The sequence below is a fragment of the Nerophis ophidion genome, linkage group LG29, assembly GCF_033978795.1.
Source record: "Nerophis ophidion isolate RoL-2023_Sa linkage group LG29, RoL_Noph_v1.0, whole genome shotgun sequence".
NCBI classification, from domain to species: Eukaryota; Metazoa; Chordata; class Actinopteri; order Syngnathiformes; family Syngnathidae; genus Nerophis; species Nerophis ophidion.
In genome coordinates, this window is record NC_084639.1 from 13,612,329 (window position 1) to 13,755,905 (window position 143,577).

General features: G+C 40.2%; 9 protein-coding genes, 1 long non-coding RNA gene and 1 gene segment (V, D, J or C); 5 read left to right on the forward strand and 6 right to left on the reverse strand.

Annotated features, from left to right (window-relative positions):
• Positions 1-5,518, forward strand: part of LOC133545886 (uncharacterized) — a 12,093-nt gene extending 6,575 nt beyond the window's left edge. Inside the window, exons 3-6 of the mRNA XM_061891601.1 lie at positions 4,146-4,217; positions 5,028-5,123; positions 5,197-5,246; positions 5,317-5,518. Coding sequence (XP_061747585.1) covers positions 4,146-4,217; positions 5,028-5,123; positions 5,197-5,246; positions 5,317-5,409 — 311 coding nt within the window. The 3' untranslated portion in view covers positions 5,410-5,518. The remainder of the gene's footprint in view (positions 1-4,145; positions 4,218-5,027; positions 5,124-5,196; positions 5,247-5,316) is intronic.
• A 26,825-nt stretch (positions 5,519-32,343) lies between these two features.
• On the reverse strand, positions 32,344-36,069 carry LOC133545887 (Ig kappa chain V region K29-213-like; the record flags this gene model as incomplete). The annotated part of the segment is given in 2 exon segments: positions 32,344-33,442; positions 35,718-36,069. Coding segments are annotated over 2 exon segments (435 nt in total), but the record flags the coding sequence as incomplete, so codon positions are not given.
• Positions 36,070-40,622: 4,553 nt separating this feature from the next.
• LOC133546034 (uncharacterized) lies at positions 40,623-42,783 on the reverse strand. The gene is made up of 6 exons (XM_061891852.1): positions 42,590-42,783; positions 42,164-42,508; positions 41,552-41,866; positions 41,352-41,477; positions 41,249-41,292; positions 40,623-41,165 (listed from the first exon to the last, which is right to left on the reverse strand). Exons 1-6 carry the CDS (start codon positions 42,753-42,755, stop codon positions 41,037-41,039), a joined length of 1,125 nt encoding a protein of 374 aa, XP_061747836.1. The 5' UTR covers positions 42,756-42,783; the 3' UTR covers positions 40,623-41,036.
• Positions 42,784-54,589: 11,806 nt separating this feature from the next.
• Positions 54,590-69,569, reverse strand: LOC133545907 (uncharacterized). The gene is made up of 10 exons (XM_061891634.1): positions 69,460-69,569; positions 69,029-69,379; positions 67,507-67,821; positions 67,307-67,432; positions 67,203-67,246; positions 66,994-67,119; positions 65,078-65,231; positions 64,666-65,001; positions 60,689-61,024; positions 54,590-56,467 (listed from the first exon to the last, which is right to left on the reverse strand). Exons 1-10 carry the CDS (start codon positions 69,548-69,550, stop codon positions 56,385-56,387), a joined length of 1,962 nt encoding a protein of 653 aa, XP_061747618.1. The 5' UTR covers positions 69,551-69,569; the 3' UTR covers positions 54,590-56,384.
• Positions 69,570-75,498: 5,929 nt separating this feature from the next.
• Positions 75,499-80,097, reverse strand: LOC133546091 (uncharacterized). The gene is made up of 5 exons (XM_061891932.1): positions 79,970-80,097; positions 79,538-79,888; positions 76,143-76,174; positions 76,025-76,068; positions 75,499-75,947 (listed from the first exon to the last, which is right to left on the reverse strand). The coding sequence occupies exons 1-5, from the start codon at positions 80,058-80,060 to the stop codon at positions 75,791-75,793; spliced, it is 675 nt and encodes a 224-aa protein (XP_061747916.1). The 5' UTR covers positions 80,061-80,097; the 3' UTR covers positions 75,499-75,790.
• Positions 75,851-89,673, forward strand: LOC133546086 (uncharacterized). Of its 5 annotated transcripts, none has more exons than XM_061891927.1 (6): positions 75,851-76,075; positions 76,190-76,265; positions 88,420-88,734; positions 88,829-88,954; positions 89,031-89,074; positions 89,160-89,673. In XM_061891927.1, exons 2-6 carry the CDS (start codon positions 76,196-76,198, stop codon positions 89,307-89,309), a joined length of 705 nt encoding a protein of 234 aa, XP_061747911.1. In that variant the 5' UTR covers positions 75,851-76,075; positions 76,190-76,195; the 3' UTR covers positions 89,310-89,673. The 5 variants fall into 5 exon arrangements, with proteins under 5 accessions (XP_061747911.1, XP_061747910.1, XP_061747908.1 ...); XM_061891924.1 differs by lacking the exons at positions 75,851-76,075; positions 76,190-76,265 and adding exons at positions 87,613-87,700; positions 87,782-88,117; XM_061891923.1 differs by lacking the exons at positions 75,851-76,075; positions 76,190-76,265 and adding exons at positions 87,635-87,700; positions 87,779-88,117.
• A 12,026-nt stretch (positions 89,674-101,699) lies between these two features.
• Positions 101,700-102,395, reverse strand: LOC133546093 (uncharacterized). The gene is made up of 2 exons (XR_009804982.1): positions 102,348-102,395; positions 101,700-102,262 (listed from the first exon to the last, which is right to left on the reverse strand). It is a non-coding gene; the product is annotated as an uncharacterized LOC133546093 (long non-coding RNA).
• Positions 102,396-102,452: 57 nt separating this feature from the next.
• Positions 102,453-103,795, reverse strand: LOC133545908 (uncharacterized). The gene is made up of 4 exons (XM_061891635.1): positions 103,726-103,795; positions 103,292-103,636; positions 102,672-102,998; positions 102,453-102,490 (listed from the first exon to the last, which is right to left on the reverse strand). Exons 1-4 carry the CDS (start codon positions 103,766-103,768, stop codon positions 102,453-102,455), a joined length of 753 nt encoding a protein of 250 aa, XP_061747619.1. The 5' UTR covers positions 103,769-103,795.
• A 9,543-nt stretch (positions 103,796-113,338) lies between these two features.
• LOC133546088 (uncharacterized) lies at positions 113,339-115,260 on the forward strand. 2 transcript variants are annotated; one of them, XM_061891929.1, is made up of 6 exons: positions 113,339-113,448; positions 113,530-113,874; positions 114,190-114,516; positions 114,598-114,723; positions 114,794-114,837; positions 114,919-115,260. In XM_061891929.1, exons 1-6 carry the CDS (start codon positions 113,406-113,408, stop codon positions 115,009-115,011), a joined length of 978 nt encoding a protein of 325 aa, XP_061747913.1. In that variant the 5' UTR covers positions 113,339-113,405; the 3' UTR covers positions 115,012-115,260. The 2 variants fall into 2 exon arrangements, with proteins under 2 accessions (XP_061747913.1, XP_061747914.1); XM_061891930.1 differs by having other exon boundaries at positions 114,598-114,693.
• Positions 115,261-119,638: 4,378 nt separating this feature from the next.
• LOC133546092 (uncharacterized) lies at positions 119,639-124,252 on the forward strand. The gene is made up of 5 exons (XM_061891933.1): positions 119,639-119,719; positions 119,801-120,151; positions 123,552-123,583; positions 123,658-123,701; positions 123,779-124,252. Exons 1-5 carry the CDS (start codon positions 119,677-119,679, stop codon positions 123,912-123,914), a joined length of 606 nt encoding a protein of 201 aa, XP_061747917.1. The 5' UTR covers positions 119,639-119,676; the 3' UTR covers positions 123,915-124,252.
• A 6,448-nt stretch (positions 124,253-130,700) lies between these two features.
• On the forward strand, positions 130,701-139,078 carry LOC133546084 (uncharacterized). Of its 5 annotated transcripts, none has more exons than XM_061891918.1 (6): positions 130,701-130,816; positions 130,897-131,247; positions 132,162-132,488; positions 132,570-132,695; positions 132,768-132,811; positions 132,897-133,226. In XM_061891918.1, exons 1-6 carry the CDS (start codon positions 130,726-130,728, stop codon positions 133,032-133,034), a joined length of 1,077 nt encoding a protein of 358 aa, XP_061747902.1. In that variant the 5' UTR covers positions 130,701-130,725; the 3' UTR covers positions 133,035-133,226. The 5 variants fall into 5 exon arrangements, with proteins under 5 accessions (XP_061747902.1, XP_061747903.1, XP_061747906.1 ...); XM_061891919.1 differs by having other exon boundaries at positions 132,570-132,665; XM_061891920.1 differs by lacking the exons at positions 130,897-131,247; positions 132,162-132,488; positions 132,570-132,695; positions 132,768-132,811; positions 132,897-133,226 and adding exons at positions 137,196-137,540; positions 137,839-138,153; positions 138,230-138,355; positions 138,415-138,458; positions 138,541-139,078 and having other exon boundaries at positions 130,769-130,816.
• Positions 139,079-143,577: the final 4,499 nt, after the last annotated feature.

A 143,577-nucleotide genomic window follows, 5' to 3' on the forward strand; every position in this document is an offset into this window, starting at 1 on the left:
TAGCAACACAAACCAGAAAGTGCAAAACAGGAACGGAGTGTCCAAAAAACAGAACATAACATGAACAAAACAATCCATAGGTGTGACAAAAATAGGTCGTAATGTTGCGAAAACAAGGTTTTCTGTTGGGAGTCGTAAAAGCTGTGAAAAAAGATGTTTCATAAGAAAAGGAAAAAGATGAAGAGTTACAAAAAAGGTCGCAACGATGCAGGAAAAAGGACGTGTTACAAGGACAAAGTCATAAGTTGTAATGTTACGTTGTGTTTTGTTTTTTAATTTAAGAACTAAATTTTGCAATGTAAAAGTCGCAATGGTGCAAGAAAAAAGACAGTGTAGCGAGAAAAAATTCTGGTCGTTATGTTACGAAAACAGAGCCAAAATGTCACAAGAATAAAGTCGTAATGTTACGGAAAAAAAAAGTAAAAGTCATAAGAATGAAGTCGTTTTGTTACGAAAACAGAGCCAAATGTCACAAGAAAAAGGGAAATGGGTTGTACTTGTATAGCGCTTTTCTACCTTTTTTTAAGGAACTCAAAACGCTTTGACACTATTTCCACATTCACAAGTCGTAATGTTACGAAAAAAAGTCAAAATGTCATAAGAATAAATTCCTAATGTTGCGAAAAAAGTCAAAATGTCTGAAGAATAAAGTTATGTTAAGAAAACAACGCCAAAATGTCACAAGAATAAAGACGTAATGTTACGAAAAAGTCAAAATGGCATAAAAGAAAAAGTGTAATGTTACGAAAACAGTCAAAACGTCAATACAAAAAAATCTTAATGTTACGAAAACAAAGTCAAAATGTGAGAAGAATAAAGTTGTAATGTTATAAAAACAAAGTCAAAAGACAAACGAATATGTTGTAAAGCTGCGAAGACAAGGTTTTACATTAGGATGCGTAATGTTAATGTTACAGTGGGGAAGTCGTAAAAGTTGTGAAAAAAATGTTATAAGAAAAGGAAAACGATGACGTTTTACATAAAAGTTGCAACGTTGCGAGAAAAAAAGATGTATTACAAGGGCAAAGTCGCAAGTCGTAATGTTGCGTTGTGTTTTATTAATTTAAGAACTAAGTCGCAATTTTGCAATATAAAAGTTGCAATGGTGCAAGAAAAAAAGACAGTGTAGCGAGAAAAAATGTGAGTCGTTATGAAATCAAAACCAAAATGTCCCAAAAATAAATTCGTAATGTCATAAAAACAAAGTGAAAATGTCATAACAATGAAGTGATTATGTTATGAAAAGAGAGCCAAAATGTCACAAGAATAAAGTCATAATGTTACGGGAAAAAAAGTCAAAAGACAAGAAAATAAATGCTAATGTTGCAAAGACAAGGTTTTATGTTAGATGTATAATGTTAATGTTTCAGAGGTAATGTTGTAAAAGTTGTGAAAAAAGATGTGTTATAAGAAAAAGGAAAAAGATTAAGTGTTACAAAAAAGTTGCAACGTTGCGAGATAAGACGTGTTACAAGGACAAAATCGTAAGTTGTAATGTTGCGTTGTGTTTTATTAATTTAGGAACAAAGTCGCAATCTTGTAATATAAAAGTCGCAAAGGTGCAAGAAAAAAAAGGCAGAGAGAAAAAATGCTGGTCGTTATCATACGAAAACAGAGCCTAAATGTCACAAGAAAAAAGTCTTAATGTTACGAAAAAAAAGTCAAAATGTCATAAGAAAATATGTCGCAATGTCATAGGAATAAAGTTGTTATGTTAAGAAAACAAAGCCAAAAGGTCACAGGAATAAAGTCGTAATTTTACAAAGACAAAGTCAAAAGACAAGAAAATATGTCGTAATGTTGCGAAGACAAAATTTTATGTTAGGATGTATAATGTTAATGTCACAGTGGTGAAGTCGTAAAAGTTGTGAAAAAAGATATTATAGGAAAAGGAAAAAGATGAAGTGTACAAAAAAAGTCGCAATGTTGCAATAAAAAAAAGACGTGTTACAAGGACAAAGTCGTAAGTTGTAATGTTGCGGTGTGTTTTATTCATTTAAGAACTAAGTCGCAATATAAAAAGTCGCTATAGTGCAAGAAAAAAGACAGTGTAGCGTGAAAGACTGCTAATGTTGGGAGAAAAAAAAATGTCATAATACATTTGTAATGTTGCTAACACAAGGTTTTAATGTTAGGATGTTTAATGTTAACGTTATAAGAACAAAGTCGTAATTTTACAACAGACAAGTTGCTATGTTACAAGAAAAATATTTAATTTCACAAGAACAAAGTTGTAATGCTATGTAGAAAAAGCCAAGAAGTCATGATAAAGTGGTAGTATTGAAAGACGAGTTAGTAATGCGATGTTACGTCATGTAAATATTATTGAAAGAAAGTTGGAACTTTGACGAAAGGAAAAACACAAATATCACAAGGAAAAAGTTGTAATGTTACGAAGAGAACGATGTAATTTATAAAAAAAAAAAGTCATAGTAGTGCAACAACAAAGTCATAATTTTTTGAGAACAAAGTTTAAATGTTGCAATCATTCAGTCGTAAAGTTACAAAAAAAAGCCACCATGTCAGAAATAAAGTCGTAATATTGCGATGCGAAGACAAGGTTTTAATGTTATGTCAAGTAATGGTAACTTTAACACATTTGGAATTTTGTGACAGGAAAGTTACAATGTTGTTCAGAAAAAAGTTGTAATATTGCGAATGCAAAGTTTTAATGGTACGACAACAAATGTATAATAACAAGAATAAAGTCAGAATGTCGCACAAAGTTACACAAGGAAAGAAAAGAATGTGGTAAAAATAAAGACATAATGTTACGAAAACAACGTTTTATGGTTACGATGTGTCATTTTAACGTTAGAATAGAGAAGTCGTTAAAGTTGTAAAATGGTGTTACAAAAAAGTCCCAATTTTGCACCCAAAAAAAGTGTAACAAGTATAGATGTCCGATAATAACGGACTGCCGATATTATCAGCCGATAAATGCTTTAAAATGTAATATCGGAAATTATCGATATTGGTTTCAAAAAGTAATATGTATGATTTTATTTTTAAACACCGCTGTGTACACAGACGTAGGGGGAGGTACAGAGCGCCAATCAACCTTAAAAGGTTTCTTCCTTTCCGTGTCGTTCTAGTCATAATATTTACGGCTTTTCACACACACCAGGGAATGCAAGCATACTTGGTCAACAGCCATACAGGTCACACTGAGGGTGGTCGTATAAACCTTAACATGATTACAAATATGCGCCATGGTGCATATTTGGTGAACCCACACCAAACAAGAATGACAAACACATTCCGGGAGCAAATCCGCACCGTAACACAACAGAACAAATACCCAGAACCCATTGCAGCACTAACTCTTCTGGGATACTACAATATACACCCCCCGCTACCCCCTACCCAGAAAACCCGCCCCCCTCAACCTCCTCATGCTCTCTCAGGGAGAGCATGTCCCAAATTCCAAGCTGCTGTTTTGAGGCATGTTAAAAAAAATAATGCACTTTGTGACTTCAGTAATAAATATGGCAGTGCCATGTTGGCATATTTTTCCATAACTTGAGTTGATTTGAACCTTGTTACAATGTTTAACGCATCCAGCGGGGCATCACAACAAAATTGGGCATCATCATGTGTTAATTCCACGACTGTATATATCGGTTGATATCAGAATCGGTAGGTAAAGGCCTACAGAAATGAGATTTTCTTATTTAAACGGGGATAGCAGGTCCATTCTATGTGTCATACTTCATTATTTTGCGATATTGCCATATTTTTGCTGGAAAGAGAGAACATAGACGATAAAGTTCGCAACTTTTGGTTGCTAATAAAAAAGCCTTGCATTTACCTGAAGTAGCAGACGATCTGCGCGTGACGTCACGGGTTGTAGGGCTCCTCACATCCTCACATTGTTTACAATCATAGCCAGCAGCAGCTAGAGCTATTCGGTCCAAGAAAGCGACAATTTCCCCATTAATTTGAGCGAGGATGAAAGATTTGTGGATGAGGAAATTTAGAGTGAATGACTAGAAAAAAAAAAAGGCGATTGCAGTGGGAGCGATTCAGATGTTATTAGACACATTTACTAGGATAATTTGGGAAAATTCCTTATCTGCCTATTGTGTTGCTAGTGTTTCAGTGAGATTAAATAGTACCTGAAAGTCGGAGGGGTGTGACCACAGGTGTGTTGACGCCAGAGTCTCTGAGGGAAGTCACGCAGCTGCAGCAGGACGGAAGCTCCGCTGATGTCTCCGGTAAGAGGCGACTTATTACCACAATTTTCTCACCGAAAACTGCCGGTTGACATGTGGTCGGGATCCATGTTCGCTTGACCGCTCTGATCCATAGTAAAGCTTCACCTTCGGGAATTTTAAACAAGGAAACACCGTGTGTTTGTGTGGCTAAAGACTAAAAGCTTCCCACCTCCATCTTTCTACTTTGACTTCTCCATTAGTAATTGAACAAATTGTAAAAGATTCAGCAACACAAACTCCAGAATACTGTTTAATTATGCGATTAAAGCAGACTACTTATAGCTTGGATCGGGCTGGAAAATAATGTCCGTGACAAACCGAGACGTCAAACGCACGCGTTATCATACGCGTCATCATACCGCAACGTTTTCAACACGACACTTTGCGGGAAATTTAAAATTGCAATTTAGTAAACTAAAAAGGCCGTATTGGCATGTGTTGCAATGTTAATATTTCATCATTGATATATAAACTATCAGACTGCGTGGTCGGTAGTAGTGGGTTTCAGTAGGCCTTTAAGAGTTGGACAATATCGGATATTGGCAAAAAAGCTATTATGGGAAATCCCTAGTTACAAGAATAAAGTCGTAATACCAACGTGTAATGTTATGTTGTGTATTACTAATGTTAGAACAAAGTTGCAATGGTGGGAGAAAAAAGACCTAATGTTCTGTTTTATCAGATTTTTATGGGAACCAAAAAAATAGAGTAAAAAGACAAAACATGTAATGTCACGAGAGAAAAAAATATGCAATGTTAGAAATATCACAAGAATGGATGCAACTTTGTTTGTTTGTGTTCATACTGTAGAAAGAGAGACCAGATCCTACGCTTATTTTCTCATCTTGCCTTTAAGTCTGTTCATCATCGCCTTTCTGATCAAGGTCGTGGTGCAAAATAAGACAGGTAACGTCGCCACGGCAACATCTTGTTTCCTTCGCTCCCGACTTTTAATTGACTTTTTCCTTTTCCCTCGCAGGCTGTGTTTCACCGCAAAGCAAACGCCCGATTCTTCATCCAAATTTCAATGTTGGTAATTGTTTATTTCCCTTTCATATTTCTGTTCTACATCTTTGTTTCAGCATGTTTTCTTCCACAGAGAGACGGAGACGCTCGTCTTAACACCGTTGTGGTTTTTACAGCCACGGGAACCGGGACGAGGGATGCAGTAGGCAGGTGTCGGCGTACCTGATGTTGTGGCCGGGTGAATCTCTGTATTGTATATCGATCGATCAAGACTGTGCATAAGAAAAATGTGTCACATGTCAGTGTTGTATACGATTAAATGAAAATACATCTGACCTTTATTGTGTTTCCTCATAGCCTGAAGCAAAGGGGGAGAGGCTCCTCCTCTTCTGGCCGGGAGTTTGACTTAATATCTAAACAAGTAAGTCCACCTCGCTCGGACATTGCGAAATCCTGCCAGCAAAGGCCTTAAAAACTGTGAGCAAGCTCAGGCGAAAATGTATTTGTATAAGTTGCCCTCCTGTGGGTTCTCTTGATCCCAATAGACCAGGGATCACCAACGCGGTGCCCGTAAAGACAAGATGAGTAGCACGCTGGCCTGTTCTAAAAATAGCTCAAATAGCAGCACTTACCAGTGAGCTGCCTCTATTTTTAAAATTGTATTTATTTACTAGCAAGCTGGTCTCACTTTGCTCGACATGTTTAATTCTAAGAGAGACAAAACTCAAATAGAATTTGAAAATCCAAGAAAATATTTTAGAGACTTGGTCTTCACTTGTTTAAATAAATTCATTTATATTTTTACTTTGCTTCTTATAACTTTCAGAAAGACAATTTTAGAGAAAAAATACAACCTTAAAAATGATATTAGGATTTTTAAACACATTTACCTTTTTACCTTTTAAATTCCTTCCTCTTCTTTCCTGACAATTTAAATCAAGTAAATTTATTTTTTTTATTGTAAAGAATAATAAATACATTTCAATTTGATTCTTCACTTTAGCTTCTGTTTTTTCAACAAAGAATATCTGTAAAATATTTCTTCAAACTTATAATTAAAATTAAAAAAATATATATTCTGGCAAATCTACAAAATCGGTAGAATCAAATTTAAATCTTATTTCAAAGTCTTTTGAATTTCTTTTAAAATTGTTGTTCTGGAAAATCTAGAAGAAATAATGATTTGTCTTTGTTAGAAATATAGCTTAGTCCAATTTGTTATATATTCTAACAAAGTGCAGATTGGATTTTAACCTATTTAAAACATGTCGTCAAAATTCTAAAAATAATCTTAATCAGGAAAAATTACTAACGGCCTACTGAAACCCACTACTACCGACCACGCAGTCTGATAGTTTATATATCAATGATGAAATATTAACATTGCAACACATGCCAATACGGCCGGTTTAGTTTACTAAATTGCAATTTTAAATTTCCCGCGGAATTACCATTCTAAAAGGCCGCAGTATGATGGTGCGTGCGCGTGACGTCACGCATTATAGATGACATTTTGTTCCAGCACCGTTTACTTGTCAAAGACTCTATTTTCATCACATAATTCCAGAGTATTATGGACATCTGTGTTGCTGAATATTTTGCATTTTTTTCAATTAATAATGGTGACGTCAAAGAAGAAAGATGCAGGTGGGAAGCGGTGTATTGCAGCCGCCTTTAGCAACACAAACACAGCCGGTGTTTCCTTGTTTACATTCCCGAAAGATGACGGTGAAGCTTTACTATGGAAGATTCTAGACTTTGGTGCATTTGATGAAGGCTCTTTTGTGCGGGCCACACAGCAATGCATCATCAGAGAAGGTGTTCAGGATGGTTAGAAAGATAATGACAGAGAATAGAACGAGGATGGACAATTCAACCCTGAACTCACTACTTTCCTGCAAATTAACTTTCACAGATGCTGCCCATACCTATGCTCCTTCAAAGGCTATGCTACTGGCTGCAAAGCATTGCACTTTCAAATACAACAATGAGTAGAGGAGTTTTATGTGTGTATATGTGTAAATAAATGAAGACTGAAATTCAAATATGCTCACAGTGCCAAAACCAGCAGTAACTGGTGTACTGACCATGGCATTACTGTCCTCGATTGGCCTGCCAACTCTCCTGACCTAAACCCCATAGAGAATTTGTGGGGTATGGTGAAGAAAAAGCTGAAAGACACCAGACCCAATAATGCAAATGAGCTGAAGGCCGCTATTGAAGCATCCTGGGCATCCATAACACCTCAGCAATGCCACAGGCTGATTGCCTCCATGCCACGCCGCATTGATGCAGTAATCCGTGCAAAAAGATTCCCAACCAAGTACTGAGTGCATTATTTGACATTTTCAAACGTTTGATTTTGTTTTGCTGTTATAAATCTTTTTTTTTTTACTTGGTCTGAGGAAATATTCTAATTTTTTGAGATAGGATTTTTGAGTTTTCCTAAGCTGTATGCCATTATCAGCAATAATAAAATAATAAAAGGCTTGCAATATTTTCAGTTGATGTGTAATGAATCCAGAATGTATGACATTTTCATGTTTTTAGTTGCATTACGGAAAATAAAGGATATTCAAATTTTCTGAGACAGTCCTTTGTGTATATATATATATATATATATATATATATATATATATATATATATATATATATATATATATATATATAACAATTAGCCATAACCCGGGGTTTCACGGTGGCAGAGGGGTTAGTGCATCTGCCTCACAATACGAAGGCCCAGAGTAGTCTGGGGTTCAATCCTGGGCTGGGGATCTTTCTGTGTGGAGTTTGCATGTTCTACCCGTGAATGCGTGGGTTCCTTCCGGGCACTCCGGCTTCTTCCCACCTCCAAAGTCATGCACCTGGGGATAGGTTGATTGGCAACACAAAAAATTGGCCCTAGTGTGTGAATGTGAGTGTGAATGTTGTCTGTCTATCTGTGTTGGCTCTGAGATGAGGTAGTGACTTGTCCAGGGTGTACTCCGCCTTCCGCCCGATTGTAGCTGAGATAGGCATCAGCGCCCCCAAAGGGTATAAGCGATAGAAAATGGATGGATGGACGATCAGGCTTATATTTAATATGCCACAAATTAACCCCGCATAACAAACACCTCCCCCCCTCCCGTCCATATAACCCGCCAATACAACTTAAACACCTGCACAAAAACACTCAATCCCACAGCAAAAAGTTCAGGTCACCTCCCCAAAGTTCATACAGCATATATATCTCCCCATGGCCGGCCCGTGGCATAGGCCGTATATGCAAATGCTAAGGGCGCCGTCCATCAGGGGGCGCCACGCCAGTGCCACAAATGATGGAGAAAAAAAAAAAAAGTTGGTACTATTATTTCTAAATACAAAAAATAATCCCACGTTAATTATAATGCAAAGTAAAACCAATTTAATAGAAATATTATTTGTTACAACATTACGCCCCCGCCCCCATGCCCCCTGCACGGTACGCCCCCTCCCTTCCCGTATAATGACTCTTTTTGGACGTCACCACATCAAAAAATCAACACAAGATGTCAAAACGGCCAAAACTGTCAGGTGCCCAGGAAAGAAAAAAAGAGAAGAGGAGGAGAAACGAGAAAAAGACAGAGGTAGGTAACGTTAGCCTACAAGAAATTATTTGTCTGTTACAGAATGTGATAGTAACCTTTGTTTTCAGCATTCAGTAATGTAACATGATTCGGCAATTGCTAATCAATAAATAGCTAGTTCTGTTTTAACGTCGGGTTAATATTGTGGAGGGGGCTAAATTGTTATGGAAAATCATAATGTAACGTTAGGTAATTACCAGAGGTGGGTAGAGTAGCCAGGAATTTTACTCAAGTAAGAGTACTGTTACTTTAGAGTTTGATTACTCAAGTAAAAGTAAGGAGTAGTCACCCAAATATTTACTTGAGTAAAAGTAAAAAGTATGTTGTGAAAAATCTACTCAAGTACTGAGTAACTGATGAGTAACCTGATTGTTTAATGATTACGGCAACAAATAATGCACAAAAACATAAAAATAGCAATGAGCAAATTCAGAGCCAGGAATATCTCTCAAGCAACTAAAACAATATATTAAATAATAGTACATAAAAATTAAAATATTACGGCACATTGAGCCACAATAACTTAACAGCACCGTAGGCTCAGTAGGCATTGATTGATTGATTGATTGAAACTTGTATTAGTAGATTGTACAGTACAGTACATATTCCGTACAAATGACCACTAAATGGTAACACCCCAATAAGTTTTTCAACGTTTATCAATTACTTAATAAATGACCAAGTCGAGGTGATCTACCTCATACACACACATATATAAATATATATACATATATATATATATATATATATATATATATATATACATACATACATTTATATATTCAGTATATATTTATATTTATTTATTTTGCCATTTTTGTTCACATGTTAAAGGTGTTTTAATGAATATACATGCATGTTGACCATATAGATTCCTATCTTTCATGAAGATAAGAATATAAGTTGGTGTATTACCTGATTCTGATGACTTGCATTAATTGGATTCAGACAGTATTGCTGATAACGTCCACGTTTTCAAATGGAGGAGAAAAAAGTTCCTCTTTTCTGTCTAATACCACATGAAAGTCGTTGGTTTTTGGCATCTTATTTGTCCAGCTTCCATATTCGTTTTTATACATTTTACAAGAAATACATTGGCAGCAAACTCTGTAGCTTGCTAGCTTGTTTGCTCCGGCTTTCGGAGACTCTTATTTTGTTAACACAGGCGCGATGGAGCGGCACTTTTATTGTGAAGACAGGAACTGTGCGATCAGTCTTTAGGCTTTTGACGGGAAATACGGTTGTAATAAAAAGTGTCTTTTTTCCTTTACACTTTCGATTAATTGATTGAAACTTTTATTAGTAGATTGCACAGTACAGTACATATTCCGTACAATTGACCACTAAATGGAAACACCCCAATAAGTGTTTTAATTTGTTTAAGTCGGGTCATGTGACCACCTGGCTCTGTTTGATTGGTCCAACGTCACCAGTGACTGCATGTGATTGGTGAAACGCAGGCATGCGTATCCTACGTTGAAGCTCTGTCATAAACCAAAACAAACATTAACAGAGCGATAAAAAAAAAAAGTAGCGAGTAGCGAGCTGAATGTAGATAAATGGAGCGGAGTAAAAGTATCGTATCTTCTCTATAAATATACTCAAGTAAAAATAAAAGTATTTAGCATAAAAACTACTCGTAGAAGTGCAATGTATCCCAAAAGTTACTCAAGTAGATGTAACGGAGTAAATGTAGCGCGTTACTACCCACCTCTGTTAATTACATTCCTCAGGGACATTTGTATTAGATCTTTTAAGCAGGTGTTTTTTGTTTACATTGTTGTTGCCTTCTGGTTAGCTAATGTTTGCCCTGTAGGTAATAGTCACTTTTCCACCCCTTATACATTAGGTATAGTTGTAAGCCTAGTTGTTAAAGTGCACATCACTAATGTTAATTAAGCAATATCACATTAGAGGGAGTGTTGTTTTTTGATTTGAGCACTGCTGTGATTCGGTTAAACATAACATAACATTATCATAAAATATATTATACTGTTACTTTGCATTCTGCTATTCACCATTTCACTGTAATGATGACAATAAATTGAATCAATCTAATTTGCAGATCAGTTAACATCATACATATATCTCTTTGGTTTTTCATCTATATTATATCATTTCATTTTTTTCCTGGAATCATATGTTTTTATTATTAGACTGTAATACTCAATGGTGTCACATACTCCTCTCTTCGGATGCACTGTTGAAGTTTCTAATTCCCACCCCTGGGCGATCTACCACATCTAGCGTAAAAAAATATTGTATTTCATATATTCATTTATTTATTCATATTTTTTTAATCTTAACTATTCTGAATGTCAATTCGCTTTATTTAAGTAAAAAAAAAAAGGTCAAAGACAAAGCTATTCGGTTTCACTGCCGATGTGGGGGAAGCGACACCTAAAATCTTGCCCAGGTCGCCAGATTGGTTAGGGTCGGGCCTGTATTTCCCCAAAGTCCCCCAAGTGGGCGAGCGGTCAAATGTTTGGAAGCCGCAGTGTACTCACTGTATCGCGCAGTCCAACTCAAACTCCTCCTGGTAAGAATCTCTGTTGTTCCAAGTCTCCTCAGGCCAATGGTAAGTCCACAAAAACGGTCAAAAATGAGGATCCTTCCACGCAGTGCCTCCGTAGCAAAAACGCTGTGGCTGACAGGTGCGCCAGGTGGCGTGCGACGTCACTTCCGCTTCCGCCCTGTCTGATAGCACCGGATGCCTTTCATATCCCCACTTTCTATTACGTTACCTTTTTAATTTTAGCATGATTATTTAATATGCCTGTAACAGTTCATAATATTAAGTAAATATATATATATATATATATATATATATATATATATATATATATATATATATATCGATGGACCCCTATGACCATGACAATTGATTGATTGAAACTTTTAGATTGCACAGTACAGTACATATTCCAAACAATTGACCACTAAATGGTAACACCCGAATAAGTTTTTCAACTTGTTTAAATCGTGGTCCACGTTAATTAATTCATGCTATTTGATGTTTGGCACAAAAAAAAAACTGGGAATGGGACGGTTACTAAAGTTTTTCACTGTTGTGATGTTTGGAGAATAACACGCACTAAACAGCCTGTGCAAACAATAAAATTGTGTTTTCTGTGTGATCTACTAAGACTGTGTGCGATTGAAAAGTGGTGCAGACCGCCTTATTTAAATGAGGTTAATTTGTTATATTTATATATATATATATATATATATATATATATATATATATATATACATCCATCTTCTTCCGCCTAACCGAGGTCGGGTCACGGGGGAAGCAGCCTAAGCAGGGAAGCCCAAACTTCCCTCTCCCCAGCCACTTCGTCCAGCTCTTCCCGGGGGATCCCAGGCCAGCCGGGAGACATAGTGTTCACAACGTGTCCTTGGTCTTCCCTGTGGCCTCCTACCAGTTGGACGTGCTCTAAACACCTCCCTAGGGAGGCGTTCGGGTGGCATTCTGACCAGATGCCCGAACCACCTCATCTGGCTCCTCTCGATGTGAAGGAGCAGCGGATTTACTTTGAGCTCCTCTCGGATGGCAGAGCTTCTCACCCTATCTCTAAGAGAGAGTCCCGCCACCTGGCGGAGAAAACTCATTCCGGCCGCTTGTACCCGTGATCTTGTCCTTTCGGTCATGACCCAAAGCTCATGACCATAGGTGAGAATGGGAACGTAGATCGACTGGTAAATTGAGAGCTTTGCCTTCCGGCTCAGCTCCTTCTTCACCACAACGGATCGATACAACGTCCGCATTACTGAAGACGCTGCGCCGATCCACTCTCCCATATACATATATATATATATATAGGGACGGCGTGGCGCAGTGGGAGAGTGGCCGTGCGCAACCCGAGGGTCACTGGTTCAAATCCCACCTAGAACCAACCTCGTCACGTCCGTTGTGTCCTGAGCAAGACACTTCACCCTTGCTCCTGATGGTTGCTGGTTGGCGCCTTGCATGGCAGCTCCCTCCATCAGTGTGTGAATGTGTGTGTGAATGGGTAAATGTGGAAGTAGTGTCAAAGCGCTTTGAGTACCTTGAAGGTAGAAAAGCGCTATACAAGTACAACCCATTTATCATTTATATATATATATATATATATATATATATATATAATCCGTTCATGAATGAGTATATCTGTTTGACCACTGTGTTCAATGGAAAAGTCTGATCTACAAAATTTGCAGGCAGCATACACCCCTTCCCCTTCAAGCTGTCTTGGATGAACTGAAATTATTTTTTCCAACCATTTTGTAACTTGCCATTGTACTTCTTCTTCCTTGTCGTCGTCGCCATGTCTCTTCTTTGTTCTTCTGCTTCGTCTCTGTTATGTTATTGGACATTAATTACTACTTGCCGTAGCTTTGAAGCAATGCATGATGGGAATCGGGATGTTGTGTGTCAGTGAATTAACGTGCCGGCCGAAATAAACACACGCTCAAAAATAGCTCCGTACCTGCTTTATGGGTTATAGATAAACCTATGGATAACGGAGACATATATAATAGTCTCCTTTTCAGGTGAGAGAGGACGCTAACGGCAGTGCCTTTAAGGCACGCCCCCAATATTGTTGTCCGGGTGGAAATCGGGAGAAATTCGGGAGAATGGTTTCCCTGGGAGATTTTCGGGGAGGCACAGAAATTCGTGAGTCACCCGGGAAAATCGAGAGGGTTGGCAAGTATGCTGCTCGTAAACCAGCAATCACACGACGTGACAACAACGGGGGGTGCGGTGGGATGGGAGATCGGTACTTTTTAGAGGTAGTATAGTACCAAGTATATTTCATTAGTATCGTGGTACTATACTGTGGGGAGGTGCAGCCGACGGGCCGACAGCGGGGCAGGGCATGCTGCAGCCCTGCCCAAGATGGCGGCAAGGAGGTGGAGAATGCGGCGGAGCGGAGAGGCGGGGCGTGCCGGGAGCGACGCCGCCGCAATTTAATTCAGGTGCGTGGCTCACACACCGGCACACAATTAACATTTCTCCTGATGCTGCATAAAAGGGAAGAAGGAGGAGAGATCGGGGCGGAAGGAGTTGGAGAACCTGCAAGAATGGACGAAAAGCGGCAGCAGCGAAAGAGCGACCGAGGAGCGAGCATTGGAGAGGAGCTGAAAGAGCGATCCCAGCTGCAGAAAAGCTTTATTGAAAAATAAAGAGGCAAACCTTGTGCAAATGGTTTGTCCTTCCTGGGTGGTCAGTGGAACCCAAGCGACGACGGCAAACATCGTCCACATATTATAATACCGGTATACCCTACAAGCCTCAAGTCATCCTGACTTGTGTTTTCTTACTGGCTGTTTCTTTGCAATGCAAAAAGCCAATGTCGTCATTTCTCTTTGAATTTCATGTTTGTTTCTTTTTTTTTTTGCGTGTTTTTACCCACAGAGCGACAAAGACGCTTATCTGAACACCATTGTGGTTTTTACCACGATGGAAACAGAAACGAGGGACGTGTTGGCGAGACGGAGGGTTCACGGCGACAAAAAGACTCACGACTCGCTTGCAGACTATGTTAATGTTTAAAAAGACATATTTGGTATTTCACAGTGGTATACTGTAAGTGAAGAAAGCAACATGTTTTGGGACTAAACCGCTTTGTGGAAATAAAACAATGCCTTTGCACTTTGGAAAAATTATAATAAATATATTTTATCATCATTCTTTTTTTATTTTGTCACTTTATTATTAAAAAATTATACATTTTTAAAATTAACATAGCCATTTTTTCAATAAGCAAATTGTTATTAAAAAATTAAGTTTCATCATCAAATTTATTTAAAATATCATTTAAAAAATTTTAGTTTTATTATTAATATGTTCATCCTTATATTTAGAAACTGCACCACCAACATTGTTTATTGTCAGGTTCAAACACTGATGACGTCTATTAAACAGGACAAGAAGCAAAGAATCAAACAGAGACAGAATTATATTTGGCTCAATTTGAGGAGAAACGTCTGGTCTGTACTCTTGTACAGTCCCCAGCACGCTCTGGCCAAAGATTGCACGACTCCTCCTTTATTTGGACTTTCTCTGACCACATGGCAACAGCTGCTTCTAAGGGACGAGGGTCGTAAACAGTTCACAGAAAAGGTCGTAAACAGTTCACAGAAAAGGCCGTTTCAAAAAAAGAGGTCGTAAAAGAGTTCAAAAAGAGGTTTGTAAAACTGTTCAAAGAAGTGATGGCTGGAGGGGAGTCTGGTCCTCTTCCTCTTCGCTTTTGTAGTTCTTGGGTCAGACAATATCTTTCTGTTGATTATAATACATGCAAGAAACAGAGCATCTTCATTTTGCTTCCCCCTTAAACAGTGGAGTTTAAAAGCCTTCTTCTTGGTAGGTTCAAAGACAGCTTTTGATCTTCTCATTTCAACACAAAGTTTTTGTGATAACTTAGATAAAATTATTCTAACAATTATCACCACTTTTCATTAAAAAAAAAGAACATCCCTAAATTACAGCGGTTAATTGGTTCCACACATGACTGCAATAAAGGGATTTCTGCAAAGTAGAAATTGTTAAACATAAATTGAGTATTTACATAGCTACAGTATTTAAAAAATGGAGTATTTTCTTAGCTACAGTTTTAACAACATGTTCACTGTAGGATTGCTGCCTAGGGCTAAGCCAATCAGTGAACACAATACTGGACAGGGCGCTCTGATTGGTTTGAACTCCTCTAGTAGACACTCTTCCTGCATTATTGATATGTTTAGTTAATTTAGACATTTTGAGGCTTAAAATGCTCAGTTTAGACCACAAGTGTCGAACTCAAGGTCCGGGGGCCAAATCTGGCCTGCCACATTATTTAATGTGGCACGCGAAAGCCTGGAAATAATATACGTTAATAAAATTACATTGTTATTTCCCTTTTGACATTACAATTCATGTACTGCATGCAATTGCATATCCTTTACAATTTAAAATTGTCAAAATATTATATCATGTATTGCCAAAATATGTTTTGTTAAAATAAAGATAAATACTGTTCTTAAATATCTGCTGATACTGTTCATCAGTCAGCTCATTGGTGTTAATTTTCAATCTATCCAGATAAAAAAAATATCAAAATCAAATTAAAGGATGTTATTTATGTAGTTTGATCATTTTCCTCGACTGATGTACTAATCATGTGGTTTATTTTGTACATATGTAGATGCAAAGATATGAAGAATTGCTATGGCGACATCCAGTGGACACATTTAGGACTGCTGTTTCTTACATTCAAAGATTTCAGTTTAATTTTTATACTTAGCAAATTCATCCTGCAGGGTGGATAAAAACTTGTTTGCAGGCCTGATTTGGCCCTCAGGCGTACGTTTGATACCCCTTATTTAAGGCTCATAATATATAATTATGGAAATATTTTCGCATCGCAATATACTTTTTCAGATGTTTAGCAAGCCCTTCGGATGATTTGAAGTACAAAATAAAAACCGAAATGTTAACTGAATGAAAGCACCGGTTCCATTGGCAGCAAAACAGGCCCAGAGCATAATACTACCACCACCATGTTTGACGGTAGGTGTGGTGTTCCTTGGATTAAATGCATCACATGTTCTCCTCCAAACATATTGCAGGGTTTTGTGGCCAGCTCAATTTCTGTTTCATCTGACCACAGAACTTTCCTCCGGAAGGTCTTATCTTTGTCCAAACTGAAGGCGTCGCTTCTGGAGCAAGGGCTTCCTTCTTGTATGGCAACCTCTCAGTCCATGGCGATACAAAACATGCTTGACTGTGGAAACTGGCACCTGTGTTCCAGCAACTTCCAATTGAATGCAGACTTGCTTTTTGGTGGTTCTCGGTTGACTCTTGATCATCCTGACCAATTGTATCTCAGCAGCAGGTGATAGCTTGTGTTTTCTTCCTGATCATGGCAGTGACAAAACTGTGCCATGCACTTTATACTTAAGAACAATTGTCTACACAGTTGCTCTTGGGACCTTAAGCTGCTTTGAAATGGCTCCAAGTGACTTTCCTGACTTGTCCAAGTCAATGATTAATTTTTTTCAGATCTGTGCCAAGTTCCTTTGACTTACCCATTGTCACGTTTGTAACCCAGTCTAATGACTGCAACACATGAGCGCTATTTAAATAGGCTCAGAGAAGTCAACAGGTGTCGCCGATCATAATCACTCACATGAAGTTAAGAAGCCGTGCCATGAAGCTAATTTGATTTGATTGTAACTTTCCTACACCACCAAAAATTGATAATGTATGTTGCTGTATGTATACTTTTGACCCAGCAGATTTGCTCACATTTTCAGTAGACCCATTATAAATTCATAAAAGAACATTTTTTGTGACCAACAAGTATGTGCTCCAATCACTCTATCACAAAAAATAAGAGTTGCAGAAATTATTGGAAAGTCAAGATGGCGCCATGACATTATGTTCTTTACACTTTTGACCACGACTGTATAATTATGGAAATATTTTCTGCCGTTGCAATTAACTTTTTCAGATGTTTAGCGAGTCCTTCTGATGACTTGAAGTACACAATGAAAACCGAAATGTTAACTGATGCATGTCGTGTGTGTGAAGCCACAAACGATGAAAAAACTGCACATGTTTAACAGCGACATGACAGACGGAAGTTGTGGCGGGCCTTTGACCATCCACTCGGCTTGTTTACTCCGAAGAGTGTTCAAGGGCAGGAAACGGGAGGAGGGGCTTAAATCTTTTTTTGGCACAGAAGAGGTATGATTATAATTTTTATTTGTGTTGAAACTTTTAGACCAGTCTAATCAACTAGTTTATTTTTTTCAAAGCTAAGGCCAGACTAGTCATTTCACAATTGTGTTATTTTATATTTCAAGTCAACGCAACTGGAAACGCTGAGAGCGGAGATCGCTTTCGTGAGCTTCAAGCTCACATTCAAGAAAGTTGCACCCTGCCCTCTCTTCAAATGTAACTGGCTGAGTTTCAGGCCTGCGATGAAAGATGCTTTCACCCCCAACTGTCTCACAAAGTACTACGCTTCCCTCCCACACCAGACCTACCTCAACATAAAAAAGAGCATACAATGAAGACCGACAGCTTTTGGGAGCATGTACCGTATTTTTTGGAGTATAAGTCATTCCGGATTATAAATCGCACCTGCCGAAAATGCATCATAAAGAAGGAAAAAAACATATATAAGTCCACTTTTTTGGGGAAATTCATTTGATAAAACCCAACACCAAGAATAGACATTTGAATGGCAATTTAAAATAAATAAAGAATAGTGAACAACAGGCTGAATAAGTGTACGTTATATCAGTGGTTCCCAACCACCGGGCCGCGGCCCGATACCGGGCCGAAGAAGATTTTTTTATTAAAAAAAAAAAATATATATATATATATATATATATATATATATATATATATATATATATATATTTTAATTAAATCAACATAAAAAACATAATATACACTTACAATTAGTGCACCAACTACAAAAAACTCCCTTTTTCATGACAAAAACGTCCCTTTTTCATGACATTTTTGTGACTTTAAGGTTTTACTAATTACGTATAAAATACTACACGGTCTAGCTCCAGCCTATCTTGCCGATTGTATTGTACCATATGTCCCGGCAAGAAATCTGCGTTCAAAAGACTCCGGCTTATTAGTGATTTCTAGAGCCCAAAAAAGTCTGCGGGCTATAGAGCGTTTTGCGTTCGGGCTCCAGTACTCTGGAATGCCCTCCCGGTAACAGTTCGAGATGCTACCTCAGTAGAAGCATTTAAGTCTCACCTTAAAACTCATCTGTATACTCTAGCCTTTAAATAGACCTCCTTTTTAGACCAGTTGATCTGCCGCTTCTTTTCTTTCTCCTATGTCCCCCCCTCCCTTGTGGAGGGGGTCCGGTCCGATGACCATGGATGAAGTACTGGCTGTCCAGAGTCGAGACCCAGGATGGACCGCTCGTCGGGACCCAGGATGGACCGCTCGCCTGTATCGGTTGGGGACATCTCTACGCTGCTGATCCGTCTCCGCTTGAGATGGTTTCCTGTGGACGGGACTCTCGCTGCTGTCTTGCATCCGCTTGAACTGAACTCTCGCAGCTGTGTTGGAGCCACTATGGATTGAACTTTCGCAGTATCATGTTAGACCCGCTCGACATCCATTGCTTTCGGTCCCCTAGAGGGAGGGGGTTGCCCACATCTGAGGTCCTCTCCAAGGTTTCTCATAGTCAGCATTGTCACTGGCGTCCCACTGGATGTGAATTCTCTCTGCCCACTGGGTGTGAGTTTTCCTTGCCCTTTTGTGGGTTCTTCCGAGGATGTTGTAGTCGTAATGATTTGTACAGTCCTTTGAGACATTTGTGATTTGGGGCTATATAAATAAACATTGATTGATTGATTGATTGACAAAGAAAAAAAGAAAAAATATATACATTTATTTATTACTTTTTTTAATCCAATGCGGCCCCTGGGTAAAAATGTTAAAGGGCTACTGCAATTTTTTTTTCTTTTGTTTAAAAATTATTTTGAAAGACATGACAACCTCTTTTTTGTTAATGCATTCTAACTTGTAAATAAATGCAATCAAATGTCCGCTTACAATGGAGCCTATAAGAGTTGCTCTATATTCTGCCTCTAAAACCCTTAAAAATTACATCCGAACACCTTCATTATGATTTTATACACATTATGTAATTGTATAAAATTTAAACGTGTATAAAAATAATAATTAAAAAAACATTTAAAAAAAAAAAAAAAATATATATATATATATATAGTATCAAGCACATTTATAATAACATTTTATATTTCCGTATTTTGATCATTTCAAGCATACGCGGCGCATTAATTTCAAAAATGCAGCACAACATTCACTTTTGTTTTTAACAAACACTGATTAAAACTCACTTCAGACTTCATTAGAGCCAACAAACATAATAAAACATCACTCACTGTACAATGTCTGCTGTCGTTGAAATGCCAACTGCTAGGATGTTATATATATTCCTATTTAGATGAAAATTGTGAAAAAGGGGTACCAACTTGTCGAAGTACATCCTCATCCTTCTACTATCCAGGTGAAAGGCATGATTTTTGATCTAGGAAGAAGTTTGACGAGCAAGGAAACGAGGAGGCAGCTGATCAGTCGATGATGTCAACATTGGCACGGAAGCTGCTGATCACGACGTCGCTATAAATAGTTTGTCTGTGTTAGCTCTTATAGTAACAATGTCACTAATACTGGGTTAATATTCCAGTCACAAAATGTAAATAAAGTTAAAGTACCAATGATTGTCACACACAATCTTGGTGTGGCAAAATTATTTTCTGCATTTGACCCATCACCCTTGATCACTCCCTGGGAGGTGAGGGGAGCAGTGGGCAGCAGCGGGGCCGTGCCCGGGAGTCATTTTTGTTAATTTAACCCCCAATTCCAACCATTTATGCTGAGTGCTAAGCAGGGAGGTAATGACTTTGGTATGACTTGAACTCACAACCTACTGATCTCAGGGCGGAGACTCTAACTACTAGGCCACTGAGTAGATTGGAATATTGTCTGCGCTTTTTGGATGTTTTTTATTGGGTTTTAATGGGTGGAAAAAAGGACTCCCTATTGGCTTCGGACTTTATTTGTGTTTTATTTAAGAGTTAAAATACATTAAAAAGAAAAAAAACGTCCATCATGATTGATTAAGGTATGGCAGAGCCTTGCATTTTTCGGTTGGAATAGGTACAGCTGGTTTCTCAGCTGAGAGGTTTCGAGTAGCAGGAAAATGGGTGAAGTCTTGTTTTTGCACTTGTCCAGCAAGAACCTCAAATGCTCTAACGTGGGAATCAGTGTCACAGACTGAATTTCCTTTCCCTTGGAGCTGTAAATCGAGGCCATTTAGAATTTATGTCACATCTGTTAAAAAAGTCCCATTTCCACTGTGTGTCAATCAGCTCTGTCAGGAGAAAAGCATTGATTTTGGCGGGTTGCTGCTCAAAAAAACGCTAAAAAATCTGCCCCGGCTCAACCTTTCGACTCGAGTGGTAAGAAAAAAAAAAGTTCTGTAGTTTTACTTTGTACTAGCCAGAGACTGACAAACGGACTGGAAAGTTTGGTTGGACATATTTCCACTGAGGTAGAGGCGGAACAGATGAGCCAAAGAGATAGCAGTGAAATAGTTCCCTCCCATTTGGTTTGATGTGTTTTGAGTCAAGAATCTTAAGATGCTGTCTACATGGTCTGATGTTCACTTGGTCAAACGAGAGGAGAAAATGTGGATCCTGCTTCATCTGCTGCTCCTGCTCCAAAGTGGAGGTAAGTCCATGCTCAGTTCCAATGGAGACATGTTCATACTGTACATGACACTTATTAATTTGTCTTCTTTTTTCTCTTCAGCATGTACAGGCGCTTACACCTTTTCCACTCAGACTCTCGGACCTGGACAAAATGTCAGTCTGATATGCCCCCACGAGAAAACTCTGGATGTTGAATACTTATTTTGGATCCGACTGATTTCTGAAAACACTCCTGAAATTCTAGCCGCAAAGCCATCTTTAGACGCAGGACCTGGTTCTGTTGAACCCGAGACATTGATCCAACGGCCGCGCTTCACGGCCAGAAAAGAAAAAGGAACTTTTGTTCTGGAAATGAGTGATCTACAGAAAAGTGACACGGCTTCCTACTTCTGCTTGAAAGTGAACAGAACTAACATGACCTTTTTAAATGCAACATTTCTTCATATCACAGGTGAGAATCTCCACAATAGCTATACTTTAGGACAGCAAATCCAGAAAAATACTTTAAAGAAAGGTAATACATGTGTTTGGAATTGATTGATTGAGGGAAATAATTATTTGATCTACCTACCAGCAAGAATTCAAACCCAGCAAGAAGCTGATGACAAATCAGAAATGGGTTGAGGAGCCGGGTCACCTTGAAGGAGCTCAGAGTAGAGAAACTTCTCCTTCGCATAGTTAGCATACATGTGTGCCACCTTGGCACTTCTTTAGTGAGGTGTTCCAGGCATGCCCTGCTGGATCGAAGCCCCATAGTAAAACGATGGGATACATTGGAGGGATAGTGTCTCTCAGTAGGCCTAGAACGTCTCAGGTTCTCTCCGGTGGAACTGGAAGAGTTGGTACGAGACCAGGAGTCTGGGCCTCCCGGCTGGAACTGATTTGGCCTGTAATAATTGTGTCTGTGAGAAAGATTGACTGAATTACACAAGAGGAGGCTGTTAATGATGTCAATGGTGTTGGGACCACCAAGTCACCAAGAGAACTAAGACTTCTCTCCAATGTATCACCCCACCCTGATCTTAAGGACACACTGCAAAAAGTCAGTGTTCAAAAACCAGAAAAAAAAATACAAAAATGAGGGGTATTTTACTTGAACTAAGCAAAATTATCTGCCAATAGAACTAGAAAATTTGGCTTGTCAAGACTTTCCAAAACAAGTAAAATTAGCTAACTTCAATGAACCCAAAAATACCTCAAAATAAGCATATTCTCACTAATACTAATTGAGTACGAATTTTCTATTGTTTCATTAAAATAAAAACGGCAAAGTCTATTTGGCTGTCATCTGTTTTAATGACTTGCTTTTAATGTCTGATTCTGGCAGCTCTGCCATTTTAGTGCTTTTAGATCTTACAGCTGCCTTTGACACAGTCGACCACACAATTCTTTTAGACCGCCTGAGAGACTGTGTGGGTGTCAGGGGGACTGCGTTAGAGTGGTTCAGATCTTACCTGTCTGAGAGGTCCTTCTCTGTCAGGCTGGGGGACGCCACCTCCTCTTCTGCCCCGCTTTACTGTGGTGTCCCCCAAGGATCTATTTTAGGCCCCATCCTGTTCGCTCTTTATCTCCTCCCTCTTGGAGATATTTTTAAGAAACATGGAGTGTTTTATCACTTTTATGCAGATGACTGCCAAATTTATATGCCGATTTCAAAAAGCCACGGCCCCCTTACACCCCTTCTTAACTGTCTATGTGACGTCAAGGCTTGGTTAGCCCAGAATTTTTTAATAATGAATGAGGGAAAAACGGAAATTTTAGTTTTTGGTCCGGCCCTTACTGACTTGGGACCATTGCAAAATTTTGTGCGTCCCAAAGTCACCAGCCTTGGTGTCACTATAGACAGCGATTTTAAACTAAACAAACAAGTCAATGGCGTTTTAAAATCGTGTTTTTATCACCTTCGTCTTTTAGTAAAGGTTAAACCGTTTTTATCTTTTAACCTTTTGGAACAAGTCGTGCATGCTTTTATTTCAAGTCGCCTGGACTACTGCAATGCACTTTATGCTGGCATTAGCCAAAAAGCTCTCTCCCGGTTGCAGTTAGTCCATAACGCGGCAGCACGACTTTTAACAGGGGCCAGGAAACGCCAGCATATAACCCCAATTCTTCAGAGTTTGCACTGGCTCAATGTTCATTTTAGAATTTAATTCAAAACATTGCTGTTTGTTTTCAAATCTTTACATGGACTGGCACCTCAATATATCTCGGACCTCATCCAAATTTACATCCCTGCGTGCGCTCTGAGGTCCGAGAGCCAGTTCCAGCTCGTGGTGCCCAAGACCAGGGGAGACAGGGCCTTCTCTGTGGTCGGCCCTAAGCTCTAGGACACTCTGCCGCTCCATGTTCAAACTGCTTCCACAGTGGAGTGTTTTAAGTCTCGTCTTAAGACCCACTTTTATTCTTTGCCTTTTAACACTACGTGAGCTTTGTGGTCCTCTGTCCTCTGTTGTCCTCTGTGTTTTTTATACACTTTGATTTTTATTTTACTGTTTTAATTGAATTTACCCTTTAAAATAGTTTTTAATCATATTTATTTTTATATTGTTTTTATTGGTTTTATTTTTATTCATTTTTTTGTTTTATTCAGTCATTGGTGGAGCATAATATTGTTTTTAACATGGCTGTGCAGCACTTTGGAAACGTCATTGTTGTTTAAATGTGCTATATAAATAAAGTGGATTGGATTGGATTGAATATGAGAAACAATTGTGTCAAAGTCATGATTTTGTTTTACATTCTTGAAATAAGAAATTCTTACTTTAAAAAGTAGTTTTATACTTGTAAATATTGATGACACAGCTTTGCAACTTTTGATATTCTCGTTTCAAGCATGTTTTACTCAATATAGGTCATCAAATCTCAGCTACAAGCTGTCATATCTTACTGAGATCATTTGGGACCTAAACACTTAAAACAAGTAAAAGACTCTAACATAAAATCTTATGTATGGCCGCGCAAGTCCCAGGATGCCCTAAATGTTCATAACACACCCAGCCGAGTCCCGTGGGGAGAGGGGATGAAAGTTGGAAAAGTCAGCAAAAGTCCCAAAAATGTTCAAAATACCTACACAGGTTCGAGTCCCACAAGTTCCGCCGCCGGCCGGGATGCCCAAAATGTCCAAAGCGCGCCCAGCAAAGTCCCACGGGAAGGTGGGGAGGAAAGTGAGAAAAGTCGGGAAAATGTTCAAAAGTCCCACCCGGGTTCAAGTGTGCACTCAAACTCAAACTCAAATCCGGTTGGGACTCGAACCTGGGTAGGTATTTAGAAAATTTTGGGGGACTTTTGCTCCTAAATGATTTCAGTAAGATATTACAGCTTGTTGCTGAGATTTTATGACCTATATTGAGTAAAACATGCTTGGAACTAGAATATCAAGTGTGGCAAAGCTGTGTCATCAACACTCACAAGTACAAAACTGTTTCTTGAAAGTAATAATTTCTTATTTCAAGCATGAAAAAGAAATCATGACTTCGACACATTGTGTCTCATAATTAAAACAGATGACAGCCAAATGGACTTTGCTGTTTTATTTTCAATGAGACAATAGAAAACAGGTACTCATATTGTAGTACAGTTGGCACAGTACAGTTATTATTTAAACATTTAACATGTCAAACAATTTTGAACAAAAATAGTTCATGCACATTCAGATAAGTTCTTCAAAATTACAATTAAAAAAAATGTTGGCCGGGGGCTTGGCTGTATATATGCGCACTATTTGACTGAAAGAGCACGCACTTGGCGCGATGATGTCATGTTGTTGATGGAAAAATGCATTTTTACACCATATGATTTGCCTGAGCGGCTAGGAGACCCCGAGAGTAACAAGCGCTTGCCTTGTTGCCTTTCCATTAAGAACAATACATTAGTTTTCAGTATAAGTTTGTTGGTTTCAAGAAATGTAATGCCGAGGGCATATTTTTATGTCAAGATAATGGCACTAATATTTACTTAATTTAAGAATATTTTTTAACATATAGAGCAAAAAGTTCTCTTTTTTTTCTACCAAGAAAAGTGCACTTGTTAATAGTGAGAATATACTTATTTTAAGGTATTTTTGGGTTCATTGAAGTTAGCTAATTTTACTTGTTTTGGGAAGTCTTGACAGGCCACATTTTCTTGTTCTAATTGCAGATAATTTTGGTTAGTTAAAGTAAAATAACCCTCATTTTTGTATTTTTGTTCTTGTTTTTGAACACTGACTTTTTGCAGTGTAAGTAATTGTTTACCATACACTTGGACGGTGTTACAATGTATGGGTTTCACCCGGTGGGATTTGAGGGGTGCACCAGGATGTTCACATTATTCTGAAGTTACCCGGTAAAATGACTGAACGGCAACTCTGTGTGTGCGTCTTCATTTAATAAGATATCTAACATTAAAACATGGTGGCAGCGGTAAATCCGAACACAACAACGCTTACGAATGTCAGATGAAGAAGTTGAGGTGAAGGAGGAAGCCGAAGACAGCATTTTACAACGAAAAAGAACGATGGATGCATTCGGTTTGAAACCTCCCGCCACATTGGACTGGAATTCTACTTGCCTGGCGAAAACATGGAAGACGTGGAAAGATGAGTTTTCACTGTATGTGGACATAACGTTAGCAGATTCTGACGACAAGACAAAGGTAAAAGTGTTCAAATACTTGATTGGAGAAACAGGCAGAGAATTGGGGAAAACATTGTGGACTACACTTAAACCAGAGGAGCAACTAGTGGAAACGCTAGACAAATTACTAACTCTGTTCGACAAACACTGCAATCCTAAACCCAACGAAACTGTTGAGAGATGCAGATTTTTCTCCAGAAACCAGAATGTTAGCGAAACGATTGACAAGTACGTCACTGACCTACGAGTGCTCGCAGACACATGCAATTTCGGGACTGCAAAAGAATCCTTGATTAGGGATAGAATTGTATGCGGGATCCATGATTCGCATGTGAGAGAGCGTTTGCTGCGCGAGACAGATCTAACGTTGGAAAAAAGCATCCAAATATGCAGAGCAGCAGATCTCTCGAAGGAAAATGTGAAAACAATCGAGGGGCAAGTAGGTGAAGAGGTGCATGCAGTTAAAAGAGTGTCTGAAGCAAAGGGGGCAAGACCGAAAGAAATAAAGAACTGCAAGTACTGTGGAAAAAACCATGAGTGGAAAAAAGAGAGCTGCCCAGCTTATGGGAAAGTCTGCAGCAAATGTAACAAATACAATCACTTTGCGTCCAAATGCAAAACTTCAGATTCACAGATCAAACGAATACACAGTGTAGCAGAGACAGAGGATGAGTATCAGGAAATATTAAGCCTTCACTCAGACGGGCAGGAAAAAACACAGGAGAGACAACTGTTCGCGACAATGTTGCTGGGGGAGAGGCCAGTGAAATTTCAGCTAGACTGTGGAGCAAGCTGCAATATTATCCCAATACACCTACTGAACCCAGACACAAAACTGGAGCAGACACAGCAAGTCCTTGTCATGTACAACAAAAGCACTCTGAAGCCTTTGGGCAAATGCAGGATAAAAATAAGGAATCCGAGAAACAGGAAATTGTATAGGCTTGAATTCATGGTGATTGATGGCCAGTCATCTGTGCCATTACTTGGCAATAAAGCAGTACAGGGCATGGATCTAGTGAGAATTCAAAGAGAAAATATCATGGCCATTGATGAGATTGTCCAACACACAGGCAGTGAGGAAAATACTCCGGAGAAAGAACAGATCAGAGAACGATATCCACAGGTGTTTGAAGGAGATGGCTGCCTGTCAGGGACATATGATCTGGAAGTGGATCACAGCGTAGCTCCAGTAAAGTTACCTAAGCGAAGAGTTCCGGTGGCACTGATGAATCCACTTAGAGAGGAACTGAGCAGTCTGGTGGAAAGAGGAATCATCACACCAGTCGAAAAGAGCACAGATTGGATCAGTAGCATGGTCGTGGTTAAGAAACCATCTGGAAAATTGAGAATCTGCATTGATCCTAAACCCCTAAACAAAGCCTTAAAGAGACAACATTTCCCACTGCCAACAATCGATGATGTCCTACCAGACCTAGCAAATGCAAGAATATTCACAGTGTGTGATGTAAAGAATGGATTCTGGCATGTGAAGTTGACAGAGCAGTCCAGCTACATGACAACATTTGCCACCCCTTTCGGAAGGTACAGATGGATGAGAATGCCGATGGGGATCAGCCCGGCTCCTGAGGTGTTTCAGCACAGGCTTACGCAGGCGCTTGATGGGTTACCAGGGGTGCGCATTATAGCTGACGATATCTTGATCATCGGTGAAGGAGAAAATCAGGAAATGGCAGTGAGAGATCATGACGAAAAACTGAAAAAACTCCTTGAGAGATGCGAAACATGCAACATTAAACTGAATTTTGACAAACTGAGGCTGAAGCAGAAGGAGGTGCCGTACATAGGTCACAGACCAACATCGGAGGGCTTGAAAATTGACCCTGAAAAGGTACGCGCAGTACAGGAAATGCCTAGACCCGCCGACATCAAGGGCCTTCAGAGATTGCTTGGAATGGTTAACTACCTTGCAAAATTTTGCCCACACCTGTCAGATAGCTGTGAGGTCCTGAGGCAACTGACTCACAAGGATGTGATATGGGAGTGGACTGACATACAGGAAACTGCCTTTGTGAAAATTAAAGAAATGATAGCCTCAGCACCAGTACTGAAGTACTACAACCCAACGGAGGACCTCACTCTCCAATGTGATTCATCAGAAACCGGACTGGGTGCAGCGCTCTTGCAGGTAGGCCAGCCGATAGCATATGCCAGCAGGGCACTCACCTCCACTGAGAGAGGATATGCACAAATAGAAAAAGAGTGCTTGGCTATATTATTTGGGATGGAAAAGTTTCACCAATACACGTATGGTAGAAAGGTGGTTGTACACTCTGACCATAAACCTCTGGAAACAATCACAAAGAAACCACTGCTTAGCGCCCCAAAGCGTTTACAAAGAATGCTGTTGAGACTTCAAAAGTATGACATAGAAGTAGTGTTTGTTCCAGGCAGATTTATGCTGGTAGCTGATACACTGAGCAGAGCGTACCTGCCTGAATGTGCAACTAAGGGGTCAGTGGAAGCTGAAATTGAAACTGTTAACATGATTCATTACTTGCCCATTTCAGAGGAGAGACGGCAGAGAATCCAAACGGAGACAGAACGGGACCAGGCCCTTCAGGTGCTGAAACGAAGAATACTGCAGGGGTGGCCAGATGATAAAGGGCAGGTCGAGGATGAGGTGAGGCCGTATTTTGATATGCGGGATGAGCTAAGCGTACAGGACAATGTCATCTTTAGAGGACAGAGGGCAGTCATCCCGAAGGCTCTAAGAAAAGAAATGAAGGAAAAGATCCATGCATCACATTTAGGGATAGAAAACTGCCTGAGGAGAGCGAGAGAATGTGTGTACTGGCCGGGTATGCAGGAACAGCTAAAAACGTACATGGGAAACTGCCAAGTTTGCAGAGAAAAAGACACACGGCAACAGAAAGAACCATTACAGAGCCATGACTTCCCACTAAGGCCATGGGCAAAAGTGGGCACAGATATATTCACCTTCAATAACAAAGAGTACTTAGTGACAGTGGACTATTTTTCCAATTTTTGGGAAGTTGATTATCTACCTGATACCAGGTCCACCACGGTTATCCATAAGCTGAAAGCACATTTCGCTCGCCATGGTGTGCCTGACGTGGTGTTCTCTGATAACGGCCCACAATATAGCTCACAGGAATTCAAAAGATTTAGCCAGGCCTGGGAATTCGAACACGTTACATCTTCACCTACCTATCCTCAAAGCAATGGAAAAGTAGAGTCTGCTGTCAAGACTGCTAAAAGGCTGATGGGGAAAGCACTGCAGGCAAAGTCAGACCCCTACTTGGCCATACTTGCTCACAGAAACACCCCAGCACAAGGCTTTCAGGCCAGTCCAGCTCAGAGACTAATGAGCCGTCGGACAAAGACATTGTTACCAATGTGTGAGAATCTACTGAAACCTGCTGTAGTGGACACGGACTCAGCTGTGCGAGAAAACCAACTCAGGCAGGCTCGCTACTACAACAGAGGGGCAAAGCCCCTGAGACCACTTCAGAATGGAGAACGGGTGCGAGTGCAGTCACAGGTGGCCGGACACACATACTGGGCACCTGCATCAGTGGTGCGACAGGACCGGAATAGGTCCTATGCAGTAAAAATGGAGAATGGGACTGTGCTGAGACGCAACCGTAGACACCTGAGACCATCGCCAGGGGTGTCACCAACATCAGAGTCAACTGGCAGGAACCCGCCCACCCCAACTCCGGGTGGGGTCACACCACAACCATGCTCACCTGACTACGTCACACCACAATCCTGCTCACCAGCTGAGCCGGACCCTTAGACGACACAAGCTGGTGTCACCACCAGATTCGGCAGGGTTGTTAGGAGGCCTGCACACCTCCGGGACTTTGTTTAAGGAGCTAAATGTGTTTCACTGCCGTGTTTAGTTAAAGCACGGTTGTGCTGTTCTTCCCTCATAGGTCCTTTGTTTACAATTGGGTGGGACTGTTGTTGTTTTTTTTCTTCTCTGTTGTTTTTTTTTGTTTTTTTTTTTTCAAAAAAGGGGAGATGTTACAATGTATGGGTTTCACCCGGTGGGATTTGAGGGGTGCACCAGGATGTTCACATTATTCTGAAGTTACCCGGTAAAATGACTGAACGGCAACTCTGTGTGTGCGTCTTCATTTAATAAGATATCTAACATTAAAACAGACGGTAAAAAAAGGATGATGTGCAGCCATTTTTTTTTGTCTGACGGCCGCAGGCGAGTGCGTTTGTGTGTGTGTGTGTGTGTGTGTGTGTGTGTGTGTGTGTGTGTGTGTGAAAGAGGGAGAAACATTTTCATGAACATATATATATATATATATATATATATATATATATATATATATATATATATATTAGGGGTGGGCAAATTAATGCGTTAATTACGAGTTAACTCATCAATTATTTTATCGCACATTTGCGTATGTTGTTAACATGCTTTTATTTTGGTAACGCCTTTTCTTAACAAGATGGCGTCGCCCGGATGGGCTTCAGCCTCGAGGGGCTTTTGGTAAAGATGGAACACTTAGCAAAAATACTGGACAATTCTGCAAATTTCATGGCTGGCTTACAGCGTGGTCACTCCGGGATCACTTACGACCGCCAGACAATTCTGAATGTGGATAGATCGGGCCGTTTTGGACTGAATGACGCGTGCTTGCTAGACCGGCTAGCTAGCATGGGAATACTTTGCCGACTACATCCGGCGGCCTGTGAAGCAGCGGAGTATATGTGTTGTCTGTCTATTTATGAATAATGCAGACGAGGAGTGTTGGCTGAGTTCTTAACGTTTGTTTTCAGAGCTTGCATATCACAACATACAAGATGCCGTCATGGCGACACAACCTATACCGGGATACCGCGCATGCTCGTCACTCCTGTTGCATGCTGGGTAGGGTAGTTCTTTTTTTCCCAGGCTCATAACATCACAATATAGTACCATGTATATGCGTTCGGTTTATCAAAGCACCAAGCAAACAATCGGAAAATTCCCATCATATCAATTCCTAGATATGGTCATAATTATTTTAAGTGCACTACGCAGAATAAACACAACATTATTAATATTGATACTACGGATAATTTGATCAAAAATTCCCTAAAACAGCCCACTACCTATGATATAGGTTTTTTAAACATAAGATCCCTGATAAAAAAAATGTTTCTGCTGTTACCTCAGAAATTGCCTGTTCAGATGTTATGATTGTGGCTCAGAGATTTGTATGTAGATTATATTTATTTTCCATAACAAACAGGATAACTTAAATACCCTGGCAGTGGCAATAAGCTTAAATGTTTGTATTTACATTTTTTGAGTTGATTTTCATAAAATATTCTATTTAACTGCTACTGTTTAACTAGGACTGATTTAAATTGTGTTTGCACAACAAATGTTTTGGCGTTTTTGTTCATGTGGGAGAATATTCCAATAAAGGTGCACTACACACTACTTTTGAATTCATTATTGGGCTTTGCGTATACAATGCAGTTAATCGCGATTAATCGGAGAAATAGTGCGATTAACTTCGATTAGAATTTTTAATCGCTGCCCAGCCCTAATATATATATATATATATATATACATATATACAGGTATGAAATGTGGTATGAAATGTATGAAACAGGTATGAAATGTGGTTTTGGATTATAAGACCCCTTAAAGACAAATTAATGTTTTTTTAATCTTCATACAGTAGTGGTGTTTGGTAATGGTTTAGTAAACATGGTTGTCAAAGTTACATTGAAGTGCATCACATGTTTACACGTGCACAACTCAACACGTCCAAAACAAAGAAGAAGAAGCCATCCTACGTGTCTTAGCATTTTTGGCGAGCAGTTTCATGAATTACATTTTTAAAGGATCAGAATCCGAAATACTTCAATAATCCCTGAGGGGGAATGAAGATTTTCAGATTCATCCCATTCAAGAGCAGACAAACATTACAGGGAGACAGAACAGGATTGGTGACTTGGTCCGGTGAGAAAAGAAAATATTCAGTCTAAGCCTGGGCCTTTGGAGAGGGGGTCCAGACTGAGGCTAAGGAAGAAGAAAAGAACTCATAGCCTTAGCACACATGAACATGTGTGTAAGAGGGAATGAACACAAATGACATTAAAAGAGCAGAGCTGATGCAACCAGCCACTTCTACATGCAGCCACAAAAGAAAAACAACAACAAAAAAACATATACACCGTGGTGGCCACCGCGATGGTCCACGCCATTGTCTGCTGGGGTGGAGGGAGCATTGCCAGAGATAGCAGCAGACCCAACAAAGCAACCAAGAGAGCAGATTCCACCCTCGGCCGCCTACCAACTCTTGACCAGTGTCCAGTCCGCATTGAAAGGCGAAGATATGTCCAAGGAGACCAATGATTATATTAGATTAGATTAGATTAGATTAGATCAGATTAGATTAGATTAGATACGATTAGATACGATTAGATTAGATTAGATTAGATTAGATTAGATTAGATCAGATCAAATCAGATTAGATTAGATTAGATAGTACTTTATTCCTTCAGGAGAGTTCCTTCAGGAAAATTAAAATTTTCAGCACAATCCCATTCAAGATCAGACAAACATTACAGGGGGACAAAACAGGATCGCTGATGGGTCTGCCAGCTTCCAGCGCCCCTTACAAAAAAGACGAGATACAGGTAAACACGTGGGGGGGTGACAGAAAAAAATAGAAGATTAAAATAAAATAAAACAATCGGTCTAAGACTGGGTCCCTGGAGAGAGGGTCCAGACTGAGGCCAAGAGGAAAAAAAAAATCATAGCCATAGTACACATCCCTCTTACATGTGTGTAAGAGGGAAACATCAAACATCAAAGAACACAAAGGACATGAAAGACATTCAAGCAGCGGATACAACCAGACACTTCTACATACAGCTATGAATAAAAAGTAAAAGAAACATATACACTGTGGTGGCCTCTGCGGTGTTCCACGCCATCGTCCGCTGGGGTGGAGGGAGGATGGCCAGAGACAGGAGCAGACCCAACAAAGCAACCAAGAGAGCCGACTCCACTCTCGGCCAGTGTCCAGTCCGCATGGATGAGCGAGGATACGTCCAAGGAGACTGCGGTGTCCGACACCTGCTCACCCAGCCAAGACACTGTGAAGCCTCTCCGTCCCGGCGCTCAGTGCTAGCTCCGCGGCCCTGTCCCCTCATCCGCATCTCCTCAAGTCCCTCCAAACGGACTCCAGTGTGGCAGAGACCCAGCAGCTGGTCTCCTTGGCCAAAAAGGCTCCCGGGAGGCAGATCCAGAAGTCCACAGAAAAAGCACCGCAGAGGTCACGAAAGTGCCACCCCTTGTCACACAGTCCCAATGTGTCCGATACCTGTTCATTCAGCCCGGCGTTTAGCGCCAGCTCCGTAGCCCTGACTCTTCATCCACATCTCCTCCAGTCTCTCCAAACGGACTATGGTGTGGCAGAGACCCAGCAGCTGGTCTCCATGGCCAAAAGGCTCCTCGGGAGGCGGATCCAGTAGTTCCCAAAAAAGCACCGCAGAAGTCACGAAAGTCCCAAAGGGTCCCGAACCAAAAAGGCAGAAACCAAACCCATGAAAAACAAAAGGGAAACATCAGGAACACAAAAGGATGAGCTCCTGCCATCAGCAGCCACTACAGAAGCGCCATCTTGGGGCAAAACCAAACAAAATGATGTGTATGAAATGATATTAAAAAAATATTACTGTTAGTAAAAATAAAATACAAGTTAAGCAACTACAATAGTGACCACAACAGCGAAGGAGGCCAGCAGAGCAGCCAGCAAAACGGCAGCTGATTGCAGGTCTTGTTCTGCAACACAAGAAGAGTGCATCTTAGGACTGCAATGCAACCTTACAAAATAAAGTCAACAGTTGGATGCAGCGCACCTCGCTTGCCCCTTGGAGTCTGTGTGACAAAACCATTCACACTCTGAAGTTATTATCGCAAAAGCCAAATTCTGACTTCAGACTAATACCAAGAGAGCAAAGCAGTTTGATGACGGCAGCGAGTCGGACCGCAACAGGAAGTAGCAAGAACACAGTCAGAGGAAAGGGTTCAACTTCCTGCTCTTCTTTGTTGCGTCTTCAAACCAAATGAAATCTGAACACTGCAAAAACTGAAATCTAAGTAAGATGAAATATTTCAAATAGAGTGATATTTGCTTATTTTCTGTCTGATAAGATCATTCTTCTCACTAAACAGATTTTATGTTAGAGTCTTTTACTTGTTTTAAGGCAGTGGTTCTTAACCTTGTTGGAGGTACTGAACCTCGCCAGTTTCATATGTGCATCCACCGAGCCCTTCTTTAGTGGAAAATAAAATGTTTTTCAAATTCAAGACAAAGTTATATGATCTTCTACTGATCTTTTTACAATGTTTTATCAACTGATTGCAGTTGATAAAACTAGTCCCTAGTGTGTGAATGTGAGTGTGAATGTTGTCTGTCTATCTGTGTTGGCCCTGTGATGAGGTGGCGACTTTTCCATGGTGTACAAAGCCTTCCGCCTGAATGCAGCTGAAATAGGCTCCAGCGACCCCAAAAGGGAAAAGCGATAGAAAATGGATGGATGGAATCAACTTATCCCCAGGTGCATGTCTTTGGAGGTAGGAGGAAGCCGGAGTACCCGGAAGGAACCCACGCATTCACGGGGAGAACATGCAAACTCCACACAGAAAAATCCCGAGCCCGGGATCGAACCCACAACTTTACAGGACCTTCGTATTGTGAGGCACATGCACGAACCCCTCTTCCACCATACTCTCTTTTATTGAGCGTGTCACAGGTAAATATGTGAGATTATAGCCATTGGTTGATTTCCATCTCCAAGTCGGTGTTAAAATGAAGACAAACACTTTCGAAACAAATACACCGATTCGCGATATTAGAAATATTAAAATACCAAGATTTAGTTGCACAAGATGTTGTTGTATTTATTGATTGATTGAAACTTGTATTAGTAGATTGCACAGTACAGTACATATTTTGTACAACTGACCAACACCCCAATAAGTTTTTCAACTTGTTCATGAACAATTCATGGTAAGACACTCACTGTCACAGATTTTACTTTTGCATTTCATGAATGCACAAAACAATTGGTAAATTACATAATTTGTGGTTTACACTTTCATTTATACCAGTAGTACATTATACAGTTTTTTTTTTTTTAAGCCTCCGCCTTTCATCTTTACAACAGGATGTTTAAAAATGTTGAAAAGGTAAATCCAAACGGTGTCAAAGTTATTTGGTGACGAACCCCATGATGCAGAGAAAGAGGAAGGCATTGAGCAAGAAAACATGATTTAATATAAATAATAGAACAAGAACAAACAAAAGGGTACAAACACAAAGCGAGCACGAGGCGGATAATCAAACAAAAGGAGCTAGCCTGGGAGCTAGAAAATAATGAACAGGAGCTTAGCGTGGAAGCTAGCGGGTAGCGAACAGGAAAACAGAAGTTGTACTTGTATAATGAAAAATAAAACGGAAGCAGGGAACAAAAAACAGTAAGCTACAAACATCAACCGAATATAGCTTACCGCTACGCTGCAAAGACAAGGTACGACACGACAGGAGCGACATGTGGCAATGACAAGTATCCAGCACTGACTGGAGGAACAAAGCAGGTAATATAGGAGCGGGCTGATTGACACCAGGTGTGGCCAGGTGCCAATCAGCCGCAGCTGAGGTGGTAACAGAACACAGGGAGACAAACAGGTCTGTGTACCTTCCGTTCATTCAAGTTCCAATTCTGAAACGCAAATCCCAAAAATAAAATTTGGGACGTTTTTCAATTCTTATTATATATGGCAGATTTTAAAATAAACAAAAAGGGGTTGATTTTCATTCAAATATTGCCATAAAATGGGGATTTTGTGGTGTTTTCTTTCTATGGATTTGAATTTTTCAAGAAACAGACAAATTGAACCGGAAGCTGTATTTGATCTTTTCCTTTACGTTTAGCATGTTTTAAACAACTTTTCTCTGCAGAAGTCCTATTTTCATTTTAAAAAATTTATTAACCTTTAAAAAAGGCCAACAATTGACTAAAATAAAGAACATGAGTAAATGTTTAATACATACGTGTGTCCACATGAGTTCCTTGTCCGAACAGGATCTGTCCACACGTGGCTACGGCGCAGTAGTATGTTCCGGTGTCGGAGGAGTTGAGTACGGTCAGAGAGAGATGGTAGACGCAGCTTCTTGGGTCTTGTTCATCGTCACTGTCGGAGTAAATGATGTGTGGATCAGACTCTCCCGATCCGGACTTCAACCAGTAGACGCTGCTTTGGTTCGGACTTTGGCGAAAATATTCTTTGCTCTCGGCGAGGACGGAACACTGGATGGTCACAGACTCCGCCCCTTTGACCGACTTGCTTTGCGGGATTTGTCTCACCTGGAAGGACTTGCGTCTGGAGTCTGTGTGAGTCACAAAGAGGCATTAACGTGCGATACAGAAGCCCTTTTATGGATAAACAGTCGTGGTCAAAAGTTTACATACACTTGTAAAGAACATAATGTCATGGCTGTCTTGAGTTTCCTATCATTTCTACAACTTTTATTTTTTTGTGATAGAGTGATTGGTTACAAAAACATTCATGAAGTTTGGTTCTTTAATGAATTTATTGTTTCGTCTGACATGCGATTTGTTCAATTAATAATGGAGACAACAAAGAAGAATGCTGTTGGTGGAAAGCGGTGTATTGCAGCTGCCTTTAGCAACACAAACACAGCTGGTGTTTCTTTGTTTGTTGTGAAGCTTTAATATGGAACAGAGCGGTCAAGCGAACATGTTTCTCTACCACATGTCCACCGCCAGGTTTCGGTGAGAACATTTTGGTAACAAGTCGGCTCTTACCGTAAACATGAGCAGAACTTGTGTCGTTCTTCCTGCAGCTGTCAAAGAGGCAGCTGCGACTTTCTTGCCTCCTCCATTGGTTTCCCTCAGAGACACTGGCGGTCACCACAGCCCTCCGACTTTCAGGTATGACTATATAATCTCACTAAAACACTAGTAACACAATAAACAGATAAGGGATTTTCCAGAATTATCCTAGTAAATGTGTCTAATAACATCTGAATCGCTCCCACTGCCCTCGTCTTTTTTTTTCTTCTCATCCATGGGGGTCGAACACTGGCCCACAGGCCAAATTTAATTTGGCCCTTGAGGCAATATCAAATTCACATTCACCACACACACCACCTAGCGTATCACAGCCAAGCTGTGCGCATGCGCGCTGAAGTACTTCCTTTCCAACCCTGCAAGCAAGACGAAGAGCGAAGATTTGATTTGGAAATCGAAGTATTTCACTGCAAATAAAACCACCGATGTCCATAAAGATTCAGGTTTGTACCTTGAGATAATACTGGTTATCTATATCGATATAATTGTGGCACTTTCACAAGTTGGTTGCAGGAAAACAAGAAATGTATCTCACGCCTTTTCTCAACGTTTATTTGGACTGTATAAACTGGACCTGAGCAAACTTTTTTTTTCTCCCCATGCAGACAATTTTTTTGCCCACCTGCCCAAAAGCAAACAATTGTTTTTCCAGCCTAACACAAAACAAAAATATTTTTTTGGTTCTGTACCCATTGTCTTTTACAGCCGCGCCAGTCATTGCATTAATTTACTTCCTCTTGATTTTGATCTTCAAAACACCCGTCTGGATGGCAGTTAGGTTTTTCTGGCTCATTTTAATAATTATTTAAATGTTGCCAGTTTATTTTAAGTACAGGTACTTTTTAATTAGTTTGACCTGTTAGCAAGGCTTTGTCTCAAAAGGCAAGTCCACGGGTTGCCAATAAAATAATTCATGTAATATTAAATGCTACGATCTTTACTTATTTTTTTATTTGACTGATAAGGCCAGTACTGCTATTACAAGAGCTTTTGTCAAGTATTGAAACTTCCAAATGGTTTCACTGTTGACCTGTTGGCCAACATGTATACTAAAATACATGACAATAAAATATCCAGACAGATTTAGTTTCGTATGTTTTATGATTGACAATAAAAGACTGCACGGAGCGCAGAAATTTTTGGGGGGTACAACGTTTTTTCTCTTGGCACAAGAAGGCAACCAACTTTTTTTTTTTTTTGCAGAACTTACAGGAGCAAACTTTTTTTTTTTTATATACGTCAGGAGAATGTTACGCTTGTGTGGCATTGTAATGCCGGATTCGGTCCTCCGTGGATGCGTCAGCAAGAACACAGCAAAAAGGTAAGAACTAAGGGATTTATTAAACAAAAGGAGCTATGAACAAAAACATTGATACGAATAGAAAAGGCAAATAAAAGCGCTAGCATGGAAAGCTAGGACAAACAAACCGAAGCACAAAGGCACACAAAAGGAAACACAAAACAACTAGCGTGAAAGCTAGGAATAAAATAAAGCTTAGCGTGAGAGCTAGCGAAAACGAGAGTGAGAGACAAGTCGTAAACAGATGTATGTGAACAAACTAAGATCCGACAATCAGTGAACAGAAAACGCTGGCTTATAAACAGGTGGTGATTAGTAAAGACAGGTGTTGGAAAAGAGAGTAGCAGCTGAAACTAATGAGTGACCACGGAAACGAACAAAACAGGAACTAAGTATGTCAAACCGCCGAGTGATATAAAAATGGAACAAAAATAACAATATGGTGATGATCCGACCATCGGATCACAACAGAGAACAAACTATTTATTTTTCAGTTTTTGCTAAACAATCTCTTTTTTTCCAAAAAACAACATACCCTCCCCCACGTTTCATCTGGTCCGCCCCTAAGTCTATGTACATGTACCACTACCGGTAATTGAAAAGCACAACGTTAATGCAAGGCAATGTACCAATGATTTCAGTTTATGCATATATGGAACGACACAGTACACTTGCTATGATACATATGATACCAAAAAGGATAATTTTTTGATAAAACGTGCAGAAATTGGAGACAGTGGAGGAACTACTCGACCTTGACGAGTTGATAAAAACTTAACCAAACAAGAAAGATTTGCTGGTAAGTAATTCTAACATTATAATTGTGTAGCTGTTTTTACATCGGAAATATTATTGTATTTAGATTGACATTTCAGGTTATGAAATCGTGTAGATAAAATACGTGTAGATAAAACAGGCCCTATACTTGAATGTATGTATGTGTTTGCCAGCCCCTTCCCCCAGTGTATGCTAAACACATTCTCTTGTATATTTCCAGACAGCCAGGCTCTCAAAGATTGGTGGATATGATTTAAAGAGCTGTTTAAGCACCATCATGGACAAGTATTTTCCTCTTTCTCTACATATATATTAAAAATAGGTGATGTAAGACCCAAATTCTAATCTATGAGTGCTAGATCGGGAATTATAATAATGCAAAATTCCGTACTTTTTGGCCTGCATTTATGACTTGCATGTTCATGACAAATGAATTAATGTCCAATTTGGACATGAAGGTGAGAGGGGGAAAAAAATAGCTTTGCCGAGACGAAGCTGCTCGATGTAGTCACAGGTGAGTTTGTGTGTGTGTTTAATAATTACATTAACTTGATTGGGGTAAATCACATGCACCCTTAATTAATATGTATTCTTTTTGCCTGTTTACAGCTAGTGTCTTGGATACCCAGAAGGGGACCGAAACGATGGTCCATAATGCCATAAAAAATAAACTGAAATATGCCCCTGGACGGAAGGGAGGAATAGAATGGGCATCACAGGCTAAATAAATAATTATATCGATTGACATTCTCCATTTTCTATGTACTTAATTTTAATTTTGCATTAACAGGATTCAGCCTGGAGCTATATATGCACTATGTTTTGTTGTCTTTAATTATATTTATATATTGGTTGATTTTACGTTGATAATTGGTTGGTTGATCTTAGGTTGAAACTGAAAGGTGAATCAACGTTGAAACATTGACGTAGATTCTACGTCTGTATTTAAACGTTGATCCAACTTTCATTTTCCACCTAAATCCAACGTTATTTCAACACGGGAAAGTAACGTTGTTTCAACGTTGATTAAACGTCTCTGTTAGGTAGAAACTGAAAGTTGAATCAACGTTGAAACATTGACGCTGATTCAACGTCTATATTTAAACGTTGATCCAACTTTCATTTTCAACCCAAATCCAACGTTATTTCAACACGGAAAAGTAACGTTGTTTCAACGTTGTTTAAACGTCTCTGTTAGGTAGAAACTGAAAGTTGAATCAACGTTGAAACATTGACGTTGATTCAACGTCTGTATTTAAACGTTGATCCAACTTTCTTTTTCAACCGAAATCCAACGTTATTTCAACACGGGAAAGTAACGTTGATTAAACGTCTCTGTTAGGTACAAACTGAAAGTTGAATCAACGTTGAAACATTGACGTTGATTCAACGTCTGTATTTAAACATTGATCCAACTTTCATTTTCAACCCAAATCGAACGTTGGTTCAACATGGTAAAGTAACGTTGTTTCAACGTTAATTAAACGTCTCTGTGCCCACTGGGAAGTCTTGTTTGTTCCATGCCATAGTCCATGTTAAGTGTTTACCTTCTGTGTTTCCTGCGTTAAGTTTTTTTGGTTTGTTAGCTTTTCGTATGAAGGGCATGTTTTTCTTGAGAAAATAAATATGTTCCTACCTTCACGCCTGGCACGGAATAGTCTGTTTGCATCCCGGGAGAACAAACCCCGCAGCAAGCTGCGACCCCCTCGTCATGACAAAGTCTTATAATGCAGGCAACACATGATGTAAGTGTTTATATTGGTGGGCGGTCGAGGGTGGAGTCGGCTCTCTTTTTTGCTTTGTTGGGTCTGCTCCTGTCACTATTCCATGCTCCCCCCACCCCAGCAGCCGATGGCTTTCTTCCTTGGCCTTAGTCTGGACTCCCTCTCCAGGGGCCCAGGCTTGCTTAGACTGATATTTTTTTTCTCAGTGTGGCAGCTACATGTAAACAAACTACGGTGCGTTGAAAGACCCCCCAAATTAGTAGGACAAAACAGCGCTCGCCAAATCCTCTCATCTGTGAAGCATGTTTAATATAAACAGTGGGATTTATGACAATTAGCAAGGTGTGTGTCATGTTTGCTCTCTTACAAAAACAACATTAAAACTAAAATTAAATTTTTTTCCACCATCTTTTCCATTTTCATACATTTTTGAAAAAGCTAAAGGGAGCCACAAGTGCGGCACTAAAGAGCAAATTTAGTTTATGAACCCTTGAATATCTATTAGTAGCCGCAGCCTTGTATAAAGAGCAGGGTTCAAGTCGTGAAAACAAAATAGCAGCCTATAACCTGAACATATAGAACATTTTGGATTATCTTCATCAACAAGTCTTGCATCATTCAGCACACTGCGCTAAGTCTTACAGAAAGTCAATACAACTCTTTTAAGAGAATACTTTGGTAAATCGGAAAAGGAGGATTTAGTTTTGAAGACGCACGTCAGCGTACGTGCTGAACCCCTCTGCTGCCCTCGTATTTGTCTGCCTCGCTCTTCCAGTTTTCTTGGTAACATTGGTCGGCATGGAATAAACCAAAGGGTCCTCGTCCCTCTAAAGAAACAAATCATGTAAGACATGATAAGAAAAAGAAAGCGAAACAAAGATGCAGAACTTTTCTACAAACTTTTTCTTACCTGCTGGGCACGACTGAATGTTTCATCGAGTGTTTGTGAACCAGCTAAAAAAATTGAAAATAAATCATCAAAGAGCAACCTAATGATGTGTTTTTTTTCTTACCTTTGCAGGAAATACTGTTTTTTGTCTTGATCTTGTTGACGAGGAAGGCTGACATGATGAAACTTAAGGCCAAAGCAGCACTCAAGACGATTATAACATACTTGTTTAAATCAGAGCTCCCAACATCTAGATTATGATAAAAAACACTTGTGAAAAAACACTTTTGATGAATCCATCAATAAAGATCAATGAATATTTACCTTTAATGTTGACTTGTATTGGATTTCCCATGAAAATCCTCCCACATGTGACCACGGCACAAAAGTAAGTTCCAGCATCAGAGGAGTTGACGTTCTTTGAGAAAGTGTGGACACATTTCTGTGCGGACTTATCTTTGATCTGGCATTCGCCATAAACAAAGCTGGGATGGACACTTTCTGGTCCAGTTCCGAACCAGGACACTTTGTGTCCATCCTGACAGATGTCATTCCCAGAGTGGGAGAGGACTGAGCACTGCAACTTCACAGGCGGTCCTGGTTGGACTTCAGAGACAACAGACACGGAGGGTTCTGGTTCTGGGAAGAGTGCAAGACAAATTGAAGTCTTTCAGCACTCTGTGACTTTGATTCCACAGATCGACATTCACTTCTGTTGAAATCTTGAAGCCAAAAAAATACTGATGTGTTAAAGCAGAGGTTATATTTCATGTAAAAACATGTTCATCACAATGAAATATTTTTTCATTTGAAGGCTGAATCATTGGAAGAGTAGTTGAGTTAACATTGTTATCTATAAACAGATGTTATGTAACAATTAAAATATGTAAAATTGTTCATTTAAACAATTTTCTAATTATTTGTTGTCATATTTACCTGTGACCTGAAGGAATGTTCCTTTCAAAAATGAGAGTTGACCTAATTCCACTTTCAAACAGTAGTAGATCGCCGTATCACTTTTCTCTACTTGACTAATTTGCAGAACAAATGTTCCTTGTTCTTTTTTAACTGTGATGCGATGTCCAGATTTTGATGTTCCACGTTCAACAGAGCCTGAATCGTAAGATGCCGTTTTAGCTACAATTTCAGGAGAGGTTCCAGAAAGAAGTCGGACCCAAAATAATCGTTGAATGATCTGAGTTGTCTCGCTGGGACATTTCAGAGAGACATTTTGTCCAGGTCCAACAGTCTGAGTGGAAAAGGTGTAAGCACCTGTACATGCTGAAGAGAAAAAATAAGACATATCAATAAGAGTCATGTACAGTATGAACATGTCTCCATTGGAACTGAGCATGGACTTACCTCCACTTTGGAGCAGGAGCAGCAGATGAAGCACGATCCACATTTTCTCCTCTCGTTTGACCAAGTGAACATCAGACCATGTAGACAGCATCTTAAGATTATTGACTTGAACCACCACATACCAAATGGGAGAGAACTTTTTTGCTGCTATCTCATTGGTCGTCATGTGCCGCCTCTACCTCAGTGGAAATATACCTACCCAAACTTTCCACTCCCTTTGTATCATTGTCTCACAGTTTTTTTTTTTTTTTTTTTTTTTTTTTTTTACCTTCTTTAGTTGACTATACAGTATTTATGTGGCCAAGTCAACTTTTTTTTTTTTTGTCCTTGCAGATTTGTACAAATCAAAAAACTATGTAGCACTTGTGCTGGATTTTGCTAAGACAAGAGTTAATGTTTTTCATGTTCACTGGCCCCAACCAGTAACCAGTAATCCTCCACTAATTATTTTAAGAATCATTTTAGAGGCTGAACCTTCCTTTGGAAAAGTACAGTTAAAGTAAAGTTAAAGTTAAAGTAAAGTTAAAGTAAAGTTAAAGTTAGAGATTGGTATGTTGTGAGTTCAAACCCCGGCCGAGTCATACCAAAGACTATAAAAATGGGACCCTTTACCTCCCTGCTTGGCACTCAGCATCAAGGGGGTCAACAAGGGTGAAGGGTCAAAATGCAGAGAATAATTTTGCCACACCTAGTGTGTGTGTGACAATCATTGGTACTTTAACTTTACCCTGTTAGGAAAACAACAAATCCACCCTGAAGTCACAATTGACATCACACAGGACAACGATTCAAACTCCGATCCACACTATATTGCCAAAAGTATTTGGCCACCCATCCAAATGATCCGAATCAGGTGTCCTAAACACTTGGCCCGGCCACAGGTGTATAAAATCAAGCACTTAGGCATGGAGACTGTTTCTACAAACATTTGTGAAAGAATGGGCCGCTCTGAGTGATTTCCAGCATGGAACTGTCATAGGATGCCACCTGTGCAACAAATCCAGTCGTGCAATTCCCTCGCTCCTACATATTCCGAAGTCAACTGTGGGCTTTAATATAAGAACATTGAAGCTTTTGGGAACAACAGCAACTCAGCCACCAAGTGGTAGGCCACGTAAACTGACAGACAGGGGTCAGCGGATGCTGAAGCGCATAGTGCAAAGACTTTCTGCACAGTCAGTTGCTACAGAGCTCCAAACTTCATGTGACCTTCCAATTAGCCCACGTTAAAGTACGCAAAGAGCTTCATGGAATGGTTTTCTATGGCCAAGCAGCTGCCTCTAAGCCATACATCACCAAGTCCAATGCAAAGCGTGGGATGCAGTGGTGTAAAGCACGTCGCCACTGGGATGAATTAGAACAGAGGCTGAGAGTCAGGCCTTCTCGACCAACATCAGTGTGTGACCTCACCAATGAGCTTTTGGAAAAATGGTCAAAAATTCCTATTAAGACACTTCTACATTATCTGGAGGCAAAGAGGAATAAGCCATAGTGAGATCACGCCAAACTAGCACAAAGTACAGATATAGAAGCTGAAATAGGTCAATATTTTGAAGTATATGATACAATAGAAACCTAATTGTTTAACCTGTGTCCAAATCTCTCCAACTTGTTCCAAGTAGGTGTAAAAAAGGGAAACAAATGAAATATTTGACAAATCAGACTAATTTAGTGCATAGAAACGTACTGACTGTAAAAAGTGACGGACAAGGTGTCATGTCTTGTTTTGTTTAGTTATGTTCTGTTTTGTTTAAGACTCCATTGCTTCCTGTATTTTCACTCCCTTGTTTTGTCGCCATTGTTAATTATTGTGTTCACTTGTCTCTGATTAGTGCTCACCCACTCACCTGCTTCCCGAGCACTAATCAGAGGCAGTATTTAAGCTCGTCTTTGCCAGTCAGTTGCCCTGGCGTCATTGTTCGTTTCATACTCTGTTTTTGCCAAAGTAAGTCTTGCTTGTTTCATGCAATGCCGCTGTTCTTTTCATGCCATGCCAAGTAAGTTTTGGTTTATTCATGCCACAGTTAGCTACTTTTGTTTCATGTCCATAGTTCAGTCTAAGTGTTAGTTTTGTTACCTGCGTCAAGTTTTGTTCTTCCACTGTGAGCGCATTTTGTAGATAGATAGATAGATGGATAGTACTTTATTGATTCCTTCAGGAGAGTTTTTTGCTGAAAGGATTTAGTAGAGAACGTCGACAATAAAGTTCTCAACTTTTGGTCGCTAATAAAAAAGCCTTGGCTGTACCGGAAGTAGCAGACGATCCGCTCGTGACGTCACCGGTTGTAGAGCTCCTCACATCCTCACATTGTTTATAATCATAGCCACCAGCAGCAAGAGCGGTTTGGACTGAAAAAGCAACGATTTCCCCATTAATTTGAGCGAGGATGAAAGATTTGTGGATGAGGAAAATTAGAGTGGGGTCAACGTGAATGACTGCTCGCTGACTGCTCTTGTTGCAAAAAAGCTAAGAATCGTTCTATCTGTGTGCTTTTAACGGTTTTGGAGCTTTATTTATAACTTCTCGAACATAGTTAATAGTTCAATTTAACTTGCAAATCACCCGATCTCTGTCTCACCACTCCGCCCTCAGCTAGCTAACTGCTAAGTTAACGAGGCTAGCGGAGAAAGGCAGCGCCAATCGGAAGGAAGCTACTCCCCGCCACCGTGACCACCACTTCCCGAAGACAGCTGGCACTCCACTCGGCGACGGAAAGTTTCTGTGAGTATGGCTTCCTGCACTTCGTGCACTTTACTCATGGATAGGTTGGCTCTGCTAGAGAGCCGGGTCCGCCAGTTAGAGCAGTGTAATTTCGTAACTTTAGACGTTGCGGACACATCTGCTAGTGTTAGCTGTAGCGAGCTGACTATCCCAGCTTGTAGCAGCCCTTAGCGCCTACAAGCTATGGTGTACCGGTTGAGACGCATAACAGATTTAGCCCTTTAGCTAGTCCTACACCCCAGTCTACCGGGCACCACACTTTAGTCATAGGGGACTCCATCACCCGAAACATAAAGCTTAGCAAACCAGCCACAATTAAGTGTATTCACGGGGGCAGAGCACCTGACATTGAAGCTAATCTTAGGGAGCTAACTCGCAACAGGTCTAGTAAACACGTACGACAGGCTAACCGCACCACTAGTTATGCGAATATAGTAATACACGTTGGCTCCAATGACGTTAGGATGAGACAATCAGAGATTACAAAGAGAAACATAGCCAGGGCTTGTAATCTCGCTAGAAAGATGTCCAGGCATCGAGTAATTGTCTCTGGCCCCCTGCCTGGGAGAGGCAATGATGAGAGATATAGCAGATTAGTCTCTCTTAACAAGTGGCTGGATAGCTTCTGTAGACAACAGGGATTTACGTTTATTGATAATTGGCCCTCTTTCTGGGGCAAACCTGGCTTGCTGAGGAGAGACGGCCTTCACCCTAACCAGGAAGGCGCTATCCTCTTGTCTCGGAACATAGATTTCGCATTGAGCCACATTTGACTAACTGCACTAGAGCACTAGCCTGGGTATGGAGTCAGTTAAGTTAGAACTAGCCAGCGCCAGGCTGGATGATCCCTGTACACATAGCAATTTTCTTTGAATAATACACAACTCACATAATGTTTTTTCTGCTATGACTATGACTACGTCAGAGTTAGACATGCTTTCTACTGAGGTGGCAAATTATGATGCGTTCAGTTTATCGCAGCACCAAGTAGACAATATGAAAATTCCCGTCATATAAATTCCTAGATATGGTCGTAATTATTTTAAGTACACTGCACTTAATAAACGCAACATTATTAATATTGTTACTATGGATAATTTTATCAACAACTCCTTAAAACAGCCCACTACCTATAATATAGGCTTTCTAAACATCAGATCTTTGTCTCCCAAAACGTTATTAGTTAATGAGGTCATTAGAGACAACAACCTTAACGTCATCGGTCTTAGCGAAACCTGGCTTAAACCAGACGACTTTTTTGCGATAAATGAGGCATCCCCTCCTAACTATACGAATGCGCATATTGCCCGTCCCCTTAAAAGGGGAGGGGGGGTCGCACTAATATACAACGAAAACTTTAACTTTAGTCCTAACTTAAATAATGAATATAAATCGTTTGAGGTGCTTTCTATGAAGTCTGCCACACCGCTGCCTCTGTGCCTGGCTGTTATCTACCGCCCCCCAGGGCCCTATTCGGACTTTATTAGTGAATTCTCAGAGTTTGTTGCTGATCTAGTGACGCACGCCGATAATATAATTATAATGGGGGACTTTAATATCCATACGAATACCCCATTGGACCCACCGTGCGTGGCGCTCCAGACTACAATTGATAGCTGTGGTCTTACACAAATAATAAATGAACCGACGCATCGCAGCGGTAATACGATAGACCTAGTGCTAGTCAGAGGTATCACCGTTTCCAAAGTTATGATACTCCCGTATACTAAAGTAATGTCCGATCATTACCTTATAAAATTCGAAGTTCAGACTCATGTTTGGCAAGCTAATAATAATAATAACTGCTATAGCAGCCACAACATTAATGCTACCACTACGACGACTCTTGCTGACCTACTGCCCTCGGTAATGGCACCATTCCCAAAGTATGTGGGCTCTATTGATAACCTCACTAACAACTTTAACAACGCCCTGCGCGAAACCATTCATAGTATAGCACCGCTAAAGTTAAAAATGGCTCCAAAAAGGCGTACGCCGTGGTTTACTGAAGAAACTAGTGCTCAGAAATTATTATGTAGAAAGCTGGAACGCAAATGGCGCACGACTAAACTTGAGGTGCACCATCAAGCATGGAGTGATAGTTTAATAACTTATAAACGCATGCTTACCTTAGCTAAAACTAATTATTACTCAAATCTCATCCGCATTAATAAAAACGATCCAAAATTTTTGTTTAGTACAGTAGTATCGCTAACTCAACAAGGGACTCCTTCCAGTAGCTCCACTCTTTCGGCAGATGACTTTATGAAGTTCTTTAATAAGAAAATTGAACTTATTAGAAAGGAGATTAAAGACAATGCGTCCCAGCTACAACTGGCTTATAGTAACACAGATACGAGTGTATATACGGCGGATACTGCAAATATCCAAAATAGTTTCTCTCGTTTTGGTGAAATAACATTATAAGAATTGTTACAACGTGTAAATGGAATAAAACAAACAACATGTTTACTTGACCCACTTCCTGGGAAACTTATCAAAGAGCTTTTTGTATTATTAAGTCCATCAGTGCTAAATATTATACACTTATCACTTTCCTCGGGCACTGTTCCCCTAGCATTCAAAAAAGCGGTTATTCATCCTCCCCTTAAAAGACCTAACCTCGATCCTGACCTCATGGTAAACTACCGACCGGTGTCTCACCTTCCCTTTATTTCGAAAATCCTCGAAAAAATTGTTGCAGAGCAGCTAAATGAACACTTAGCGTTTAACAATCTATGTGAAACCTTTCAATCCGGTTTCAGGGCAAATCACTCGACTGAGACAGCCCTCGCAAAATTGGCTAATGATCTATTGCTAACGATGGATTCTGATGCGTCATCTATGTTGCTGCTCCTCGATCTTAGCGCTGCTTTCGATACCGTCGATCATAATATTTTATTAGAGCGTATCAAAACACGAATTGGTATGTCAGACTCAGCCCTGTCTTGGTTTAACTCTTATCTTACTGACAGGGTGCAGTGCGTCTCCCATAACAGTGTGACCTCGGACTATGTTAAGGTAACGTGTGGAGTTCCCCAGGGTTCGGTCCTTGGCCCTGTACTCTTCAGCATCTACATGCTGCCGCTAGGTGACATCATACGCAAATACGGTGTTAGCTTTCACTGTTATGCTGATTACACCCAACTCTACATGCCCCTAAAGCTGACCAACACGCCGGACTGTAGTCAGTTGGAAGCGTGTCTTAATGAAATTAGACAATGGATGTCCGCTAATTTTTTGCAACTCAACGCCAAAAAAACGGATATGCTGATTATCGGTCCTGCTAGACACCGACCTCTATTTAATAATACAACTTTAACATTTGACAACCAAATTATAAAACAAGGTGACTCGGTAAAAAATCTGGGTATTATCTTTGACCCAACTCTCTCCTTTGAGGCACACATTAAAAGCGTTACTAAAACGGCCTTCTTTCATCTCCGTAATATCGCTAAAATTCGCTCAATTTTGTCCACTAAAGACGCCGAGATCATTATCCATGCGTTTGTTACGTCTCGTCTCGATTACTGGAACGTATTATTTTCGGGTCTCCCCATGTCTAGCATTAAAAGATTACAGTTGGTACAAAATGCGGCTGCTAGACTTTTGACAAGAACAAGAAAGTTTGATCACATTACGCCTGTACTGGCTCACCTGCACTGGCTTCCTGTGCACTTAAGATGTGACTTTAAGGTTTTACTACTTACGTATAAAATACTACACGGTTTAGCTCCAGCCTATTTTGCCAATTGTATTGTTCCATATGTCCCGGCAAGAAATCTGCGTTCAAAGGACTCCGGCTTATTAGTGATTCCTAGAGCCCAAAAAAAATCTGCGGGCTATAGAGCGTTTTCCGTTCGGGCTCCAGTACTCTGGAATGCCCTCCCGGTAACAGTTCGAGATGCTACCTCAGTAGAAGCATTTAAGTCTCACCTTAAAACTCATCTGTATACTCTAACCTTTAAATAGACCTCCTTTTTAGACCAGTTGATCTGCCGCTTCTTTTCTTTTTTCTCCTATGTCCCCTCCTCCCTTGTGGAGGGGGTCCGGTCCGATGACCATGGATGATGTACTGGCTGTCCAGAGTCGAGACCCAGGATGGACCGCTCGTCGGGACCCAGGATGGACCGCTCGCCTGTGTATCGGTTGGGGACATCTCTACGCTGCTGATCCGCCTCCGCTTGGGATGGTTTCCTGTGGACGGGACTCTCGCTGCTGTCTTGGATCCCGCATCTGAGGTCCTCTCCAAGGTTTCTCATAATCACTATTGTCACTGGCGTCCCACTGGATGTGAATTCTCCCTGCCCATTGGGTGTGAGTTTTCCTTGCCCTTTTGTGGGTTATTCCGATTTGGGGCTATATAAATAAACTTTGATTGATTGATTGAGTGACGCACTAGAAAAAGAAAAAAAAGATGAGTGCAGTGGGAGCGATTCAGATGTTATTAGACACATTTACTAGGATAATTCTGGAAAATCCCTTATCTGCTTATTGTGTTACTAGTGTTTTAGTGAGATTATAAAGTCATACCTAAAAGTCGGAGGGGTGTGGTGACCGCCAGTGTCTCTGATGGAAGCCATGGAGGAGGCAAGAAAGTCGCAGCTGCCTCGTTGACAGCTGCTGCAGGAGGACGCAAGCTCCGCTCATGTCGCCGGTAAGAGCCGACTTATTACCAAAATTTTCTCACCGAAACCTGCCGGTGGACATGTGGTAGAGAAACATGTATGCTTGACCGCTCTGTTCCATATTAAAGCTTCACAACAAACAAAGAAACACCGTGTTTTGGTTGCTAAAGGCAACTGCAATCCACCGCTTTCCATCAACAGTATTCTTCTTTATAGTCTCCATTATTAATTGAACAAATTGCAAAAAATTCAGCAACACAGATGTCTTAAATACTCTGTAATTATACGATTAAAGCAGACGACTTTAAGTCGTGAATGGCGCCGGGATAACCAATAACATCACAAGCACGCGTCAACATAAGCGTCATCATTCCGCGACGTTTTCAACAGACACTTCGCGGGAAATTTAAAATTGTAATTTAGTAAACTAAAAAAGCCGTATTGGCATGTGTTGCAATGTTAAGATCTCATCATTGATATATAAACTGCGTGGTCGGTAGTAGTGGGTTTCAGTAGGCCTTTAAAAATTGAGAACATTACACACACTTCTCAAATATCCATCAAAATGTTTTAGTACAACTTTGGTAAGCTATGAAGCCGCACCGCTTCATGGATTGTACTGTGCTTCAACTTACACATTTTGTTATGGTTTGTGTATAATGTAAGACATATTATCTGGTGATTTGTTTGACAATATTATGCAAAAACAACTTTTCTTACCTTCTGGTACCTGCTGAAGTGTATTTGGGATCTGCATAAATTCTGAAAAATTGCGCATTTCCACCTTTGTAGTCCGTGGTGACAATGTAGTCGATGAGCTTCTTCTTTTTCTCTGACTTCTTGTTATGGGACATTCATCCTCCTCTGTTGCCATTTCTTATATAAAGTAGTGTAAAGTTCACACTTATATCTGTCAGTAAACTTGCCATGAAAGCGCTAAAACATACAGGTATAGTGAGTTTAAATTATTCACTCAAGGAACTTTAGTTATCAGAGAGTTCCAGTCGGACGTTTTTCCGGCGTTGTTATTGCACTCATGAGCCACGGATGAGAAGATGCTGCTTCATTGTCTGAATGTCATTAAAACAGTTAGCTCCATCTTTTGACACTTCTTCCACTCCCGTCCTTGCACGCTACACCGCTACAACAAAAGCGGGGAGAGGACACTGCCGAAGGTGAGCCACGTAAAGAAGACCACCCACAAAACGGCGCATGCTATAGCGACTGTCAGAAAGCGACTTGAAGATGGTCTGTAAAACATAATCTACCGTATTTCCTTGAATTTTCGCCGGTATATAGTATGCGCCTGCCTTGAATTACTGCCGGGTCAAACTCGTTTCGCAAAATATTATTTTTATTAGCGCATGTCTAGAATTTCCGCCGGGTCAAACTCGTTTCGCAAAATAATTAGCATATGCCTAGAATTTCCGCCGGGTCAAACTCGTCACGTCACGAGTGACACTTCACCTGTCATCATTTTCAAAACGGAGGAGGCTGATTTCAGTAATTTGAAATTGCGTAAAGGGAAGAAGATTAAGGGCTATTCAGTAGGATTTAAGTTCTAAGCTATTAAATATGCTAAAAAAAAACAGTAAACAGCTATGTTTTATTAATATACCGTAGCTACGTGTGTCAAATATGAGTCATTAAATGACTCCCGCTTCCTGGTGCTAGAGGGCGCTAGTGATCCTTCTTGCGACTACTCGGCTGCAGAAGAAGTGACAACAAGCAGCAAGAGTGAGCAGCGATCGTTTATTTTTTCCTCTCGCTTGCACTTTTAACATGGAGGATTACATATCAACAATAAAACAGTTTTCTAAACTGGACTTTCAATCGAAGCAGGAGGTAATAAAGGAAGATCTCCATCGAGACAGAGAGACTTTTAAAACTGAAGAAAGACAAGGAAGACTTCTATAAACAAGTGATCGATGTTTTTGATCAGAAGGAGCTGGCATGGACTTCATTTATAAGTAAAGGTAAAACCATAATAACGTTCTTTTTTATTAAATGTGCTTTTCATGATGGTATCTTTACATCACACTCATATTTTTACGGCATGCCTTTGGTAAACGCCGGAGTGAGAAGAGGTTTTAAATTAATTAGCGCCCCGGCGGCAAGTCAAGGAAATACGGTATGCAACATTTTGACCAAAGAACCACCGTTACGTGTTATGTAGACCACAAGGAAGTGGTTTACATTTACAAAATAATAATAATAATGTGAGCCCTTTAGTGCGCCCTATATATGAAAATAGACCTGACTCTACCCGCTATGGTCCGCCCTATGGTCCGGAAAATACAGTACTTAGCCTTTACGTTTGAAAATGTATTTTTGTCTTGTGACCCCAAAAGGGACAAGTAGTAGAAAATGGATGGATAGATGGACCTAAGGCAGTACAGTAAGAACATATGCATACAGTAAGTACTTGATTGCATAACATATTACGTGACATAACTCAAATATTCCAAACAAGAACGCCGTCTGCAGGTTGAAAATGTAGGTTATTTTAAAGTTAAAGTTAAAGTACCAATCATTGTCACACACACACCAGGTGTGGCGAAATTCTTCTCGGCATTTGACCCATCACCCTTGATCTTTCATATTGTATACCGGTGTGCGTAGCGTTCACATTTTATCTCAAGTGGTACACTCCTTGTGGTGCACTTCAGGGTTCTGATAACCACACTGAACCAGGTTTGATTGGTCAAGTGTGTTTATATGTATCAGGATCACAAAGACACCAAAGTGCTTTCAACCCAACCAAACGTGACATTTTTGAACGTACCTTTAATTACTATTGGCACTCATTGAAATACTTGGAAATACACACTTAGAAAGTGTAGATTTATACCTCTCCTCCCACTTTTTACAATGATGTTTTATAATATTTAGTGGAATATCAAACAGGAGATTATTGTGGTTTCAGAGAAACCTGGCGCAGGAAATGTAACGTGTGGAAATCAGTGAGTCAATAAATGAAAACAACTAAAACTTTGTTTTTATTGTCTTTTTTGTACTGAGGTCCGCCACTGCAAAAAATGAAATCTAAGTAACATTAAAAATCTCAAATAAGGGTAATATTTGCTTATTTTCTGTCTGATAAGATAATTCTTCTCACTAAGCAGATTTTATGTTAGAGTCTTTTACTTGTTTTAAGGGTTTTGGTCCTAAATGATCTCAGTAAGATATTACAGCTTGTTGCTGAGATTTTATGACCTATATTGAGTAAAACATGCTTGGAACTAGAATATCAAGTGTGGCAAAGCTGTGTCATCAACACTCACAAGTACGAAACTACTTTTTTAAAGTATTAATTTCTTATTTCAAGCATGAAAAATAAATCATGACTTTGACACAATTGTGTCTCATAATTAAAACAGATGACATCCAAATTGACTTTGCTGTTTTATTTTCAATGAGACAATAGAAAATAGGTACTCATATTGTAGTACAGTTGGCACAGTACAGTTATTATTTAAACATTTAACATCATGCACATTCAGATAATGTCTTCAAAATAACAATTAAAAAAATGTTGGCCGGGGGCTTGGCTGTATATATGCGAACTATTTGACTGAAAGAGCACACACTTGGCGCGATGATGTCATGTTGTTGATGGAAAAATGCATTTTTAGACCATATGATTTGCCTGAGCGGCTAGGAGACCCCGAGAGTAACAAGCGCTTGCCTTGATGTCTTTCCATTAGGAACAATACATTAGTTTTCAGTATAACTTTGCTGGTTTCAAGAAATGTAATGCCGAGCGCATATCATTATGTCAAGATAATGGCACTGGAATTTAATTAATTTAAGAATATTTTTCAACATATAGAGCAAAAAGTTCTCTTTTTTTTCTACCATGAAAAGTGCACTTGTTATTAGTGAGAATATACTTATTTTAAGGTATTTATGGGTTCAATGAAGTTAGCTAATTTTTCTTGTTTTGGGAAGTCTTGACAAGCCCCATTTTCTTGTTCTATTGGCAGATAATTTTTCTTAGTTCAAGTAAAATAACCCTCATTTTTGTATTTTTTTTTTACTTGTTTTGGAACACTGACTTTTTGCAATGTAAGTAATTGTTTACCACACACTTGGACGGTAAAAAAAGGATGATGTGCAGCCATTTTTTTTGGAGTCTGACGGCCACAAGTGAGTGCGTTTGTGTGTGTGTGTGTGTGTGTGTGTGTGTGTGTGTGTGTGTGTGTGTGTGTGTGTGTGTGAAAGAGGGAGAAACATTTTCATACTTCTATATGTGTTTACACGCATGTGTGGTTGTGGTTTGAGTGTGTGTGTGAGTGAGAAGCTGATGAAAACTGAAAACTGTGAGTGTCCCTGTTCATATATATATATATATATAAACATATATATATATATATATATATATATATATATATATATATATATGTATATATAGGTATGAAATGTGGTATTGGATTATAAGACCCCTTAAAGACAAATGAATGGTTTATTATCTTCACACAGTAGTGGTGTTTGGTAATGGTTTAGTAAACATGGTTGTCAAAGTTACATTGAAGTGCATCACATGTTTACACGTGCACAACTCAACATGTCCAAAACAAAGAAGAAGAAGCCATCCTATGTGTCTTAGCCTTTTTGGCAAGCAGTTTCACGAATTACATTTTTAAAGGATCAGAATCCGAAATACTTTAATAATCCCCGAGGGGGAATGAAGATTTTCAGATTCATCCCATTCAAGAGCAGACAAACATTACAGGGAGACAGAACAGGATTGGTGACTTGGTCCGGTGAGAAAAGAAAATATTCAGTCTAAGCCTGGGCCTTTGGAGAGGGGGTCCAGACTGAGGCTAAGGAAGAAGAAAATAACTCATAGCCTTAGCACACATGAACATGTGTGTAAGAGGGAATGAACACAAATGACATTAAAAGAGCAGAGCTGATGCAACCAGCCACTTCTACATGCAGCCACAAAAGAAAAACAACAACAAAAAAACATATACACCGTGGTGGCCACCGCGATGGTCCACGCCATTGTCTGCTGGGGTGAAGGGAGCATGGCCAAAGACAGGAGCAGACCCAACAAAGCAACCAAGAGAGCAGACTCCACCTTCGGCCGCCTACCAACTCTTGAGCAGTGTCCAGTCCGCATTGAAGAGCGAAGATATGTCCAAGGAGACCAATGATTTGATTAGATTAGATTAGATTAGTTTAGATTAGATGGTACTTAATGTATTCCTTCAGGAGAGTTCCTTCAGGAAAATTAAATTTTTTAGCACATTCCCATTCAAGTTTAGACAAACATTACAGGGAGACAGAACAGGATCGCTGACGGGTCTGCCGGCTTCCAGCGCCCCTTACAAAAAAGATGAGATACAGGTAAACAAGTGGGGGGGATGGGAGTAAAAATAAAAGATTAAAATAAAATAAAAAAATCGGTCTAAGCCTGGGCCCCTGGAGAGGGGGTCCAGACTGAGGGCAAGGGAAAACATTTTTAAAAATCATAGCCATAGTACACATCCCTCTCACATGTGTGTAAGAGGGAAACATCAAACATCAAAGAACACAAAGGACATGAAAGACATTAAAGCAGCGGATACAACCAGACACTTCTACATACAGCTATGAATAAAAAGTAAAAGAAACATATACACTGTGGTGGCGTCTGCGGTGTTCCACGCCATTGTCCGCTGGGGAGGAGGGAGCATGGCCAGAGACAGGAGCAGACCCAACAAAGCAACCAAGAGAGCCGACTCCACTCTCGGCCGCCAACCCACTCTCGGCCAGTGTCCAGTCCGCATGGATGAGCGAGGATACGTCCAATGAGACTGCGGTGTCTGACACCTGCTCACCCAGCCAAGACACTGTGAAGCCTCTCCGTCCCGGCGCTCAGTGCTAGTTCCGCAGCCCTGTCCCCTCATCCGCATCTCCTCAAGTCCCTCCAAACCGACTCCGGTGTGGCAGAGACCCAGCAGCTGGTCTCCTTGGCCAAAAAGGCTCCCAGGAGGCAGATCCAGAAGTCCACAGAAAAAGCACCGCAGAGGTCACGAAAGTGCCACCCCTTGTCACACAGTCCCAATGTGTCCGATACCTGTTCATTCAGCCCGGCGTTTAGCGCCAGCTCCGTAGCCCTGACTCTTCATCCGCATCTCCTCCAGTCTCTCCAAACGGACTATGGTGTGGCAGAGACCCAGCAGCTGGTCTCCATGGCCAAAAGGCTCCTCGGGAGGCGGATCCAGTAGTTCCCAAAAAAGCACCGCAGAAGTCACGAAAGTCCCAAAGGGTCCCGTACCAAAAAGGCAAAAACCAAACCCATGAAAAACAAGAGGGAAACATCAGGAACACAAAAGGATGAGCTCCTGCCACCAGCAGCCACTACAGAAGCGCCATCTTGGGGCAAAACCAAACAAAATGATGTGTATGAAATGATATTAAAAAAATATTACTGTTAGTAAAAATAAAATACAAGTTAAGCAACTACAATAGTGACCACAACAGCGAAGGAGGCCAGCAGAGCAGCCAGCAAAACGGCAGCTGATTGCAGGTCTTGTTCTGCAACACAAGAAGAGTGCATCTTAGGACTGCAATGCAACCTTACAAAATAAAGTCAACAGTTGGATGCAGCGCGCCTCGCTTGCCCCTTGGAGTCTGTGTGACAAAACCATTCACACTCTGAAGTTATTATCGCAAAAGCCAAATTCTGACTTCAGACTAATACCAAGAGAGCAAAGCAGTTTGATGACGGCAGCGAGTCGGACCGCAACAGGAAGTAGCAAGAACACAGTCAGAGGAAAGGGTTCAACTTCCTGCTCTTCTTTGTTGCGTCTTCAAACCAAATTAAATCTGAACACTGCAAAAACTGAAATCTAAGTAAGATTAAATATTTCAAATAGAGTGATATTTGCTTATTTTCTGTCCGATAAGATCATTCTTCTCACTAAACAGATTTTATGTTAGAGTTGTTTTACTTGTTTTAGGGCAGTGGTTCTTAACCTTGTTGGAGTTACTGAACCTCGCCAGTTTCATATGCGCATCCACCGAGCCCTTCTTTAGTGGAAAATAAAATGTTTTTCAAATTCAAGACAAAGTTATATGATCTTCTACTGATCTTTTGACAATGTTTTATCAACTGATTGCAATAATGTAAATTTGTTTAAACTATTAAACAAACCAAAAATATGACTTATTTTATCTTTGTGAAAACATTGGACACAGTGTGTTGTCAAGCTTATGAGATGTGATGCAAGTGTAAGCCACTGTGACACTATTGTTCTTTATTTTATTTTTCTAAGTGTCTAATGATAATGTCAATGAGGGATTTTTCATCACTGCTATGCTGAAATTATAACTAATATTGATACTGTTGTTGATAATATTCATTTTTGTTTCACTACTTTTGGTTTGTTCTGTGTCGTGTTTGTGTCTTTATTGCAGTTCTGAGTGTTGCTGGGTCAGGTTTGGTTTTGGAATTGGATTGCATTGTTACGGTATTGCTGTGTAGTGGTTTGTCGGATTGATGAAAAAAAAAAAGGTTTTTTAAATCTCCCCCAAAAAAATCGATTAAAAACAAAAAAGGGAAACGATTCTGAATCGCACAACATGAGAATCGCGATTCGTATTTGAATCTATTCTTTCCCACGCCCCTAGTCCCTAGTGCTGGGGTTGGCAACCTTTACCACTTAAAGAGCCATTTCAACCCGTTTCACAAAATGAGGAAGACAATGGGATCCGCAACTATTCTCGCCAATATCTGCTGGTGGCCACCCAGATGACAAGAATAAGAGCATGCTATGAAGCCATTGCCTTAAACACCTTCTACAACATTTACATACTGCTTGCCACTCCAGCAACATGTTGTGAGAGACTTCTGCAGATGCACGCACACGACTGGAAGGCATACTGGGTGACACAGAGTACATTGACGGTTGTGATATAAACAACTTTAACACTCCTACTAATATGCGCCACATTGTGTACCCACACGAAAGAAGAATGACAAACACATTTCGGGAGAAAATCCTCACAGTAACACAACATAAATGCAACACAACAAATACCCAGAATCCTTTAAACCCATTACAATTCCTGACTATGTTATACACCCCGCGAGGACCAAACCCTGCCCACCTCAACCACGCTGTGTTACTGTGAGGATTTTCTCTCGAAATGTGTTTGTCATTCTTCTTTTGTGTGGGTTCACAATGTGGCGCATATTAGTAGGAGTGTTAAAGTTGTTTATATCACAACCGTCAGTGTACTCTGTGTCACCCAGTATGCCTTGCAATCTCATACATGTGCTGATAGAAGCAGCGAAATGCATGTGTCCGGTCGGCACGCAAATAGCATTCCGTGAATGGCGGGCACGATGACGTTCAAGACGACGTATAGAGTAATATCATCACGGCACGCCCTTAATGTTGTAGTCCGAGTGAAAATTGGAGAACGTTGACTCCGGGTGATGTCCGGGAGAGGTTATGAATTCTGGAATCTCCCCGCAACAATCTGGGAGTCGGCGATTATGCAGCTGAGCCGCATCAGAGTTGTCAAAGAATGGGGCGGCGGCGGCGGCGGCGATGACCAAGAAGAACGCGGAGTTGGAATATAATTATAACACTTTATGTGCATATTTATATAGATATTTATATCATATTTACATATTTATATAATATGTAACTACAAGCTCCATTCACAGACAGACTCCCATTGCTTTTATGAGTGGTCGAGCGAGTCAAAAGCTGAAAAAAAATTATATATATATATATATATATATATATATATATATACATATATATATATATAATTTTCTTTTTTTTTTTTTTTGTGGCAGCTGTAAATTATTTCGTGGCAGGCCACCATGAATAAATGAATGTGTGGGGAAACCCTGGGTTGATTTCCATCTCCAAGTCGATGTTAAAACGAGGACAAAAACTTTTGAAACAAATACACCAATTCGCAATATTAAAAATTTTAAAATACCAAGATTTAGTTGCAAAAGATGTTGCTGTATTAATTGATTGATTGATTGAAACTTTTATTAGTAGATTGCACAGTACAGTACATATTCCGTACAATTGACCACTAAATGCTAACATTTTTCAACTTGTTGAAGTCAGGGTCCACGTTAAAGGCCTACTGAAATGAGATTTTCTTATTTAAACGGTAATAGCAGGTCCATTCTATGTGTCATACTTGATCATTTCGCGATATTGCCATATTTTTGCTGAAAGGATTTAGTAGAGAACATTGATGATAAAGTTCGGAACTTTTGGTCGCTAATAAAAAAGCTTTGCCTTTACCAGAAGTAGCAGACGATGTGAGCGTGACGTCACGGGTTGTTTTGATTTGCATTTAAGAGTTGGAAATAGACTGAATGGAAAGTACACGGACCAGAATAAATAAAAGTGTTTAATATAAACATAAATAAATGTTAAAAGCAGACTTAAATCTAAATGTTAAATCTCGAGGTGAAATCTAAATGATAAAATCCAAATCTCAATGTTAAATCCAAATATTAAATCTAAATATGAAATGTAAGTGTTAAATCTACATCTAAATGTTATTAAATCGAACTGTAAAAGCCCCACTTAAGAACATTCCGTTTTCCTTGATTTTAGCGGTGGCATTGGACCAAAGCGGTAGTGTTTTGGCTGAAGGAAGACCACATTTTCCACGCGGGCAAGCGCACGGCTTCATAAATCGTCATAAACGTACATACAAACTGACACAATAATACCACAATGATTTAGTATGACTGATCAGTTTGAGGATCACTGGTCTAAACTACAGATGTCCGATAATGGCTTTCTTGCCGATATCCGATATTCCGATATTGTCTAACTCATAATTACCGATTCCGATATCAACCGATACCGATATATACAGTCGTGGAATTAAAACATTTTTATGCCTAATTTTGTTGTGATGCCGCGCTGGATGCATTAAACAATGTAACAAAGTTTTCTAAAATAAATCAACTCAAGTTATGGAAAAAAAATGCCAACATGGCACTGCCATATTTATTATTGAAGTCACAAAGTGCATATTTTTCTTAACATGCCTCAAAACAGCAGCTTGGAATTTGGGACATGCTCTCCCTGAGAGAGCATGAAGAAGTTGAGGTGGGCGGGGTTGAGGTTGGGGGGTAGGGGATAGGGGGGTATATTGCAGGGTCACGGAAGAGTTATTGCCGCAATGGATTCTGGGTATTTGTTGTGTTTATGTTGTGTTACGGTGCGGATGTTCTCCCGAAATGTGTTTGTCATTCTTGTTTGGTGTGGGTTCACAGTGTGGCGCATATTTGGAAAAGTGTTAAAGTTGTTTAGACGGCCACCCTTGTGTGACCTGTATGGCTGTTGACCAAGTGTGTGAAAAGCCACAGGTGTTATGTGATTGGGCCGGCCCGTAAAGGCAGTACCATTAAGGCACGCATCCAATATTGTTGTCTGGGAGAAATTTGGGAAAATGGTTATGATTTTCGGGAGGGGCACTGAAATCCGGGAGTCTCCCGGAAAAATCGGGAGGGTTGGCAAGTGTGACTGGGAGATGCAACTGCTCTGTACTTCTCCCTACGTCCGAGTACCACTCTGTACAGCGACGTTTTAAAAAGTCAGAAATTATCGATACCGATAATTTCCGAGACAAGACAATTTTAAAGCATTAATTTGTCGATAATATCGGCAGTCCCATATTATCAGACATCTCCTATTTATTAACCTTTAAAAAAGGCCAACAATTGACTAAAATAAAGAACATGAGTAAATGTTTAATACATACGTGTGTCCACATGAGTTCCTTGTCCGAACAGGATCTGTCCACACGTGGCTACGGCGCAGTAGTATGTTCCGGTGTCGGAGGAGTTGAGTACGGTCAGAGAGAGATGGTGGACACAGCTTCTTGGGTCTTGTTCATCGTCACTGTCGGAGTAAATGATGTGTGGATCAGACTCTCCCGATCCGGACTTCAACCAGTAGACGCTGCTTTGGTTCGGACATTGGCGGAAATATTCTTTGCTCTCGGCGAGGACGGAACACTGGATGGTCACAGACTCGCCCCCTTTGACCGACTTGCTTTGCGGGATTTGTCTCACCTGGAAGGACTTGCGTCTGGGATCTGTGTGAGTCACAAAGAGGCATTAACGTGCGATACAGAAGCCCTTTTATCGATAAACAGTTGTTGTCAAAAGTTTACATACACTTGTAAAGAACATAATGTCATGGCTGTCTTGAGTTTCCTATCATTTCCACAACTCTTATTTTTTTGTGATAGAGTGATTGGTAACAAAAACATTCATGAAGTTTGGTTGATTTAATGAATTTATTGTTTCGTCTGACATGCGATTTGTTCAATTAATTATGGAGACTACAAAGAAGAATGCTGTTGGTGGAAAGCGGTGTATTGCAGCTGCCTTTAGCAACACAAACACAGCCGGTGTTTCTTTGTTTATTGTGAAGCTTTAATATGGAACAGAGCGGTCAAGCGAACATGTTTCTCTACCACATGTCCACCGCCAGGTTTCGGTGAGAAAATTGTAGTAATTAGTCGGCTCTTACCGTAAACATGAGCGGAGCTTGTGTCGTTCTTCCTGCAGCTGTCAAAGAGGCAGCTGCGACTTTCTTGGCTCCTCCATGGCTTCCCTCAGAGACACTGGCGGTCACCACACCCCTCCGACTTTCTGGTATGACTATATAATCTCATTAAAACACTAGTAACACAATAAGCAGATAAGGGATTTTCCAGAATTATCCTAGTAAATGTGTCTAAAAACATCTGAATCATTCCCACTGCCCTCATCTTTTTTTTCTCTTTTAGTCCTTTGGGGTCAAACTCTGGCCCGCTGTGTAATTTAATTTGGCCCTTGAGGCAATATCAAATTCACATTAGAGTTGGCCCCGTCGGTATTATACAAAACCGCATTCACCGCTATTACTCATACTTGCCAACCCTCCCGATTTTCCCGGGAGACTCCTGAAGTTCAGCGCCCCTCCCGGAAATCTCCCAGGGCAACCATTCTCCCGAATTTCTCCCGATTTCCACCCGGACAACAATATTGGGGCAGTGCCTTAAAGGCACTGCCTTTAGCGTCCTCTTTTCCTCCATATTAACAGCGTGCCGGCCAAGTCAAGTAATATATGCGGCTTTAACACACACATGAGTGAATGCAAGCATACTTGGTTAACAGCCATACAGGTCACACTGATGGTGGCCGTTACAAATACTGTGTGTGAACCCACACCAAACAAGAATGACAAACACCTTTCAGGAGAACCTCCGCACCGTAACACAACATAAACACAACGGAACAAATACCCAAAACCCCTTGCAGCACTAACTCTTCCGGGACGTTACAATATACACCCCCGCTACCATCAAACCCGCCCCCCTTAACCCCGCCCACCTCATTGTTGTTTTATTTTCAAATTTATTAGCCTGTGGAAAAAGTTCATGTTGATATTTACCTCAGAAGGCTGCAAATAGAAAAGAGGCATTAAATTGTTTTATTTAAATTTTATTTAATATACCATTGATGTTTTATCGTTTGTTTTTTGAAAGTTGATTTTGCACTATTTAGTTATATAAGCGTTGCTTGTTCCATATTCAGTGTTAAAGCAAATCAGTGTAGCAAACTGAGCAATAATTAAAGTTTTATTCATGCACTTTCTCTTGCTACTTCAAGGCTTGAATGTTTGATTCATTCAATGTTTTTATTTTATTGTCAAATGTATTATTAGCCTGTGGATGAAGTTTATTTTGATATTTACCTCAGAAGGCTGCAAAAACAAAAGAGGTATTCAATTTTTGTTTAAATTGTATTTGATATGCCATTGATATTTTTTAATTATTATTATTATTATTATTATTTCAAACTCGATTTTGCATGTCACTATAAAGTTATATAAGCCTGGCTTGTTCAATATTCAATTCAAAACTTGTTTGGGTCTCTATTAAAAGGTTAATTTGTTCAACATTGGCCCACGGCTTTGTTCAGTTTTACATTTTGGCCCACTCTGTATTTGAGTTTGACACCCCTGTTCTAGTCCTTCACTCTCTCAGTCCTCATCCACGAATCTTTCATCCCTGCTCAAATTAATGGGAAAAACGTTGTTTTCCCGGTCCGAATCGCTCTTGCTGCTGGTGGCTATGATTATAAACAATGTGAGGATGTGAGGAGCCCTACAACCAGTGACATCCCGCCCACATCGTCTGCTACTTCCGGTACAGGCAAGGCTATTTTATTAGCGACCAAAAGTTACAAACTTTATCGTGGATGTTCTCTACTAAATCCTTTCAGCAAAAATATGGCAATATCGCGAAATGATCAAGTATGACACATAGAATGGACCTGCTATCCCCGTTTAAATAAGAACATCTCATTTCAGTAGGCCGCTAAACGTGTGGACAACGCTGAAGAAACAAGTCCATGTCAGAAAACCAACAAATTTAGCTGAACTACACCAATTTTGTCAAGAGAAGTGGTCTTATTTTTTTGTGATAGAGTGATTGGTCACAAAAACATTCATGAAGTTTGGTTCTTTTACGAATTTATTGTTTCGTCTGACATGCGATTTGTTCAATTAATAATGGAGACTACAAAGAAGAATGCTGTTGGTGGAAAGCGGTGTATTGCAGCTGCCGTTAGCAACACAAACACAGCCGGTGTTTCTTTGTTTGTTGTGAAGATTTAATATGGAACAGAGCGGTCAAGCGAACATGTTTCTCTACCACATGTTAGCCGGCAGGTTTCGGTGAGAAAATTGTGGTAATTAGTCGGCTCTTACCGTAAACATGAGCGGAACTTGTGTCGTTTTTCCTGCAGCTGTCAAAGAGGCACTTCCCTCAGAGACACTGGCAGTCACCTCACCCCTCCGACTTTCAGGTATGACTATATAATCTCACTAAAACACTAGTAACACAAAAAGCAGATAAGAGATTTTCCAGAACTATCCTAGTAAATGTGTCTAATAACATCTGAATCGCTCCCACTGCCTTCGTCTTTTTTTCTTCTAGTCCTTCACTCTCACTATCCTCATCCACAAATCTTTCATCCTCGCTCAAATTAATGGGGAAATCGTCGCTTTCTCGATCCGAATCGCTCTTGCTGCTGGTGGCTATGATTATAAACAATGTGAGGATGTGAGGAGCCCTACAACCAGTGACGTCACGCGCACATCGTCTGCTACTTCCGGTACAGGCAAGGCTTTTTTATTAGCGACCAAAAGTTGCAAACTTTATCGTCGATGTTCTCTACTAAATCCTTTCAGCAAAAATATGGCAATATCGCGAAATGATCAAGTATGACACATAGAATGGACCTGCTATCCCCATTTAAAAAATAACATCTCATTTCAGTAGGCCGTTAAAGGTGTGGACAATGCTGAAGAAACAAGTCCATGTCAGAAAACCAAGACATTTACCTGAACTACACGAATTTTGTCAAGAGAAGTGGTCAAAAATTCAACCAGAAGCTTGCCAGAAGCTCCTTATTGCAGTGAAACTTGCCAAGGGACATGTAAGCAAATATTAACATTGCTGTATGTATACTTTTGACCCAGCATATTTGCTCACATTTTCAGTAGATCCATAATTAATTCATAAAAGCACCAAAACTTCATGATTGTTTTTTGTGACCAACAAGTATGTGCTCCAATCACTCTATCACAAACAAATAAGAGTAGTAGAAATGATTGTAAACTCAAGACAGCCATGACATGATGTCCTTCACAAGTGTACAGTATATTATACTGTATATTCACCCTTCACCAGCAGATGTGTGCCACCGGTGAACACCATGTTGTATGAGGTCCCAGCTTGGCAGGTGTACATGGCTTCATCGTCTTTGCGTACGTTTGTGATGTTTAAAACGTACATGTCACCCGTACGCGCGCTCACAAATCTTCCGTCCTTGAACGGTCCTCGAAGGGACATTTCCCCGAAATACCCCTCCGCAATGGTTTCGACCATTGAGCCGAATTTCATCTTGTACCAGTAAAATATGTCACCTCTATCGTCGTAGCGCGGGCATGCCAAAGTGACGTTAACGCCGACTTCCACCAGGCTCAGTCTTATCGGGACGTAGGATTGACTCAGAACTGAAGAAAAAGGCAGAAGAAGAGTGAATATGCAGAAAAAAAGTGGAAACTACAAAAGGGAGGTGCCTGAACTCACCCAATGCGCTGAGAAGCACAAGCGCAGCCAGCTTCGCCATCGTCGTGATCGTCTTTCTACTAAGTCTCCAGGAGGTTTGCAAGACGGAAAAAATGGTGTTAGGCTGAAATGCGAAAAATTCATTTCCGCTGCATTTTTTTTTTTTTTTTTCAAACTACTGACCCATTTTTACCAAGCGTACGTGAGAGAGACGCTCACTTGTCATTCTAAAACAAACACACACAAAAAAAAACTATCCTGAGATACAACAAAAGTGCAGGTCGAAGTATTTTGTGCAGGTATATAAAAATGTATTTTCTACTCTTTGAATGTTTGAGTTTGAGTTTATTTGGAACATGCAAACATACAACATGATACATCACAATTTCCAGTTTCTCTTTTCAACGTGTTGGAAAAGGAGGAGGAAGAAGCAGAGCTTATTAAATCTTACCCCTTTTCTTTTACATAACAGTTGCTAAAACTTTTGTTCACTTCCTGTTCTCAATGTCTTCACAAAAAAATCCATAAGTAATTAAATAAATAAAAAAATTATAATAATTGTTGAAGTGAGTTTTAGTCCATTCGATGAGATAAGTAAGAATATTTTGAGAATGAATGGGTGAATAAATTCAGAATGTTTATCATGATTCTTCTTTTTTGTACTTTGCAAACACTTTAAGTTTGCAGAGTTTCTTGAAGTGGATGATATTAGTACATTGTTTGATTTCTATGCTTAATCCATTCCATAATTTAATTCCACAGACAGATGTACTGCAGGTTTTAAGTGTTGTACGTGCGTACACATCTTTGAAGTTACATTTTTCTCTAAGATTATATTTATCCTCTTTTGTTGAGAAGAGTTGTTGTATATTTTTGGGAAGCAGGTTGTAGTTTGCTTTGTGTATAATTTTAGCTGTATGCAATTTCAGTATCTTTGATTCAATCAATAAAGGGTTTGTATGTTCTCTATATCCAACATTATGTATTATTCTAACTGGTCTTTTTAGTAATACTGTTAGTGAATGAAGTGTACTTTTGTAATTAACTTCCCATATTTCTACACAGTAACTCAGATATGGTAACACTAGTGAGCAGTAGAGAATATAAAGTGATTTTTGGTCTAGAACATGTTTTGCTTTATTCATTATTGACGTGTTTCTTGCAACTTTATGTTGTATATTTTGTACATGAGATTTCCAGTTCAATTTATCATCAATCATTATACATAGAAATGTGGTTTCATTTACTCTTTTAATTTCTATTCCGTCTATTTGTATTTGTGTTTGACTTCCTCTTCTACTGTTACCAAACAGCATTATTTTAGTTTTACATAGATTCAACGATAGTCTGTTTTTGGCAAACCATTTTTTAAATTTGTTCATTTCTTCTGTTATTATTTGCATTATCTTCTGTGTGTTCTCTCCTGAACAAAACGCTGTTGTATGTTGTATGTTGGACTGATTTTTTTTTCTCAGTGTGGCAGCTACATGTAAACAAACTACGGTGCGTTGAAGGACCTCCCAAATTAGTAAGACAAAACGGCGCTCAGCAAATCCTCTCATCAGTGAAACATGTTTAATATAAACAGTGGGATTTATGACAATTAGCAAGGTGTGTGTCATGTTTGCTCTCTTACGAAAACAATATTAAAACCAAAATTCAATTTTTTCCACGATCCTTTCCATTTTCATTCATTTTTGAAAAAGCTCAAGGGAGCCACGAGTGCGGCACTAAAGAGCAAATTTTGTTTATGGACCCTTGAATATATATTAGTAGCCTGAAAACAAAATAGCAACCTATAACCTGAACATATAGAAGATTTTGGATTGTCTTCTTCAACAAGTCTTGCATCTTTCAGCACACTGCGCTAAGTCTTACAGAAAGTCAATACAACTCTTTTAAGATAATACTTTGGTAAATCAGAAAAGGAGGATTTAGTTTTGAAGACGCACGTCAGCGTACGTGCTGAACCCCTCTGCTGCCCTCGTATTTGTCTGCCTCGCTCTTCCAGTTTTCTTGGTAACAATGGTCGGCATGGAATAAACCAAAGAGTCCTCGTCCCTCTAAAGAAACAAATCATGTAAGACATGACAAGAAAAAGAAAGCGAAACAAAGATGCAGAACTTTTCTACAAACTTTTTCTTACCTGCTGGACGCGACTGAATGTTTCATCGAGTGTTTGTGAACCAGCTAAAAAATTGAAAATAAATCATCAAAGAGCAACCTAATGATGTGTTTTTTTTTTCTTACTTTGGCAGGAAATACTGTTTTTTGTCCTGATCTTGTTGACGAGGAAGGCTGACATGATGAAACTTAAGGCCAAAGCAGCACTCAAGACGATTATAACATACTTGTTTAAATCAGAGCTGCAAACATCTAGATTATGATAAAAAACACTTGTGACAAAACAATTTTGATGAATCCATCAATAAAGATCAATAAATATTTACCTTTAGTGTTGACTTGTATTGGATTTCCCATGAACATCCTCCCACATGTGACCACAGCACAAAAGTAAGTTCCAGCATCAGAGGAGTTGATGTTCTTTGAGAAAGTGTGGACACATTTCTGTGTGGACTTATCTTTGATCTTGCATTCGCCATAAACAAAGCTGGGATGGACACTTTCTTGTCCAGTTCTGAACCAGGACACTTTGTGTCCATCCTGACAGATGTCATTCCCAGAGTGGGAGAGGATTGAGCACTGCAACTTCACAGGCGGTCCTGGTTGGACTTCAGAGACAACAGACACGGAGGGTTCTGGTTCTGGGAAGAGTGCAAGACAAATTGAAGTCTTTCAGCACTCTGTGACTTTGATTCCACAGATCGACATTCACTTCTGTTGAAATCTTGAAGCTAAAAAACTACTGATGTGTTAAAGCAGAGGTTATATTTCATGTAAAAACATGTTCATCACAATAAAATATTTGCTCATTTGAAGGCTGAATCATTGGAAGAGTAGTCAAGTTAACATTTTTATCTATAAACAGATGTTATGTAACAATTAAACCAGGGGTAGGGAACCTATGGCTCTAGAGCCAGATGTGGCTCTTTTGATGACTGCATCTGGCTCTCAGATACATCTGAGCTGACATTGCTTAACACCATCCATCCATCCATCCATCCATTTTCTACCGCTTATTCCCTTTCGGGGTCGCGGGGGGCGCTGGCGCCTATCTCAGCTACAATCGGGCGGAAGGCGGGGTACACCCTGGACAAGTCGCCACCTCATCGCAGGGCCAACACAGAGACAGACAACATTCACACTCACATTCACACACTAGGGCCAATTTAGTGTTGCCAATCAACCTATCCCCAGGTGCATGTCTTTGGAAGTGGGAGGAAGCCGGTGTACCCGGAGGGAACCCACGCATTCACGGGGAGAACATGCAAACTCCACACAGAAAGATTAGTAATAAATAATTCCGCTGGTAATCGATGTTAAAAATAACTTTCAACATAAAAAAAACATTCTTATGCATTTTAGTCCATCCATCCGTTTTCAACCGCACCTGTGCAAGAAGTCACATCAATGGTAAGAAGTCCATCCATCCATTTCCTACCGCTTGTCCCTTTTGGGGTCGCGGGGGTTGCTGGAGCCTATCTCAGCTGCATTTGGGCGGAAGGCGCTGCACACTCTGGACAAGTCGCCACCTCATCACAGGGCCAACACAGATAGACAGACGACATTCACACTCACATTCACACACTAGGGCCAATTTTGTGTTTCCAAAGAAGTATTTTACCTATTATTGGTTAGGTTCAGAATAATATAAAATAAAAGACTTATACTCTAAAAATGTAGGTCTTACTTAAAAAATGCATGCATTTAGTTGCATTCAGTGTTAAAACATATGATATGGCTCTCACGGTAATTCACTTGAAAAAAAATGGCTTTCATGGCTCTCTCAGCCAAAAAGGTTCCCGACCCCTGATTTAAACTGTTTTTTAAAGTATTTGTTTTCATATTTACCTGTGACCTGGAGAAATATCCCATTCAAAAATGTCATGTAGTCCAAATATGAATTTACTTCAAGACAGTGGTAGATCGCCGTATCACTTTTCTCTACTTGTCTAATCTGCAGGACAACTGTTCCTTGTTCCTTTGTGGCTGTGATGCGATGTCCAGTATTTGATGATCCATGAAGAACAGACCCTGACTTGTCAAATGTTATCGAACACAAAAATTCAGGTGAGTTGCCTGCGACGAGTCGGAACCAAAATATGTAGTTCCAAGTTCCAACTTTGCTGTGGAGACATTTCAGAGAGACGTTTAGTCCAGGTTCAACAGTTTGAGAGGAGAAGTTGTAGGCACTTGTACATGCTGAAGAGAAAAAGAAGACATATTAATAAGAGTCATGTACAGTATGAACATGTCTCCATTGGAACTGAGCATGGACTTACCTCCACTTTGGAGCAGGAGCAGCAGATGAAGCACGATCCACATTTTCTCCTCTTGTTTGACCAAGTGAACATCAGACCATGTAGACAGCATCTTAAGATTATTGACTTGAACCACATCAAACCAAATGGGAGGGAACTATTTGGCTGCTATCTCATTGGCTCATCTGTTCTGCCTCTACCTCAGTGGAAATATGTGCAACCAAACTTTCCAGTCTGTTTGTACGATCTTCTCAAGGTGGTTCTTTTTCTTTACTACTTTCAATAACCTTGCAGTATTTATGTGGCAAAGAAAACATTTTATAATTATGTTTTTCTCCAGATGTGTCACATTTTAAAGGGGAACATTATCACCAGACCTATGTAAGCCTCAATATATACTTTGATGTTGCAGAAAAAAGACCATGTTTTTTTTAACCGATTTACGAACTCTAAAAAGGTGAATTTGTCGATTGAAATGCCTTTCAATTGTTGGCCTGTCGGAGCAATGACCTTTCACCCGTGACGTCACAACGTGAAGCAGTCCGCCATTTTCTCAAACACATTACACACACCAAGTCAAATCAGCTCTGTTATTTTCCGTTTTTTGGACTGTTTTCCGTACCTTGGAGACATCATGCCTCGTCGGTGTGTTGTCATACCAACACGATCAGGGACGGATTCAAGTTGCACCAGCGACCAAAAGATATGAAAGTCCCTCGTTTGTTCCGTACACTTTACCGACAACAGCTATGCTACGACAGAGATGGCAAAAATGTGAGGATATCCTGCGACACTCAAAGCAGATGCATTTACAAAGATAAAGTCAACGAAATCACAAAGATGAGATTTGTGGATGTTATTGATTTATGTGCTAATCAGACATATTTGGTCACGGCATGACTGCAAGGTAATTGATGCTAACATGCTATTTAGGCTAGCTGTATGTACATATTACATCATTATGCCTCACTGGTAGCTATATTTGCATCCAGCCTTTCCCTCCACCCACATTTAATGCCAAACAAACACATACCAATCGTTGGTTAGAAGGCGATCGCCAAATTCGTCCTCGCTTCCTCCCGTGCCGCTGTCTGTCGTGATGTGGCTCAATAGCTTCAGTTTCTTCTTCAATTTTGTTTTCGCTATCTGCCTCCACACTCCAACCATCCGTTTCAATACATCATACGAGTCTGAATATGAGCTACTTTGCTATACCTTTCTGTGATATCCGCCATGATTGTTTCTGATGGCTTCACGCAGTGACGTCACAGGACAATAGACGGGTGGATATAACGACGGTTAAAATCAGGCACTTTGAAGCCCTTTTTCAGGTTATTGCGTGATGCGTAAAATTTTGAGAAAAACTTCAAAAAATAAAATAAGCCACTGGGAACTGATTTTTATTAGTTTTAACCCTTCAGAATTTGTGATAATGTTCCCCTTTAATTTTCCTGAGGGAACTCTCCTGAAGGAGTCCATAAAGTACTATTTATCTATCGATATATTTCCGGCCCAAAAAAAGTTCCACAATCTTTTGAAATTCGGATATTTAGAACACAAACTGTGATGACATTCAGAACTGTAAGACTTTTGAGGTGAAGAACTTCAAAAGTTCCACTCCAAGTATAACGAACTACAATTCACGATTTAATTACATCTCTATTCAGTAATCTCTGAGTCTATAAACATCGCCTGATGCGTGATGTATTTATTTATCAATTCATTCATTTTTACTAATCAACACAGAGGCAAAACACCTTGGCATTACCAGCTGTGGCTGTAGGAGACCTTTGTGTCCTTTTTAAAAATCTACTCCACAAGGTTGCATTGAGAACCATGAACCACTACTGTTGTTTACACAGAATTCACAAGCGGAATTCATAATCAGTTTGCTCCTTGCTAGTATTACAACCAGTGGTCTGAAAACTACTTAAAAAATATATTTAATTATAGCTACTTGTTACTTTACCAAAAATGTAATTGACTACTGGTATTGTCTTTGCTTGTGGTGGGTTCTCCTGAGTTCGATGGATCTGTCTTGAGCACGGTGTACAGGTATGAGCAAGTTTTTATTGACATACGCACAAGTATGGATTGCTTTCCAGAAATATATTCATGACTTTCCAGTCCGGCGTGTCTCTGGTCTTCCCTCTTTCTGTCCGTGTCTCTCTCTCTCTCTCTCTCTCTCTGGCTCCAACTCCAATAACTTGTCTCGGCCCGATTGCTGCTAGTAAAGGCTGCTGGTGATTTGATAACAAGATCCAGCTGGGCAATCCACTCACCTGCCGCTGGCTTTGAGAACGGGCCATACACACCCCATTCCTGCAGGAGGCGCACAGACCACACCCTGAGTGCTGTGTTCCTCCTCAGTGTGTTTAGCATTTCCTGTCCTTAGTTCCTGTCTAGTGCTCTTATTTTGTTAGCTTCCTGTCTTGTTCCCTGAGTGCTGTGTTCCCCTTCAGCTGCGGCTGATTGGCATCTGGCCACACCCGTTGCCAATCAGCCGGCTCCTATTTGTACCTTCTTTGTCTTGTGTCAGTTGCTGGATCATTGTATTGTCATTTGTATTGTCTTGTCGATGTCACGTCTAGTCGCTCTTGTGATGTGTTATCGCTCCTGTCGTGTCGTACCTTGTCTTTGCAGCTATATTGAGTTGATGTTTGTAGCTTACTGTTTTTTGTTCCCTGCTTCCGTTTTATTTTTCATTATACAAGTACGACTTCTGTTTGCATGTTCGCTACCCGCTAGCTTCAACCCTAAGCTCCTGTTCGTTATTTTCTAGCTCCCAGGCTAGCTCCTTTTGTTTGATTATCCGCCTCATGCGCGCTTTGTGTTTGTACCCTTTTGGTTTTGTTTTTGTCTTAGTATTTAATTAAATCATGTTTTCACATTCCATGCCTGCCTCCATCTCTGCATCTTGGGGTTCAACAACAAATAACTCTGACACTAGTGACGTGTGACATCATCGAGGGTTTCAACAGAGCTGTGTTTCTTTGCTGTAGCACTTAGCAGCGCACTCTGACGCCGGCTCTTTTGAATCTTTTTACCGGATTGTGTTACTTCTGCTTAATAAAGAGATTGAATGTGCTTGCATGGCTGTCATATCTTCTTGTCAACAAACGGGGTATTGTTTGGATGACGACTTGTCCAGGGTGTACACTGCCTTCCGCCCGATTGTAGCTGAGATAGGCACCAACGCCCCCCGCGACCCCAGAGGGAATAAGCGGTAGAAAATGGATGGATGGATGGATGGATGGACATATATATATATATATATATATATATATATATATATATATATATATATATATATATATATATATATATATATATAAGAGATGTCCGATAATGGTTTTTTTTACGATATCTGATATTCCGATATTGTCCAACTCTTAATTACCGATTCCGATATCAACCGATACTGACACATACAGACGCGGAATTAACACATTATTATGCCTAATTCTGTTGTGATACCACGCTGGATGAATTAAACAATGTAACAAGGTTTTCCAAAATAAATCAACTCAAATTCTGGAAAAAAATGCCAACATGGCACTGACATATTTATTATTGAAGTCACGAAGTGCATTATTTCTTTTAACATGCCTCAAAACAGCATCTTGGAATTTGGGACATGCTCTCCCTGAGAGAGTATGAGGAGGTTGAGGTGGGAGGTTAGGGGGTAGCTGAGGTGTATATTGTAGCGTCCCAGAAGAGTTAGTGCTGTAAGGGGTTCTGGGTATTTCTTCTGTTGTGTTTATGCTGTGTTACGGTGCGGATGTTCTCCCGAAATGTGTTTGTCATTCTTGTTTGGTGTGGGTTCACAGTGTGGCGCATATTTGTAACAGTGTTAAAGTTGTTTATACGTCCACTGTCAGTGTGACCTGTATGGCTGTTGACCAAGTATGCTTTGCATTCACATGTGTGTGTGAAAAGCCGTAGATATCATGTGACTCGGCCGGTAAGCAAAGGCAGTGCCTTTAAGGTTCATTGACGCTCTGTAATTCTCCCTACGTCCTGTACACAGCGGCGTTTTAAAAAGTCAGAAATTTTACTTTTTGTAACCGATACAGATAATTTTTAAACCAATACCGCTAATTTCCGATATTACATTTTTTAAAGCATTTAATATCGGCAGTCCAAAACTATCGGACATCTCTAAAACGTATTGTGTATATATATATATATATATACATAACTATATATACATACATATATACACATATATATACATACAGAGGTGGGTAGAGTAGCCAGAAATTGTACTCAAGTAAGAGTACTGTTACTTTAGAGATTTATTGCTCAAGTAAAAGTAAGGAGTAGTCACCCAATGTCACACCTATGGATCATGTTTTGTTTTGTCATGTTATGTTTTTGATTTTGGACAATCAGTCACGTTTTGCACTTCCTGGTTTTGTTTGTTTCCATGCCAACCTCATTAGTTTTCACCTGTCACGTCCCTGTTCTCAGCCTCACCTGTTTTCACTAATCATCACAGCTATTTAAGTCACTCTTTTTCTTGTCTTCGTCCTGGGATCTTCACACCAACTTTCATTCTCCATGCCCACGATCACCTGCCACGCACCTTGCTATTTTTGCCTCCTGGTTTTGTTGTCACAGTAAGTGTTTTGTTTTAGTTGTTTATAGTCATGCCATCGTGCTGTTTCTGTTCTTAGTTCATTCATGCCAATAGAGCAAGTGTTTTTGTTTCCTGTTTATATTTTGTAGCCAAGTTTTATACCTCCTTGTGTGCGCCCTTAGTTTGTTTATTTTTGTATTTAGAATCCCTAATAAAACATCATGTACCTTAATTCACGCCTGGCTCGTCCTGTAATCCCTCTGCGTCGAAGGAGCACACACAATGGAAGCCCAAGCCTGACACCCAAATATTTACTTGAGTAAAAGTAAAAAGTATGTTGTGAAAAAACTACTCAAGTACTGAGTAACTGATGAGTAACCTGTTTGTTTAATGATTACGGCAACAAATAATGCACAAAAACATAAAAATAGCAATGAGCAAATTCAAAGTCAGGAATATCTCTTAAGCAACTATAACAATGATATACATCAAATAATAGTACATTAAAATAAGGTATATTGAGCCACAATAAATTAATAGCACCATAGCCTCAGTAGGCATTGATTGATTGATTGATTGATTGATTGATTGATTGATTGAGACTTGTATTAGTAGATTGCACAGTACAGTACATATTCCATACAATTGACCACTAAATGGTAACACCCGAATAAGTTTTTCAACTTGTTTAAGTCGGGTTCTACATGTGACGGTCATGTGACCAACTGGCTCTGTTTGATTGGTCCAACGTCACCAGTGACTGCATGTGATTGGTGAAACGCAGGCATGCGTAGATCCTACTTTGAAGGTCTGTTTACAAACCAAAACAAAGGTTAACAGATTGATTTAAAAAAAAGTATCGAGTAGTGAGCTGAATGTAGATAAATGGAGCGGAGTAAAAGTAGCGTTTCTTCTCTATAAATATACTCAAGTAAAAGTAAAAGTATGTTGCATAAAAACTACTCTTAGAAGTACAATTTATCCCAAAAGTTACTCAAGTAGATGTGACGGAGTAAATGTAGCGCGTTACTACCCACCTCTGTATATATATCTATATAATAAATATCCGTTTTTACAATTTGTAGGTTAAATCTATTTTTGTTCAACTTAGAGCACCACCAATCACTCACTTCCTCAAAGTCAGCCTCTCAATCAAACACACACACACACACACACAAACACACACACACACACACACACACACACACACACACACACACACACACACACACACACACACTCACACACACACACACACACACACACACACACACACACACACACACTCTTCAGGCCTACTGACACAAATGCTGCATGGAAAATTTCTACTTTGTCGTGGTTGACCTTTGAAAAAATAAAGTGCGACCATATTTATTCCCCTGCTCAAGCAAACACGATTGTTGCAATGACTCCACACAGCAGGATTACTAAAGAAATGTTTTTTATTGACCGTGTGCAGTTATTACCATTGCATTATCATCTATATATATATATATATATATATATATATACACATGCATGTTGCACAGTAATGTTGGAAGTAAACACAGGGGACAAAGATAGAATTAACCATATTTTTGTTCAAATCTGTACTTTATGCATATGTACTTCACTGCACAGCCACAATGTCAAAAACTGAACTCCAAGAAAACTGCAGGATATTTTTTGGGATTGTTGGTTCCAGACCAGAGCACCGAACCACACGTGCGAATGCAGCTTAGTGCAACATTTAACCTACGAGAATTTCCAGAGTCCCTTTGCAGTGTCAGATCACTTTTTAATTTTGCATCGTGAGAACTGAGTCACAAAGATGGACGTCGGCGTACGTGCTGGATTCCTGTGCTGCCCTGGTATTTGTCTGCCTCGTTTTGCCGGCTTTCCTGCTGACGATGGTCGGCACGGCATAAACCAAAGAGTCCTCGTCTCTCTGAGGAAACAGGTCATGTGGGACATGAGAAGAAGAAGCAAAAATGCACAGAAATTTTCCACGGACGTCCTTCTTACCTGCTGGACACGACTGGACGTTTCATCGAGTCTTTGTAGACCAGCTGAAAAGTTGAGCATGAAACAGCCGTCTATTATTGTCTACTGAGGATGATTAATAATGAGTATTTTCTCTTACCTTTGTGGCAAAACCACTTTTTTGTCCTAATCCTGTGGATGAGGAAGGCAGACATGATGAAACCTAAGGCCAAAGCAGCACTCAAGAAACCCAAAAGCAGACCTTCAGATTGTCCTGGTTCCGGTAAGTCTGGATACAAAGTCATATTTATTTATTTGATTCCGCACAAAAAGTTCTGCAATGTGTTAATGTGGAGGTTATAGTTCTTGTTGTGCATATACAAATATGGTCATTTGAATATTTGAGGGCTGCGTCATCGGACGAGTGCTGATTTTGGAGGTTTACCATGATTTGGTACTTAGTGAGGAAAACCTTGTTGGCAAACACAGAACACATACTTGTTTTTTGTAGTTGGTCAGCAGGGTTCACAAATCTAAGAAGGGATTTGGTCCACTTCGATAATAGAGAAACTTGAAAATTGGGATGTATCATGTTTTATGCATGCATGTTTGAAATAAAGACAAACTCAACTCAACTCAACTCAACTCAACTCCTCTTTAAAAAATCCTGAAGGTTTTTCCTCTGAGATTACAGCCCCTAAACTAACCAGGCCAATCCAAGATAATAGCACTCAGTTGTCCTGTCCGTATGAGTCTGCTCATGGTTGTACTAGAACAGTGGTTCTCAACCTTTTTCCAGTGATGTACCCCCTGTGAACATGTTTTTAATTCAAGTACCCCCTAATCAGAGCAAAGCATTTTTGGTTGAAGAAAAGAGATAAAGAAGTAAAATACAGCACTATGTCATCAGTTTCTGATTTACAAAATTGTATAACAGTGCAAAATATTGCTCATTTGTAGTGGTCTTTCTTGAACTATTTGGAAAAAATATATAGAAATAACTAAAAACTTGTTGAAAAATAAACAAGTGATTCAATTATAAATAAAGATTTCTACACATAGAAGTAATCATCAACTTAAAGTGCCCTCTTGGGGATTGTAATAGAGATCCATCTGGATTGATGATCTTAATTCTAAACATTTCTTGTCAAAAAATACATCTTTAACATCAATATTTATGGAACATGTCCACAAAAAAACTGTCTGTCAACACTGAATATTGCATTGTTGTATTTTTTTTCACATTTATGAACTTACATTCATATTTTGTTGAAGTAATATTCAATAAATATATTTAAAAAGGATTTTTGAATTGTTGCTATTTTTAGAATATTTTTTTAAAATCTCACGTACCCTTTGGCATACCTTCAAGTACCCCCAGGGCTACGCGTACCCCCATTTGAGTACCACTGTACTAGAAGACCAATCCCTTGGCATTCTGGCTGAGGTCAAGAGTTTCTGATCTAAGATTTTACGGTACATTGTTCATCAGTCCCTCTATGTGAGGAAATCTTCCTGGACATACTTTTAGCAGAGAAACAAACCCCAAGCTGGACATTAGCATTGGAGTTTTGGGGTTAATATTCAGTATTTCTCGGTCTGCAAACAGTCAATGTCAAAATGGTCTAATTTAGTCTCATCTGACCACATCACATGTGCACTGCAAAAACTGAAATCTAAGTAAGATAAAATATCTCAAATAGGGGTGATATTTGCTTATTTTCTGTCTGGTAAGATAATTCTTCTCACTAAGCAGATTTTATGTTAGAGTCTTTTACTTGTTTTAAGGGTTTTGCTCCTAAATGATCTCAGTAAGATACTACAGCTTGTTTCCGGCATTTTATGACCTATTATGAGTAAAATATGCTTGAAACTATTTTTGTCCAAGTGTCCAAAACACACCCAGCAATGGTGCACAGGAAGGCGGGGAAGAAGAGGGGTAAAAGGCGGCCAAAATGTTCAAAAGTCCCAATTGTGTCCTAAATACCTCCCCGGGGTTCCAGTCCCACGAATCGCGCCGCCGGCCACACAAGTCCTGGGATACAAAAAATGTCCAAAACGCACCCAGCAAAGTCCCATGGGAAGTAGGGGGGAGAAATGAGAAAAGTCGGCAAAAGTCCCCCAAAATTTTTAAATACCTACTCAGGTTCGAGTCCCAACCTTGTTCGAGTTTGAGTTTGAGTGCACACTCGAACCCGGGTGGGACTTTTGAATATTTCGCCGACTTTTCTCACTTTCCTCCCCACCTTCCCGTGGGACTTTGCTGGACATTTTGGGCATCCCGGCCGGCGGCGGAACTTGTGGGACTCGAACCTGTGTAGGTATTTTGAACATTTTTGGGACTTTTGCTGACTTTTCCAACTTTCATCCCCTCTCCCCATGGGACTCGGCTGGGTGTGTTATGAACATTTAGGGCATCCTGGGACTTGCGCGGCCAAACATAAGATTTTATGTTAGAGTGTTTTACTTGTTTTAAGTGTTTAGGTCCTAAATGATCTCAGTAAGATATTACAGCTTGCAGCTGAGATTTGATGACCTATATTGAGTAAAACATGTTTGAAACGAGAATATCAAATGTTGCAAAGCTGTGTCATCAACATTTACAAGTAGAAAACTACTTTTTAAAGTAAGAAATTCTTATTTCAAGAATGTAAAACAAAATCATGACTTTGACACAATTGTTTCTCATATTAAAACAGATGACAGCCAAATGACTTTGCCGTATTTATTTTAATGAAACAATAGAAAATTTGTACTCAAATACTGTAGTAGTACACTTGTTATTAGTGAGAATATACTTATTTTGAGGTATTTTTGGGTTCATTGAAGTTAGCTAATTTTACTTGTTTTGGAAAGTCTTGACGAGCCAAATTTTCTTGTTCTATTGGCAGACAATTTTGCTTAGTTCAAGTAAAATACCCCTCATTTTTGTATTTTTTGTTATTGTTTTTGAACACTGACTTTTTGCAGTGTGTCCTTAAGATCAGGGGGGGGGGGTGATACATTGGAGAGAAGTCTTAGTTCTCTTGGTGACTCGGTGGTCCCAACACCATTGACATCATTAACAGCCTCCTCTTGTGTAATTCAGTCAATCTTTCTCACAGACAAAATCCTTACAGGCCAAATCAGTTTCAGCAGGGAGGCCCAGACTCCTGGTCTCGTACCAGCTCTTCCAGTTCCACCGGAGAGAACCTGAGACGTTCTAGGCCTACCAAGAGACACTATCCCTCCAGTGTATCCTATCATTTTACTATGGGGCTTCGATCCAGCAGGGCATGCCTGGAACACCTCACTAAAGAAGTGCCGAGGTGGCACACATACATGCTAACTATGCGAAGGAGAAGTTTCTCTACTCTGAGCTCCTTCAAGGTGACCCGGCTCCTCACCCCATTTCTGATTTGTCATCAGCTTCTTGCTGGGTTTGAATTCTTGCTGGTAGGTAGATCAAATAATTATTTCCCTCAATCAATCAATTCCAATCACATTTATTACCTTTCTTTAAAGTATTTTTCTGGATTTGCTGTCCTAAAGTATAGCTATTGTGGAGATTCTCACCTGTGATATGAAGAAATGTTGCATTTAAAAAGGTCATGTTAGTTCTGTTCACTTTCAAGCAGAAGTAGGAAGCCCTGTCACTTTTCTGTAGATCACTCATTTCCAGAACAAAAGTTCCTGTTTCTTTTCTGGCCGTGAAGCGCGGCCGTTGGATCAATGTCTCGGGTTCAACAGAACCAGGTCCTGCGTCTAAAGATGGCTTTGCGGCTAGAATTTCAGGAGTGTTTCCAGAAATCAGTCGGATCCAAAATAAGTATTCAACATCCAGAGTTTTCTCGTGGGGGCATATCAGACTGACATTTTGTCCAGGTCCGAGAGTCTGAGTGGAAAAGGTGTAAGCGCCTGTACATGCTGAAGAGAAAAAAGAAGACATATTAATAAGAGTCATGTACAGTATGAACATGTCTCCATTGGAACTGAGCATGGACTTACCTCCACTTTGGAACAGGAGCAGCAGATGAAGCACGATCCACATTTTCTCCTCTCGTTTGACCAAGTGAACATCAGACCATGTAGACAGCATCTTAAGAATCTTGACTCGAAACACATCAAACCAAATGGGAGGGAACTATTTTGCTGCTATCTCATTGGCTCATCTGTTCCGCCTCTACCTCAGTGGAAATATGTCCAACCAAACTTTCCAGTCCGTTTGTCAGTCTCTGGCTAGTACAAAGTAAAACTACAGAACTTTTTTTTTTCTTACCACTCGAGTCGAAAGGTTGAGCCGGGGCAGATTTTTCAGCGTTTTTTGAGCAGCAACCCGCCAAAATCAATGCTTTTCTCCTGACAGAGCTGATTGACACACAGTGGAAATGGGACTTTTTTTTAACAGATTTGACATAAATTCTAAATGGCCTCAATTTACAGCTCCAGGGGAAAGGAAATTCAGTCCGTGACACTGATTCCCATGTTAGAGCATTTGAGGTTCTTGCTGGACAAGTGCGAAAACAAGACTTCACCCATTTTCCTGCTACTCGAAGCCTCTCAGCTGAGAAACCAGCTGTACCTATTCCAACCGAGAAATGCAAGGCTCTGCCATACCTTAATCAATCAGGATGGATTTTTTTTTTTTTTTAATGCATTAATTTCTTATGGAGTCCTTTGTTCCACTCATTAAAACCCAATGAAAACATCGAAAAAGCGCAGACAATACTCCAACCTACTCAGTGGCCTAGTAGTTAGAGATCAAACCCCGGCCAAGTCATACCAAAGACTATAAAAATGGGACTCATTACCTCCCTGCTGGGCACTCAGCATCAAGGGTTGGAATTGGGGGTTAAAACACCAAAAATGATTCCCGGGCGCGGCCCCGCTGCTGCCCACTGCTCCCCTCACCTCCCAGGGAGTGATCAAGGGTGATGGGTCAAATGCAGAAAATAATTTTGCCACACCAAGATTGTGTGTGACAATCATTGGTACTTTAACTTTATTTACATTTTGTGACTGGAATATTAACCCGGTATTAGTGATATAGTTACTATAAGCGCTAACGCAGACAAACTATTTATAGCGGCGTCGTGATCAGCAGCTTCCGTGCCAATGTTGACATCATCGACTGATCAGCTGCCTCCTCGTTTCCTTGCTCGTCAAACTTCTTCCTAGATCATAAATCATGCCTTTCACCTGGACAGTAGAAGGATGAGGACGTACTTCGACAAGTTGGTACCCCTTTTTCACAATTATGAGTCATTCTTCATCTAAATGGGAATATATATAACATCCTAGCAGTTGGAATTTCAACGACAGCAGACATTGTACAGTGAGTGATGCTTTATTATGTTTGTTGGCTCTCATGAAGTCTGAAGTGAGTTTTAATCAGTGATTTTTAAAAACAAAAGTGAATGTCGTGCTGTATTTTTTAAATTAATGCACCGCGTATGCTTGAAATGATCAAAATACGGAAATATTAAATGTTATTATAAATGTGCTTGATACTATATATATATATATATATATATATATATATATATATATTATTTATTTATTTTTTAAATGTTTTTTTAATGTTTTTTTTAATTATTATTTTTATACACGTTTACATTTTTATACACTTACATAATGTGTATAAAACCATAATGAAGGTGTTCGGATGTTTTTTTTAAGGGTTTTAGAGGCAGAATATAGAGCAACTCTTATAGGCTCCATTGTAAGCGGACATTTGATCGCATTTATTTACAAGTTAGAATGCATTAAAAAAAAAGGTTGTCATGTCTTTCAAAATAATTTTGAACAAAAGAAAAATAAAAAAAACAAAAATAGCAGTAGCCCTTTAACATTTCTACCCTGGGGCCGCATTGGATTAAAAAAAATAATAAATAAATAAATATATCCACAAATACAAAGTCTTCATGGGTTTCTTTGAAGTACCACAGATACTCCTTTTATTCGACACAAGCCGAAGCAGGGTTACAAAGAGGTAATGTGATTTTGGAACAGGTACAGGTGAGTAAAAAAAAGTTCAGTCTAAGCTTGGGCCCCTGGCGAGGCGGTCCAGAGTGAGGCTAAGGAGAAAAAACATCATAGCAATAGCACACATAAACATGTGTGTGAGAGGGAAACATCAAATTACACAAATTAAATACATTAAAAGAGCAGAGCTAATGCAACCAGCCACTTCTACACACAGCCACAAAAATAAAACGACGACAAAAAATAAACATATACACTGTGGTGGCCTTACGCTGTTCCACGTCATCGTCTGCTGGGGTGGGGGGAGCATGGCCAGAGACCGGAGCAGACCCAACAAAGCAACCAGGAAACCTGACTCCAACGTCAGCCGCCCACCAACTCTCGGCCAGGGTCCAGTCCGCATTGATGAGCGAGGATACGTCCAAGGCGACCGAGGAGTTCGATACATGCTCATTCAGCCATATACTGTATTTTTCGGACTATAATTCGCAGTTTTTTTCATAGTTTGGCCGGGAGTGCGACTTGTACTCAGGAGCGACTTATGTGTGAAATTATTAATACATTACCGTAAAACAGGGGTCACCAACGCGGTGCCCGCGGGCACCAGGTAGCCCGTAAGGACCAGATGAGTCGCACACTGGCCTGTTCTAAAAATAGCTCAAATAGCAGCACTTACCAGTGAGCTGCCTCTATTTTTTAAATTGTATTTATTTACTAGCAAGCTGGTCTCACTTTGCTCGACATGTTTGATTCTAAGAGGGACAACACTCAAATAGAATTTGAAAATCCAAGAAAATATTTTAAAGACTTGGTCTTCACTTGTTTGAATAAATTCATTTATTTTTTTTACTTTGCTTCTTATAACTTTCAGAGAGACAATTTTAGAGAAAAGATACAACCTTTAAAATGATTTTAGGATTTTTAAACTCATATATCTTTTTACCTTTTAAATTCCTTCCTCTTCTTTCCTGACAATTTAAATCAGTATTTTTTTTTATTGTAAAGAATAATAAATACATTTTAATTCAATTCTTCATTTTAGCTTATGTTTTGTCGACGAAGAATATTTGTTAAATATTTCTTCAAACATGTTATGATTAAAATTCAAAAAAATAATTCCGGTAAATCTAGAAAATCTGTAGAATCAAATTTAAATCTTATTTCTAAGTATTTTGAATTTCTTTTAACATTTTTGCTCTGGAAAATCTAAAAGAAATAGTGATTTGTCTTTGTTAGAAATATAGCTTGGTCCAATTTGTTATATAAAGTGCAGATTGGATTTTTAACCTATTTAAAACATGACATCAAAATTCTAAAATTAATCTTAATCAGGAAAAATTACTAATATGTTCCATAAATTATTTTTTTTAAAAGATTCGAATTAGGTAGTTTTTCTCTTCATTTTTTTCGGTTGAATTTTTTTTTTAAAAGAGTGGAAATTGAAGATAAAATATGTATTTTTAAATGTAATTTTGATTTTTTTCGTGTTTTCGCCTCTTTTAAACTGTTCAATTAAGTGTTTTTTTCATCATTTTTTCCCTACAAAAAACCTTCCGTTAAAGGAAAAAAAATGTATGACGGAATGACAGACAGAAATACCCTTTTTTTTATACATATATATAGATTTATTTATTAAAGGTAAATTGAGAAAATTGGCTATTTCCGGCAATTAATTTAAGTGTGTATCAAACCGGTAGCCCTTTGCATTAATCAGTACCCAAGAAGTAGCTCTTGGTTTCAAAAAGGTTGGTGACCCCTGCCATAAAATATCACATAATATTATTTAGCTCATTCACGTAAGAGACTAGACGTATAAGATTTCATGGGATTTAGCGATTAAGAGTGACAGATTGTTTGGTAAACGTATAGCATGTTCTATATGTTATAGTTATTTAAATGACTCTTACCATAATATGTTACGTTAACATACCAGGCACCTTCTCAGTTGGTTATTTATGCCTCATATAACGTACACTTATTCAGCCCGTTGCTCACTATTCTTTATTTATTTTAAATTGCCTTTCAAATGTCTATTCTTGGTGTTGGGTTTTATCAAATAAATTTCCCCCAAAAAGGCAACTTATATATGTTTTTTTTCCTTCTTTATGATGCATTTTCGGCAGGTGGGACTTATACTCCGGCGCGATTTATACTCCGAAAAATACAGTACATACTCCCAAAAAAACTGTGTCGGTCTTCATTGTATGCTTTTTTTTATGTTGAGGTAGGTCTGGTGTGGGAGGGAAGCGTAGTACTTTGTGAGACAGTTGGGGGTGAAAGCATCTTTCACCGCAGGCCTGAAACTCAGCCAGTTACATTTGAAGAGAGGGCAGGGAGCAACTTTCTTGAACGTGAGCTTGAAGCTCAAGAAAGCGATCTCTGCTCTCAGCGTTTCCAGTTGCGTTGACTTGAAATATAAAATAACTCAATTGTGAAATGACTAGTCTGGCCTTAGCTTTGAAAAAAATAAACTAGTTGACTAGACTGGTCTAAAAGTTTCAACACAAATAAAAATTATAATCATACCTCTTCTGTGACAAAAAAAGATTTAAGCCCCTCCTCCCGTTTCCTGCCCTTGAACACTCTTCTGAGTAAACAAGTCGAGTGGATGGTCAAAGGCCCGCCACAGCTTCCGTCTGTCATGTCGCTGTTAAACATGTGCAGTTTTTTCATCGTTTGTGGCTTCACACACACGACATGCATCAGTTAACATTTCGGTTTTCATTGTGTACTTCAAGTCATCAGAGGGGCTCGCTAAACATCTGAAATAGTTAATTGCAACGGCAGAAAATATTTCCATAATTATACAGTCGTGGTCAAAAGTTTATATACAGTTGTAAAGAACATAATGTCATGGCGCCATCTTGACTATCCAATTATTTCTACAACTTTTATTTTTTTGTGATAGACTGTTTGGAGAAAAACAAAATCATGAGGTTTGGTTCTTTTATTATTTTATTCTGGGTTTATTGAAAATGTGAGCAAATCTGCTGGGTCAAAAGTATACATACATTATATACATGCATTATCAATGTTGGTGATGTAGAAACGTTACAATCAAATCAAATTGGTTTCATGGCACGTCCTCTTAACTGCATGAGTGATTATGATTGGCGACACCTGTTTTCTTCTCTCAGCCAGTGGCGTCGCCAGACAGATTTCACTGGGGCACGTTCCCCAGTGTTGATCTGCAGTGCCCCAGTAAAAATTTCACCAATAAAAAAAACACTTCAGAGTTTTAAGTCTACATAACATAGACAACAGCGCACATACTACTTAGTATGGTAATTGATTGCTACTGTATTCACTCCACGTAACAATGAGCACATGGCTACTTAATATGGTAATTTATTCACGTGTGGATCAAGACTTCAGTTGAGAGAGAGAAAGAGAGAGAGAGAGAGAGAAAGACACACAGAGAGAGAGAGAGAGAGAGAGAGAGAGAGAGAGGGGATGAGAATCACTGCGTGAGGTAGGTAACGTTAGCCAACAACAATTTGTTAATTATATTATTTTGGTTTTGATTTGACTCAAACTGTAACTCCTAGATGGATTTAAGAATGTTATTCGCCCCAGCAGGGATGAAGCAGCGAGGAATGAGAGATGTAAGTTAAGTCCTAGCTAGCTAGGCAACATCATTGTCTTAAGTTGATGCTAAGTTAGCTAACGTTATTCCTTGTATCAAGACAAACATATTCATTTGCTGTACGAGCTGTCGGGGGAATTTCCAATGAACATGAAACATAATGTTGGTTATTGTCTGCTGGTTCTGCATCAATGATGATTTGGAGTAAGCATGTGTGAGTTGAGTGCTTCTCAAATGGTTTATCTTCAGGAAGAAAAACATTTTTCCATATCATCAAGTCGTGAGCCAAATTTTTAAATCATTCAAGTTCATTTCACAGAAAAATAGCACAGTAGACTTGTCTTGTTAATCGGTGTGACTTTGACTAAAATAATCTTCTTTTGTCACCAGAAAAATGGCTACAGCTAAAACATTTGGTTTTGTTTCCAGAAAAAATAGTAACATTTCTGTATTTGTTTTCAGAAAGATGGCTGAAAATATCGGGTTTTGTTGCCCCATTTAGATTTAAAAAAAATATATTTCCATGTCTGTCCTGAGTCCTCCTCCAACTTGTTAGTCAATTTGCCTTTTGATAAAATACTCACTAATGGTCACTAGAAAAATGGCTAAAAATATCTGGTTTTGTTGCCACAATTTGATTTTTTTTCCCTAAACTTTTTTTTTTTTCATGCACACATGTGACTGCAACTCACTGAAAATGACACACAATCCACTTTTATGTCACGACCCAGCAGTTGGGAAGCACTGGTCAACTGTATAACAGTTACTGTAATATTTCCATGTTTGTCCAGAGTGATTGACCACTTTGCAAAAATGAAAAGGAGACGTTACAGTTTTACTTCTCAGAAAATGATTCCCTGAACAGACACACAACAGTTGTTCATTTATTCTACTACTGTGGCTTTATTGTTTTGTGTATATTTTATAGTTTTGTGTATCTGAAATAGGATTAGCCACGTTGCCATAAATGGAAATTAAATAATATAAAAGAACCCAGAGATGTAGTGGTGCTTTATTTTTTGTTTTACTTTTGTAGATGTTAAATTTGCAAATGATTACTGCAATAAATATTTCAAAAAGATTCCTTTTTGCTTTTACCAGTAGCAGTTTAAAAGTCTGGAGTAAAAAATTGCACAAGTAGGTCAAATGCATTAGTTAATTTCAGGTGGTTAATCAAAGATCCATACAACATAATCTGATATGATTTCATAGTTTAAAGCACTATTTATGTATTTTTTATGATAAATAAGTGCTACAAATGTTTTTGCTTGCGCGCTTTGCACGCTCACATGAATTATTTGTGCCCCAGGTGTGCCCCAGTACACTATTAGGTCTAGGTAGACCCTGGACAAGTTACCACCTAAGACAGACAACCATTCACATTCACACACCAGGACCAATTTAGTGTTAACAATCAACCTATCCCCAGGTGCATGTCTTTGGAGGCGGGAAGAATCCGTACTGTCAAAAATAGAAATATTAGACATCGCTCATTCAAGCAACATCATATTATAATTTTAAAGCTGATGGATGACTTAATAGGCTGATTAAAACATATTTAAATGATTTGTTTGATATTTTTTGTTGTATTAATAATATATATCTTATATGTATAATTTATTGCAATGTATTTATTTTCATGCATTATTACATGCATTTTTGGATCATTCCAGATGCACCATCACAACAGCCAACCAAAATATTCTGGGACTAAATGGAAATTCAATATTATTTACATTCGGCATGGAAGGTAAATAAAAAATCATTGTTTTGGTTGCCTTTGATAATGAAATAAATTCATTCGAGTTTTAGCAAAATCCAGCACAGATGCTGTAGAATAATAATATATTGATATTCATAAAATATCCCTGGAAATAAAAGTTTCCTTTGCTACAAAAATACTGCAGAGTTATTAAAAGTAGCAAACAAATAGAACCACTGTGAGAAAAAGGAACAAAGAGACGTTTGGGTGAACATATTTCCACTGAGGTAGAGGCAGCACTGATGAGCCAATGAGATAGCAGCAAAATAGTTCCCTCCCATTTGGTTTGATGCGGTTCAAGTCAATAATCTTAAGATACTGTCTACATGGTCTGATGTTCACTTGGTCAAATGAGAGGAGAAAATGTGGATCGTGCTTCATCTGCTGCTCCTGCTCCAAAGTGGAGGTAAGTCCATGCTCAGTTCCAATGGAGACATGTTCATACTGTACATGACTCTTATTAATGTGTCTTCTTTTTTCTCAGCAGAATGTGCAGGTGCTTACACTTTTTCCACTCAGACTGTTAGACCTGGACACAGTGTCTCTCTGACATGTTCCGTAGGGACAACTACGAATGTCCGACACGTATTTTGGATCCGATTTGTTTCTGGAAACTCTCCTGAAGTTTTGAAGTCAACAACATTATACAGTTCAGACCCTTTAACATCAAATACTAAGCATTGCATCACAGGCAAAAAGGAACAAGAGACATTTGTTTTGACAATAAGTCAAGTAGAGAAAAGTGATATGGCGATATACTACTGTTTCAGAATACGATTAGATCAACTCAGGATTTTAAATGGAACATTCCTTCAGATCACAGGTAAATATGACAAATAATTAGAAGACTGTTTGAAGAATACATTCTCCGTACTTTGTGACATACCTTCTGTTTATAGATACCAATGTGAACTTGACCACTTGTTCAATAATTCAGCCTGCAAATGTCCAAATGTACAAATAATATTTTATTGTGATTTTACATGCACTACAAGAAATATAACCTCTGCATTAACACATCACATTATTTTTTACCTTCAAGATGTCAACAGAAGTGAATGTGGGTCTGTGGAATCAAAGTCACAGAGTGCTGAAAGACTTCAATTTGTCTTGCACTCTTCCCAGAACCAGAACCCTCCGTGTCTGTTGTCTCTGAAGTCCAACCAGGACCGCCTGTGAAGTTGCAGTGCTCAGTCCTCTCCCACTCTGGGAATGACATCTGTCAGGATGGACACAAAGTGTCCTGGTTCAGAACTGGACCAGAAAGTGTCCATCCCAGCTTTGTTTATGGCGAATGCAAGATCAAAGATAATTCCACACAGAAATGTGTCCACACTTTCAAAAAGAACATCAACTCCTCTGATGCTGGAACTTACTTGTGTGCTGTGGTCACATGTGGGAGGATGTTCATGGGAAATCCAACAAAAGTCAACATTGAAGGTAAGAATTTATTCATCTGTATTGACATAATCATCATTAAAGTTTGTTGCTATATAAATATTAACAGTTGTTTTTTTTAATCACAACCGTTCAGATTCCAGCAGCTGCAATTCATACAAGTATGTTATCTTTGTCTTGAGTTCTGCTTTGGCCTTAGGTTTCTTTATGTTAGCCTTCCTCATCAACAAGATCAGGACAAAAAACTGTTTTTGCTGCAAAGGTAAAAAAAAAAAAAAAAAAAAAGCGCATTATCAATCATTAGATTGTTCTTTCAAGCTTTTTCTTCAAATTTTCAGCTGGTCCACAAACACTCGATGAAACATTCAGTCGCTCCCAGCAGGTATAAAGAAGTTTGCAGAAACGTTTTATGCATCTTTGCTTGTTTTTCAGCTTCTTTTCATGTCACAAATGACTTGTTTCCTCAGAGAGACGAGGACTCTTTGGTTTATTCCATGCCGACCTTTGTCTCCAGGAAAACTGACGGATCGAGGCAGACAAATACGAGGGCAGCAGAGGAATTCAGCACGTACACTGACGTGTGTCTTCATGACTCAATCCTCACCACACAAAATTAAAATGTGCTCTGATACACAGTCTGCTACTATTTTTTATTTTACATTTTCATTATCTTTACTTTTCCCCCGTGATAAAATGACAACTGAGACTAGAAGACGAGGTAGGAACATGTTGATTCTATGTCAGTGAAATTGTGATTTTTTTTTCGAGGAATTTGTGTCAAAACTGTTTATAGAATTGAAACACATTTATGGAAATGAACCTGGAGGACCCTAGATTTATTGTTTTAGAAAGATGCAAGGTGTAAGCCTATCGATGGAAACTATTGAAATCCGAGTTGTATTTTTGTGCTGATTTGGAAATGTCCACTATGTTCATGTATGCTGATTAAAATGTAATGTAAATAAAAAGGTACTAAACATTTTTTAGTCAGCCTATTACTGCTGTGTGGAGTCACAGTGCAACGATTGTATTACAAATGCTGTTTGCAACTTTACGCAGCTGATTAGAGGCCGCTAAAACTCAGAAGTCTGCAGGCAGTAAATAGCACCTAAAAACATATGAAACATACAATGTGGGCACAAAGTGTCATCCTGCTTTATGTGATCCTGCTCTCCCTGTGTTCTGCCTCTTTGTGTTCTCAGTGTGTTTTCTTGTGTCGCCCCCGCAGTACTTCCGTCGCCTGGAAAGAGAGCTGTGCGTCCCTCTTTTCCCCGCATCTCACTCTGGACTCTGACTGCCTCCCTCAATCCTCGACCCCCACTTTGGACTCGGACCTCTTGAGGCCCTTCTCAGCCCCACGGACCGCCGCGTGTACCCCGGATCACCTGCCTGTCCCCCGGGACGTTCCTTCGATCTCGTCAACACCTTGGTAACACACACTTCAGTTAATCTACACACATAGTAACACACATTCACACTTGGGTTTGACACACTCCATTTCCTTAGTTTATTTGGTAGTATTGTTTGATAGTATTATACATAAATTGACTTTATATATATAATAAATTGAAGATTACTGCCACCTGGTGTCTGTTTTCCGTCACCTCCATTTAGTAATCCATAACAGGTAAGACTTCGTATATTGTTTTCTTGTGTTTTGGGTTTTGTCAGTCTCGGCGCTCTCTCCTCCCTGTTGTCTCCACTTCCTGTGTACTTCCCCCTGCCTCGTCACAGTCAGTGTGGTGCGCTGATTGACACACCTGTAGGTAGGTAGGTAGGTAGGTAGGTAGATAGGTTTTTATTCTCATTGCGCAAAGTACAACTAAACTTTGTTTTCAGCACAGACCTGTTCAAGATTAGACAAACAAACAGTGTACAGGGATACAGAACAGGAACGCCGATGGGTCGCCACAAGGCGCCCCGTAAAAGATGGGAAAAAGGTAAACGCTGGGGGAGAATGAGATAAAAAAATACAATCTAGACTGGGCTCCTGTTGAGGCCCAGTCTGGAGTGGGAAAACACTTCCATAGCAAAGCAAATACCGTATTTCCTTGAATTGCCGCCGGGGCGCTAATTACAGTAATTTAAAACCTCTTCTCACTCCTGCGCTTACCAAAGGCAAGCAGTAAAAATTTGAGTGTGATGTAAGGATACCATCATGAAAAGCACATTTAATAAAAAAAACGTTATTATGGTCTTACCTTTACTTATAAATGAAGCTCCTTCTGATCAAAAGCATCGATAACTTGTTTATAGAAGTCTTCCTTATCTTTCTTCAGTTTTAAAAGTCTCTCTGTCTTGATGGAGATCTTCTTTTATTACCTCCTGCTTCGATTGAAAGTCCAGTTTAGAAAACTGCTATCAGTTTGCTCGGCTCCTCAAGTGAGGGGGACGACAGAATCATCCTCGGACAACTCCCCCTCCCGTTCTGCTCCGTGGGTGATCTCTTTATCCCACCGCTGCCACCATGAAGTGTTATTGTATAAATAATACACTGGGTATTTAGGACTGGAACATGCTTTATTTCAGGGTGGTTGTTTAAAAAGCCAGCATAGGAGTGTTACATCCTAAAAGGTCCGTCGTGCACCCCCCGCGTCATATCCGTCCTAGCACATATCACGTCACTCGTTGTCACTTCTTCTGCAGCCAAGTAGTCGCAAGAAGGATCACTAGCGCCCTCTACCACCAGTAGGCGGGAGTCATTTAATGACTCATGTTTGACAGACGCAGCTACGGTATATTAATAAAACATAGCCGCTTACTGTTCTTTTTAGCATACCGGTATTCAATAGCTTGGACCCTTAATCTTACTGGATAGCTCTTAATCTTCTTCCCTTTATGCGATTTCAAATTACAATTTTGAAAATGATGACAGGGGAAGTATCACTTGTGACGTCACGAGTTTGACCCGGCGGTAATACTAAGCATGCGCTAATTATTTTGCGAAGCGAGTTTGACCCGGCAGTAATTCAAGGCAGGCGCATACTATATGCCCGGCGGCAATTCAAGGAAATACGGTATACATGTTACAACATACATCTCAAGACTTGCAACAGCGGGGAGGGAGTGGGGACTACGGTGGCAGGCTGCAGCTCTTCAGGCGCTGCCCAGTTGTCCATCACTCCTAAGGGATTCGCGTCAAGGGCGTTGGATGGGAGGTGGGGTATGTGTGTGTGGCGTTTATCTTTTGTGGATGCACGTGTGTGTGTAAGCCTATGTGTCTCTGTTCCGCGACCTTGGTGTTCTTGCCAGTCAGTCCAAAGTCAACAACAACAGGTGTGTGTCCATGAGAGACAAGACGAGAGTTTGTTGTGTCTTCGCCCGGTAGCAAATGACATAAGCATAAAACCAGTAAGTTTCTTAGATGATGGTAGCAATTTGGAAAAGCTTAACTGCTAATGTAGGCTATCTCTAAATGCATTACCCATGGAAACAAGAACAAAGAACAAACTGATCACTTTTAGCTCAAGAGATCCGAAGGGTGACAGCCGTAAAAAATGTATTACATGAACCTAGTTATTGTGAACAATTGAAAACATCTCAAAACAAATGTGTTCTGTTAAACCACTAATAGTAACATAAGCTGACCAATGGTGCTCTTGCTTCATTTTTCGGTTTGAAAAAATGTAACAAGGAGCAAGTTGCAAACGCCCCTTTGAAGTTGAAGCAGACTTGGGCAAGAAGAAAATCTCCTTATCTGACACCTTTTTTGTTTTTGAAAGGTTAACCACAACAACAATGCTTCCAATTCAGCAGTGTCTGTTTGAGACAAGACAAATCATTTGCCCATCTTGCATGTGTGTGTGTGTGTGTGTGTCAGGGAGACAGAAAAGAGTAACCAGACTTGCTGTATACTAAAACAAACATGCAATTGTGAATGTGTCTAATGTTATTTGTGAACTCCCCAAATCCCGCATCGACAGCACAAATGGGTTGTACTTGTATAGCGCTTTTCTACCTTCAAGGTACTCAAAGCGCTTTGACACTACTTCCACATTTACCCATTCACACACACATTTACACACTGATCGAGGGAGCTGCCATGCAAGGCGCCAACCAGCACCCATCAGGAGCAAGGGTGAAGTGTCTTGCTCAGGACACAACGGACATGACGAGGTTGGTACTAGGTGGGAGTTGAACCAGGGACCCTCGGGTTGCGCACGGCCACTCTACCACTGCGCCACGCCGTCCCAAAGCTATGGAGATGTATTTTAGGGACTCCTTACATTGGATACGAAACGGACACTGACTTGAATGGAAACGGGAAGAGTCCTCGGCTTTGGCGGAGATGCTTCACTTTGCTTAAGTCAGAGGTCGGCAACTCGCGGCTCCGGAGTCGCATGCGGCTCTTTGGCCACTCTGATGTGACTCAGCTGCATAATCGCCGCCCCCCTCCGATTGTTTCGGGGGGTTTCCGAATTTCGGTAGCTCTCCTGGACATCACCCGGGGTTAACATTCTACGATTTTAACTCGGACTGCAATATTGAGGGCGTGCCGTGATGGCTTTACTTTTAACGTCCTCTACAACATGTCATCGCGCCCGCCTTTATGCCATGCTATCTGCGTGCCGGCCGGACGCATGCATTTCGCTAGTTCTCTGGTCACACGTACAAGATTGCAAGGCATACTGGGTGATACAGGTTACACTGAAGGTGGTGATATATAGAACTTTAACACTCTTACTAGTATGCGCTGTGGAGAGGGGCGTGTTCCGCGCATCCCCTGCGGGCGGGGTGTGTGCAGGGGCCGGCCATGAAGCACCCAACAGGTGAGTGGATACTTCAGCTGGAACGAGTGATCTAATCACCTGTTCCCTTTATTAGCAGCGCTGGAGACCATTAAATGGAGAGAGACATGAGGACGCAGGAGGACGCAGGACAGACGCACAGAGACGAACAAGGGACAGCTGAAAAGCTGGACAGACGGACAATTGTGTAAAGTAAAAGATGTACTAAAGACTGTGTCAAACCTGAGAAGCTGAACAGACGGACAATTGTGTAAAGTAAAAGATGTATTAAATACTGTGTCAAACCTGTATCCTGAGCTGTTTGATACTGTGGTCAGAAGAAGCCGGGCGAGACGCAGGAAACCTCCACAACTGGCACCCGACTTAAGCGAACCACGACGATGTCCACCACATCACCCCTGGAGGCGCTCGGGCAAGTGCTGGCCGAGGTATCGGCAGCAAGCCGGCAACAGACGCAGCTAATCCAGCAGCTGATGGACAGATCCACGGTAGGAGGGGGAGCAGCGACATCCATGCAGCGAATGGGGGAGGCAGAGGATCCTCACACCTTCCTGGATGTCTTCGAGGCCACGGCGACCTCATGCGGATAGCCAGAGGCAGAGTGGGGCGTGAAGCTGCTACCGCTTCTGGTGGGGGAGGCACAGCGAGCGGCGTTGGCCCTCACGGCAGTCGCCAGGATGCAGTATGACAATTTACGCCACGCCATCCTCGATCGGGTCGGCAGCAGCTCGGAGGATCACCGGAGAAGGTTCCGAGCAATGAAATTGGGCCAAGAAGACCGCCCATTCGTCCTGGCGCAGCAAATGAGGGACGCGGCGAACAGATGGCTTTAACCAAATGGGCAAGATCCTCAAGTGGTGGAAAGAATACTCCTTGAGCAGTTAGTCGACGCCCTCCCGCCCAGGACCGCAGCATGGGTGAGATACCACCGTCCAACGGAGGTCAAAACAGCAGTGGCACTGGCTGAGGACCACCTAGCGGTCCACAGGGACAACACACCAAAGGCAGCGGAAAGGCCCATCCCAGCTCCACGCCGACGATTCCCACCACCAGACCGACTGGCACTGGAGTGGCGCCCTCACCTGGCCGGAGGACCGGGAAGCAAGGATCAGGTCCCCTCCTTGAACAATCAACACAAGCACACACACACACGCACCCAGTCACACACACATACACATCCCACAAAGGGGGGGAAAGGGGAAAATAATGGTCTGACTCCTTGTCCGTTTCAGGGTAACAGCGCTGTCCAGGGAGGGCTTCCCTCACAGAGTGCGCCTCAGACACTCGGGCCGGTGTGCTGGGGTTGCGGTCAACCGGGTCACGTGCGTCGAGAGTGCTCTTTGATGGAGGTGGGGCAGGTGATGCAGGTTGTCGGGGCCCCAGCACCCGCCCCCGATTTAGGAGAGACGTACTGTGTCCCGGTAAGAATACAAGGGAGTACATGGTGGATTCGGGCTGTAAACAGTCCATGATTCACAAAAACCTGGTTCGACCCAGGGTGTTGAGGCAGGCGACACGGGGAAAAATCAGGTGTATTCATGGGGATGTGCACGAGTATCCGATTGTGTCAGTGGAAATTTGGTATGAGGGTCAAAAGCATAAGGTTAAGGTTGCCGCAAGTGCGCACATTACGTATCCGATAATTTTAGGAACAAATTGGCCGGGGTTTAACCAGTTAGTGACACAATGGGTGGGGATGCGTTCACGGACTGTAGGACAGGGGAATATCCGCGCAGTACTCGCTGGCGACGCGGGAACCGGCAGGGGCTTCGCGGGAGGCCCCACCGGCCCTCTGCTGGCAGTCCACGGAGGATCTTCCCATTGAGCAGTCCCGCGATGAAACTTTGCGCGCGGCCTGGGACCAGGTGGTTTGCATAGACGGTCAGCTGGTGCGCCCGGGGAAAACGCAGGTATTCCGCCACTTTGTGATTATTAGGGATAGGTTATATAGAGTGAGCCGTGACACTCAAACAGGTGAGGAGTCCACCCAGTTGTTGGTGCCAAAACCCCGCCGGGAAATGGTTTTCCAGGCGGGGCACTGCAAACCCCTCGCTGGCCACTTGGAGTACGAGAAAACACTCAATCGGGTCATGGTCCGTTTCTATTGGCCAGGCATCCGGGCAGACATACGCCGCTGGTGTGCTGCCTGTCCGGATTGCCAGCTGGTAAACCCGGCGGCCGTCCCGAAGGCCCCTTTGCGCCCATTAACACTCATGGAGGTCCCGTTCGAAAGAATTGTGATGGACCTCATCGGACCATTTAACCCAAGCACACGGGGGTATCGCTTTGTGTTAGTTCTGGTGGACTACGCAACGCGGTATCCCGAAGCAGTGCCGCTGCGCTCCATCTCTGCCAAGAGTGTTGCGCAAGCACTCTTCACGGTCATTTCCCGCGTCGGAATCCCGAAAGAGATTTTGACGGACCAAGGCACGTCCTTTATGTCACGCACGATAAAGGAACTGTACGGGTTATTGGGGATTAAAGCGATCCGCACCAGTGTATACCACCCACAAACTGACGGGCTGGTGGAACGGTTTAATAAAACGCTAAAAACCATGATCCGTAAGTTCACGCACGAGGACAAACCTAATTGGGATAAATGGCTGGATCCCCTGATGTTTGCGATGCGGGAGGCACCCCAGACCTCTACCGGTTTTGCACCGTTCGAGTTGTTATATGGCAGGAAGCCGCGCGGCGTATTGGACCTATTCAAAGAAAGCTGGGAGGAAGGTTCAAGCCGCAGTAAAAACGAAATACAATACGTTATGGACCTGCGAGCAAAACTCCACCAGGTGGGGCACTTGTCACGCGAAAATTTGCTCCGCGCCCAGCAACGGCAACAGCGTACGTACAACAAGGGAACCCAGCTGAGAAAATTTTCACCGGGAGAAAAAATACTTGTACTACTCCCAACTTCCAGCTCAAAATTGCTAGCAAAGTGGCAAGGACCCTTTGAGGTCACACGGCAGGTAAATGATGTGGATTACGAGGTTCGGCGCTCGGACCGAGGGGGAGGCTTACAAATTTACCATGTAAACCTACTGAAAGTATGGAGGGAGCCCGAGGCTGTCTCCATGGTGACGGTAGTGAGAGAGGAGGAGGAGTTGGGGCCAGAGATCCCGCACTCTGCCTCTACTTCTCCTCTTCCCTGTGATGACCAGCTCACATTGGCTCAAAGAGCGGAGGTGGCTGAGTTACAGCGGCGCTATGCAGATGTGTTCTCCTCGCGGACCGGGCGCACAGATCTGATCCGACATCATATTGAGACCAGCCCGGGGATTACGGTGCGGTCTCGGCCATACAGGCTTCCCGAGCATAAACGCAAAATAGTTCGGGATGAATTAAAAACCATGCTAGAATTAGGAGTAAAAGAAGAATCCCACAGTGCGTGGTGCAGCCCTATCGTTCTTGTAGGGAAGAAGGATGGGTCTGTGCGGTTCTGTGTGGATTACCGCAAGGTGAATGAAGTGTCACGTTTTGACGCGTACCCAATGCCTCGGGTCGACGAGCTTCTGGATCGGCTGGGCACTGCTCGTTTTTTCACGACACTGGATTTAACCAAGGGCTACTGGCAGATTCCCTTATCACCAGAGTCCCGGGAAAAATCGGCCTTCTCCAGTTTGTGACGCTCCCGTTCGGGTTGTTCTGTGCGCCTGCCATGTTCCAGCGCCTCATGGACCGGGTGCTGCGACCCCACGCTGCATACGCGGCTGCCTACCTGGATGATGTTATCATCCAGAGTAGCAGCTGGGAAGATCACCTGCGGCGAGTGGGGGCGGTGCTTGAGTCCTTGAGGCGGGCGGGGCTCACCGCCAACCCGGTGAAGTGCGCGGTTGGCCGGAGGGAGGTACAGTATCTGGGGTACCACTTGGGGGGTAGTGTGGGGGGGGGGGGGGGGGGGCTGCAGCCGCAGGTTGACAAGACGGCGGCTATTGCGGCCTGTCCACCACCCAAGACTAAAAAAGAGGTGAGGCAGTTTTTGGGTCTGGCGGGCTATTACCGTCGATTTATTCCCCGGTTTGCGGACCTGACCAGCCCACTGACAGACCTCACCCGAAAGGGTGCTCCAGACCTGGTTCAGTGGACGGAGCGGTGCCAGCAGGTGTTTGAAGAGGTAAAGAAAGCACTCTGTGAGGAGCCGGTACTGCACATGCCAAATTTTAACATCCCTTTCTGTCTGCAGGCGGACGCGTCGGGCCGGGGACTGGGGGCGGTTTTGACCCAGCGGGTGGAGGCCGTCTATCGCCCCATACTTTTCATCAGCCGGAAGTTGTCGGACCGGGAGGCGAGGTACAGTACGGTGGAGAGGGAGTGCCTCGCCATCCGATGGGCGGTCGGGGCCCTCCGCTACTACCTGCTGGGGCGGGCCTTCAGTCTCTGCTTGGATCACAAACCTTTCCAGTGGCTCCACCGTATGAAAGACGACAATGCGCGGATCACCCGGTGGTATCTCGCATTACAGCCCTACAACATCCGGGTGGTCCACAGGCTGGGAGCTCAGATGGCCGTGGCCGACTTCCTCTCTCGCTCCGCTATTGGGGAGTGGGCGCGGCCGGACGGGTGCCCGGCCTGTGTCTGGCGGTGGGGGCATGTGGAGAGGGGCGTGTTCCACGCGTCCCCTGCGGTCGGGGTGTGTGCAGGGGCCGGCCATTAAGCAGCCAACAGGTGAGTGGATACCTCAGCTGGAACGAGTGATCTAATCACCTGTGCCCTTTATTAGCAGCGCTGGAGACCATGAAATGGAGAGAGGCATGAGGACGCAGGAGGACGCAGGACAGACGCACAGAGACGAACAAGGGACAGCTGAAAAGCTGGACAGACGGACAATTGTGTAAAGTAAAAGATGTACTAAAGACTGTGTCAAACCTGAGAAGCTGAACAGACGGACAATTGTGTAAAGTAAAAGATGTATTAAATACTGTGTCAAACCTGTATCCTGAGCTGTGTGATACTGTGGTCAGAAGAAGCCAGGCGAGACGCAGGAAACCTCCACAGCGCCACCCTGTGAACCCATTTTGGGAGAACATCCTCACAGTAACACAACATTAACGCAACATAACAATTACTCAGAATGCCATGAATCCCATGGGAGGAGTTTGCTAAGTATACAAATTAACCTGAAATGTTTTAATTAAAGAAACAGCTCTTCTACGTGTGTCTACTGGTTATTGCAATAGAAATTCTTTGTATCTCTGTAGATCAGGGGTCGGCAACTCGCGGCTCCGGAGCCACATGCGGCTCTTGGATCACTTTGATATGGCTCAGCTGCATACTTTGCCGACTCCCCCATTTTTTCGGGAGGTTTTCCGGATTTCAGTGCCTCTCCCAGAAATCTCCCCAGGACAACATTCTCAGATTTTCACCCGGACAACAATTTTGAGGGCGTGCCGTGATGGCAATGCCTTAAACGTCCTCTCGAACATATCGTCACGTCCGCTTTAATACAATGATATCTGAGTGCCTGTCGGCCACATCTAGTGTGCGGCTGCTGACTCAACACGCAAGCGACTGCAAGGCATACTTGCAAGGCATACTTGCAAGGCATACCCCCTCCGTGCGTCGGTTGAGGTGGGCGGGGTTTGGTGGTAGCAGGGGTGTATAATGTAGCCCGGAAGAGTTCGGGATACATGGGATTCTGGGTATTTGTTCTGTTGTGTTTATGTTGTGTTACAGTGCGGATGTTATCCTGAAATGTGTTTGTCTTTCTTGTTTAGTGTGGTTTCACAGTGTGGCGCATATTAGTAAGAGTGTTAAAGTTGTTTATATCACAACCCTCAGTGTAACCTGTATGGCTGTTGACCAAGTATACCTTGCAGTCGCTTATGTGTGTCTGCAGAAGCCTTATACATCATGTGAATGGGCTGGTTAGCTGTTTGTTACGGCTGTAGAGGGCGCTAAACACATTGTCATCATAGCACGCCCTTATTATTGTTGTTTGGGTGAAAACCAGCAGACAGTCGAGAGAATGGTTGCTCTGAAACTCGGTAGTCTCCCGGAAAAATTGATATGGTTGGCAAATGTGATGTTGTCAAGCGGCATTCAAATAAAACTTGCATGCCGCACTAATATTACATTTTCATATTAAGGTGTCTGAGACCCCTGGTTTATACATAGCACAAAGCAAAAAAAAAACTTTGTACGCTGTGTTATTTCATTTTAAATTTCAAAAGAGTCTTGTGGCTCCCATAGTTATCTTTATTTTGTGAAACGGGTCAAAATGGCTCTTTGAGTGGTAAAGGTTGCTGACCCCTGCTGTAAATGATGTTACATATGTACAAAATAAACCACATAATGTTAGTACATCAATCGAGGAAAATGATCAAACTACATACATGGCATACTGTAATTTGATTTTGATGTTTTTTTATCTTGATTGATGAAAATGAACACCATGGAGTTGACTGATGAACATTATCACATCATTCATTCAGAAAATATAAATCACAACAAATAAAGATAGAATACTATTAACCGCAACATGTAAATGTAAAAAAACAACAACATTAGGATTTGTACATTTTCAGAATGTGCTTCTTCTGTTTTCAAACACAGAAATCCATCTGAAGGTGTCTTTATTTTTAAGTTATCGTGCAGGGATTTTACCAGTCCGGCCCACTTGGGAGTAGATTTTTCTCCATGTGGCCCCCGATCTAAAATGAGTTTGACACCCCTGCTCTAAAGGATGCTAGATTGTGAACATGCTAGTTCACAATCTTATAAGAAAATGGTACACGGTATAATTAACCACTGTAGCTTAAATCAAAACTACAAGCTAAAAAGAGAGTAAAAGGACTGTGAATCCAGGCAAAAAAATGATGGACAAAATATAATGACCTGGATGAAGATACAGATAACATACAGAGAACTTCCATGATGAATGGTCGGTAAATTGGCTAAGGTTAGGGTGAAACATTATGGACTGGCTAATCAGAAGCAAGATAAGGCGGGTCATCGAAACCAGGAAGCAAAATCATAACAAATGCGCACTCGTGTCACATGATGACGAAAGAGTCAGAGACAGGGGGACGCTTCGAGCTGACCACTCAAAAGAAAAAAAAAAGAAACCTACCTAAAAATGGCAAAGGAATCCTCTCCTGCAGATTAGATTTTTCTCTAGTGATGAAGATGACATGCAGGAAACCCACAATAATGCCAGTCCTTGGCAGTGATGAACTTGGCAATAGCTTAGTTACTTTTTTGAAGAGTAGCTTTTCTTTTAGCTCAGTTGCTTTTGGACCTATGTAGCTACATAGGGGTGTATATTGCTTGGTCGTGTGATGGGTGATGAGCCAAGAAGACGCCAACGAGGAATCGTTGAACAACAAGTTGTATTTGTTTCATCGAGCCTCAGACCGGAACTGCAGCTTCCAGGAGAAAGAGTTTGGGCCTGATTACCCTTCTGATGTCTTCTCGGACCACTGTCTTTAAATATCTTTTGCACGAAGATCCCCAGTCGTCATAACTCTAGCCATGAAACCGACCAGTCTGGACAAAGCTCAGTTTGTTTTTTGGCCAGTCGATCTTTCCCTGACATTATTACTCTGATCAGTTTGAGTCGGGTGACCTCCGACCCATATCCTCTACTTCTACCTGTGGGGGCTTCTTGCCAGATGTTGCTCATATCTTTACACTTCCTCCAAACCTGCATTTCTTTAGGATTCCAACTGTCATACACCACTCTCTAGAGAGCTTGTGATGGACATCTGCACCCGAAACTAACTAAGAGCATTATTCCATAGTAGAATAATCCAAAGGATTCTGTGAGCAAATACAAACACATGTTAGTTCACAATCATCCAGTCCATTTGTACACTCTCAGTCACATTAACATTGACATTATACATGTGGGCCCATAGAAAGAAATGTTGTTAAATATAGCTTTGATATAGCAAGCTACTTTTGCCGTGTAGCTTGTAGTGTAGCTTACTACAACTCTCTAGTGATAGCTTCCCCTTTAACTTAGCTACATTTAATCGAGAGTAACTTGTAGCTAAGATTACTACATTTTCCAAGTAGCTTGCTCATCACTAATCCTTGGCCATATTTAGACAAATGTATATGCATGTCTCACTCTGTAACTCTTTCTCTGTCACACACACTTAAAAGTCTCTCAAACACTGTTGAAGTTAAAATGTGTTGTGGTTAACCTTTAAAATAAAAAAAAATGTGTGAACTAAGAATAACTTTTTCTTCCTGCCCAAGTGTGCTTCAACTTCATGCACGATTGTTGCAACAACTCCATATAGCAGGAACACTGAAACATGTCCAATACTTTTTATTTACATTTTGGAATAAGACGTTTTGCATTATCATCAGCGTACACGTGAATGTTGGATAGTGACGTTAGAAATAAACGTGGTGGATATTTAACTTAGCAGTCAGCACAAAAGTACAACTTTTTTCATTAGTTTTCATGGATTGACCTACTACTCTCACATCTTTCCCCACATTACATTGGCTGTTACTCGCTTCAGGTTACTTTGAAATCTTTAAGTATTGGGAATAGTTCAGATAATTTAAACATGTTTAACAAGTTACATTGAAGAACATCACATTTAAACTCACATAAAATCAACATGACCAAAAAGGAGCCGGAAGAAGAAGAACTTATTTATTCCGACCTCTTCTTTGTGGATCCGTAATAGTAATATAATGTGTATCAGAACACATTTTAATTGTGTTTCGTGAGAACTGAGTCACAAAGATAGACATCGGCGTACGTGTTGAATTCCTCTACTACCCTCGTATTTGTCTGCCTCGCCTTGCAAGTTTTCCTGGAGACAATGGTCGGCATGGAATAGAACCAAAGAGTCTTCGTCTCTCTGAGGAAACAAGTCATGTGTGACATGAGAATAAGCTGAAAACCAAGCAAAGATGCACAGAAACTTTCTACAAACTTCCTTTTACCTGCTGGACGTGACTGAGCGTTTCATCGAGTGTTTGTGGACCAGCTGAGAAATTGAAGAAAAGGCATAAAAAAACAACCCACTGATGATGGATGATGCGCTTTTTTCATACCTTTGCAGCAACAACCTTGTTTTGTCCTGATCCTGTTGATGAGGAAGCCTGACATGATTAAACTTAAGGCCAAAGCAGCACTCAAGACAAAGATAACATACTTGTTTGAATCACAATTGCAGCCATCTGGATAAGTATGATAAAAAAAAAAAACAGTCAATATTTTCAGCAGAAAATACTTAAATCCATCAATACTAATGATTTAATATTTACCTTGGGTGTTGTTGACTTGTATTGGATTTCCCATGAAAATCCTCCCACATGTGACCACAGCACACAAGTAAGTTCCAGCATCAGAGGAGTTGACGTTCTTTGAGAAAGTGTGGACACATTTCTGTGTGGAATTATCTTTGATCTCCTTGCATTCGTCATGAGTGTAAACAAAGCTGGGATGGACACTTTCTGGTCCAGTTCTGAACCAGGACACTTTGTGTCCATCCTGACAGATGTCATTCCCAGAGTGGGAGAGGACTGAGCACTGCAACTTCACAGGCGGTCCTGGTTGGACTTCAGAGACAACAGACACGGAGGGTTCTGGTTCTGGGAAGAGTGCAAGACAAATTGAAGTCTTTCAGCACTCTGGGACTTTGATTCCACAGATCGACATTCACTTCTGTTGAAATCATGAAGCTAAAAAGTACTGTGATGTGTTAATGCAGAGGTTACATTCCTTGTAGTGCGTGTAAAAACATGTTCATCACAATAAAATATTTTTTCAATTGGAAATTTGTAAGCCGAAGAGTAGTCAAGTTAACATTGTTATCTAGAAAAAGATATTATGTAACAATCAAAATATGTAAAACTGTTTTCTAATAATGTGTTGTCATATTTACCTGTGACCTGAAGGAATGTTCCTTTCAAAAACGTCATTTTATTCAGATATCGTTGTACAGTTAAACAGTAGTAGATCGCCAAATCATTTTTCTCTACTTGACGAATTTGCAGAACAAAGTTTCCATTTTCTTTTTTAACTGTGATGCGATGTCCAGTATTTGACGTTCCACCTTCAGCAGATTTGAAAGATGCCATTGCAGCTAGAATTTCAGGAAAGGTTGCAGAAACAAATCGAATCCAAAATAAGATGTTTTGAGTTATAAAATCCTCGTAGGAACATGTCAGAGAGACACTTTTTCCAGGTTCAACAGTCTGAATGGAAAAATTGTAAACACCTGCACATTCTGAAGAGAAGAAGAGAAAAAAGAAGACATATTAATAAGAGTCATGTACAGTATGAACATGTCTCCATTGGAACTGAGCATGGACTTACCTCCACTTTGGAGCAGGAGCAGCAGATGAAGCACGATCCACATTTTCTCCTCTCATTTGACCAAGTGAACATCAGACCATGTAGACAGTATCTTAAGATTATTGACTTGAACCACATCAAACCAAATGGGAGGGAACTATTTTGCTGCTATCTCTTTGGCTCATCAGGGCCGCCTCTACCTCAGTGGAAATATGTCCACCCAAACATCTCTTTGTATCTTTTTCTCACAGTAGTTCCATTTTTTTTACTAATTTTGATAACTATGCAGTATTTTTGTAGCAAAGGAAACTTTTTTTCACTACATATTTTATTAATATCAATATATTATTATTCTATAGAATCTGTAATGGATTTTGCTAAAACTAGATTGACTTTATTTAATTTTCAAAGGCAACCATAACAAACTTTTTTGATTTTCCACTCATGCGTTTCCATTTAGTCCCAGAATATTTTGGTTGGCTGTTATGATGGTGTATCTGGAATGATTCAAAATTGCATGTGATAATGCATGAAAACGAATGTTGCAAGACATTTTCCATAAAACATATATTTATATATATATATATATATATATATATTATAATACAACAAAACAATATCAAACAAATAATTTAAATATGTTTCAATCAGCCTATTAGGTCATCCAGCAGCTTTAAAATTATAATAGGATGTTGCTTGAATAGGCGATGTCTAATATTTTCTACAAACCTTGTTTCCACATAAGTTGGGAAATTGTGTTAGATGTAAATATAACCGGAATACAATGATTTGCAAATCCTTTTCAACCCATATTCAGTTGAATGCACTACAAAGACAAGATATTTGATGTTCAATGTCAAGATCTGCTACACGGATCGTTTATTGTTTTGCTTTGGATATGTTTTGGTCACGTTTGGACTCTGCCGATCCCTTCAGTTGAACACTTCCTTGTTTACATTCGTCACCATGGCTACTTAATTTTGCCTCCTGCACGCACTCCCGAAGCACACCTGTTTTGATTTATTGTGTTGTATTTAAGACCGCCTGCTACCTCAGTTCCTCGTCGCCAGTTTGTTTGCACCACGCAACAGTTACGTTAGGTTTGTCTGTTTGTATTCTCTCTGCTAAGTGTAGCTTAGCCTCCGCGCGCTCGGCTCGCGCTTTATGGACTTTTTGAACTGTGCCTCTTTTTCTTACGTTCTGTAGTCTGCTTCGGTGCTAAGGCACGCCTTTGATTTGCTCGTTTGTACAAGTGTTCTTTTGTTGTATTTTTTTATTAAACTTGTTCTTACCTTTACTTTCTGCCTGCTGTGATCGAGAGGTGACACTCCCCGCACATCTACGATGCGGCGCAAACGTAACAGTTGAAACTTATAAACTTAATTCTTTGATGGCAAATTATAATTAATTTAGAATTTCATGGCTGCAACACATGCCAAAGTAGTTGGGAAAGGGCATGTTCACCACTGTGTTACATCACATTTTCTTTTAACAACACTCAATAAACGTTTGGGAACTGAGGAAACTATTTATTGAAGCTTTGAAAGTGGAATTCTTTTCCCTTCTTGCTTGATGTACAGCTTAAGTTGTTCAACAGTCCGGGGTCTTGTTGTCGTATTTTACGCTTCATAATGCGCCACACATTTTCGATGGGAGACATGTGTTGACTGCAGGCGAGCCAGGAAAGTACCCGCACTCTGTTACTACGAAGCCACGCTGTTTTTACACGTGGATTGGCATTGTTTTGCTGAAATAAGCAGGGGTGTCCATGATAACGGTGCTTGGATGACAACATATGTTGCTCCAAAACCTGTATGGACCATTCAGCATTAATGGTGCCTTCACAGATGTGTAAGTCACCCATGCCTTGGGCATTAATACACCCCCATACCATCACAGATGCTGGCTTTTGAACTTTAACAATCCGGATGGTTATTTTCCTCTTTGTTCTGGGGGACACCACGTCCACAGTTTCCAAATATAATTTGAAATGTGGACTCGTCAGACCACAGAACACTTTAACGCTTTGCATCAGTCCATTTTAGATGAGTTCGGGCCCAGCTAAGCCGGCGCCGTTCCTGGGTGTTGTTGATAAATGGCTTTCGCTTTGCATAGTAGAGTTTTAACTTGCACTTACAGATGTAGCAACCAACTGTAGTTACTGACAGTGGTTTTATGAAGTGTTCCTGAGCCCATGTGGTGTTATCCTTTACACACTGATTTCGGTTTTTGATGCAGTACCGCCTGAGGGGTGAAAGGTCCATAATACCATCACTTACGTGCAGTGATTTCTCCAGATTCTCTGAACCTTTTTGATCATTTTACGGACCGTAGATGGTAAACTCCCTAAATTCCTTGCAATAGCTCGTTGAGAAATGTTGTTCTAAAACTGTTGGATAACTTGCTTACAAATTGGTGACCCTCAACCCATCCTTGTTTGTGAATGACTTAGCATTTCATGAAAGCTGTTTTTATACCCAATCATGGCACCCACCTGTTCCCAATTAGCCTGCACACCTTTGTGATGTTCCAAATAAGTGTTTGATGAGCATTGTTCAACATTATCAGTATTTATTGCCACCTTTCCCAACTTCTTTGTCACGTGTTGCTGGCATCAAATTCTAAAGTTAATGATTATTTGCAAAAAAAAAAAAGTTTATCAGTTTTAACATCAAATATGTTGTCTTTGTAGCATATTCGACTGAAAATGGGTTGAGAATGATTTGCAAATCATTGTATTCTGTTTATATTTACATCTGACACAATTTCCTAACTCATATGGAAACGGGGTTTGTATTTTTGACAGTACGACTTCCTCCCGCCTCCAAAGACATGTACCTGGGGATAGGTTGATTGGCAACACTAAATCGGCCCTGGTGTGTGAATGCCCGAGAGGGACAGGCGGTAGAAAAGGATGGATATGTTGACCCAAACGCAAAAGACGGAGGATGTTATCTCTATTGTTTGTCTTTGCAGCACGATTGCCTCCTTTCTCACGTCCATTTGCACTCACATTTCAAACGTGCAAGGTAAAAACGCAAAACAGCGGCTGCAGAACAGTTTGAGTCTTGATAAATCACACAGTTTACTTGCATCTCCTCCTTCTAGTATTGTGGGCGTTGTGATCATCAGCATTTATTCTGCATACTCATGAAGACAAACACGTCAAATGCTCATTTAAGAGACACAATCCTGTACGCTCCAGTTGAGTAGATCACCTTAGTGTTTGTTATCACATTTTCACCTGTTTTAATACACGCACACTTCTAGTAGATCAGTCTCACGCTGTAACTCTTCCTTAAAAGTTGACACGCATAAATAAATGAGCTACTGTCTCAAACAAACACTGTTGAAGTTGAAACTTGTTGTGGTTAACCTTTAAAATAAAAAAAGTGTGAACTCAGAAGGAGTTTATCTTCCTGTCCAAGTGTGCGACATCTTCATACACGATTGCTGCAACAACTGCAAACAGGAAGAATACTAAAAAAATGTTCAATACTTTTTATTTACAGTTTGCAGTAAGAAGTGTTGCATTATCATCAGCATAAACTCGTAGGTGAATTAGTGACGTTAGAAATGAACATGGTGGATATTTATTTTGGGCAGTCAGCACAAAAGTACAATGTTTTTCAGTAGTTTTCATCAACAGGCTTACTACTTGCATCTTTTACCACATTACATTTGCTGTTACTTGTTTCAGGTTACTTTATCAACATGAGAATGTGAAACGTTTTTTGAGAAAGTTGTGCAAAATCAAATAACAAAACAAAAAAAAAGACATCAATTTTACCTAAGTATTCACAGTCTTTGCCATGAAGCTCAAAAGGGACCTCAGGTGCATCCTGTTTTAACTGATTATCCTTGAGATGTTCCTGCAGCTTAATTGGAGCCCACCTGTGATAAATTCAGTTGGTTGGACATGATTTGGACGGACACACACCTGTCTATATAGAAGGTCTCACACTTGATAATATAGAGTATGGCAGAGCACAAGCCAAGCATGAAGTCGAATTAATTGTTTGTAGACCTCCGAGACAGGATTGTCTCGAGGCACACATCTGGGAAAGTGTACAAAAAATATAATTTCCAAATTGAAGGTCCCAATGAGCACAATGGCTCCCACAATTCATAGATGGAAGAAGTTTGGAACCACCAGGACTCTATTTTTAGAGCTGGCTTACCATCTAAACTGAGCGATCAAAAGGAGAGGGGATTTAGTCAGGGAGGTGACCAAGAACCCCAGGGTCACTTCTATTAAGAATTTCTCTGTGGAAAGTTGAGAACCTTCCAGAATGACAACCATCTCTGCAGCAAACCACCAATAACGCCTGTATGGTCAGGTGACCAAACGGAAGCCATTTTTCTTGAAGACGTTTGCCAAAATGCACCTGAAAGACTCTCAAACCATCAGAAACTAAATTCTCTGGTCTAATGAGACAACGATTGAAGTCTTTGGCATGAATATCAGGCATCATGTTTGGAGGAAACCAGGCGCTGCTATTCACCGGGCATGTACCATCCCGACAGTGAAGCACGGTGGTGGCAGAATCATGATATGGGGATGTTTTTCAGCGGCATAAACTGGGAGACTAATCATGATAGAGGGAAATATGAATGGACAGTGACATCTTGGATGAAAATGTGCTCCAGAGCGCTCTTGAAATCAGATTGGAGCGACGGTTCATCGTTCAGCAGGACAACAAAGCTTAACACTTTGCCAAAATATCAAAAGAATGGCTATAGAACAACTCTGTAAATGTTCTTCAGCCGCCCAGCCAGAACCCAGACTTGAATCTGATTGAATCATCTACCAACTAAGCATTCAGTAAAGACACAAACACATACTACCATTTTAACATATTTTCTGTGTTTATAAAAATAAAATCTTAATTGGATCAATTACAGTAATACATTTCATACCATGTCTTTGCAGTGGAACTTCTGACGGCTAACATCTAAAAGGTCTGACAATTTAAAACGTTTTTGGTCCGTCTTCAACAAAGGATTTTCATAGACACATCTGATTTGCTCAATTTTGCACATAGTCAGTGATTAGTAAAATCTATGATATTTTGTTATTTTAAGGGAGACATAAACAAATTGCGATTAAAGTGCCGCATACTGACTGGTCACTAGGTTTCAGTAACCTCACATGAATTTAGATCAAGGCGTTACGGTGATTCTTCCGAAGTAAATAATAAGAATATATATACAAGTCTTTCATTAAGCTAACCAAAGTGAGGTCTTCAAAAAGGCTAAACCACTTCAAAAATAACAAATCAATAAGGCAGAGATTGAAAGGGTGTGTATGGTGCAGTGTTGAGAAAACATCAAATTTAACTACAAACCCCGTTTCCAAATGAGTTGGGAAATTGTGTTAGATTTAAATATAAACGGAATACAATGATTTGCAAATCCTTTTCAACCCATATTCAGTTGAATATGCTACAAAGACAACATATTTGATGTACGAACTGATAAACTTTTTTTTTTGTGTGCAAATAATCAATTTGTTTAGAATTTGATACTAGCAACACGTAACAAAGAAGTTGGGAAGGGTGGCAATAAATACTGATAAAGATGAGGAATGCTCATCAAACACTTAATTGGAACATCCCACAGGTGAACCAGCTCATTGGGAACAGGTGAGTGCCATGATTGGGTATAAAAACAGCTTCCCAAAAAATGCTCAGTCTTTCACAAGAAAGGATGGGGCGAGGTACACCCCTTTGTCCACAACAGTGTGAGCAAATAATCAAACAGTTTAAGAACAATGTTTCTCAAAGTGCAATTGCAATACATTTAGGGATTTTAACATCTAAGGTCCATAACATCATCAAAAGATTCAGAGAATCTGGAGAAATCACTCCACGTAAGCGGTATGGCCGGAAACCAGCATTGAATGACTGTGACCTTCGCACTGTATCAAAAACTGACATCAATCTCTAAAGGATATCACCACATGGGCTCAGAGACACCAGAAAACCACTGTCACTAAATACCAGAGGTGGGACCAAGTCATTATTTTGCAAGTCACAAGTAAGTCTCAAGTCTTTGCCCTCAAGTCTCGAGTCAAGTCTCGAGTCAAGACAGGCAAGTCCCGAGTCAAGTCCAAAGTCAAGACTGGAAAGTCTCAAGTCAAGTCCCAAGTCCTGCATTTTGAGTTTCGAGTCGTTTCAAGTCCTTTTAACCCCAGACTATATTTACACAGATTGTGTATGCTTTTAAAACGCTGTATGCATTTATTAAAACAAGTGCATTTGAATCTGCAGGAAAAAAATAGTGCTGGCATTGCACTTCATAACACCACTATTAACCATTCATTTTAAACATTTAACTCATTCCTTTACAGAATAAACACAAATTAAAAAAACAAGTGCAACTGTACTTATTTGCACAAAAGTGTTAATATTGTATTTCCATGGCATTTTGCATTGTAACTAGTTCCACAGCAGTTTCTATCCTGTTCTTACCTTATCTCATTGATCTCATCTCATACTGTATGTGTGTTTATGTGCGCATACACATGAAAAACATAACAAATACATGAACATAACAATGAACAGAGTCGTACTTTTTAGATGTCAGTGCCCTATGCAATATGTACACATATTCTTAATATAGTATACATTTTAACTGACCTTTATTTGACTATGTCGGTCTTTTTGTAGGTGGCTAAAATACGCGGTGCTGCTGACCGCCGTCTAACGTTGCGTTACTGTGTGTGATGCATTCACCAACGTAACGTTATGTGTAGGTACCTCATGCAACCCTGCTTAAAAAAATCACTTGACAAAAAGTATGAATAAAGTAGTGAACTGCAGTGGTCGCAACAGATTGTCGTGTATGCAATGACGTTATAACCATAGACATCTTATAAGTAGACGCAGGATTGGCTGCTATAAACAAGCAATTTGGCCGCCATCTTGAAAAGGTGACGAGGTGCCGGTGAGCAGCCTAAACTGACTGGTAAAAAACAAAGATGTCGGGCTGGTGTTCAGCGTTTTCCTGCTCAAATGAAAATAGGAATCGGAGGATTACTTTTCATAAGTAAGATTTAACATTAACGTACTATTGGTTGTATTTTGTGAAAATAATATTACCACAGAGTTGAGAAGGAGCAAAATTCTTCAATATTTGTATGTGAAAATCACAAAGAAATCTTCTGGGGGAGGATGACCCCCCTACTGGTATTTGGTTTACAAACTTTCAGCCCCACCTAAAACAAAATTCACCAGCCGCCACTGATTATGATGCATTCTAATTTTAAGCAAAACATAAGACAATACTCTCTTAACAGTATAATTGTAACCAGGAATAAGTCTTCAAATAACAGTATTCAAATACTAACATTGTTGGGTAAGACAGACTTTGGTTTTATTCCGAATCCAGTGAAACAGATTGGTGGTTTTAGCTGATATAAAGACTTTCAGGTGTGTATATATGTTTAAGTATTTGGCAGACACTTTTATCCAAAGCAACATATATACAAGATTCATATAAAACAATCACTGTAAACATTATTATTTAAGGGAAGAATATAATACAAAATATCAATACAAAGTGTCAAGACAGAATAAACTCTCTGCTGTTGCAGCAACAGAGATACAGTCTATAGGTCCCTAAGATATATAGATATCTAATGTATTCATACATTGTTTATGTAAGATATACACATGTATATCTAACCTAATCATATTGTTTCTTCAATTTAAAAATACCAGACCGTTTTTTCCCCTTTCTCTGGGATTATTATTCCCAGTTTTGATTTTAGACGTCTGGTCACTTATAGCATATAAGAATATTCTATTACGGTTAAGCAAACTATGAACACGCCAAAACATAGGTCCTTTATCATAGTTAGATGTATGACAAAAAAGGGGGTGAAAATCAGTGGTATTCAGTGAGATGAAATGAGCGGACAGTTCATTGCTCCTGAAAAATGAATTGCACTAAGTGGAGCGGATCACCACTCCAAAATGGCGGCCGCGTGTCTCGTCTGCACGAGTAGGCAGTAGTGGTCGATGCTGTGTCCACTTATAAGATGTCTATGGTTCTAACGTTAGCAGTGAGTTTACAGCCTCACTGATTTAACTACACAGCAAATAAAAGTTTAATTACTCAGCCAATAAACGTTAGCTTACATTCAAAACTTACCCTTTGTGCAACTTCAAATGTCGAACAAAGTTGGAAGTTGTTGCGTCTCCATCTGTATAATCTTCGAACCACATGTTTTGCATACGGCAATTCGTTTTTTGATGACCAAGTCGTAGTTATAATACCCGAATGAAACTATTTTTGGCAACATTTTTCCTCACTGGCGGCTTGTTTGAGAGCTCGTCTTTGTTGGTTTTCCTGCAATTTGATTGGCTGAATGCTGTGTGACGAAAATAACGTGGATGTAATTTGATTGGCTGTTGTACTGACAGACACGCGTACACAATGGAAGATATGGAGCGCCCCTGAATAACTTTTTAATCGTTGGGTTTTGGGGAAAGTAGCAAGTCTTGTCAAGTCAAAAGGCTCAAGTCCAAGTCAAGTCACAAGTCATTGATGTTAAAGTCTAAGTCGAGTTGCAAGTCTTTTTACATTTTGTCAAGTCGAGTCCAAAGTCATCAAATTCATGACTCGAGTCTGACTCGAGTCCAAGTCATGTGACTTGAGTCCACACCCTTGCTAAATACAGTTGGTCGCTACATCTGTAAGTGCAAGTTAAAGCTCTACTATGCAAAGCGAAAGCCATTTATCAACGACATCCAGAAACGCCGTCGGCTTCTCTGGGCCCGAGACCATATAAGATGGACTAATGCAAAGTGGAAAAGTGTTCTGTGGTCTGACGAGTCCACATTTCAAATTGTGTTTGGAAATTTTTGACATCGTGTCATCTGGACCTTCCGGTCCTTCATTTACAAACAGGGTTTGTAAATGAAGGACGTATAAGTTGTGAAAAAAGTTCCCTTATATATCCCTGCTGAAGGATCTCTACCTTAGCCAGGGGAGTGTTACATCTCTGGGGGAGGAAGCACTTAAATGGCCGTTTTGTGTTAAAATGAATTAATGGGAAAAATTCTCAATACTTGTTTTTTTTCAGTTCAAAATGACAAATGCACATAATTCAAACATAAGTGTATATAAAACCTATTCCAATGGAAGGGTCAGCCTCTAAAAAGAGTTTTAATATTGGTGAGATTTACTGGTTACCAAAATATTTTTTGTTAATGTCAATGAAAATTAAATAGATTAACTCATGTTTTAGCAAAATCCAGCACAGATGCTTCTTAGATTATTAGTTTATTGATGTGCTCAAATCTGCAAAGACAAAACAATAATTGCTTGCATAGTTATTACTAGTAAAATGGTTAATAGTCCGTATTTATATAGCTTTCTACTAAATCTGTAATGATACCAAACGCGGTTTGCATTATGTATTCTAAAGGGCTTTGTAAATAAAGTTGGTGTGGTATGGTATCACATTCACCATTCCCACCCGAGTACACAAAAAGAACCACTGTGAGAAAATGAAAGAAAGAGACTGGAAAGTTTGGTTGGACATATTTCCACTGAGGTAGAGGCGGCACTGATGAGCCAATGAGATAGCAGCGAAATAGTTCCCTCCCATTTGGTTTGATGTGGTTCAAGTCAATAACGTTAAGATACTGTCTACATGGTCTGATGTTCACTTGGTCAAACGAGAGGAGAAAATGTGGATCGTGCTTCATCTGCTGCTCCTGCTCCAAAGTGGAGGTAAGTCCATGCTCAGTTCCAATGGAGACATGTTCATACTGTACATGACTCTTATTAATATGTCTTCTTTTCTCTATTCAGCAAGTACAGGTGCCTACAACTTTTCCACTCAGACTTTTGGACCTGGACAAAGTGTCTCTCTTGCATGTTCCTACAAGGATATCAGAACTCCGACGTACTTAATTTGGATGCGATTTGTTTCTGGAATCTTTCCTGAAATTTTATATAGAACGTATACTTACGATTCAGGCTCTGTTGAACATGGAACATCAACTACTGCACATCGCATCACAGCCAAAAAAGAACAAGGAACATTTCTTCTGCAAATTAGTCCAGTAGAGAAAAGTGATACTGCTATCTACTACTGTTTAAAAGTGAAATCAGGTCAACTCTCTTTTTTGAAAGGAACATTCCTTCAGGTCACAGGTAAATATGACAACAAATAATTAGAAAACAGTTTGAATCAACGATTTCACATATTTTAATTGTTACATAACATTTGTTTATAGATAAAGATGTTGACTTTACTACTCTTCCAATAATTCAGCCTTCCAATTTCCAAATGAACAAATATTTTATTGTGATGAACATGATTTTACACGCACTACAAGGAATATAACCTCTGCATTAACACATCACAGTAATTTTTAGCTTCATGATTTCAACAGAAGTGAATGTCGATCTGTGGAATCAAAGTCAGAGAATGCTGAAAGACTTCAATTTGTCTTGTACTCTTCCCAGAACCAGAACCCTCCGTGTCCGTTGTCTCTGAAGTCCAACCAGGACCGCCTGTGAAGTTGCAGTGCTCAGTCCTCTCCCACTCTGGGAATGACATCTGTCAGGATGGACACAAAGTGTCCTGGTTCAGAACTGGACCAGAAAGTGTCCATCCCAGCTTTGTTTACGCTCATGACGAATGCAAGGAGATCAAAGATAATTCCACACAGAAATGTGTCCACACTTTCTCAAAGAACGTCAACTCCTCTGATGCTGGAACTTACTTGTGTGCTGTGGTCACATGTGGGAGGATGTTCATGGGAAATCCAATACAAGTCAACAACACCCAAGGTAAATATTAAATCATTAGTATTGACAGATTCATTGCAAGTGTTTTCTTTTCCTTAAGTCTTTTCTATTTTAACCATCTAGATTCCAGCAGCTGTGATTCAAACAACTATTTGTTCTTTGTCTCGAGTGCTTCTTTGGTCTTAAACTTCCTCTTGTCGGCTTTCCTCATCAAAAAGAGTAGGAATAAAATCAGTTTTTGCTGCAAAGGTACGAAAAAAAAAGCACATTATCAATCATCATTAGTGTGTTCTTTTTTTATTCGTCTTCAATTTTTCAGCTGGTCCACAAACACTCGATGAAACGTTCAGTCGCGTCCAGCAGGTAAAAGGAAGTTTGAAGAAAAGTTCTGTGCATCTTTGCTTTTCAGCTTCTTCGCATGTCTCACATGATTTGTTTCCTCAGAGAGACGAGTACACTTTGGTATATTTCAAGCCGACCATTGTCTCCAGGAAAACTGGCAGAGCGAGGCAGACAAATACGAGGGCAGCAGAGTAATTCAGCACGTACACTGACGTGTGTCTTCATGACTCAATTCTTACCACACAAAATTAAAATTTGTCCTGATACACATTCTGTTTATTGTACACGTTCTTATACTTTTTCCCTGTGAGAAAATGTTAACCGAGACACAGAGATGAGGTAAGACTAATAAGCTCTGCATCTTCCTGCTCCCATTTTATGTGAGTCTAAAAGTGATCATCTTCTTGTCAAACATGTTTAAATAAATTATTCCAATACTGCAAAGAGGCTTTGGAAATGTTTGTAAAAGTTGATTTTACCTCTATAGGCACATTTTTTGCATTGAAAAAATCCAGAAGCACACCACCATCAGAAATCATTGAAAAATGAAAGTCAGTTAACAGTAAAAAGTCGTCGCGCAATTGTTGGATACGACTTTAAAGCATAACCAAGCATGCATCACTTTAGCTCTTGTCTCAAAGTAGGTGTACTGTCACCACCTGTCACATCACGCCGTGACTTATTTTGAGTTTTTTGCTGTTTTCCTGTGTGTGGTGTTTTATTTCTTGTCTCGCGCTCCTATTTTGGTGGCTTTTTCTTTTTGGGGGGTATTTTCCTGTAGCAGTTTCATGTCTTCCTTTGAGCGATATTTCCCACATCTACTTTGTTTTAGCTATCAAGAATATTTCAGTTGTTTTAATCCTTTTTTGTGGGGACATTTTTGATTGTCATGTCATGTTCGGATGTATATCGTGGACACTGTCTTTGCTCCACAGTAAGTCTTTGCTGTCATCCAGGATTCTGTTTTTTTTTTTTATTTTGTTGCCAGTTCAGTTTTTAGTTTCGTTCTGCGTAGCCTTCCCTAAGTTTCAATGCTTTTTCTTAGGGGCACTCATCTTTTGTTTATTTTTGGTTTAATCCAGGGGTCCCCAAACTACGGTCTGCGGGCCGGGTACCGCCCGCCAGCGTCCAAAATCTGGCCCGCGGGAAGTCCCAAGTAAAAAAAAAAAAAAATAATTATATAGTTTTATTTTTAATTTTAATTTTTCTTCAAATCTTTTCTTTACTCTCCTAGCTGCTTAGGCAAATCATGCATTTTCCCATCGATACCTTGACATCTTCAGCGGCAAGTGCGTGCTCAATTAGTGCGCGAGGAATATATATATATATATATATATATATATATATATATATATATATATATATATATATATATATATATATATATATATAAATACATACTATAAAAACAGTACCACTTTTTATATTTTCCTTTGTTTGGTTTTATTGTAGCAACATGGTGGTTAAAGTTTTGAAGACTTGTATATGCGTGTGCGTGTTAATATATGTATATATATACATATATATATATATATATATATATATATATATATATATATATATATATATATATGTATATATATATATATATATATATACATATATCTGTATATATATATATATATATATATGCAGATATATGCATATATATATATATATATATATATATGGATATATACATATTTACACACACACACACACATATATATCGAAGTGGTAGAAAATGGATGGATGGATGGATGGATATATATATATATATATATATATATATATATATATATATATATATATATATATATATATACATCATATCTATCCATCCATCCATTTTCTACCGCTTGTCCCTTTTGGGGTCGCAGCCAGTTGCTGGAGCCTATCTCAGCTACATTCGGGCGGTAGGTGGGGTACACCCTGGACAAGCCTGTCCCCCGGCCAAATTATTTTAACCTAAAGCGGCCCCCGAGCCAAAAAGTTTGGGGACCCGTGCTTTAAGCATTAGACACCTTTTTACCTGCGCTCTGCCTCCCGCTGTTTCCAACATCTACAAAGCAATTAGCTACCGGCTGACAGCTACTATATGGATGAGTATTACACGGTTACTCTGCCGAGCTTTAGACAGCACCGACATTCAAAAACAACACATATAAACACATATAAATACTGGTTCCTATTTTTTTTTAACCCAAATATGTGAAATTAGTGGTCGAAAAACACTGCTATAGGGCACTCATTGAAATACTTGGAAATCTAAATGATCAAAACAATGTTTTTTTTCTTCATCTTTAGAAAAAACATGTTTGCATTTGTTTTTGATTTATTGTGATTTCAAAGTAAACTGAAGTAAGTAACATCAAATGTAATATGGTGAAAGATGTGAGTAGTAGGTCTATCCATGGAAACTAATGACAAACTTTGTACTTTTGTACTGACTGCCAAGATAAATATCCCCCATGTTTGTTTCTAACATCACTATCCAACATCCATGTGTATGCTGATGATAATGCAACACTTCTTACTGCAAACTGTAAATAAAAAGTATCAAACATTTTCAGTATTTTTCCTGTGTGCAGTCATTGCAGAAATCATGCATGAAGTGGAAGTAAACTTGGACAGGAAGAACAACTCTTCTGAGTTCACTCTTTTTTTTAAATTTTGAAGGTTAACCACATAAAGTTTCAACTTCAACAGTGTTTGTTAGAGAGAGTAGCTCATTTATTTATGAGAGTCAACTTTTAATTGTGTGTGCCGGAGAAAGAGTTTCAGAGCGAGTGAGACAAACAAAGGTTTTTGTGCACTAAAACACGTGCAAACTTGACAGCACACGCAAAACGGATCTACTAGACACGAGTGCGGAGGATTGCGCCTCCTAATTCAACAAAATAGGGAGCGCAATCCATTTAGCGTGTCTGCCTTCATGAAAATGCAGGATATGCTGATTATCACAATGTCCTCAATACTAGAAGGAGATGCAAATATAATTTAGCACACACAATGTGATTTCTTGAGACTTAAACTGTTATGCAGCCACAGCTTGTGTCTTGTTCAAGCATTTATGGCACAGTTACGCACAAATGGCTGCAAATGTTGATTTGTTTTGGTGTTTGATGGCATTTTTTTATGGCGATTTTTTTTCCCCATATAGAAGATGTATAAATGATGTACAAACCCCGTTTCCATATGAGTTGGGAAATTGTGTTAGATGTAAATATAAACGGAATACAAGGATTTGCAAATCATTTTCAACCCATATTCAATTGAATATGCGACAAAGACAACATATGTGATGTTCAAACTGATAAACTTTTGTTTTGTTGCAAATATCTATTAACTTTAGAATTTGATGCCAGCAACGCCTAACAAAGAAGTTGGGAAAGGTGGCAATACATACTGATAAAGTTGAGGAATGCTCATCAAACTCTTATTTGGAACATCCCACAGGTGTGTAGGCTAATTGGGAACAGGTGAATGACATGATTGGGTATAAAAACAGCTTCCCAAAAAATGCTCAGTCTTTCACAAGAAAGGATGGGGAGAGGTACACCGCTTTGTCCACAACTGTGTGAGGAAATAGTCAAACAGTTTAAGAACAACGTTTCTCAAAGTGCAATTGCAAAAAATTTAGGGATTTCAACATCTACGGTCCATAATATCATCAAAAGTTTCAGAGAATCTGGAGAGATCACTCCACGTAAGCGGCGTGGCCGGAAACCAACATTGAATGACCGTGTTCTTCGATCCCTCAGACGGCACCGTATCGAAAACCGACATCAATCTCTAAAGGATATCACCACGTGGGCTCAGGAACGCTTCAAAAAACCACTGTCATTAAATACATTTGGTCGCTACATCTTTAAGTGCAAGTTAAAGCTCTACTATGCAAAGCGAAATCCATTTATCAACAACATCCAGAAACGCCGCCGGTTTCTCTGGGCCCGAGAGTATCTAAGATGGACTGATGCAACGTGGTAAAGTGTTCTGTGGTCTGACGAGTCCACATTTTAAATTTTTTGGGGAAATATTCGACATTGTGTCATCTGGACCAAAGAGGAAGCGAACCATCCAGACTGTTATTGACGCAAAGTTCAAAAGCCAGCATCTGTGATGGTATGGGGGTGCATTAGTGCCCAAGGCATGGGTAATTTACACATCTGAAAGACAATGCCAAGCCACATTCAGCACGTGTTACAACAGCGTGGCTTCATAAAAAAGAGTGCGGGTACTTTCCTGGCCCGCCTGCAGTCAAGACCTGTCTCCCATCGAAAATGTGTGGCGCATCATGAAGGGTAAAATACGACAGCGGAGACCTCCGACTGTTGAACGACTGGAGCTCTACATAAAACAAGAATGGGAAAGAATTCCACTTTAAAAGCTTCAACAATTAGTTTCCTCAGTTAACTTTACTTTAACTTTACTTTAACTGTACTTTTCCAAAGGAAGGTTCAGCCGCTAAAATGATTCTTAAAATAATTAGTGGAGGATTACTGGTTACTGGTTGGGGCCAGTGAACATGAAAAACATTAACTCTTGTCTTAGCAAAATCCAGCACAAGTGCTATATAATTTTTTGATTCGTACAAATCTGCAGACAAAAAAAAAAAAAAAATGACTTTGCCACATAAATACTGTATAGTCAACAAAAGAAGGTAAAAAAAAACAAACCACAAAAAAAACTGAGAAAAAGATACAAAGGGACTGGAAAGTTTGGGTGGAGATATTTCCACTGAGGTAGAGGCGGCACATGACGACCAATGAGATGGCAAAAAAATAGTTCCCTCCCATTTGGTATGTGGTGGTTCAAGTCAATAATCTTAAAATACTCTCTGGATGGTCTGATGTTCACTTGGTCAAACGAGAGGAGAAAATGTGGATCGTGCTTCATCTGCTGCTCCTGCTCCAAAGTGGAGGTAAGTCCATGCTCAGTTCCAATGGAGACATGTTCATACTGTACATGACTCTTATTAATATGTCTTCTTTTTTCTCTTCAGCATCTAAAGGTGCCTACAAATTTTCCACTCAGACTCTCGGACTTGGACAAAATGTCAGTCTGATATGCCCCCACGAGAAAACTCTGGATGTTGAATACTTATTTTGGATCCGACTGATTTCTGGAAACACTCCTGAAATTTTAGCCGCAAAGCCATCTTTGGATCCAGGACCTGGTTCTGTTGAACCCGAGACATTGATCCAACAGCCGCGCGTCACGGCCAGAAAAGAAACAGGAACTTTTGTTCTGGAAATGAGTAATCTACAGAAAAGTGACACGGCTTCCTACTTCTGCTTGAAAGTGAACAGAACTAACATGACCTTTTTAAATGAAACATTTCTTCATATCACAGGTGAGAATCTCCACAATAGCTATACTTTAGGACAGCAAATCCAGAAAAATACTTTAAAGAAAGGTAATAAATGTGTTTGGAATTGATTGATTGAGGGAAATAATTATTTGATCTACCTACCAGCAAGAATTCAAACCCAGCAAGAAGCTGATGACAAATCAGAAATGGGTTGAGGAGCCGGGTCACCTTGAAGGAGCTCAGAGTAGAGAATCTTCTCCTTCGCATAGTTGGCATACATGTGTGCCACCTCGGCACTTCTTTAGTGAGGTGTTCCAGGCATGCCCTGCTGGATCGAAGCCCCAGAGTAAAATGATAGGATACACTGGAGGGATAGTGTCTCTCAGTAGGCCTAGAACGTCTCAGGTTCTCTCCGGTGGAATTGGAAGAGCTGGTACGAGACCAGGAGTCTGGGCCTCCCTGCTGGAACTGATTTGGCCTGTAATAATTGTGTCTGTGAGAAAGATTCACTGAATTACACAAGAGGAGGCTGTTAATGATGTCAATGGTGTTGGGACCACCGAGTCACCAAGAGAACTAAGACTTCTCTCCAATGTATCACCCCCCCCCCCCCTTGATCTTAAGCCCCCCTGATCTTAAGGACACACTGCAAAAAGTCAGTGTTCAAAAACAAGAAAAAAAATACAAAAATGAGGGGTATTTTACTTGAACTAAGCAAAATTATCTGCCAATCGAACAAGAAAATTTGGCTTGTCAAGACTTTCCAAAACAAGTAAAATTAGCTAACTTCAATGAACCCAAAAATACCTCAAAATAAGTATATTCTAACTAATAACAAGTGTACTACTACAGTATACGAGTAAGAATTTTCTATTGTTTCATTAAAATAAAAACGGCAAAGTCATTTGGCTGTCATCTGTTTTAATATGAGAAACAATTGTGTCAAAGTCATGATTTGTTTTACATTCTTGAAATAAGAAATTCTTACTTTAAAAAGTAGTTTTATACTTGTAAATGTTGATGACACAGCTTTGCAACATTTGATATTCTCGTTTCAAACATGTTTTACTCAATATAGGTCATAAAATCTCAGCTGCAAGCTGTAATATCTTATTGAGATCATTTAGGACCTAAACACTTAAAACAAGTAAAAGACTCTAACATAAAATCTTATGTATGGCCGCGCAAGTACCAGGATGCCCTAAATGTTCATAACACACCCAGCCGAGTCCCGTGGGGAGAGGGGATGAAAATTGGAAAAGTCAGCAAAAGTCCCAAAAATGTTCAAAATACCTACACAGGTTCGAGTCCCACAAGTTCCGCCGCCGGCCGGGATGCCCAAAATGTCCAAAACGCACCCTGCAAAGTCCCACGGGAAGGTGGGGAGGAAAGTGAGAAAAGTCGGGGAAATGTTCAAAAGTCCCACCCGGGTTCGAGTGTGCACTCAAACTCAAACTCGAACCCGGTTGGGACTCGAACCTGGGTGGGTATTTAGAAAATTTGGGGGGACTTTTGCCGAATTTTCTCATTTTTCTCTCCTACTTCCCGTGGGACTTTGCTGGGTGCGTTTTGGACATTTTTTGTATCCCAGGACTTGTGTGGCCGGCAGCGGGACTCGTGGGACTGGAACCCCGGGGAGGTATTTAGGACACAATTGGGACTTTTGAACATTTTGGCCGCCTTTTACCCCTCTTCTTCCCCGCCTTCCTGTGCACCATTGCTGGGTGTGTTTTGGACACTTGGACAAAAATAGTTTCAAGCATATTTTACTCAAAATAGGTCATAAAATGCCGGAAACAAGCTGTAGTATCTTACTGAGATCATTTAGGAGCAAAACCCTTAAAACAAGAAAAAGACTCTAACATAAAATCTGCTTAGTGAGAAGAATTATCTTACCAGACAGAAAATAAGCAAATAATACCCTTATTTGAGATATTTCATCTTACTTAGATTTCAGTTTTTGCAGTGCACATGTGATGTGGTCAGATGAGACTAAATTAGACCATTTTGACATTGACTGTTTGCAGACCGAGAAATACTGAATATTAACCCCAAAACTCCAATCCTAATGTCCGGCTTGGGGTTTGTTTCTCTGCTAAAAGTATGTCCAGGAAGATTTCCTCAAATAGAGGGACTGATGAACAATGTACCGTAAAATCTTGGATCAGAACCTCTTGACCTCAGCCAGAACACCAAGGGATTGGTCTTCTAGTACAGTGGTACTCAAATGGGGGTGCGCGTACCCCTGGGGGTACTTGAAGGTATGCCAAAGGGTATGTGAGATTTTTAAAAAATATTCTAAAAATAGCAATAATTCAAAAATCCTTTATAAATATATTTATTGAATATTACTTCAACAAAATATGAATGTAAGTTCATAAACTGTGAAAAAAAATACAGCAATGCAATATTCAGTGTTGACAGCCAGATTTTTTGTGGACATGCTCCATAAATATTGATGTTAAAGATGTATTTTTTTGACAAGAAATGTTTAGAATTAAGTTCATGAATCCAGATGGATCTCTATTACAATCCCCAAGAGGGCACTTTAAGTTGATGATTACTTCTATGTGTAGAAATCTTTATTTATAATTGAATCACTTGTTTATTTTTCAACAAGTTTTTAGTTATTTCTATATATTTTTTCCAAATAGTTCAAGAAAGACCACTACAAATGAGCAATATTTTGCACTGTTATACAATTTTGTAAATCAGAAACTGATGACATAGTGCTGTATTTTACTTCTTTATCTCTTTTTTTCAACCAAAAATGCTTTGCTCTGATTAGGGGGTACTTGAATTAAAAATATGTTCACAGGGGGTACATCACTGGAAAAAGGTTGAGAACCACTGTTCTAGTATAACCATGAACAGACTCATACGGACAGGACAACTGAGTGCTATTATCTTGGATTGGCCTGGTTAGTTTAAGGGCTGTAATCTCAGAGGAAAAACCTTCAGGATTTTGTAAAGAGGAGTTGAGTTGAGTTGAGTTTGACTTTATTTCGAACATGCATGCATAAAACATGATACATCCCAATGTTCAAGTTTCTCTATTATCGAAGTGGACCAAATCCCTTCTTAGATTTGTGCAACCCTGCTGACCAACAACAAAAAACAAGTATGTGTTCTGTGTTTGCCAATAAGGTTTTCCTCACTAAGTACCAAATCATGGTCTTTGGAAGGCAGTAAACCTACAAAATCAGCACTCGTCCGATGAACACAGCCCTCAAATATTCAAATGATCATATTTGTATATGCACAACAAGAACTGTAACCTCCACATTAACACATTGCAGAACTTTTTGTGCGGGATCAAATAAATAAATATGACTTTGTATCCAGACTTACCGGAACCAGGACAATCTGAAGGTCTGCTTTTGGGTTTCTTGAGTGCTGCTTTGGCCTTAGGTTTCATCATGTCTGCCTTCCTCATCCACAGGATTAGGACAAAAAAGTGGTTTTGCCACAAAGGTAAGAGAAAATACTCATTATTAATCATCCTCAGTAGACAATAATAGACGGCTGTTTCATGCTCAACTTTTCAGCTGGTCTACAAAGACTCGATGAAACGTCCAGTCGTGTCCAGCAAGTAAGAAGGACGTCCGTGGAAAATTTCTGTGCATTTTTGCTTCTTCTTCTCATGTCCCACATGACCTGTTTCCTCAGAGAGACGAGGACTCTTTGGTTTATGCCGTGCCGACCATCGTCAGCAGGAAAGCCGGCAAAACGAGGCAGACAAATACCAGGGCAGCACAGGAATCCAGCACATACGCCGACGTCCATCTTTGTGACTCAGTTCTGACGATGCGAAATTAAAAAGTGATCTGACACTGCAAAGGGACTCTGGAAATACTCGTAGGTTAAATGTTGCACTAAGCTGCATTCGCACGTGTGGTTCGGTGCTCTGGTCTGGAACCAACAATCCCAAAAAATATCCTGCAGTTTTCTTGGAGTTCAGTTTTTGACATTGTGGCTGTGCAGTGAAGTACATATGCATAAAGTACAGATTTGAACAAAAATATGGTTTATTCTATCTTTGTCCCCTGTGTTTACTTCCAACATTACTGTGCAACATGCATGTGTATATATATATATATATATATATATATATAGATGATAATGCAATGGTAATAACTGCACACGGTCAATAAAAAACATTTCTTTAGTAATCCTGCTGTGTGGAGTCATTGCAACAATCGTGTTTGCTTGAGCAGGGGAATAAATATGGTCGCACTTTATTTTTTCAAAGGTCAACCACGACAAAGAAGAAATTTTCCATGCAGCATTTGTGTCAGTAGGCCTGAAGAGTGTGTGTGTGTGTGTGTGTGTGTGTGTGTGTGTGTGTGTGTGTGTGTGTGATTGAGAGGCTGACTTTGAGGAAGTGAGTGATTGGTGGTGCTCTAAGTTGAACAAAAATAGATTTAACCTACAAATTGTAAAAACGGATATTTATTATATAGATATATATACAGAGGTGGGTAGTAACGCGCTACATTTACTCCGTCACATCTACTTGAGTAACTTTTGGGATGAATTGTACTTCTAAGAGTAGTTTTTATGCAACATACTTTTACTTTTACTTGAGTATATTTATAGAGAAGAAACGCTACTTTTACTCCGCTCCATTTATCTACATTCAGCTTGCTACTCGCTACTTTTTTTTTTTTATCAATCTGTTAACGTTTGTTTTGGTTTGTAAACAGACCTTCAAAGTAGGATCTACGCATGCCTGCGTTTCACCAATCACATGCAGTCACTGGTGACGTTGGACCAATCAAACAGAGCCAGGCGGTCACATGACCGTCACACGTAGAACCCGACTTAAACAAGTTGAAAAACTTATTGGGGTGTTACCATTTAGTGGTCAATTGTATGGAATATGTACTGTACTGTGTAATCTACTAATACAAGTTTCAATCAATCAATCAATCAATCAATCAATCAATCAATCAATCAATCAATCAATCAATCAATCAATCAATAATTCAATCGATCAATCAATACTTACTTAGCCTATGGTGCTGTTAATTTATTGTGGCTCAATGTACCATTTTTTAGTTTTATTTTAATGTACTATTATTTAATATATATCATTGTTTTAGTTGCTTAAGAGATATTCCTGGCTCTGAATTTGCTCATTGCTATTTTTATGTTTTTGTGCATTATTTGTTGCCGTAATCAATAATCAAACAGGTTACTCATCAGTTACTCAGTACTTGAGTTGTTTTTTCACAACATACTTTTTACTTTTACTCAAGTAAATATTTGGGTGACTACTCCTTACTTTTACTTGAGTAATAAATCTCTAAAGTAACAGTACTCTTACTTGAGTACAATTTCTGGCTATTCTACCCATCTCTGAATATATATATATATATATATATATATATATATATATATATATATATATATATATATAATATATATATACATACAATGTGTTTTAGAGATGTCTGATAGTTTTGGACTGCCGATATTAAATGCTTTAAAAAATGTAATATCGGAAATTAGCGGTATTGGTTTAAAAATTATCTGTATCGGTTACAAAAAGTAAAATTTCTGACTTTTTAAAACGCCGCTGTGTACAGGACGTAGGGAGAATTACAGAGCATCAATGAACCTTAAAGGCACTGCCTTTGCTTACCGGCCCAGTCACATAATATCTACCGCTTTTCACACACACAAGTGAATGCAAAGCATACTTGGTTAACAGCCATACAGGTCACACTGACAGTGGCCATATAAACACCTTTAACACTGTTACAAATATGCGCCACACTGTGAACCCACACCAAACAAGAATGACAAACACATTTCGGGGGAACATCCACACTGTAACACAACATAAACACAACAGAAGAAATACCCAGAACCCCTTTCAGCACTAACTCTTCTGGGACGCTACAATATACACCCCTGCTACCCCCTACCCCGCCACCTCAACCTCCTCATACTCTCTCAGGGAGAGCATGTCCCAAATTCCAAGATGCTGTTTTGAGGCATGTTAAAAAAAATAATGCACTTCGTGACTTCAATAATAAATATGGCAGTGCCCTGTTGGCATTTTTTTCCAGAACTTGAGTTGATTTATTTTGGAAAACCTTGTTACATTGTTTAATTCATCCAGCGTGGTATCACAACAGAATTAGGCATAATAATGTGTTAATTCCGCGTCTGTATGTGTCAGTATCGGTTGATATCGGAATCGGTAATTAAGAGTTGGACAATGTCGGAATATCAGATATTGGAAAAAAAGCCATTATCGGACATCTCTAATATATATATATATATATATATATATATATATATATATATATATATATATATATATATATATATATATATATATATATTTATATATATACATATATATATATATATATATATATATATATATATATATATGTCCATCCATCCATCTATCCATCCATTTTCCACCGCTTATTCCCTTTGGGGTCGCGGGGGGCGTTGGTGCCTATCTCAGCTACAATCGGGCGGAAGGCAGTGTACACCCTGGACAAGTCGCCATCCAAACAATACCCCGTTTGTTGACAAGAAGATATGACAGCCATGCAAGCACATTCAATCTCTTTATTAAGCAGAAGTAACACAATCTGGTGAAAAGATTCAAAAGAGCCGGCGTCAGAGTGCGCTGCTAAGTGCTACAGCAAAGAAACACAGCTCTCCTGAAACCTTCGATGATGTCACACGTCACTAGTGTCAGAGTTATTTGTTGTTGAACCCCAAGATGCAGAGATGGAGGCAGGCATGGAATGTGAAAACATGATTTAATTAAATACTAAGACAAAAACAAAACCAAAAGGGTACAAACACAAAGCGCGCACGAGGCGGATAATCAAACAAAAGGAGCTAGCCTGGGAGCTAGAAAATAACGAACAGGAGCTTAGCGTGGAAGCTAGCGGGTAGCGAACAAGCAAACAGAAGTCGTACTTGTATAATGAAAAATAAAACGGAAGCAGGGAACAAAAAACAGTAAGCTACAAACATCAAGTCAATATAGCTGCAAAGACAAGGTACGACACAACAGGAGCGATAAAACATCACAAGAGCGACTAGACGTGACATCGACAAGACAATACAAATGACAATACAATGATCCAGCAACTGACACAAGACAAAGAAGGTACAAATAGGAGCCGGCTGATTGGCAACCGGTGTGGCCAGATGCCAATCAGCTGCAGCTGAAGGGGAACACAGCACTTAGGGAACAAGACAGGAAGCTGACAAAATAAGAGCAATGGACAGGAACTAAGGACAGGAAATGCTAAACACACTGAGGAGGAACGCGGCACTCAGGGAACAAGACAGGGAGCTGACAAATTAAGAGCACTTGACAGGAACTAAAAGACAGGAAATACTAAACACAGGAAACAGACAAATGCAGAGGAAAAAACTAAAACATAGACAAACTGTCAGGGGCAAGCCTGACAACTAGGCAACAAGTCCCACCTTATAAAAGCACAGATTTCGCACACTGTACTCTTATATTAAACGTCTCTCATATACATATGCCTGATATTTAAAGTTTTTGGTTTATTTTAAGTAACGTATTAATTACTTTCACTAGATATTAATTACATGTATTGAAGAGTAGTTATGTTTGTATTTGTGTAGGAGGGCGTGGTCTGCGCGACGCCTGCAGGAATGGGGTGTGTATGGCTTGTTCTCAAAGCCAGCGGCAGGTGAGTGGATTGCCCAGCTGGATCTTGTTATCTAATCACCTGCAGCCTTTACTAGCAGCAGTCGGGCCGAGACGTGTTGTTGGAGTTGGAGCCAGAGAGAGAGAGAGAGAGAGAGACACGGACAGAAAGAGGGAAGACCAGAGACACGCCGGACTGGAAAGTCATGAATATATTTCTGGAAAGCAATCCATACTTGTGCGTATGTCAATAAAAACTTGCTCATACCTGTACACCGTGCTCAAGACAGATCCATCGAACTCAGGAGAACCAACCACAAGCAAAGACGTTCACAGTAGTCAATTACTTTTTTGGTAAAGTAACAAGTAGCTATAATTAAATATATTTTTTAAGTAGTTTTCAGACCACTGGTTGTAATACTAGCAAGGAGCAAACTGATTATGAATTCCGCTCGTGTATTCTTTGTAAACAACAGTAGTGGTTCATGGTTCTCAATGCAACCTTGTGGAGTAGATTTTTAAAAAGGACACAAAGGTCTCCTACAGCCACAGCTGGTAATGCCAAGGTGGTTTGCCTCTGTGTTGATTAGTAAAAATAAATAAATTGATAAATAAATACATCACGCATCAGGCAATGTCTATAGACTCAGAGATTACTGAATAGAGATGTAATTAAATCGTGAACAGTTGTTTGTTATACTTGGAGTGGAACCTTTGAAGTTTTTCACCCCAAAAGTCTTACAGTTCTGAATGTCATCACAGTTTGTGTTCTAAATATCCGAAATTCAAAATATTGTGGAACTTTTTTTTGGCCGGAAATGTATCGATAGATAGATAGTACTTTATTGATTCCTTCAGGAGAGTTACCTCAGGAAAATTAAAGGGGAACATTATCACAATATCTGAAGGGTTAAAACCAATAAAAATCAGTTCCCAGTGGCTTATTTTATTTTTTGAAGTTTTTCTCAAAATTTTACCCATCACGCAATATCCCGAAAAACAGCTTCAAAGTGCCTGATTTTAACCGTCGTTATATCCACCCGTCTATTGTCCTGTGACAATAGACGGGTGGCGGATATCACAGAAAGGTATAGCATAGTAGGTCAGATTCAGACTCGTATGATGTATTGAAACGGATGGTTGGAGTGTGGAGGCAGATAGCGAAAACGAAATTCAAGAAGAAACTGAAGCTATTGAGCCATATCACGACAGACAGCGGCACGGCAGGAAGCAAGGACGAATTCGGCGATCGCCTTCTAACCAACGATTGGTATGTGTTTGTTTGGCATTAAATGTGGGTGGAGGGAAAGCCTGGATGCAAATATAGCTACAAATGAGGCATAATGATGCAATATGTACATACAGCTAGCCGAAATAGCATGTTAGCATTGATTAGCTTGCAGTCATGCCGTGACCAAATATGTCTAAATTGCACATAAGTCAATAACATCAACAAAACTCACCTTTGTGATTTTGTTGACTTTATCGTTGGAAATGCATCTGATTTGAGTGTCGCAGGATATCCCCACATTTTTGCCATCTCTGTGCCATCTCTGTTGTAGCATAGCTGTCGTCGGTAAAGTGTGTGGAACAAACGAGGGACTTTTGCATCTTTTGGCCACTGGTGCAACTTGAATACGTCGATTGGTATGTGTTTGTTTGGTATTAAATGTGGGTGGAGGGAAAGGCTGGATGCAAATATAGCTACAAATGAGGCATAATGATGCAATATGTACATACAGCTAGCCGAAATAGCATGTTAGCATTGATTAGCTTGCAGTCATGCCGTGACCAAATATGTCTAAATTGCACATAAGTCAATAACATCAACAAAACTCACCTTTGTGATTTTGTTGACTTTATCGTTGGAAATGCATCTGCTTTGAGTGTCGCAGGATATCCACACATTTTTGCCATCTCTGTGCCATCTCTGTTGTAGCATAGCTGTCGTCGGTAAAGTGTGTGGAACAAACGAGGGACTTTTGCATCTTTTGGCCACTGGTGCAACTTGAATACGTCGATTGGTATGTGTTTGTTTGGTATTAAATGTGGGTGGAGGGAAAGGCTGGATGCAAATATAGCTACAAATGAGGCATAATGATGCAATATGTACATACAGCTAGCCTAAATAGCATGTTAACATCAATTAGCTTGCAGTCATGCCGTGACCAAATATGTCTGATTAGCACATAAGTCAATAACATCAACAAATCTTATCTTTGTGATTTCGTTGACTTTATCTTTGTAAATGCATCTGCTTTGAGTGTCGCAGGATATCCTCACATTTTTGCCATCTCTGTCGTAGCATAGCTGTCGTCGGTAAAGTGTGCGGAACATACGAGGGACTTTCGCATCTTTTGGTCGCTGGTGCAACTTGAATCCGTCCCTGATCGTGTTGTTACACCCTCCGACAACACACCGACGAGGCATGATGTCTCCAAGGTACGGAAAACAGTCCAAAAAACGGAAAATAACAGAGCTGATTTGACTTGGTGTGTGTAATGTGTTTGAGAAAATGGCGGACTGCTTCACGTTGTAACGTCACGGGTGAAAGGTCATTGTTCCGACAGGCCAACAATTGAAAGGCGTTTACATCGCCAAATTCACCTTTTTAGAGATCGGAAATCGGTTAAAAAAAAAAAAAGTCTTTTTTCTGCAACATCAAGGTATATATTGAGGCTTACATAGGTCTGGTGATAATGTTCCCCTTTAAAATGTGACACATCTGGAGAAAAACATAACTGTAAAATGTTTTCTTTGCCACATAAATACTGCAAGGTTATTGAAAGTAGTAAAGAAAAAGAACCACCTTGAGCAGATCGTACAAACAGACTGGAAAGTTTGGTTGCACATATTTCCACTGAGGTAGAGGCAGAACAGATGAGCCAATGAAATAGCAGCAAAATAGTTCCCTCCCATTTGGTTTGATGTGGTTCAAGTCAATAATCTTAAGATGCTGTCTACATGGTCTGATGTTCACTTGGTCAAACAAGAGGAGAAAATGTGGATCGTGCTTCATCTGCTGCTCCTGCTCCAAAGTGGAGGTAAGTCCATGCTCAGTTCCAATGGAGACATGTTCATACTGTACATGACTCTTATTAATGTGTCTTCTTTTTCTCTTCAGCATGTACAAGTGCTTACAACTTCTCCTCTCAAACTGTTGAACCTGGACTAAATGTCTCTCTGAAATGTCCCCACGGCAAAGTTGGAACTTGGAACTACATATTTTGGTTCCGACTCGTCGCTGGCAACTCACCTGAATTTTTGTGTTCGATAACATTTGACAAGTCAGGGTCTGTTCATCGTGGATCATCAAATACTGGACATCGCATCACAGCCACAAAGGAACAAGGAACAGTTGTCCTGCAGATTAGACAAGTAGAGAAAAGTGATACAGCGATCTACCACTGTCTTGAAGTAAATTCATATTTGAACAACATGACATTTTTGAATGGGATATTTCTCCAGGTCACAGGTAAATATGAAAAAAATACTTTAAAAAACAGTTCAAATCAGGGGTCGGGAACCTTTTTGGCTGAGAGAGCCATGAAAGCCAAATTTTTTCAAGTGGATTACCGTGAGAGCCATATCATATGTTTTAACACTGAATGCAACTAAATGCATGCATTTTTTAAGTAAGACCTACATTTTTAGAGTATAAGTCTTTTATTTTATATTATTCTGAAGCTAACCAATAATAAATAAAATACTTCTTTGGCAACACTAAATTGGCCCTAGTGTGTGAATGTGAGTGTGAATGTCGTCTGTCTATCTGTGTTGGCCCTGTGATGAGGTGGCGACTTGTCCAGGGTGTACAGCGCCTTTCGTCCAAATGCAGCTGAGACAGGCTCCAGCAACCCCCGCGACCCCAAAAAGGACAAGCGGTAGGAAATGGATGGGTGGACTTCTTAACATTGATGTGACTTCTTGCACAGGTGCGGTTGGAAATGGATGGATGGACTAAAATGCATAAGAATGTTTTATATGTTGAAGGTTATTTTTAACACCGATTACCAGCGGAATTATTTATTACTAATCGTGTTAAGCAATGTCAGCTCAGATGTATCTGAGAGCCAGATGCAGTCATCAAAAGAGCCACATCTGGCTCTAGAGCCATAGGTTCCCTACCCCTGGTTTAATTGTTACATAACATCTGTTTATAGATAACAATGTTAACTTGACTACTCTTCCAATGATTCAGCCTTCAAATGAACAAATATTTTATTGTGATGAACATGTTCTTACACGCACTACAAGAAATATAACCTCCTCTGCATTAACACATCAGTATTTTATTACCGTCAATATCTCAACAGAAGTGAATGTCGATCTGTGGAATCAAAGTCACAGAGTGCTGAAAGACTTCAATTTGTCTTGCACTCTTCCCAGAACCAGAACCCTCTGTGTCTGTTGTCTCTGAAGTCCAACCAGGACCGCCTGTGAAGTTGCAGTGCTCAGTCCTCTCCCACTCTGGGAATGACATCTGTCAGGATGGACACAAAGTGTCCTGGTTCAGAACTGGACCAGAAAGTGTCCATCCCAGCTTTGTTTATGCTCATGATGAATGCAAGGAGATCAAAGATAATTCCACACAGAAATGTGTCCACACTTTCTCAAAGTACGTCAACTCATCTGATGCTGGAACTTACTTGTGTGCTGTGGTCACATGTGGGAGGATTTTCATGGGAAATCCAATAAAAGTCAACAACACCCAAGGTAAATATTAATTCCTTAGTATTGACGGATTCATTACAAGTGTCTTCTTTTCCTTAAGTGTTTTCTATTTTAACCATCTAGATTCCAGCAGCTGTGATTCAAACAACTATTTGTTCTTTGTCTTGAGTGCTTTTTTGGTCTTAAACTTCCTCTTGTCAGCCTTCCTCATCAAAAAGAGTAGGAATAAAATCTGTTATTGCTGCAAAGGTACGAAAAAAAAAAAGCACATTATCAATCATCATTAGTGTGTTCTTTTTTTATTTGTCTTCAATTTTTCAGCTGGTCCACAAACACTCGATGAAACGTTCAGTCGCGTCCAGCAGGTAAAAGGAAGTTTGTAGAAAAGTTCTGTGCATCTTTGCTTTGTTTTCAGCTTCTTCGCATGTCTCACATGACTTGTTTCCTCAGAGAGAAGAAGAATCGTTGGTTTATTCCATGCCGACCATTATCACCAGGAAAACTGGCACGGCGAGGCAGACAGCAGAGGAATTCAGCACGTACACTAACGTGTGTCTTCATGACTCAATTCTTACCGCACAAAATTAAAATTTGTCCTGATACACATTCTGTTTATTGTACACGTTCTTATACTTTTTCCCTGTGAGAAAATGTTAACCAAGACACAGAGATGAGGTAAGACTAATAAGCTCTGCATCTTCCTGCTCCCATTTGATGTAAGTGTAAAAGTGATCATCTTCTTGTCAAACATGTTTAAATAAATTATTCCAATACTGCAAAGAGGCTTTGGAAATGTTTGTAAAAGTTGATTTTACCTCTCTAGGCACATTTTTTGCATTGAAAAAATCCAGAAGCACACCACCATCAGAAATCATTGAAAAATGAAAGTCAGTTAACAGTAAAAAGTCGTCGCGCAATTATTGGATACAACTTTAAAGCATAACCAAGCATGCATCACTATAGCTCTTGTCTCAAAGTAGGTGTACTGTCACCACCTGTCACATCACGCCGTGACTTACTTTGAGTTTTTTGCTGTTTTCCTGTGTGTGGTGTTTTATTTCTTGTCTCGCGCTCCTATTTTGGTGGCTTTTTCTTTTTGGGGGGTATTTTCCTGTAGCAGTTTCATGTCTTCCCTTGAGCGATATTCCCCCCATCCACTTTGTTTTAGCAATCAAGAATATTTCAGTTGTTTTTATCCTTCTTTTTGGGGACATTTTTGATTGTCATGTCATGTTCGGATGTATATCATGGACACCGTCTTTGCTCCACAGTAAGTCTTTGCTGTCGTCCAGCATTCTGTTTTTTTTTTTTTTTACTTTGTAGCCAGTTCAGTTTTTAGTTTCGTTCTGCATAGCCTTCCCTAAGCTTCAATGCCTTTTCTGAGGGGCACTCACCTTTTGTTTATCAATTCATCCATTTTCCACCGCTTACTCCCTTTTTGGAGTTGCGGGGGCAGCGGTGCCCATCCCAGCCACAATTGGGCGGAAGGCGAGGCCCACCGCGGCCAATCGCCATCTAATCACTGGGCCAACACAGACAGACAACATTCACACACTAGGGCCAATTTAGTGTTGCCAATCAACCTATCGCCAGGTGCATGTCTTTGGAGGTGGGAGGAAGCCAGAGTACCTGGAGGGAACCCACGCAGTCACCGGGAGAACATGCAAACTCCACAGAGAAAGATCCCTTTTGTTTATTTTTGGTTTAAGCATTAGACACCTTTTTACCTGCACACTTCCTCCCGCTGTTTCCGACATCTGCAAAGTAATTAGCTACCGGCTGCCACCTACTATATGGAAGAGTATTACACGGTTACAATTTTCAGACTATAAATACTGGTTTACAAACTTTTTTTTTTAACCTAAATAGGTGAAATTAGTGGTTGAAAAACACTGCTATAGGGCACCCATTGAAATACTTGGAAATCTAAATGATCAAGACAATGTTTTTTTTTTCATCTTTAGAAAAAACATTTTTGCTATTGTTTTTGTTTTATTGTGATTTCAAAGTAAACTGAAGTAAGCAACATCAAATGTAATATGGTGAAAGATGTGAGTAGTAGGTCTATCCATGGAAACTAATGACAAACTTTGTACTTTTGTACTGACTGCCAAGATAAATATCCCCCATGTTTGTTTCTAACATCACTATCCAACATCCATGTGTATGCTGATGATAATGCAACACTTCCTACAGCAAACTGTAAATAAAAAGTATCAAACATTTTCAGTATTCTTCCTGTGTGCAGTCATTGCAGAAATCATGCATGAAGTGGAAGCAAACTTGGACAGGAAGAACAACTCTTCTGTGTTCACACTTTTTTTTTTATTTTGAAGGTAAACCACATAAAGTTTCAACTTCAACAGTGTTTGTTAGAGAGAGTAGCTCATTTATTTATGCGAGTCAACTTTTAATTGTGTGTGCCGGAGAAAGAGTTTCAGAGCGAGTGAGACAAACAAAGGTTTTTGTGCACTAAAACACGTGCAAACTTGACAGGACACGCAAAACGGATCTACTAGACGCGAGCGCGGAGGATTGCGCCTCCTAATTCAACAAAATAGGGAGCGCAATCCATTTAGCGTGTCTGCCTTCATGAAAATGCAGAATATGCTGATTATCACAATGTCCTCAATACTACAAGGAGGTGCAAATATAATTCAGCACACACAATGTGATTTCTCAGGACTTAAACTGTTATGCAGCCACAGCTTGTGTCTTTTTCAAGCATTTCTGGCACAGTTACGCACAAATGGCTGCAAATGTTGATTTGTTTTGGTGTTTTGCTGGCATTTTTGTTATGGCGATTTTCTTTTTCCCATATAGAAGATGTATAAATGATGTACAAACCCCGTTTTCTATATGAGTTGGGAAATTGTGTTAGATGTAAATATAAACGGAATACAATGATTTGCAAATCATTTTCAACCCATATTCAGGTGAATATGCTACAAAGACAACATATTTGATGTTCAAACTGATAAACTTTTGTTTTGTTGCAAATATTTATTAACTTTAGAATTTGATGCCAGCAACGCGTGACAAAGAAGTTGGGAAAGGTGGCAATAAATACTGATAAAGTTGAGGAATGCTCATCAAACTCTTATTTGGAACATCCCACAGGTGTGCAGGCTAATTGGGAACAGGTGAATGACATGATTGGGTATAAAAACAGCTTCCCAAAAAATGCTCAGTCTTTCACAAGAAAGGATGGGGCGAGGTACACCCCTTTGTCCACAACTGCGTGAGCGAATAGTCAAACAGTTTAAGAACAACGTTTCTCAAAGTGCAATTGCAAGAAATTTTGGGATTTCAACATCTACGGTCCATCATATCATCCAAAGGTCCAGAGAATCTGGAGAAATCACACCACGTAAGCGGCGTGGCTGGAAACCATCATTAAATGACCGTGACCTTCGATCCCTCAGACGGCACCGTATCAAAAACCGACATCAATCTCTAAGGGATATCACCAAGTAGGCTCAGGGACGCTTCAAAAAAACACTGTCATTAAATACAGTTGGTCGCTACATCTTTAAGTGCAAGTTAAAGTTCTACTATGCAAAGCGAAAGCCATTTATCAACAACATCCAGAAACGCCGCCGGTTTCTCTGGGCCCGAGATTATCTAAGATGGACTGATGCAACGTGGTAAAGTGTTCTGTGGTCTGACGAGTCCACATTTTAAATTGTTTTTGGAAATATTCGACATTGTGTCATCCGGACCAAAGGGGAAGCAAACCATCCAGACTGTTATTGACGCAAAGTTCAAAAGCCAGCATCTGTGATGGTATGGGGGTGCATTAGTGCCCAAGGCATGGGTAACTTACACATCTGAAAGATAATGCCAAACCATATTCAGCACGTATTACAACAGCGTGGCTTCGTAAAAAAAGAGTGCGGGTACATTCCTGGCCCGCCTGCAGTCACGACCTGTCTCCCATCGAAAATGTGGGGCGCAATATGAAGCGAAAAATACGACAGCGGAGACCCCGGACTGTTGAACGACTGGAGCTCTACATAAAACAAGAATGGGAAAGAATTCCACTTTAAAAGCTTCAACAATTAGTTTCCTCAGTTAACTTTACTTTAACTTTACTTTAACTTTACTTTAACTTTACTTTAACTTTACTTTAACTTTACTTTAACTTTACTTTAACTTTACTTTAACTTTACTTTAACTTTACTTTTCCAAAGGAAGGTTCAGCCTCTAAAATGATTCTTAAAATAATTAGTGGAGGATTACTGGCTACTGGTTGTGGCCAGTGAACATGAAAAACATTAACTCTTGTCTTAGCAAAATCCAGCACAAGTGGTATATAATTTTTTGATTCGTACAAATCTGCAGAGACGAAAAAAAATAAATGACTTTGCCACACAAATACTGTATAGTCAACAAAAGAAGGTAAAAAAAAAACAAACCACAAAAAAAAAAACCGTGAGAAAAAGATACAAAGGGACTGGAAAGTTTGGGTAGATATATTTCCACTGAGGTAGAGGCGGCACATTACGACCAATGAGATGGCAGCAAAATAGTTCCCTCCCATTTGGTATGTGGTGGTTCAAGTCAATATTCTTAAAATACTCTCTGGATGGTCTGATGTTCACTTGGTCAAACGAGAGGAGAAAATGTGGATCGTGCTTCATCTGCTGCTCCTGCTCCAAAGTGGAAGTAAGTCCATGCTCAGTTCCAATGGAGACATGTTCATACTGTACATGACTCTTATTAATATGTCTTCTTTTTTCTCTTCAGCATGTACAGGTGCTTACACCTTTTCCACTCAGACTGTTGGACCTGGACAAAATGTCTCTCTGATATGTCCCAGCGGGACAACTCAGAATGTTCAACACTTCTCATGGGTCCGTCTTGTTTCTGGAACCTCTCCTGAAATTGTAGCTAAAACGGCATCTTACGATTTAGGCTCTGTTGAACGTGGAACATCGAAAACTGGACATCGCATCACAGCCAAAAAAGAACAAGGAACATTTGTTCTGCAAATTAGTCAAGTAGAGAAAAGTGATACGGCGATCTACTACTGTTTGAAAGTGGAATTAAGTCAACTCTCGTTTTTGAAAGGAACATTCCTTCAGGTCACAGGTAAATATGACAACAAATAATTAGAAAACAGTTTAAATGAACAATTTTTACATATTTTAATTGTTACATAACATCAGTTTATAGATAACAATGTTAACTCAACTACTCTTCCAATGATTCAGCCTTCAAACGAAAAAATATCTTATTGTGATGAACATGTTTTTACAAGAAATATAACCTCTGCTTTAACACATCAGTAGTTTTTTACCTTCAAGATATCAACAGAACCAAATGTCGGTCTGTGGAATCAAAGTCACAGGTTGCTGAAAGACTTCAATTTGTCTTGCACTCTTCCCAGAACCAGAACCCTCCGTGTCTGTTGTCTCTGAAGTCCAACCAGGACCGCCTGTGAAGTTGCAGTGCTCAATCCTCTCCCACTCTGGGAATGACATCTGTCAGGATGGACACAAAGTGTCCTGGTTCAGAACTGGACCAGAAAGTGTCCATCCCAGCTTTGTATATGACGAATGCAAGATCAAAGATAATTCCACACAGAAATGTGTCCACACTTTCTCAAAGAACATCAACTCCTCTGATGCTGGAACTTACTTGTGTGCCGTGGTCACATGTGGGAGGATTTTCATGGGAAATCCAATACAAGTCAACATTAAAGGTAAATATTCGTTGATCTTTATTGATGGATTCATCAAAAGTGTTTTTTCACAAGTGTTTTTTTTATCATAATCTAGATGTTGGCAGCTCTGATTTAAACAAGTATGTTATAATCGTCTTGAGTGCTGCTTTGGCCTTAAGTTTCATCATGTCAGCTTTCCTCGTCAACAAGATCAGGACAAAAAACAGTATTTCCTGCAAAGGTAAAAAAAACCCACATCATTAGGTTCCTCTTTGATGATTTATTTTCAATTTTTTTTAGCTGGTTCACAAACACTCGATGAAACATTCAGTCGCGTCCAGCAGGTAAGAAAAGTTTGTAGAAAAGTTCTGCATCTTTGTTTCGCTTTCTTTTTCTTGTCATGTCTTACATGATTTGTTTCTTTAGAGGGACGAGGACTCTTTGGTTTATTCCATGCCGACCATTGTTACCAAGAAAACTGGAAGAGCGAGGCAGACAAATACGAGGGCAGCAGAGGGGTTCAGCACGTACGCTGACGTGCGTCTTCAAAACTAAATCCTCCTCTTCTGATTTACCAAAGTATTCTCTTATAAGAGTTGTGTTGACTTTCTGTAAGACTTAGCGCAGTGTGCTGAAAGATGCAAGACTTGTTGATGAAGATAATCCAAAATGTTCTATATGTTCAGGTTATAGACTGCTATTTTGTTTTCACGACTTGAACCCTGCTCTTTATACAAGGCTGCGGCTACTAATAGATATTCAAGGGTTCATAAACTAAATTTGCTCTTTAGTGCCGCACTCGTGGCTCCCTTGAGCTTTTTCAAAAATGTATGAAAAGGGAAAAGATGGTGGAAAAAAATTTAATTTTAGTTTTAATGTTGTTTTTGTAAGAGAGCAAACATGACACACACCTTGCTAATTGTCATAAATCCCACTGTTTATATTAAACATGCTTCACTGATGAGAGGATTTGGCGAGCGCCGTTTTGTCCTACTAATTTGAGGGGTCCTTCAACGCACCGTAGTTTGTTTACATGTAGCTGCCACACTGAGAAAAGAAAATCAGTCAAAGCAAGCCTGGGCCCCTGGAAAGGGAGTCCAGACTGAGGCCAAGGAAGAAAGCCATCGGCTGCTGGGGTGGGGGGAACATGGCTAGTGACAGGAGCAGACCCAACAAAGCAACCAAGAGAGCCGACTCCACCCTCGACGGCCCACCAATATAAACACTTACATCATGTGTTGCCTGCATTGTAAGACAACACGAGGCGGTCGCAGCTTGATGCGGGGTTTTGTTCTCCCGGGATGCAAACGGACTTTTCGGGACCAGGCGTGAAGGTAGGAACATATTCATTTTGTCAAGACAAACGTGCCGTTCACACGAGAAAAAAACAAACTCAAAAACTTAACGCAGGAAACACAGAAGCTAAACACTTAACATGGACTATGGCATGGAACAAACAAGACTTACTGTGGCATGAAAACGAGCAGCATGAACTATGGCAGGAAACAATCGATACAGAACAGCGTGAACTAAGCATGTGTAACAGAGGTAATTTATGATCTCAATTCCTGACTGTCTTACTATTCTTCTTATTTTCATGTCATTTTATTTTAATGTCATTTTATATAATTTATTACATTTACACATTATGTATGTAATGAAGTGATTTACATTTATATAGCGCTTTTCTCTGGTGACTCAAAGCACTTTACATTGTGAAACCAAATATGTAACTTACATTTAAACCAGTGTGGGTGGCATTGGGAGCAGGCAAAGTAAAGTGTCTTGCCCAAGGACACAACGGCAGTGACTAGGATGGCCGAAGCGGGGATCAAACCTGGAACCCTCAAGTTGCTGGCATGGTCGCTCTACCAACCAAGCTATACCGCCCAAAGGACGAAGACCGCGCTCAGGTAGGCTATTCACTGTCTTCTGTCAAATTTGTGACTGAACACAAGCGGCTGTGTAAATATTACAATGTGTACACCTGCAGTTTATAGACTTGTGCCCTCAATATATGTACAGTCAGATTTGTCCAAAAATGTAAAATTTTGCCCAGATTTTACAATATTTTTTATTATACTTTCGCGCTGATTTGAAACATAAATGTCGACCCTGTTTAATTCCAAAATCAATATCATGCGTATGTTGATGATACTTCATACTGCAAACAGTAAATAAAAAGTACTGACATTTTGCAGTATTCTTGCTCTGTGGAGTCACTGCAACAATCGTGTATGCCATTCTTGCACACTTGACAGGAAGAAACTTTTTTCACACTTCATTTTTTTTTGTTAATGCATGTTTTTTTGTTGTTTTGTTTTTTCAAAAGAGAAACCACAACCACAACCATTTCAAAGCAGCATTGATGTCAGTAAGTGCTCGGGATTTGAAGCGTGAAAGGCAGTTTGAGCAACGTGACCCCAAGATGCAGCCAACAACAATTGCCAATAATATTCTTTAATACATCAAAATATAATAAATGCTTTCTAGAAGTAGTTGAGGAAAAACATCTAGGAATGAAAAAAGGACAAAAATTAAGCAAGTTCAAAACGGAATTGTACAAGACACGGGACTTCTTTGTTTGAAGCAATAGGCAGAGCAGCAATAGGCATAGCCAGGCAGAGCAAATTAGACTTAGACTTCCTTTATTGTCATTCAAATTCGAACTTTACAGTACAGATAAGATCAACATTTATTTGTGTTAGCTCATTGTAGTGCAGGATAAAAGAACAGAGAGATGTAGAGTGTTTGCATTTACAAAAGAAGGTGCATATATAAATAGATAGATTACTGTACAGATAAATACAGTATATTGCTCTTTTGCATATGCATCAACCTTTATGGATGTATGTCACATTGTCTTTATAGTCCAGCAAGTTAATCTGTTTTTTGAGGAATTGAGGGGAATATTATGATGTGTTCAAGAGTCTTATGGCCTGAGGGAAGAAGCTGTTACAGAACCTGGAGGTTCTGCTACGGAGGCTGCGTAACCTCTTTCGAAAGTCCAGCAGTGAAAACAGTCCTTGGTGGGATTGGGAGGAGTCTCTACAGATGTTCTGAGCCCTGGTCAGGCAGTGGCTTTTTGCGATCTCTTGGATAGGAGGAAAAGGAATCCTGATGATCATTTCCGCCGTACACACCACTCTCTGCAGAGACTTCCAGTCTGAGGCACTGCACTCCGGTCCAGACAGAAATGCAGTTGGTCCGTGGGCTCTCTATAAGTGCCTCTATAGAATGTGGTGAGAATGGGGGGAAGGAGCTGTGTTCTTTTCATCCGACGCAAAAAGTGCATGTGCTGCTGGGCTCTTTTTATAAGACTTCGGGTGTGTAGGGATCAGGTCACCCCCAGAAACTTGGTGCTGCTCACCGTCTCCACTGCTGTGCCGTTGATGAAGAGTGGAGTGTGGCTGGACTGGTGCCTCCTGAAGTCGACGATGATCTCCTTGGTCTTGTCGACGTTCAGGACCAGGTTGTTGGTTCTGCACCAGTCAACCAGATGTTTCACCTCCTCCCTGTAGTCCAAGTCGTTGTTGTTACGGATGAAATCCCACTACTGTTGTGTCGTCTGCATACTTCACACTGTGGTTAGTAGTGGACCTGGCGCAGCAGTCATGGGTCATCAGTGTGAACAGCAGCGGACTCAGGACGCAGGTGCTCAGGGAGATGGCACTGGAGGTGTTGTTGCCCACTCTCACTGACTGGGGTCTGTCTGTGAGGAAGTCAAGCAGCCAGTTGCATGATGGGGTGCTGAATCCAAGGGGGGTCAGTTTGCTCACAAGGTGCTGTGGGATGATTGTGTTGAACTCCGAGCTGAAGTCCAGAAACAACATCCGCACGTGTGCATCCTTTCCTTTCAGATGTTCTAAGCTCAAGTGGAGTGCAGAAATTAACCACAGAGAGGAGACAGCGCCTGACCTAAATAGGAGACTGATTGGCAACCGGTTGCAGGTGTGTCCTGGTTAGTGTAGACGCTTGTGCACGGCACGAAGAAATGAATGTACCAAAATGAGAGCACAGGACCGGAACTTACAAAAACACACACTGAGAAAAAGCCAACATAAGTCCAAAACCGTCACCAGGCTATGACAAGATGCCCGCCTAAACAAAACGGAATCCAGGCGTGGAAATCCCAAAAACGGAGGGCGGTGGGAGAACATTGGTGGCAGGTCGCAAAACTGCGGCCTTAATGCTTGGCCGGCATGTCGACCACGTGACCTTGAAGCCAGCGGTGTAGAGTCCCGGTGCCACCCACACTGGTTTAAATGTAAATTAGATATTGGGCTTCACTATGTAAAGCACTTTGAGTCACTAGAGAAAAAGCGCTATGTAAATATAATTCACTTCACTCTGAGCCCATCGAGGAACTGAATCTCTGTCACTCTGAAATGATGCAGTGTTGTTTACATGCACTTTATGTATGAGACATTTTTGGTCGCGAAAACCATGGAGCTTATGTTTCAATGTTTTAATTCTTTGTCATCTATGTTAATTCAACCTGTGAAAATGTTTTGAAAAATTACAAAACACAAACAAAAGGGTAAAATCAGTCCAACTTCTAAATTGACAAAGTACGTAGTCAACTTTCAAAGAGTAAAAAATATGTTTTTATACCGTGCACAAAATACAAACCTTGTTTCCATATGAGTTGGGAAATTGTGTTAGATGTAAATATAAATGGAATACAATTATTTGCAAATCCTTTTCAACCCATATTCAGTTGAATATGCTACAAAGACAACATATTTGATGTTCAAACTGATGCATTTTTTTTGTTGTTGCAAATAATAATTAACTTTAAAATTTGATGCCAGCAACACGTGACAAAGAGGTTGGTAAAGGTGGCAATAAATACTGATAAACATCTACGGTCCATAATATCATCAAAAGGTTCAGAGAATCTGGAGAATTCACTCCACGTAAGCGGCGTGGCCAGAACCCAACATTGAATGACCCTGACCTTCGATCCCTCAGACGACACTGTATCAAAAACCGACATCAATCTCTAAAGGATATCACCACATGGGCTCAGGAACACTTCAGAAAACCACTGTCACTAAATACAGTAGGTCCCTACATCTGTAAGTGCAAATCAAAGCTCTAATATGTAAAGCGAAAGCCATTTATCAACAACATCCAGAAACGCCGCCGGCTTCTCTGGACCCGAAATCATTTAAGATGGACTGATGCAAAGTGGAAAAAGTGTTCTGTAGTCTGACGAGTCCACATTCTAAATTTCTGGGGGAAATATTTGACATTGTGTCATCCGGACTCAAGGGGAAGCGAACCATCCAGACTGTTATTGACGCAAAGTTCAAAAGCCAGAATGTGTGATGGTATGGGGGTGCATTAGTGCCCAAGGCATGGGTAATTTACACATCGTGGCGTGGCGCAGTGGGAGAGTGGCCGTGCGCAACCCGAGGGTCACTGGTTCAAATCCCACCTAGAACCAACATCGTCACG

Excerpts from the sequence above, each read along its gene's own strand:
- LOC133546091 (XM_061891932.1), bottom strand. The coding sequence starts at position 80,060 with ATGCTGTCTACATGGTCTGATGTTCACTTGGTCAAACGAGAGGAGAAA. Across the intron at positions 79,889-79,969 it reads GCTCCTGTTCCAAAGTGGAG|CATGTACAGGCGCTTACACC; the intron begins GTAAGTCCATGC and ends TTTTCTCTTCAG. Across the intron at positions 76,069-76,142 it reads AAAGTGGTTTTGCCACAAAG|CTGGTCTACAAAGACTCGAT; the intron begins GTAAGAGAAAAT and ends TCAACTTTTCAG.
- LOC133545908 (XM_061891635.1), bottom strand. The coding sequence starts at position 103,768 with ATGTGGATCGTGCTTCATCTGCTGCTCCTGCTCCAAAGTGGAG. Across the intron at positions 103,637-103,725 it reads GCTCCTGCTCCAAAGTGGAG|AATGTGCAGGTGTTTACAAT; the intron begins GTAAGTCCATGC and ends TCTTCTCTTCAG. Across the intron at positions 102,999-103,291 it reads AACATTCCTTCAGGTCACAG|AACCAGAACCCTCCGTGTCT; the intron begins GTAAATATGACA and ends CACTCTTCCCAG.
- LOC133546084 (XM_061891918.1), top strand. The coding sequence starts at position 130,726 with ATGCTGTCTACATGGTCTGATGTTCACTTGGTCAAACAAGAGGAGAAA. Across the intron at positions 130,817-130,896 it reads GCTCCTGCTCCAAAGTGGAG|CATGTACAAGTGCTTACAAC; the intron begins GTAAGTCCATGC and ends TTTTCTCTTCAG. Across the intron at positions 132,696-132,767 it reads AATCTGTTATTGCTGCAAAG|CTGGTCCACAAACACTCGAT; the intron begins GTACGAAAAAAA and ends TCAATTTTTCAG.
- LOC133546092 (XM_061891933.1), top strand. The coding sequence starts at position 119,677 with ATGTGGATCGTGCTTCATCTGCTGCTCCTGCTCCAAAGTGGAG. Across the intron at positions 119,720-119,800 it reads GCTCCTGCTCCAAAGTGGAG|CATCTAAAGGTGCCTACAAA; the intron begins GTAAGTCCATGC and ends TTTTCTCTTCAG. Across the intron at positions 123,702-123,778 it reads CGTCCAGTCGTGTCCAGCAA|AGAGACGAGGACTCTTTGGT; the intron begins GTAAGAAGGACG and ends CTGTTTCCTCAG.
- LOC133546088 (XM_061891929.1), top strand. The coding sequence starts at position 113,406 with ATGTGGATCGTGCTTCATCTGCTGCTCCTGCTCCAAAGTGGAG. Across the intron at positions 114,724-114,793 it reads AATCAGTTTTTGCTGCAAAG|CTGGTCCACAAACACTCGAT; the intron begins GTACGAAAAAAA and ends TCAATTTTTCAG. Across the intron at positions 114,838-114,918 it reads CGTTCAGTCGCGTCCAGCAG|AGAGACGAGTACACTTTGGT; the intron begins GTAAAAGGAAGT and ends TTGTTTCCTCAG.
- LOC133546034 (XM_061891852.1), bottom strand. The coding sequence starts at position 42,755 with ATGACGACCAATGAGATAGCAGCAAAAAAGTTCTCTCCCATTTGGTAT. Across the intron at positions 42,509-42,589 it reads GCTCCTGCTCCAAAGTGGAG|CATGTACAGGTGCTTACACC; the intron begins GTAAGTCCATGC and ends TTTTCTCTTCAG. Across the intron at positions 41,867-42,163 it reads AACATTCCTTCAGGTCACAG|AACCAGAACCCTCCGTGTCT; the intron begins GTAAATATGACA and ends CACTCTTCCCAG.
- LOC133545907 (XM_061891634.1), bottom strand. The coding sequence starts at position 69,550 with ATGCTGTCTACATGGTCTGATGTTCACTTGGTCAAACAAGAGGAGAAA. Across the intron at positions 67,247-67,306 it reads AAACAGTATTTCCTGCCAAA|CTGGTTCACAAACACTCGAT; the intron begins GTAAGAAAAAAA and ends TCAATTTTTTAG. Across the intron at positions 65,002-65,077 it reads TGTGCTTCTCAGCGCATTGG|TTCTGAGTCAATCCTACGTC; the intron begins GTGAGTTCAGGC and ends CTTTTTCTTCAG.
- LOC133546086 (XM_061891923.1), top strand. The coding sequence starts at position 87,658 with ATGTGGATCGTGCTTCATCTGCTGCTCCTGCTCCAAAGTGGAG. Across the intron at positions 87,701-87,778 it reads GCTCCTGCTCCAAAGTGGAG|CAGAATGTGCAGGTGCTTAC; the intron begins GTAAGTCCATGC and ends CTTTTTTCTCAG. Across the intron at positions 89,075-89,159 it reads CATTCAGTCGCTCCCAGCAG|AGAGACGAGGACTCTTTGGT; the intron begins GTATAAAGAAGT and ends TTGTTTCCTCAG.